This window comes from Oncorhynchus mykiss, chromosome 22 (genome assembly GCF_013265735.2).
Source record: "Oncorhynchus mykiss isolate Arlee chromosome 22, USDA_OmykA_1.1, whole genome shotgun sequence".
NCBI classification, from domain to species: domain Eukaryota; kingdom Metazoa; phylum Chordata; class Actinopteri; order Salmoniformes; family Salmonidae; genus Oncorhynchus; species Oncorhynchus mykiss.
This window is the reverse complement of record NC_048586.1, coordinates 12120688-12264866: the sequence shown is the minus strand read 5'-3', so window position 1 is coordinate 12264866 and position 144179 is coordinate 12120688. Positions and strand designations below refer to the sequence as shown.

The 144179-nt window shown below is 42.2% G+C and overlaps 2 protein-coding genes and 1 pseudogene across 6 annotated transcripts in view; 1 reads left to right on the top strand and 2 right to left on the bottom strand.

The window, feature by feature from the left end:
• LOC110501399 (rho GTPase-activating protein 6) overlaps positions 1-53883 on the bottom strand; it is a 59071-nt gene extending 5188 nt beyond the window's left edge. Inside the window, exons 1-10 of the mRNA XM_021578941.2 lie at positions 53068-53883; positions 15060-15219; positions 12828-12899; positions 11428-11696; positions 7380-7575; positions 7130-7185; positions 6855-7005; positions 5813-5961; positions 4522-4701; positions 1959-2056 (exon numbers count right to left, since the gene is read on the bottom strand). Of these exons, the coding sequence (XP_021434616.2) occupies positions 1959-2056; positions 4522-4701; positions 5813-5961; positions 6855-7005; positions 7130-7185; positions 7380-7575; positions 11428-11696; positions 12828-12899; positions 15060-15219; positions 53068-53493 (1757 nt within the window). The 5' untranslated portion in view covers positions 53494-53883. The remainder of the gene's footprint in view (positions 1-1958; positions 2057-4521; positions 4702-5812; positions 5962-6854; positions 7006-7129; positions 7186-7379; positions 7576-11427; positions 11697-12827; positions 12900-15059; positions 15220-53067) is intronic.
• Positions 53884-75464: 21581 nt separating this feature from the next.
• Positions 75465-139416, top strand: LOC110501397 (FERM and PDZ domain-containing protein 4). 5 transcript variants are annotated; one of them, XM_036958743.1, is made up of 17 exons: positions 75465-75607; positions 115346-115462; positions 126480-126640; positions 126959-127061; positions 127882-127927; positions 130006-130110; positions 130642-130749; positions 131415-131546; positions 132052-132171; positions 132442-132578; positions 133178-133304; positions 133478-133567; positions 133703-133885; positions 134087-134216; positions 134338-135369; positions 135760-137010; positions 137477-137615. In XM_036958743.1, the coding sequence occupies exons 1-17, from the start codon at positions 75519-75521 to the stop codon at positions 137479-137481; spliced, it is 3936 nt and encodes a 1311-aa protein (XP_036814638.1). In that variant the 5' UTR covers positions 75465-75518; the 3' UTR covers positions 137482-137615. The 5 variants fall into 5 exon arrangements, with proteins under 5 accessions (XP_036814638.1, XP_036814635.1, XP_036814636.1 ...); XM_036958740.1 differs by having other exon boundaries at positions 75467-75607; positions 137482-139416; XM_036958741.1 differs by lacking the exon at positions 75465-75607 and adding an exon at positions 78840-79064 and having other exon boundaries at positions 137482-139416.
• A 4269-nt stretch (positions 139417-143685) lies between these two features.
• The window catches only part of LOC118943633, a 2601-nt pseudogene continuing 2107 nt past the window's right edge, over positions 143686-144179 (bottom strand).

The window sequence follows — 144179 nt, the reverse complement described above, 5'->3', positions numbered from 1 at the left end:
CATCCACAAGAAATTTGTGGATTGGTGGAGTTTTAATGACTCCAACCTAAGTGTATGTAAACTTCCGACTTCAACTATATGTCCGCATTCAATCACGACATTCACTCTGAGAAACAATGAATATTATAGTTTTTAGGTCCCGTTAATTCTTATTTTGAGTCCAGGGGATTAGGGCCTGGTCCCGAGTAAGCAGAATGTCCAGAGCTTGTTAAAGTAGACATTTTCGTCCAAATCAATGTTAGTGATCGCAGTTCTGATGTCCTGAAGATGTGTTCGGTCATAGGAAATTATGGCACTACGTAAATCATTAAAAGTTACCAGCTAGACCAGGATGAATACCAGTCATAGATATTAGCTAACTGTCATCATAAGGGTTAGGCTTCAGGCTTAGGTTCCATTAATTCTTGCTTACTATTTTTAGGAATCATATCACATACAAACAGACACCTAATGAGATAGCTAGCTATGTAATCAGTTATCTAGCTAGCTAGCTAATAATTATATGGGTATCATACATTTTACTAGTAAAATAACAATCCTGCAGCAGCCCTCTCTTAGTTGTGGTAGACACAAATTGAATCAGACACTAGGTTGTTCACTTGAGCTCTTAGCTAATACCAATGACAAATGTTCTTTAAGCATTTTATTTTGTGCAGTTACTGTGTCAAAGAAAATGTAAATCAAAAAGACAAAGGCAAGAGATGAGCTAAATCATGTAGGCTAGCTAGCTAGCTACATCGTCTCATTTTTGGCTGACTGACTATTCGGCTTGTAGCAGAAGTTCATTTCACAGACTATAATTTCATCAATCGGAAAACATACTTGAAAATTGACAGATTATAATTACCCACATAAAAACGAATTGTATACAGTTTCTTACCTTACTATTGTTATCCTGATCTCAATGTCAAAGTTGTGAGAAAACGTTTAGGTCCAGTAGAGGCGAAGCGCCTCCCGGTGGCAGCATTCATTGTCTTTCAGTCCCGCACTAAAACTCACAATTTGCTCAATTCTGACAATGACACACTGGCGTCAGTCATTAATAGGGGCAATTCAAGAGCTCTACACATAATTCTAATAAACTTTTTTTTTAATATAAAAATCCCCAAAATAGAGATGTTTCTATGTTAAATGCACATGTTTAGTATTAGTGGATGAAACACATTTCTTTGCTTAGCTTTACTTCCTGAAGTGTTTCCTTTCCCCTGTAAGGGTTGCCCTATTGCCTGGGGCAAGTGAACTGAACAGTCGGCCAAGTTGAGCCTGCTCTAAAGTTGCTCCAAGTGTTGTTTTTTTTTAAACTGAAAACAACAAAGCTGTAAGGAATTCCAATGACTAAAACGGATCTTTCTGGTTCATTCCCATTGTTCAAGTGTAACACGGATAATTTATGGCAGTTATGGAGTTGGGCAAGTTGAGCATGCTCTGTGGCTGTCCCATTAGGCAGGGTATTTTTAAACTGAAATCAACCAAACTAAAATAATTTGAGACGGGGTGTCTCGAAACAAGTTAATATTTTGTACCTGCTACACTGGAAGTGTAACTTTTGGTCTGGGCGAGCTGAGCGCGAGCCACTTTATCCTTTTACTCCAGACTGAGATACTCTATATAGGGGTAACTTTACAGGCCACGCTAGCTTTACCCTCATGTGGGTGCTAACAAGCTAGCAGGCATGCTAGGTAGTGCTACGTATCAACAGCCAATGTAAACCAATCCAGCAGGGATTGGAAGCTACAGTATGTTGAGCTTCGATTAGTTCTTCGCACCACAATATAGCAGAAGATTTGCATTAAGTTAAGCTTTGCCCAACTTCAGTGCCGTCCTGTTCAGCGCACGTACGCACGCACACACACACACACGCACGCACGCACGCACGCACACGAACCGCACTGCACTGCACTCTGTTCAGAAGGCCATAGTGCGAGGCCATCTAAGCACACAGAAGGCCACACACTCACGAGTGCTGAGAAGCCTTCCTCCGCAGTAGGTAATCCACCACATCAGGATCTGTCTCCAGCAGACTCATTAGAACCTCATTCTGCAGGTCAGGAGGCACCTGGGAGGGCCAGAAGTACAACATCTTTAACTGGACATCTGAATTTAACTGAGTTGGTACATCAATCTCATTCTGTGTTAGCTTAAACTGGATATGTACAGTAACTCCCTCAAGAAACAATCAGCTGCTCAGATGTAGGCCAACTTTTGAGCCAGATATGGACACAATGACGTACAGTGCATTCGGAAAGTACTCAGACCCCTTGACTTTTTCCACAATTGTTACATTACAGTTGGCCAAAAAGCATTTAAAGACTCTCAGACCACGAGAAACATGATTCTCTGGTCTGATGAAACCAAGACTGAACACTTTGGCCTGAATGCCAAGCGTCACGTCTATAGGAAACCTGGCACCATCCCTATGGTGAAGCATGGTGGTGGCAGCATGCTTGTTGAAAATCTGCTCCAGGGCGCTCAGGACCTCAGACTGGGGTGAAGGTGCACCTTCCAACAGGACAACGTCTTTAAGCATACAGGCAAGACAATGCAGGAGTGGCTTCGGGACAAGTCTCTGAATGTCTTTGAGTGGCCCAATCAGTGGCCGGACTTGAACACGATCAAACATATCTGGAGAGACTTGAAAATGGCTATGCAGCGATGCTCCCCATCCAACGTGACAGAGCTTGAGAGGATCTGCAGAGAACATTGGGAGAAACTCCCCAAATACAGGTGTGCCAAGCTTGTAGCGTCATACCCAAGAAGACTCAAGGCTGTAATCGCTAACGAAGGTGCTTCAACAAAGTACTGAGTAAAGGGTCTGAATACTTAAGTAAATGTGATATTTCATTTTTTTTATTTTGTATGAATTAGCAAACATTTCTAAAAACCTGTTTTCGTTTTGTCATCATTGTGTGTAGATTGACGAGGGGGGAAAAAAAACAATTTAATCAATTTTAGAATAAGGCTGTAACGTAACAAAATGTGGATATATCAAGGGGTCTGAAATCTTTCCGAATGCACTGTAAATATGTACTCTGAAACACTAAATTACAAGAACTGACGCAAGGATGTGTCCAGAGATTGATAATATCGCTCAAGATTTACAGCAGTTCATGTACAGTTTGAAGCTACAGTACCAGTGCTCATATTAGATTATTGCTTAGATTAAACAATGGCCAAGAGAATGTTGTGTACAGGCTAACATGTTTTTGTGTTGGAAGGTCCTACAGACTAAGGTTAAGAAAAATAGAGCTAGGTTAAACAGGTCATCCACAGTTGCTACATCCATACTCACTGGTTCTTGACGAATATAACTTATAAATGCCTCATGAGCTAAATTCAACTGTTGTACCCTATCAGAAACTAAAATATAAACTTATTTTACTCCAATGTTTTTTAACCTTGTAAATGTAAACAAATACTATTTATTGCCTCAAAATATACAAAAACTATAATTTGTATATCTTGGATGGTCAATCCTTGCTCTGTTTATGAATTTAAGAGTGTTTACATTTCTCCAGGTCCATCCCTCAGATTTTTGCGGATTGCCTCTTTAAGAAAAAAAAAGCTTGGTCCGAAAGGAGACTCTAATAATATTCCTTAAGAGTCTACACCTGTGCGTCTATCTAAGTAACATAATAAAAAAATCCCCATCAAAATCTGTCAGTTTAAACTAGAGATATCAGTTTTTTGCATGGGCTGTGTCTCAATCCACCACATCTGACTACGTCGGCCTTCTGCATCTGCGGTGGAAGCTGGCTGAGCTACAACGGTGTTCGTCAGACCATGAGACATCCCTGAAATTGGTCTTCTCACGAAAATGTCTATAGCTTCTGAACGGTTTGGCCTACAAAACTAATATGACCACTTTATGGAATGATGAGACTCTCACGAACATGATGGTGTTTTGCTCTATGACCCCCACAAGTGTCATGGGACCCGTCTGAATGTAACCTATACAAATGAATGGTAGTATGGAGGTAGTTTTGAGAAACAAACAAAAACATTTCCTGAGCTTTCTTATATCTTCTAGATAGGACAGACACGTCAAAACTTTATAATCTATTTTTTGACTGTCTTTTTTTGCCATTTATGTATGTGTTATTCAATGCGTTTCTATAGGTAGGAAAGGCTAAATTCAATGTTGTTTTAATTTAAAATATAATCCATGTTCCAAAAAGTGTTTGGTTATCCTTTTCTTAGACATTACCAGGACACGCACAGGAGTGAAAAACAACGGCACGAGTTCATTAAGCCTCTCTGTACTGGGGCTTGGTTTAACGAGGCTTAAGCCTTCTCCAAAATGTATAAATGTCATGTTTACATTTCATTAGATGGAGCCACTCTATTAAGCTTGAGAATTCCTCTAAACACAACTCTTCCTGGAATGGGGAGCAGTGACTAAGAGAGTGAAATTGTTTGTCAGCTGTGCCACTTTTTTACCCTGTCGTCTATCTACTGTGATAAAAGCTTATCTATATGTCCATTGGAGCCATGTTCTAGCGTTTTCCATAAGAGATAGCTTACCATGAAGAGGGTCTCGTATGTGTTGATCATCCTCTGTACCACGCCTATGATGGCTGTACTCTCCTCGGCACGGGCAAAACTCTGCACAGCAAACTCCTTGTCCAAGCTCTTTTGCTTGTGTAGAAGGTTTGGCCCAAAGACGGTGGCCAGGTTGAGCGATGTCATCTTGTTCCCTGTTATCTAAAGTGGACAATGCTGGATTTGACACTAAAACGATGAGCACGCACACACACACACACACACACACACACACACACACACACACACACACACACACACACACACACACACACACACACACACACACACACACAAACACAAACACAAACACAAACACACACACACACACACACACACACACACACACACACACACACACACACACACACACACACACACACCTTTCTGGGAAGCTCTCCTAACTGCGCTGGCATACCTGAGCTCCTTCTGCTCGGCAGGATTAAAGCTGTTATGCATCGTCACGAAATACCCAGTGATAACAGGATGAAGAAGTTTGAATTTATTTCATTCTGGCGGTCTGACCAGCAGCCCCTCAGCCTCAAAACTCACAGGCCTTGGTGCGTGATTGCAAGGAATTATCCTCTGACCGTTTGCGATTAAAGGAAACCTTTCAGGATTATACTGAAAGCTACAATGATGGACGTTAAATTTGAAAGATTATTCAAGGTGACGATGAATAAAAACTTCAGAGTCTTTCTTTAAGTTGAATGAAGAATAACCACAGTCTTATAAGTGATTGTTGTGGTAGCAAAGGAACACAATTCATGCACACGGCTGACCTGAAGACTTCTCCTGTCTCACCCAAATGTGTAGACATATTCACAAACTGAGAGGAGTGTGGGAATGAATTTGCACTTAACCTGCCCTGTCAACATGAATAATGCCATGTCTGTCAATCAGAATCAGAATCAGAATGTCAATGGATCCTCAACATGTACTCCACTCTGCTCTAGTTTCGGATGGCAGAAGTACTACTACTGCATGTTATTAACCATGTATTCCGTGCTGTAATGTAAAATGCTGCCAGTATTTCAAAAGATGACTATGACCTTGTCATGGATATCAAATACCCAACATTGGATGTACTACTACAACATTCATGAAATTTGATTCCAGACGAAGGGAGAAAAGGACAGTAAACTTCAGCCATTTTAACTACTGATATCCCAACCAGCGTTCCTGTCCTGTCCTGCCCTCCTGTCCTGCCCTGTCTTGCCCTGTTCTGTCCTCCTGTCCTGCTCTGTCCTATCCTGCCCGTACCTGCCCTTACCTCCAGTCCGTCCCTGTCCTGGCTGTCCTGGGCATGGGCGGCCACCGTGGCCAGGAACTCCAGGAGGCGCTGCAGGGTGTCACTGTTGCAGGGTGGGAGCAGGCACATCAGCAGCTGCATGGTGATCTCCTGGTCTGAATGGTCCAGTACTGCAGGACACGATAAACCTCATCACAACTCACTCTAATTTCTTACAGCTACAGAACAAGTTGACCTCGCTTAACGATAGAGATTGTAGGAATTAGCTGTCTGAATTATGAGCGAATTGTGAGCTTTCTTATTAACAGGCTTAAGCAGTGTAGGAGTGACTCAACATCCTTTACACATGGAATTGATGAATGCTATGTGAAGTGTTGTGCTGAGAGTGTGGCAAAGCATTTGAGTTATACACTGTAGCGGATGTAGTGTACATGAATGTGGGATATGGGGCCAGCGTGGGCTGTTCAAGTTTTAATGTCATGTGAACAAGTACAGTGAAATGCCTTTCTTGCTAGCTCCAAACCCAACAATGGAGTAATCAATATCAATGTAACACTAAAAATAACATAAGGTAGAACAAAAACACACAATAAATAAAATAAAAAATAGGAAGAACACGAGAAAATAAGAAGCTATGTACATGGTCAGTTCCAATACCACATTTAAAATATGCAGGGACACTGGAGTGATAGAGGGAGATATATATATATATATATAGGGGTAAGGTGATTAGGCATCAGGATATGATAAATAGAGTAGCAGCAGTGTAAATGATGATTGTATGTGATTGTGTGTGCGTGCGTGTAGTCAGTATAAATGTGTGTGCATGTTATGTGCGTGTTAGAGTGTCAGTGTGCTTGAGTGTGTAGGTTCCTGTGAGTGTGCATAGAGACCGTGCAAAAATATAAATAAAATACAAGGTTCACACGTGGTGTTGATGAAGGCTATTTGATGTGCGGCGGTGAGATTGTGTGTTATTGCGGTATGAGGTTTGAAGTATGGGCTTAGCAACATGTGAGCATGTGATGTGTAGCCAGGCAAAGGGAGTGTGTGGGTTCCTCACACATGGTGTTGATGAAGGCGGTGTAGAGCTCCCTGGTCAGTAGGGGATCAGGCATGTCCCTCAGGAACTCCTTGAGCAGCGCAGCCACATCATGGACACAGTGCTCCTCATCCAGTTGGACCTCCACACCCTGGTCACATTCCTCTCTCAGCTGAAGACAACAACACGACACAACATCCACCACAGTTTAACACTAGAAACATACTACGAATATCATAGTGTGTTTAATGCGCACTCATCTACTTGTCAACCAGCATTTTCCAGTGAAACCTTACCTGCCGTACCCTCTTCTTTGAGCTCCCTACACGGAAAATGCCAACAGTCTGTAGACCTAAATTAAATGGCGAAATAGAGGACAAGTTTGCTGTAACAACAGGCAAAGGGTGTAGATTAATCCAGTCATGATTAAATCCTCTGCAAATCATAGCGCCTTCAGTGAATGATTTACATGAAAGTCTGAGTTGCCTGACTTCTCAACTCTGAATTGGGGCACAATATGCGTAAGAATGACTGCAGTATATGTACCATGTTTCTCCAGGTACAGGCAGCAGCTCTCCACTACCCTTGGCACCTGTCGAAAGATGTGGTTGAGGCTGAGATTCTTGTCCCTCTGCTTCTTCTTGTTGCTGGGTGTCTCGGCTGGCAGGGACAGCTGCAGGACCTCCAGCAGACGAGACTGGTTGTCATCCAGGTCAGTGATGTAATCCACAGACACTCCTCCCTTGCCAGATACACGCAGACACAGGGTTGAGTGAGTCACGGGTTGGAACCGGTTCAGGGAACAGAGACGAAAAACAGAAAATATCTAACATTTTCGAGGAACAGAACCAGAACAGAGAACGAAAGGGATCTATACTGTTCCAGAATTTATATATATTTTTAAAGCATAGGAACTGGTTAATAACGTTCTGGGCATTGTTTTCCAGTCCAACAAAAAACGCTACAAAGTGCCTATGTAAAGCCCTCACTGTCACTCTTTGCCAGTCAATTTTGGTGTTCCTCAAGGTCCCGTTTTAGGACCACTATTGTTTGCACTATATATTTTACCTCTTGAGGATGTCATTCGAAAACATAATGTTAACTTTCACTGCAATGCGGATGACACACAGCTGTACATTTCAATGAAACATGGTGAAGCCCCAAAATTGCCCTCGTTGGAAGCCTGTGTTTCAGACATAAGGAAGTGGATGGCTGCAAACGTTCTACTTTTAAACTCGTACAAAACAGAGATGAATGTTCTAGGTCCCAAGAAACAAAGAGATCTTCTGTTGAATCTGAGAATTAATCTTGATGGTTGTACAGTCGTCTCAAATAAAACTGAAGGACCTCGGCATTACTCTGGACCCTGATCTCTCTTTTGATGAACATATCAAGATTGTTTCAAGGACAGCTTTTTTCCATCTGCGTAACACTGCAAAGATCAGACATTTTAGGTTAGACTACTGCAATGCTCTACTTTCCGGCTACCCGGATAAAGCACTAAATAAACTTCATTTAGTGCTAAATACGGCTGCTAGATTCCTGACTAGAACCCAAAAAATGTATCATATTACTCCAGTGCTAGCCTCCCTACACTGGCTTCCTGGTAAGGCAAGGGCTGAATCTTTAAGTCTTTATTGAAGACTCATCTCTTCAGTAAGTCCTATGATTGAGTGTAGTCTGACCCAGGAGTGTGAAGGTGAACGGAAAGGCACTGGTGCAACGAACCACCTTTGCTGTCTCTGCCTAGCCGGGTCCCCTCTCTCCACTGGGATTCTCTGCCTCTAACCCTATTACAGGGGCCGAGTCACTGGCTTACTGGTGCTCTTCCATGCCGTCCCTAGGAGGGGTGCGTCACTTGAGTGGGTTGAGTCACTGATGTGGTCTTTCTGTCTGGGTTGGCGCCCCCCCTTGGGTTGTGTCGTGGCGGAGATCTTTGTGGGCTATACTCAGCCTTGTCTACAGTATGGTAAGTTGGTGGTTGAAGATATCCAACTAGTGGTGTGGGGGCTGTGCTTTGGCAAAGTGGGTGGGGTTATATCCTGCCTGTTTGACCCTGTCCGGGGATATCATCTTTGAGATATCGGCTGATGTAAGAAGGGCTATATAAATACATTTGATTTGCCACTTGCCAGCATCTGTCATTTTGTCTTTGATTGACATGTTTCAGCTATATTTCAGGTTGACATTTTAAATGCTTCAGCTATATTTCCGGATGACATTTAGAACTTTTAAAATTTCATCCTGAAAATATAACTGAAGCATGTCAATCAAAGACAAAATGGCAGATGCTGTGTGTAGGCTACCTGGCCCTCCCCTTCCCTCTGAAGCATGCATAGTCTTCTGAAGTTACAGGCCTGATTCAGAAATTAGGAAGAGAGATTTTTATTAGAGAACAATTATGAACTTTTTCAAAGCTAGTTAAGGATACTATAGTTATCACGTTTCACATTGGATTTATTAACTACCAAAAGGTAAGATGTGATTTTATTTTAATTTTGGTGCTGCTCTGCACACACAAGCTTGTTAGTTAGCTAGCTTGTCAGCTAGCTTTGGTCTAGCTCTCGAAAACTCATTATGTGTAATGTAATGGAACTGAGAGTCATGATCAAGGGCTAGCTCTGGTCCAACGTTAGTTAAGCCATCTCTCTGAAGTTCAACAACATTCAAAGTTACTTCAGAAAAGCTGCTCCTTTGTAGGTATAATTCTGTGGGCCTAAAATATTTTAACCGGTCCAGAAGTTTATTTTGCTGGTCGGAACAGTGGAATGGAACAAAACATTTTTGGGGGTTCTGTTCATAACAAAACGATTGAAAAATAATTTTGGTTACAACCCTAGGTGTGAGAACAGTACCAACATATGGAGAGGTGATGGATAGCATACGGCGGCTAGCCTAGCATCAAGTGCATGGCATAGAACGATGGATTATATACAGTGGAAAGCATAGTGAAGTGAAGTGGGAGGATGGCCAACAGTATTTCTACCTCTGCCCCTCAAGTTGTAAGCCTCATAAATTCCAATTAAATTCTTGAATTGAAGTAGTAAACTGGATACAGAATTGCTTTTCAAATTGTATTAAAGTAAATAGAATTGAATTCAAATGCCTCTTCTATTCTGTATTAGGTGTATTATATACAAATATACACTCAGTGTGCAAAACATTAGGACTACCTGCTCTTTCCATGACATAGACTGACCAGGTGAATCCAGGTTAAAGCTATGATCCCTTATTCATGTCACTTGTTAAATCCACTTCAATCAGTGTAGATGAAGGGGAGGAGACAGGATAAAGAAGGATTTTTAAGCCTTGAGACAATTGAGACATGGATTGTGTATGTGTGCCATTCAGAGGGTGAATACAAGTCAAAATGTTTATGTTCCTTTGAACAGGGAATGGTAGTAGGTGCCAGGCGGTTTGAGTGAGTAAAAAACTATAATGCTGCTGGGTTTTTCACTCTCAACAATTTCCCTTGTGTATAAAGAATGGTCCACCACCCAAATACATCCAGCCAACTTGACACAACTGTGGAAAGCATTGGAGTCAACATGGGCCAGCATCCCTGTGGAACGCAATTAATTGAGGTTGTTCTGAGGGCAAAAGGGGGTTCAACTCCATATTAGGAAGGTGTTCCTAATGTTTTGTAAATAAAACATCAAACATTTTGTTAAATACATGCATAAAAAATATTGTTGATTTTTGTTTTTACATGAAATAAAAAGTTATTATTTTATAAGTTGTGGTTATTATATTTCATTAATCACATACATTTAGTTCAATATGGGGAAAACACCACATTTCCCAGAATGTATTAGTTTAAATCTGAAGTTGACCCTGAGGCCTTCAAAAAGAAGCCAAATAAATTAAATGGTTGGTGGAAATATAATACGCCATTCTAAGCACTAAGATTAAAAGAGTATATGAACATTGTTTTCAGAGAAAAGTGATACATTCTTTGGTATCTGGGAGTGTGACCTGTCAAGTTCAAGGAAACTCCCATGTTCTATGACTGAGTGGAATTTCATTGAATTGCACTGCATTAAATTGTACTTCCTGTCAATCAAACAAAAATTCTGATTCTACATCATGTCGGGTGTGGCAGAATCAATTCAAATTTAATCTCATGGGTTGAATGAGACTGAATTCCAAAATTCTGAATTGAGCCCAACCCTGCTAGCCAGCTATCTAAACTTGTACTAATCCTGGTCGAATTACTAACCAGGGACGCAGGGACCCTGACCTCCAGGGGTTTACATAAATGTTGTTTGTCACTCTCATATATCTTAATATGGCATAAGTCATGGAAAATGTGTAGAATTTCAGGAAATTAGCTGTAAAACTGCACATTTTATTCTCAGCCCTATGGCAAAATGAGTAGAATTGCATAAAATGTGCTTTGAAACTGCAATATTTTCTCTATGCCCCATGTAGAATTGCAGAAAATGTACTTTACAAATATACACATTTTTCTGTCCGCCATCAACAGTGGGCATCTAAAATGTTTTGCCAGCGAGGTAGGTGGGCCCCTCAACCAGAATACATTCAGGCTCCGGATGTGGGTTTTTGAGAACAGCCCACACATGTAAAAACCTACCCTCCTGCATGTGCGTGGTGGTGCCTCGGGCGTGTTGGGCAAAGGGGACTCATTGGGCGTTTCGGAGTTGGAACTGAGGGAGGAGTTGCTGCTGGACAGCTCCTTGTCCTTAGTGCTCCTCCAGGAGGTGAGGTGCAAGAGGGAGCACACCAGGTCACTGGCGTCCCGGTGCTCCTCTCGCTGGGTCTGGAGCTCCTGACGCTGCTTCTGGGCACGGTCGTTAGAGATCACCTGCGACAGCGTTATACCGAATGCCTGGGGCATAGACTCTGTGGTGCGGGGGAGGGACAGAAACAGGAAAGTTCATCTTCATCATTAGCTTCAATTCAATCATAAATCCATACACTTGCTTCAAAGTATTTCATTTTATTTAACCCTTACTTTACCAGGTAAGTTGACTGAGAACACATTGTCATTTACAGCAACGACCTGGGGAATAGTTACAGGGGAGAAGAGGGGGGATGAATGAGCCATTTGGAAGGGGAAATCAAAGCAACATCTACCTTATGGGGAGTATGAAGTAAAAATCTACTGTAACTGTACTTGCCAAAAAGCCTGCATGGCTATTAACCATGCCTCCTTTTTGCCTTCTTTAAATTTTCCGTAGGAACTCTAATTGAAAATAAAACCAGACACTATAGATTCTTGGGGAAATGTAGTGTTTAACCTAAACAATATCCCCACTATGTATCCACTATCCTGTCAGGGGACGCATAGTTGGGGATTTTTCTCTTTATACACAGGGAGAGAAAAGAGAGGGAGAGTGGGATAGGGCTGGCCATGCCCGAGGATAGGCTGTGATGACTGAGCCACCTCTCAAGATTGTTTTTTGTTATTTCCTTGACCGCCCAGCCGACAGAGAGAATTCACATTCCTGTGAATGAACATTGTTGCAGGGGGCAGGGCAGCAGTCGGCAGTGCAATTATTGAAGCAGCCCCTTCTACTGTATATTTTCTCTGAGAGCTCGGCAGGTAGAAACAGCTGAGAATGCCTGCTCCAGTGAACTCCAGTGAAATGGATCAAAGAGTCAGTTCTCCACTGTCAACGGCTGGCCGGGCCAGTGTGTGAGAAAACAGAGCCCAGCTGGACAACAACAACCCACTGGGAACAGAAGTCAGTTGAATATCTAGTTTAGATGTACATTTGTGAATTCACATAATGTGCACATTGCATTTACATGAAGTGAATTTAATGTGAAATCAACCAAAAAATGTCACTCTGTCATTGGATTTAGGTTAAGAGTTGGGTGGAAAAGAGAGACAATTATTTGACGTCGATGACGTGGAAACAACGTTGATTCAACCATTTTTTTAGTGGGAAAGGTATAAAGGACTCAGTGACTATCCCACAGCCTTGAACTGAAAGGAGCCATGTTAATCTTCACTGGGTTGGATAGTACCTTTTTCTTTACTCTTCTCTTTGGCCAATGAATCCAACTTCCTCCTGAGTGACTTCTTATGCTTTTGACCATCTAAGAAAAGAAAGAACACAGATGCTATGCAAGACTTCCTAACATTCTACCAGATATGACCATACTTGTTACATGTCACTTCATGACTCAATATTACATTTCCATGTTCTCGTCACAATCTGAAAGAGGCTTCAAAATCTCCTTAAACAGACAACCCAAGCTTAAATAATGTCACATTTAAAATGTGGTATGTGAATCCTAGTTAATAGTCTTCTTTCAATAGCACTATGGAGGTCACATGTGACTTTCCACACAAACATGCCTGCCTTTACAGTCCTGTCTTACCTACCTCAATCCATATGTAGACCGGGTGAATTTAAAGTCTGCTACTTTTCAAATGACATTTAATGTGTTTTTCCAACAGTTAATTTTTCTTGCTAGGGTTGCAAAGCTACTGGTAATTTGCCAAAGTTACCAGCATCTTCAGTAATTCTGGTAATTAACAGAAAATCTATCGTAACTTTGGTAATTTATACTTGAATAACTGTAAAAATATAGTGTTCATTTATTATATCTGTGTCCATATTGTCCATGAGTTGCTAGTAGATAGATCACAGGTTCAAGAGAAAATAGCCAAAATGAAAAAAATAATCTTATCCACTATGGTGTTATTTTAACTCTTCAACTATTGTCTTTTTTTCACAACTGCCATCAGTTTGACACCAAAACATTGACAACAAATACACACTGACACAGTAAAATAGATTTAAGCTTGTAAAAACAAAGGAAATAACATTTATTTCATGCTGAAACTTTTATTAAGCGCCAATGGTTTACATTTTTCATTCTATTTTTTTATTTATTTCATAATCATGTGATAAGGCCACACAGAGGACTATTACAGACACCTGGGATCATCTCAACTACTCAAATGAGCCACTAGATGTATTGTGATATTACATACAGTGTTAGGATCTTAATTTGAGCCAGTTTGCCACAGAAGGAAATTAATCCTGCAGCAACACCTCACGGCACAACGCCTCTCCCCCACGTGACCTACTTGTTGTGTGTATGTACTGACTGATAGATGCACACACACACTACATGTTAATATTTAAAAATCTATGTAATTTGTAAATGATTTTGTCTGTTATGTCTGTTACGTTATGTGTCGGACCCCAGTAAGACTAGCCGTCACCATTGGCGTCAGCTAATGGGGAGCCTAATAAATCAAATCAAATTATAAGTAATGGACATTTTTTGTAGGGTTGCTATATTTTTCTTTAGGGCAAATCAAGTCTGGCATTTTATAGTGGAAAGGACAAACTATAGAAGCCTTTTTAACCCTTGGCCTACAATTTCCGTGCCCCCGTGGAAATCTAATTAACATAATACAAACATCCCCATAAAAATCTGTCTGTTTAAACTAGAGATATCTGGTTCTTTGCATGGGCTATGTCTCAATCCACCACATCCTCTGACATCGCCCTTCCACCTCTGCGGTGAAAGGTGGCAGAGCCAGAGCGGAGTTTGTCAGACCATGAGACATCTTGAAAATCGGTCTTCTCACAAAAACATCTGTAGCGTCCAAATGGTTTGGCCTACACACTAATATGACCCCTCTGTGGAAAGCTGAGACGCTCACGAACACCAGTTTAAACGTTGAATACACTACAGCTTTGCATTTCCTGCTCAGTGACAAAAGAGCGATCAAATTGAGATTGTATATCTTTAAAAGTCCTTGAAAGATACCAAAATTGGGTAGATTACTGGTAAACTTTGAACGTTTCCAGTAATCTACCCTCCCTTTGCAACCCTATCTGTGAGAGGGCCTGGCTGACAAGAAACAGACCAAAAGGTTGAACACATACAACCTCACACCACGGCAAAAATATATACTTCTAGCTACATACAGTACTTTCAAATTACTTTCTTCTATACAAAAAGTAATTGAATACACCAAATAAATTAGGTAAAACATGGTTTTACAAATTGCTGTCTTATACCAACACTAAACATGCAGGATTAACTAGAAATGATACATTACATTCTGTTTTGGTGTTAGTGTCTGTTGAGTAATGTTTAGACATGTTGTAACAAGAACTTCTCGCCAAGGGCCTGGGAACAAATAGCTTTGCTCACTGTATGGGAGTCTGAAGGGAGGAATCAGGAGAGAGTGGCTGACTGGTAGATGACTCCCAGGCCTGAGTAGTAGAGTACCTTTGGGGATGGTGATTTGGCAACCCAGGTCGTAGTCCTGGAGCAGCCTGCTGAAGGCCACTTCCTGCAGGCGGACTCTCTCCAACTCTGAGAGGCTCTGGAGGGGCACCGGCTTCAGGCGCACGCTCAGCCCTGACATGCTGTTCCATGTGAAGTCATCCTGTTGTGAGGAGACAAGACACATGTCAGAGAGGGAACGAGAGAGAGAGACACGCACACGCACACCCCAGAGATATCTGTCACTGTGGATGTTATTTTTTTAGTCATGCCCTTTGAAAAAAGTAAAGCACTCGTACACCAACAGACACTTCTGCCTCACCTGACAGCTGAATGCCTCAGGCACAACAATCATCTGACACTTCCCATTACTAAAGATGAGATCCTCCAAAGTGTCAACAAGACAGTTGGATTTAGGCTAGTATATGTCAAGTGAATGGAAGGGGGTGGTGGATGGAGGAGTGTCCAAACCTAGCTCTGTTTCTGTTGTACTACATTCTGTATACGTAACATACAAACTCTTCTTTCATTCTACTCTGGAAGCGTAAGTATAAACAAGAGCTTGTGTTCATATGAATAATCTACTCTCCCGGATGATGGCATCGTCGGCTAGATAAGCCACTGACCTATAATTAATCAATAAGGCCCAAGGAGGTGTGGTATATGGCTAATATACCACGGCTAAGGGCTGTTCTTAAGCGCAATGCGGAGTGCCTGGACACAGCCCTCAGCCGTGGGAAAATTGGCCATAAATCACAAAACCCTGAGGTGCCTTATTGCTATTATAAACTAGTTACCAATGTAATTAGAGCAGTACAAATACATTTTTTGTCATACCCCATGGTATACAGTCTGATACCATGGCTGTCAGCCAATCAGCATTCAGGGCTCGAACCACCCCGTTCATAATAAAGGTAAGCACGTCATCGGGTCTAATGGTTGTCGAGCGCCAACTGCGCATGTGCAGGCTGTCAAATCAGAGGCCCTCCTTTGATATAAAGTTCTTGTTTACAAAAAAGGAAAACGTGTCAGTGTATCACTTTCACGAGGTTGGAGTAATAACATGTTCAACAATACTGAACAAAAATATAAAACGCAACATGCAAACTGTTGGCCCCATGTTTCATGAGTTTAAAGACAATGTCCCAGAAATGTTCCATATGCACAAAAAGCTTATTTCTCTCCAATGTTAAGCACAAATTAGTTTATATCACTGTTAGTGAGCATTTCTCCTTTGCCATGTTAATCCTTCCACCTGAAAGGTGTGGCATATCAAGAAGCTGATTAAACAGCAAGATCATTACATTGTGCTGGGAACAATAAAAGGCCACTCTAAAATGTGCAGTTTTGTCACACAGACAGATGTCTCAAGTTTTGAGGGAGCGTGCAATTGGCATGCTGACTGCAGGAATGTCCACCAGAGCTGTTTCCAGAGCTTTGAATGTTCATTTCTCTGCCATAAGCCGCTTCCAACGTTGTTTTAGAGAATTTGGCAGTACGTCCAACCGGCCTCAAAACTGCAGACCACGTGTAACCAAGTCAGCCCAGGACCTCCCATCCGACTTCTTCACCTGGTCTGAGACCAGCCACCCGGAAAGCTGAAGAAACTGTGGGTTTGCACAACCAAAGAATTTCTGCACACACTGTCAGAAACCGTCTCAGGGAAGCTCATCTGCGTGCACATCGTCCTCACCAGGGTCTTGATCTGACTGCAGGTTGGCATCATAGCCGACTTCAGTGGGCAAATGCTCACCTTCGATGGCCACTGGCAAGCTGGAGAAGTGTTCTCTTCACAGATTAATCCCAGTTTCAACTATACAGGGCAGATGGTAGACCGCGTGTTTGGCGTTGTGTGGGTGAGCGGTTTGCTGATGTTAATGTCCTGCTCCACATATTGGCGGTGAACAAAATTGCATTTTATCGATGGCAATTTGAATGCACAGTGATACTGTAACGACATACTAAGGTTCATTGTCGTGCCATTCATCCACTGTCATCACCTCATGTTACAGCATGATAATGCAAGGCCCCGTGTCGCAAGGATCTGAACGCAATTCCTTGAATCTGAAAATGTCCCAGTTCTTCCATGGCCTGCATACTCTCCAGACATGTCACCCACTGAGCATGTTTGGGATGCTCTGGGTCCACGTGTATGACAGCCTGTTCCAGTTCCTGCCAATATCCAGCAACTTAGCAAAGCCATTTAAGAGGAGTGGAGCAACATTCCACAGGCCACAATCAACAGCCTGATCAACTCAGTAAAATCATGGACATTGTTTCATGTTTCATTTATATTTTTGTTCAGTGTACTTAAGACATTGGCTCGAATATATGTTGTGCTTTCAGGTTTCGATGAATTTAACAACTAAGTAAGAATTTGACACTTATCTCATTGACTTCTCAAACCCCAAACCCTGGCCTAGTCTGTTTTGTCTGTTTCACAAGTGTTCCCAGAAGTCTTGCGATGTTGCTCCTCTGGGTTTAGAAACTCTGTGCCCACACAGTCAGTTGAGTTCGGTGAGGAAGAGATGTGACAGGTGAAGAGTGAAAACATCTTTGGATGTGATGTAGAGAGAATTATGTGATGGAGAGAAATGTCTTCACAAAGCTATAAAATCTAAATCAAATCATATTATATTTGTCACATGCGCCAAATACAACTGGTGTATACCATGAAATGCTTGCTTACGAGCTTTTCCCAAAGATGCAGAATTAAAAAATAATAATAAAAATGCAATAGTAACACAAGAGAAATAAAATAAAATACACAAGAATGGAGCGACAGTATACTGTATACAAGGAGTACTGGAACCTAATGCTCACATGTGGAATTGCATTTTCAGATGTGAAAAACATTCACATGTGAAAATCAAATTTACAGTTTTACATATGAAAATCCTTGTTACATGTAGTTTCATGTTATCACAAGTTGGAATTTTGCATCGCCATGTTGTTACATTTATTCTGTAATGTAGTCAAATGTTTTCACGTGTAGTTTCATGTTCTCACATGTTGCTTCTACATGTTGACATGTTATCACATTAACTCCACATGTGAAATTCATGTGGATTTTCCATAAGGGCTACCTCAGCGAGCTCATTGCAAAGGTTCCTCCCTTCGTAATGTGTTGGATCATTGAGTAATTTTCCCCAGTCCTAACCTATAACAGTCAGACAGGGGACTGATACTGTGTACTTCCTTCCCTCATCAACAAACAAAATACTGTCTCTGTTGCGATTCTCTCCATGTTCTGTCCACTGGAGCCAAGATCTCTGCTGTAGCCAGATAATGTGTTTAATCTCCCTGCCCTGCATGCCAACCAATAAAGGCCAAACACACACACACACGGCTGATGCCCTCCACAGCTGGGAGGCATTAACACCCAGTAATACATCACAGCACTTTATCACACACCTGCACAATGTGGGATTGATCACAGTGTAAATGGGACGGTAAATCTGACCAAACAATCCGATTAACCAACATTAGTTTCCTGTGTGGATAGACATGAAAAATACTGTGCAGATAGTCAACAGTTTTGCTGAAACTGGACGAGAGGTAGGAAAAGAAAGGCACATTTTTAACTATTCTATTATTTGTCCAAATCAAAGTCAAAAATAGGTCTACAAAGCTGCCTAATACTGCTTATAAGTTCCTACTAATTGATGTCTCTATTGAATTGATTGTGATAATGGTTGAGGTATGAGCAGGTATGACCTTCAACTACCCAAGACCCCCCCACAATACCCCCCCTCCCTCCAAGAAAAATATTATAATTCCATTCCCCAACCCCAAGAACCCCGTCCTCCCCAATGCACCAACAACCATCAAAATGAACAAAAGAGGAAAAAGAGAAAACAACAATGCAAAAAACAAGACCTGAAGGACAACAGAAATCATAACAGAAAGGCCAACTGAATATGTTTGAGCGCATGTATGGCACTATTTACATGTGTGTATGTGTGTGTGTCCGTGTATGTGCATTTGAATGAGAGTGTGTGTATATGCATGTGTACAAAGCCTATGAGGCATCAGCCTCAGGCAAACAAGAATTAGCTGTAACAACACTGGTGTCATTCAAATGTACTTTTTGTTATGCTTTATTTTTACTTAATTTGTTTTTCTTTTATCTTTGACCATCATTCTATCCTCTGCCCAGCAACTCCACTCCCACTCGTCTCCAATTCCACATCCCAACCCACAGCCCATCCCACCTATCTCTGCTGGCCACCCTCTTCGGATTTCTACACACCGTATATCTTTCAACTATGCCGTGATGTTTAACATAGATTCAAAATGTATCGAATTGAATAGAATACACAGATTGCGAGTTGAAGATAAATAATTTTACTAAGAGTATTAGTAATTGACTGACCCAGTCTCTCCAGATCTCCCAACAATACTATTTCTAGGGTAAAATTCAGATCAATGTTATGCATTTTCAGCCATTCCTGAGCCCGAGACCAGAAATTGGCTACCTGAGGGCAACACCAAAAAAAATGGTCTGTTGATTCTGTATCCTCACAACAAAACCTGCAGAGCTGTGATTCAACATTTTGTTGGTGGCAAGAATAACTTTTGCGGAAAAGCACAAAGTCTTGAATCTTGTGTCATTTTATATATCAATTCATACACCCTGTGCCATGGAATCGGAACATCAAAAATCTCTTCCCAACTTTTTTGCAATCTGTATGGCACAGCTGTCAACATCCTGGTCCTCAAATGAAACTGGTATACTTTCCTATTTATGCTATTTTTATTTCTCTGACAGTTTTGATCCTTTATATTGGGCGGACAGACCAGTTCCCTACCTCCTCCTGCTGCCACCCGCCTCGTCCATTTTTGGGGAAATGCTGTAGTCAATTGATTGTAGTCTTGGATTGAGCAGACCTTCCCTTACAATTCTGATAACTCCAAGAAAGACATACAGTACGTCTACCATTTCAATTTACAAAATCATTTAAAAACAAAATACCCTTTTCAAACATATTTTTCATAAATACAGGTCTTATCAACCAGCACATTTGAGGTCAGCCATACTATTTGTTGAATAGTAATCTACTTGAGAACCATTTAGGGTTCAAGTAAACCTTTTGGATAAATGAAGCTTTTAGAGAGAGGTTTAGTGCTTTTATGTTTAATCATCTCAACTCACCCATTATATAGATAGGCACGCTTTATCTGGTCTGGTTTAGCATCCCAGATAAATCAAAATAAGTGTGTAAACTGAGATATGGCTAAGGTGTTAATCAGGGCAATTTTTCCATAAATAGACAGGTCCATGGTCTCCAGCATCTTGTCTATTTTCTATTGAAATTCATTGTGGAGAGCTCATTGATATCTTATGTGATATGAATACCAAGTATGTCTACTTCGCAGTCAGCCAATGTTATAGGTAAACTGCAGGGTAAATGTAAAAGTTGTATTTTTTAAAGATCCAATACGTAATGTTATACACTTATCATAATTAGGTTTTAGTCCAGAGTCCAGAAAAGCTATCTAGATCTTCAATGAGACATTGCATGGATATAGCTTGCGGATTTAATATAAAACTTGAGTCATCGGCATACATGGACACCGAAAATGCAGAAGGTTGGTTATCCCCTCTCTGCTGGATTCCAATAGAAATGACACATCACTTTGCAAACCAGTATATTTTGACAGGTTCGGTGTATAACCCAACATGCTGGGTTGCTCAGATTACCCAAGCGTGCGTTCATTTAACCATCAGTTGGGTTTCCATTCACTTTTATGATGGGTTGACCAAGCAGCTGGGTCTTCGTTAATGTAATCCATAGGTTATTTTCAAGAGGCATGGCTCATTATCATGTTAAGTATGTACACTGCAATGTTACATTTGGCTTGAATATTGCACCCAACATACAAAAATATGAATATGATTATTTACATAATGCAACTAAGGGTTAATGTCCCACTGGGGATATCACACTGGGATTTGCAGAGGTGTTTGCATAGGACTCATACACTTCTTTAAGCATAATTAAAGCTACAAAAGTGTCATTTGTCAAGCTTAATATGTGACAACAATTCAGCGGAACAGAATAACTGGAATTACATTTACTCTCATAGGTGACCAAAAATGACTTCCTGAAAGCCACGCCCCTACCAAGACACGCCTCCAGTCTGATGGGTCATAACTCAATGACTGTATTTACACAGGCAGCCAATTCTGATATTTTTATTTTGGTCTTTTGACCATTCACCTCAGATCTTTTCATCAAATCTTCTTCTTCTTCCTCATGTGGTTTTGCAGCAGACTAGACGCTTCGTTGTGTATTGGTACCCTTCACAGTTTGGAAAGTGCATTCACATTTGTTCACAAAAAAGAAAAGAAATTGCACCGCCATCTAACCCTATAACCCCAGCACTCCCCACCACCCTTTCCCACTACTTTGGCCCCAACAGGTTCTAAACCAGGCCGTCAACCTGGGAGGGTGGAACCCCTTCTCTCAAAACCCCCTGTAGTTTTTCTGCACTAAAATCTCCCCAAAACATATCTGCTGCTACGACCAGTTCAGTCTTCTGGGATTTCCTTTCCATCTGTGCGGTACAATTAATGATCATAGTAATAAAAGGCCAAGAAGCCAACCTTACTAAAGCACAAAACATTTGGGTCACTTTGCACTGGCCTACTACTCACAGGGATCCTCCTCATCCTCTACTTTCTTCACTGCCTCAGCATGACACTTTCTGCACTTCCCCCACCCTTGACACTTCAATCTGTCTCACTCGGATAGGACATTTCTGATCCCCAGCAACATGGCTACTCCCACAATTGAAACACACCACTTTTCCCCCCTCGAAGCTACACACCCTCCGGCCCACCTCAGAATCTCCCTTCTACATACTGCTGCAACTTGACCATAAACTTGGCACTTATTGGGGTTGGAAAACCAACCCTCTCACGGTAGGAGTGAAACTGGATGAATGCAACAAGCATGTCTCTGTCACTAACAAATTCAGTTTTTGGTGATAACTCTACAATTCACTTGAAAGGCAAGGCACTCTAGGAAATATGAAAATAAACCTTTACACTAAGCATTGTTAATTCAACACTGTTCAGTGTCTATACGGGTCCACACTTTGTGTTAATTTAAAACTGGGGAATTTGCTGTGTATAAAACTGAGGGAACATGCAGATATGTGTACACATTTATCATACACTGTAATTGTGTATAATACAAAGTCGTATCTTATTCAGAATAGTTTAAATGACAGCTTGCATCTGCTCAATCTGTTCAGACATTCCTACAGAGTGAGAACTGTACATGGGAGGGGAGGCTTTCAAACTAATTTCTCCCCTATCAGATCTCTGTACATGCTAGGTTCCCACAGTCCTTCTCAAACACAGAGGAGCACGGTCCTCATGTTGAAAACTATACAGACATGGTGGACTGGACTTTGACATAACCCCAGCACTCATAAACCATCTCTTGTAGAAATGTTTAGTGTAAAAAAAAGTATTTTAAATGAAGTGTTTCCTATGACCATGTGCGTGTGTTGACTTGCTGCAAAAGAAAGCTACCCGGATATTATCGGTGAGTGCAGAGATATGAGGGCATGCGGTGGAGGAGATCTTAATGGGCTATACTCAGCCTTGTCTCATGTTAGTAAGTTGTTGGTCTATTGATATCCCTCTAGTGGTGTGGGTGCTGTGCTTGGCAAAGTGGGTGGGGTTATATCCTGCCCGGTTGGCCCTGTCCGGGGGTATCGTCGGACGGGGCCACAGTATCCCCTGGCCCACGCTTGTCTCAGCCTCCAGTATCTATGCTGCAATAGTCTATCTGCCGGGGGGCTGGTTTAATTCTCCTGTCTTATCTGGTGTCCTGTGTGAATTTAAGTATGCTCCCTCTAATTCTCTCTCTCCCTCTCTCCCTTCCCGGAGGACCTGAGCCCTAGGATCATGCCTCAGGACTACTTGGCCTGATGACTCCTGGCTATCCCCAGTCCACCTGGTCGTTTCAACTGTTCTGCCTGCGGCTAGGGAATCCTGATTGTGTTCACCGGACGTGCTACCTTGTCCCGGACCTGCTGTTTCCGACTCTCTCTCTTTACCGCACCTGCTGTCTCAACCAAGCCAACTGTCATTTACTCCTGACATACTGACCTGTTGCACCCTCTACAACCAGTGTAATTATTATTTGACTCTGCTGGTCATCTATGAACATTTGAACATTTTTAAGAACAATCTGGCCTTAAATGACCATGTACTCTTATAATCTCTACCCGGCACAGCCCGAAGAGGACTGGCCTGATTCCTCTCTAGGTTTCTTCCTAGGTTCCTGCCTTTAGGTTCCTGAGTTTTTTTGTGAGATCTGCGATGTAAAAATGGCTTTATAAATACATTTGATTAAATTGATTGATGCAGAATCATGATCAGTATATTCAGTAAAACAGATAATATCATTTTCAGCAATGTATTATAACAAGTTACATGTCTAATATCATTTCAAGCATTATGATGTTAGGAAAACACACCACAGTGGGGAAAAAAAGAGCATTCTATGAAATGGATCATCCTGAAAAGTTTGGCTTGAAAAACATCATATGAAAATGTCACTCTTAGTGTGCATTCATTCTTGCACACTAAAAGGAGCACCTGGTCTTTGAATGAATGTTGCTGTCACACTAACCCGAGGTCAAAATCTCATCTTAAACATGGTATGTGAAAATATTAGGCAACTCTGTGTGGTGTTTAAAAAAAATCAAATTACAGGTGAGAGGTGCTACCCTGCTGCCAAAGCACTAATCAGAGGATGGCAGAACATTACCCAAGGTGACACATATGAGACACATAGCCATACACCTCCACATGTGGGAGCAAGGAAACTTAGTTTTGTTACTAACCGCTTTGATAGTTAATCATTTCAATTCAATTAGAGGAAATAGTACTTTATTGTAAACTGTAATACTGTAGCCTATATGAAAGAGTTCACAAAATGCGCATGTCTTTCAGTGGTTACCTCCCAATGCAATTTTAAAAATGATTTAAAAAATTGTTAACGAGATGCTTACTCTTTTCACTTACAGTTTTGACCGTTCAACTCTAAAAGTCTAAAAGATCCCAGAAATGTTCCATATGCACAAAAACCTTATTTCTCACAAATTTTGTCCACAATTTTGTTTATACCCACGTTAGTGAGCATTTCTCTTTTGCCAAGATAATTCATCCACTTGACAGGTCTGGCTTATCAAGACGCCAAGAACCTTGTGCTGGGACAATAAAAGGCCACTAAAATGTGCAGTTTTGTCACACAACACAATGCCACAAGTCTCAAGTTTTGAGGGAGTGTGCAATTGGCATGCTGACAGAAGGAATGTTCACCAGTGCTGTTGCCAGAGAAGTTCATGTTAATTTATCTACCATAAGCTGCTTCCAACATCATTTTAGAGATTTTGGCAGTACGTACAACCGTCCTGCAGACCACGTGTAACCACGTCAGCCTAGGACCTTCACATCAGGTTTCTTCACTTGCAGGAACGTCTGAGACCAGCCACCTGATGAAACTGTGGGTTTCCACACCCAAATCATTTCTGCACAAACTTTCAGAAACCATCTCAGGAAAGCTCATTTGTGCGATCGTAGCCCTCACCAGGGTCTTGACCTGACTGCAGTTCGGTGTCGTAATTAAATTCACTGGGCAAATGCTCAACTTTGATGACCACTGGTATTGCTGGAGGAGTGTGCCCTTCACGGATAGATGGCAGACAGCGTGTATGGCATCGTGTGGCAAGTTGTTTCCTGATGTCAACATTGTGAACAGAGTGCCCCATGTTGGTGGTGGGGCTATGGTATGGGCAGGCATAAGCTACGACAATGAACACAACTGCATTTTATCAATGGCAATTTGAATACGCAGAGATACCGTGATGTAATCCTGAGGCCCATTGTCGTGCCATTCATCCACCGCCATCACCTCATGTTTCAGAATGATGATGCACGGCCCCATGTCGCAAGTATCTGTACACAATTCCTGGAAGCTGAAAATGTCCCAGTTCTTCCATGGCCTGTATAGTCACTAGACATTTCACCCATTTAGAATGTTTGGGATGCTCTGGATCGACCTGTACGATAACATGTTTCAGTTTCCGCCAATATCCAGCAACATCGCACAGCCATTGAAGAGTAGTGGGACAACATTCCACAGCCTACAATCAACAGCCTGATGAACTCTATGCGAAGGAGATGTGTCGCGCTGCATGAGGCAAATGGTGGTCACACCAGATACTGACAGTTTTTTTGATCTAGGCCCCTACTTTTTTTTTTTTTTTACGGTATCTGTGACCAACAGATGCATATCTGTATTCCCAGTCATGTGAAATCCATAGATTAACTCAGTAAATTCTTTGAAATTGTTATATGTTGCGTTTACATTTTTGTTCGAGTATAGATTGGGGCACATGTGCGTCAATAGACTTTATAACCTAAAATAGTATGAATTTGCATTCAATAAATATAACTTTATTGTATACTGTAATACTGTAGCCTAAATGAGAGCGTTTACACAAGGCACATGTCATTCAGTGGTTCCTTACCAATGTGAAGATTGTTTTTTTAAGAGAAAACATAAGATATCATTCAGTGGAATACAATGAGCAAGGTAAACACAAAATAGTGAGATTGAGCACCCAGAATACATCCATCAACCATATTTGAACTAGATCCGATAGGTGATGAATATTCCTCTCTGTTCAAGAAGTCTTAAATGGAGCATTTTACGAGTTGTGTTCTCCACAAAAACTTCAAACTGGGACTAGACTAATTTTAGGAACAAATACCTAAAACAAACGCTGGTGCACATTTTCCAAAACCTCTACAAGCACAGCATTACCTAAAAAAGTGGAAGAGAGCCAGTCATCTCTCCGATCTGAACCATTCAGGATTCTGCATGCTGATCAATATTCATGACTGCATGCCGAGGTGAGTTTGGGGTTGTTGATTATTCATTGACTTTCTCTATGTCTGGGAAGCTCACAACCTGCACACACAGCAACCATTTATTGTATCTAGAATGAGGGGAAAGACACCCATAATTGGTTATTCCTAGTTTGGAAATAGATTACAAATGACCAATAGTAATGGCAGTTTCAGTTGCACCTATCTTAACTACATTGACATTTATTTTGGGAAAAAAAAATTACTTGTTCTGTAGACATTGTCAACAAAAACAATGACTACTATTATTGCACTTCACAACAAATGTTTTTTGAATAATGATGTTGGCTACAAGGTCTTGTTTTCAGAAGTTGATTCTTGGACATTTTATCATCATTTATCATTACTTCCTGCTTTTAAGCACAATATCATATATTATATACAGTACATATTACCTCAATTACCTCAACTAACCTGTACCCCTGCACATTGACTCAGTACCAGCCTGTACCCCTGCACATTGACTCAGTATCGACCTGTACCCCTGCACATTGACTCAGTACCGGCCTGTACCCCTGCACATTGACTCAGTACCGGCCTGTACCCCTGCACATTGACTCAGTACCGGCCTGTACCCCTGCACAAATTATTTCTGAACTCTTATTTTTCTTAAAACTGCATTATTGGTCAAGGGCTTGTAAGTAAGCATTTCAAAGTTGTATTTGGCGCATGTGACAAATACAATTTGATTTTGTTTAAATTGTACAGTATTATACTGTGTGTCATACACAGTACTTGCTTTGAAATCGTATTTATATTGCAGTAAGTGTACTGTAATATGAAATACATTTTACTTGTCGCCGAGCTGCCTGTAAGCCACTGTCAAATTCATACTAACCCCTTCACAGTGTGGCTCTTGCCTACCTGTTCATTCCTGAGCAGTAATGGATTTGATGAGATTTCACTTTAAAGCTACACTGTAAAACGGGCATGTAGCCAACCATTAAAGGGTGGACCCCCAATAAAACAAACTATGGATTGATGGGATCCCATGCCATTTTATTTGGGATGATTTCAAGGACATAACACTGAAGTAATGGCATTCCACGTGAGCAGCACTACTTTCTAACATGATTTGCACATTTCAGTTATTCTCAACAACTTATGAAACCACCATTTTCTACACAAAATCAGAAAGTTTTCAATGTCTTGGCTGAACATAGCCAACACTAGGTGTAGCGAATTCAACAAATAGGCTACTACAGCGCTGATGCTGCTTAGACGATAAGGGCCGCGCAATACTCACAAGGTAGGAGATGTGCCTGTCGAAGGGTAGGAGGTCCCCCATGATCAGAATATGTAGAGCAGCCCGCAACACAGAGCAAAGTTTGTCGAGTTAAATTTCAGAAGAGTTTGCTTCCTTTGCCCTTAGTTTTACTTGTAGAACCATTTTTGTTTAACTCTCAATTGCGTGTCTCCTGTGGTGAAGCTGAGGTCCTTGAATAATGATGATTATGGGGGCAGCTAGAGGTGCTCTGTCTCTCTCTCTTTATTTCTCTCTCTCTCTCTCTCTCTCTCTCTCTCTCTCTCTGGCTCTGAAAGTTGAACAACTCAGTGGTTAATGAGGCAGTAATAAACACTGTCAAAATTCCCAGTAAAGAGTCATACATTTATGTTTAAACGCATCTGAAGCATGCCATCCTTCACCATACATATTTTCTGATCGAAATGTATCAACTTGTCCCACTGTGATAAAATATATTCATACTAGAGACCATACCTCAACATCATTCAATCAATTATTTAAATTCCACTATCAACGTGTTGTCAGTGAAATCTACTCATGTAAATAATTGTCAATGCAGATATTTGGTAAGAGGAGGTTTTGATGGCAGGAATGTGGCTGTCCTGCAAGAAAACATGCTGTTGCAGTGTGAGCACAACTGTGTCCCAGACCAGATGTGAGGCCCATGCAGATAAATGTACACACCAGATGTGATGTAGTACCCTACAGTAGCCTCTATAGGTAGCCTAATTAAATGATGTGCTATGCAAAAGAACCCGCTATGACCCTGCTAAACATGTATTACACATTGCAATATGCTGTAGTCGTATTATCCTGGTTCTCATGCTTAAAAATGTATTCAATCTAAATGAGATCCAGTCAACATCTTACAAAGGGTAAACAAAGGTCTCTATTGCCTGAGAATGTGGAGTAACTATCCCTTATGGAGAAGATGAATGGACATGTTTGTTATTACTTTGCCATGCTGACATCTTCAGCAGTTTTTACTAAAACAAAAATGGCCAAAATGTATCATCGTTGTGTTTTTCACATTTTTGACGGTATGACGGTATTTGACGGTGTTGTTGTTTTTTAATAATAAAAGTTTGCTTTATGACATTTGCTTTATGAGTAGTGCGTGACACATACACACTAAGTGATATCAATGGGTCTCTCTCTATTCTGATTGTTTTATACTGTTCAATTAAACTTCAACCAAAAATAATTTTCCACATTTTCATAACTTCATGCACTTCCTGCAGTCATTTGAGATCATTTCCACACTGCCACGTAGGGCTGCATGATATGGGCAACAAAATCTAGGCCTTATTTTTAACCAAATATTTGCTTTTGCTATTTGACTTGAGATTTAGATCAAAACACTTGGATGAACTGTTGGAATCAAAAATGATGATTATTCTAATTCTATAGTTAGAAGATAATAGTGGGCACTTTGAATAAAGTGCTGTTTGACATGGCAACAAATAAAAATTCCAGGGAGGAGTTATGATGTCGGAACCAAAGTGTTTATCAGTGTTTCCACGGGGACCCTATAATCTTTGGCTACATTAAATGTTCTCTTAGCTACTTCATGTAGCTAACATATTCATATTTGCATATTCCTCTTTGATTTAGAAGATACTGTTGCACAAACAACATAGTGATTTAGACTTAGACCATCACTGCTATCAGGCTGTATAGCTAGCAAAATTAGCTTTGACTCAGTACATTTATTAGATAGCTAGTTAACCAGCTAACTAGCGATTAACATTAATAAGGAAATTATCTCAAAAGAGAAAGATGTCCTCATGTGTACTACCTATAACCCCCCAATAGAATCCCCCTATTTTAACGATGACAGCTTCTTCATCCTAGAGGGAGAGATCAACCATTTCCAGGCTCAGGGACATGTACTGGTCTGTGGCGACTTAAATTCCAGAACTGGAAAAGAACCCGACACCCTCAGCAAACAGAGGTGACAGCATTCCCTCCCCCATATGCCCCCCTAGACACAACTATGAAAACATAACCAACAAAAAGGGGTCACAATGGTAGGCTTCAAGGGGACTCCTATGGTAGGTACACATATAGCTCATCTCTTGGCAGTAGTACTGTAGACTACTTTATCACTGACCTCAACCCAGCGTCTCTTAGAGCGTTCACAGTCAGTCCACTGACTCCGCTATCAGATCACAGCAAAATCACACTCTACTTGAACAGAGCTATGCTCAATCAAAGGAAATTAATAATATTAATAAATGCTATAGATGGAAGGAAACTAGTGTGGAAATCTACCAAAAGGCAACAACAAATTCATTTCCCTTCTCGACAATGTCCATGACAAAATGTTTCACTGTAATAGTGAAGGTGTAAACTTGGCATTAGAAAACCTAAACACTATATTTGACCTCTCAGCTTCCCTTTCTAATCTAAAAATGTCAAGCAGACAACCTATGAAAATGAACAACAAAGACAAATGGTTTGATGAAGAATGCAAAAACCTAAGAATTACATTTAGAAACCTATCCAACCAAAAACAGAGAGACCCAGAAAACCTGCGCCTATGCCTTCACTATGGTGAATCACTATGGTGAATCCCTATGGTGAAAAAAAGGAACAGCACATCAGAAATCAGCTCAATGTAATTGAAGAATCCATAGAATCTAACCACTTCTGGGAAAATTGCCCTGACAGTAAATCTCAGTAAGACAAAAATAATGGTGTTCTAAAAAAGGTCCAGTTGCCAGGAACACAAGTATAAATTCCATCTAGACATCGTTGCCCTAGAGCACACAAAAAACTATACATACCTCGGCATAAACATCAGCACCACAGGTAACTTCCTCAAAGCTGTGAATGATCTAACAGACAAGGCAAGAAGGGCCTTCTATGCAATCAAAAGGAACATATCAATCAGGATCTGGCAAAAAATACTTGAATCAGTTATAGAACCCATTGCTCTTTATGGTTGTCAGGTCTGGGGTCCACTCACCAATGAAGAATTCACAAAATGGGACAAACACCATATTGAGACTGCATGCAGAATTATTCAAAAATATCCTCGGTATACAACATAAAACACAAAATAATGCATGCAGAGCAGAATTAGGCAGATACCTTCTAATTATCAAAATCCAGAAAACAGCCATTGAATTCTACAACCACCTAAAAGGAAGCGATTCCCAAACCTTCCATAACAAAGCCATCACATACAGAGAAATTCACCTGGAGAAGAGATCCTATGCAAGCTGGTCATGGGACTTTGTTCAAAAACACAAACAGACCCCACAGAGCCCCAGGACAGCAGCACAATTAGACCCAACCAAATCACGAGAAAACAAAAAGATACTTACTTGACACATTGAAAATAATTTACAACAAAACAGAGCAAACTAGAATGCTATTTGGCCCTAAACAAAGAGTACATAGTGGTAGAATACCTGACCACTGTGACTGACACAAATTAAGTAAATCTTTGACTATTTACAGACTCAGTGAGCATAGCCTTGCTACTGAGAAAGGCCGCCCAGCCCTAAAAACAACAAACTCATTCTTGGGATTAAGCTCTAGTTTTATGTCATGAGGACACAATACTTCTCCAAGGTAGATAAAACATTTTAGTGTTTTCCATTGCATATTAGCTTGTTTTACTCTGTTGTATTTGCCATTGTTTTTCTATAACATTATTAGAATTTCATCAAGTGAATTTCTTTATTATACAATGTCTTATGCCATTAGAATTAACCCATTATCAAGCCCAAATAACATTTGGCTCAGGGGTTCAAAATTACTTTTTTATCTATGATCTGACTAGGAAGATAGTTGTTTAAATCAAACAAATGTAGGGCCTCCCGAGTGGCACAGCGGTATAAGGCACTACACCACTGTGCTTGAGGTATTACAGCCGGCCGTGACTGGGAGACCCATGAGGCGGTGCACAATTGGCCCATCATCGTACGGGTTAGGGGAGGGCTTGGCTGGCTGGGATTTCCTTGTCCCATTGTGCTCTAGCAACTCCTTGTGGTTGGCAGGGCATCTGCAAGCTGACTTCGGTTGCCAGCTCCTCCGACACATTGGTGCAGCTAGCTTCTGGGTTATGCGAGCATTGTGTCAAATAGCAGTGCGCCTTGGCAGGGTCGTGTTTCGGAGGATGCATGGCTCTCGACTTTCACCTCTCCTGAATCCATAGGGGAGTTGCAGCAATGGGACAAGACTTTAACTACCAATTGGTTATCATGAAAAACAGGGGGCAAAAGCACAACAACAAAAAAGCTTACAAATTTGGAAAACTATCTAACTGCATTTTAGGTAGGCCTATTTACATGGACTTTTAAATCAGTCATGGGATATATTTCCTATGCAACTCAGTAGCTTTAGTTGAGTTGCATATGAATGATATCATATGTTATATTGTTTAGAAAAGCTAAGCTAACAGCTGCTAAATTCTTTATGATGACAGCCATGTTTATTTACGTTTGACAAGCGAAAACTCCCCACTCCCAGAATGCTACAAGATGCAAATAAACAAAGTCCAAGTCAAAGATGGCTGTAACCATTTCCTGAAAAAGATTAACTTAGTTTGGCCACTTTTCAGCATATTAGAAATCTTCGATGTACTTGTTACAGTGTATACAAGAACCGGAGAACATGACTTGACAAGTTGTTTACTGTTTTTGACCAATCGCAAAGCAAGTCAAATGTTATCACCTCACAGATCATCACCCCAAACACAATCCCACTGCCTAGCCTAACCAAAGCGCAAAACCTAAACAGGTGTGGAACGATTTTAGGGGGGTTTGTGCGGGGGTTCATTTCATTTGTGGTGGGTTTTCAAGTCCATGGGGGTTAGAAATGGGAGAAGGTATCATGGGGGGATATGATGCAGGAATTATTACTATAATGGGGGATTTATCAATAAATGGGGGGGCAAAAACAGGAGAAGTTTATAAGCTAAATAAAAATAAACCACCTGGAAAGAGTCTGAGCTGGCAACCCTGAGGTACCATAGTTACAATCTGATGGCGTGTTCAAGACAACTGGGAACTCTGACTTCAGTGCGTTCAAGACAACTAGGAAATTTTTGCTCCAACTGGGAATTCGGAATTCTACCTCGAGAACTTGAGAACCTTCTAGAGCTCCGACTTTCCGACATTCAATGACGTCATGATTTTATCACATACTTTTCAGAGTTCCCAGTTGTCGTGAGAGCAACATAAGTCAGTCGCTTGAACTGTCCCTTTTTATAACATCTTTGGCCTGACAAACGCTTACATGACAACCAGAATGCATTGTATGATGTCAACAAACATGGCGCCACACTTAGCTGGCAAATAGCTGAGCATTAGTTAATCATAATCAGTACAACCTTCAAAATAAGTCGTTTACACACATCATATGTGTCCATTACAATCTATGCAAGAATCGGAATGCATGATTTGTCACCACATACTTGAAAACATGTGAATAAACAGTAAACACATTATTCTCCATACATACATACATACATACATACATACATACATACATACATACATACATACATACATACATACATACAGTACATACAGTATGCTACAGTATAAATGACAACAGGATATACAGAAAACAAGGCACTCACTTTGAAGGGAACGCACACATGTCCAAAGTTATTATTTGTAAGGAAAACAACAATGTAGGCAATGTGAGCGTAAGCCAGAAAATGTGCCAGGGGGAAAAGTTTGTGCAAGGCCTGTTTTGGCTTGAGATGCGCAATGTCATCATACCTGATCTGGCGAAACACTGGGGAAGTGCTTGGGCTCTCCTTGAAGAGACAAGTTTGTCCGGCTCAGTAAAGCTTCAAACATAAATGTCTGCAACAGTGAAATGTGCTACTTCTTACGTGGATTAATGAGGAGGCGGAACACACCTCAATTCAAACTGTTGTTAGAAAATAAAACTTGTTAGAAAATCACTTGAAATTGACAAGTTGAAACATAGCCTATAGATAATTAGCAGACAGTGTGCCTTGGTTTGAGGGCAGCCCAGGTTACCTGTCCTGTTGCGTAACTATCACAGTTTTGAAAAGTGAGTGCATTCTGACATCACGCACATAAAAATAAAACTCATGCTTGGGCGACCATTAGAGATATTTGGAACTCAAGTGGGAAAAGGTTAAGATCACTACTAATGGAATGTCAGCACAAGAGGTGATTTCAATTATTTTAGAATATTTCCTGATAATGTTAAATAAAAAATGTGGGTTACTGAGCCAACGATGAAAGGCGCTGCACACTTAAGCAAAACAGGATCCAATTGGTCTGCCCCTGGGGATTTCTTGTCTATTGCAAGCAAAGCATGCAGGACTTATTTTTCTGTAAATAGTCTAAAAGAAAAGCTTTGATTATAATTTCTCTGATCATTCAGCAAGTTTCCCCTATCAGCATCTAGACCAGTATCATTGTGAAGTTCATTCAAAGAGAATCCCCGCTGAAATAAAATGGTGATTAAATGCATCATCAATTTTTTTCCATAATGAGGCCAGTGTCTGAATTAATTTGTTGTGTCAGAGGAGGAAGTAGAACCCTTCAGGGATTTGACAGTTTTCCATAATTTAGCCGGGTTCTCATTACAATCCGAAAGAGTGGTTACATGATAATCAGATGTAAGATTTCTGATTTGTCTTACACAATGATTCCTCAGTTGCTTAAAAGCTTGCAGGTCTGAGCCCAAGCCTGTGTTCCTGCCCTTGACCCAAGCATCATCTCTTTAATGAATGACTTCTGATCATTCCAGAGTGTACCAGGCATTCAATCTATATTTAACCCCTCATTTTTTGAAAGGAGCATGATTATCCACAATAGTATTGAAGACCGCTAAAAAAAAAGGCTCAAAGCTTTATCTGTCACGCCTGCGCCCGCTCTCCCTCTCTGGCAGTCAAGAAGGCAAGGCTTCCCTTCACTACGCACACCTGTCACCATCATTACGAGCGGGTGCACAATATTGGACTCACCTGGACTCCATTAACTTATCGATGACCCCTTCTATAAGTGTCTACTCCCCTGTTTGTTTCCTGTGTCAGCATTAATGTCATTATGTGTTCATGGCCAGACGCTGCCAGTTGCTATTAAATGTATACTCCCTGTGCCTGCTTCTCGTCTCTACCAGTGTCAATCCTTACAAAATCAGGTTCAGAAATAGGTGAAATACAATCAAGGTCACTAAAATAAAGATAATGTAAAAAAAAGCCTGTTCACTGAAGTTTTTAAAGTTCTCTTAGTGATGACACAAGGTTTAGATTTTTGTATTCTCACATCTCTAACACAAACAACTGGGCAATGGTCACTAATGTCTTGGGCGAAGACACCAGTAGAAATATATTGTTGTGGTGTATTCGTTAAAATAAGATCAATTAGAATTGACTTTGAAAGACTTTTAGGGTTGAGCTGTGTAGTCTTAGTCACCAGCTGGGTTAGGTTTAGATCATTAGATGTATTTTAGATTGTCTGAAGCCTGTATTTCCAAATCATAATTTAGGTCACCCAGGATAATAACTTCTGATTGAGAAAAAGACAACAAACGAGTTAACCCCTCAAGTGCACAAAGGTTAGCTGAGGGAGGATGGTAGACCCCTATAGTAGTTATGGATACATTTATGCCCAGACAAAGGCTTAAATATAGTAGCTTATAAAAATTGGCAGGGGAAATTTATTTCAGTTAAGAGACAAAGAAAACATTTTTGTTAAATAAAAATGGCCGCTCTATATTATGACAAGCAATATTAATTGGAAAACTCTTTAATTGAAGATGTCATTAATTCTTAATGAAATGAGACAAATGCTCTACGAATGAAAACACAAAATGTATAGATTTGTTTTGGCAGATCATCTGTGTTACTGTAACGTGTGGTCAAGGTCTCCCTCTAGTGGACTGTAATACTGACTGTGCAGACGGCAATACAGGGAAAGGAATCTATGCAATGAATATAAATGTCTTCTACGCATTTGATTAACGAAATGAAATACAACTTCCAGACGTGTTTTGATGTGACTAATTAATCTAACACAAAGGCTAGATTCATATATTTCTTTATAAGAGATGAAAACAACTCCTATAACTTATTTCAGAATTTTGTATTGCAAAGGGTCAGGTGAGTTCAGGACATGAGACGGCGATAGAAAGCTAGTGACCACCAGATATCAGCACTGAGCTACACCTTGATATTCAACTGCGCTTTGCCATCATTGATGGGGGGAAGAGAGCGTCTCCTGAAGTAATCCATAACAGCCGTCTTCACAGAAAACAGCAATATACACGGACGGAGACACACAGTCTGATGTACAGTCATTCATGTGGGGTCCACAATAATCTGTATTTTTTTTTTAAATGGCATTGATTACATCTACATACAACCTTTTCACAGTTTCTCATAGGGTGCTACAAGTTTCATACTGTACCTGTCTGGGGCAATTCAATTACAAAGCAACATGATATCCTAAAATCAACCTAAATGAACACAAAAGAATCCATAACTAATGCTGGGGATGTGGGTAAACAGAGAATGTGCACAGCCACATGAAACAGTCATTAATTTAAGGCTCCGACGCCCAAAGCCATCAAATCAAATTATATTTGTAAACAGAGCTAAATCAGCTCTAGTTTACAAAGGGTAGTCCCTCAGAAACAACAAAGGGTCACAACTTCCTCTCTATATCTTATTATCTATGTTCATTTGAGCTTCGCTGCCTCGTGTGTCTCTAATCTAATCTCCTTCTCTATTGAGAGATCATCTAGTTTATCTTTAGACCTGGAGTGAATAAGAGTGAGGTGATTATTACATTTAATGAGACCTCAGACCAGACACAGCCAGCCCAAGCTAATACATTGTGATGAGCTACTGAGCGCAACACTCATCTGAAGCAACAACAGCAGGATCCCCATTGAGGATTCACTCCCTGATTGTGACTGATGAGTGTTCCTTCTCCTCCGTCACGTTTGCATCTCCTCAAGAAGCTGCCGCCGTGCGGTCTATATTTAGAAAAGGTTTTCTCGCCAAATAACAACATCAATGTTCTGTAGCGAGCTGTCTCACTCAGCCCATTTACACTGAACTGTAGGACCTTCATTTGATCACCTTGTTGCAGGGGAACTACGGGACATTTAAAACTTGTAGTGTATTTGAGGTTTAGAAAGGCTTCTGAAGTTTGTCATTTCCACTTACTAATGTAAGATTTGATTTTCCCTTACGGAAAATGAATCAACCCCTACAAAAAAAAAATGTCAATTCATTTTAATACACATAATACTTCACATTTCCTGTTGCTGCAGGGAATATTTTTCCTGCTGTAGCAACCCAAATTAAGGTCCTACATCTGCTGGTACAAATCCTTTCCATACTGTATTCTCTCTCTAAGAAAGGCAGTAATGAGGCCAGTAATAATGTGAGGAGAAGTGAGAATGTCTTGTTGAGTAAGTTAACATCCAAATAATTAAAGAGTAATCATGTGCCAAATCACTGTGCTTGGATAGTATTGGCAATTCTGTGCTTTTTGAAGAGATTGTAATGCCATAGCAACCTGGTCCACACGGTAATTGCTACCACATAGAGCTAACTGGGAGATGAGACTATTGCAATAGTGATCCTAAAATGTATACATTTGTGGATAGTATAACGATCATGGGCTTAATCATCTAAGCATGTAAGATTTTTGCAATGTATTGGGACATTAAATGCATTTTAATTCAATTGTTACTTCATTTGAGTGTACCACCATGCAAAATTACATAGGTATCTCCCTCTTTGGATTCCATGGGGTTCATCAATGATTGAACCAGCTTGTTGATTATTTGCATTCTACACTCTGGGCTCTATTTTCGGGTTGCGTTAAGCAAGAGCAATTGTCAAATGCATTCTCGTTTGCAATTCTGACCTGTTAAAGCCAGAGCTCTTCTATTTTCTAGCCCTAATGCCAGGATTGGTAATTTACCTGCCTTACATAAGCTTGCTTGCGCTGAGGTGGGAAGGGTGGTAATATCTGAGGTGTGTCCTAAAACAATGTGAGCCGAAGTGCCAATTTCAGTCAGCGCTGGAGGGGATATTTAAGACCAGCCAAAAGCTGGTCTTGGTGTTAGTTTTTTCTTATCGCTTTGGTACTATTTTCACAAGTATGTGGTGAATTTTCAAAACTCTTAGTAAAAAACTCCAAACTGGTAACACAGCCAGTCTTACATTCTAAACCTTTCATTGTGCATTCATTTTGTTTGTAGACATATGTTTTACTGCAATTTGGATGAGAACCTATGGCCAAATACTCAAGACAGGCATGATGCAAACTAGTGCCTGCTAAACATTGTTTCTTTCAAACCCTGATTTGTCCATCGGACTGTCAGATGGTGAAGCATGAGTCATCATTCCAGACTACGTGTTTCCACTGCTCCAGAGTCCAACAGCGGCGAGCTTTACACCACTCCAGCTGACACTTGGCATTGCGCATGGTGATATTAGGCTTGTGTAGAGCTGATCGGTTATGGAAACCTATTTCATGAAGCTCCTGATAACAGCACTTACAGTTGACCGGGGCAGCTCTAGCAGGGCAGAAATTTGGCAAACAGACTTGTTGGAGAGGTGGGATCCTATGGCGGTGCCACGTTAAAAGTCACTGAGCTCTTCAGTAAGGCCATTCTACAGCAAATGTTTGTCTATGGAGATTGCATGGCTGTGTGCTCGATTTTATACACCTGTCAGCAACGGGTGTGGCTGATATCGACAAATCCACTCATTTGAAGGGGTGTCCACATTTTTTTGTGTTTACAGTGACTTCGGAAAGTATTCAGACCCTTTGACTTTTTCCACATTTTGTTACGGTACAGCCTCATTCTAAAACGGATAAAATAAATATAAATCTGCAGCAATCTACACACAATACCACAAAATTACGAAGCAAAAAAAGGTTTTTTAGAAATGTTTGCAAATTTATAAACATAAAAAACAGAAATACCTTTAATACCCTTTGCTATGAGACTCGGAATCGAGCTCAAGTGCATCCTGTTTCCATTGATCATCCTTGAAGGCACTGAAGGTCCCCAAGAACACAGTGGCCTCCATTGTTAAATGGAAGAAGTTTGGAACCACCAAGACTCTTCCCAGAGCTGGCCGTCCAGCCAAACTGAGCAATGGGCGCAGAGAGTTCCTCTGTAGAGATGGTAGAACGTTCCAGAAGGACAACCATCTCTGCAGCACTCCATCAATCAGGCCTTTATGGTAGAGTGGCCAGACATAAGTCACTCCTCAGTAAAAGGCACGTGACATCCTGCTTAGAGTTTGCCAAAAGACACCTAAAGACTCCCAGACCATGTGAAACTAGATTCGCTGGTCTGGCTTCACCTTAAAATCAAATTAATAGGTTGTCATTGTATGGATAATCCGATTGCTTCCTAATGTTTCAGTAAACCATTATCCAACACTTCAATTATTTAAGTGTCATCATGAAAACTTACTATCTCTTCACTTTTTCAGTGGTTACATCTATTTTTTCCTGTTATTGTGAACTGTAGGCTATAAAAAATTAAACTTTTCAACGGAAGGCCTATCACAAACCTCTTTTTGTAGTTGATTCTGGTACGCTAATAAAAGCATTAACCAGCCTATTATCTCTGAAGTTCATTCATTTATCGTGATGGATACTTAAACTGTACATTAAGGCTACTGTTAAAGCACTCACATAGGCTACTTATCTGCCAGAGTGCGTGAGATAACTAGTCCTACCGGTAAGTGCGGTCTAAGCAATTCCCATATGATATCATGTTACCTCCCTACATTGATTCTATTGATGGAAAACCATTTGTTTGCCTCTTGTGTGGTACACATTTAATTTAACGTTTAATTCTAGCTCACAATCAAGGATGGCTGTGTGTTCCCTCCAGCAGTAGTGAAGTGTAGGCCTATTACTATGTAGCCTTGAGACACTGTCCTACTGGACTCTGTGCCGGTCCCTACTTCAATGTAATACATTTTTGAGAAATAGCATCCCCATGAGGGTAGCTTCATCTCAATATATTTGTACATTTTAGGCATTTACAATATTTTCCATTGTCCTTTCTCTTGTTTATAGTATGGGTATATTCACACTAATATTCCCTTATGTAATTAAGCTTTTACACGTTTTGTTTTGTCTTTATAAATATTGATAAAAATGTCATTTGTAGAGCGCATTTCCCACACTGCCATGTGTGCTCCCTCTCCGCACACCTGTCACCATTGTTACGCGCACCTGCACGTTATCAGACTCACCTGGAATCCATCACTTCCCTGATTACCTTCCCTATATATATGTCACTCCCTTTGGCTCCTCCCCCATGTGTTATTGTTTCCGTTCCAGTGTTAAGTCTGTGTGTTGTTCGTGTTTCTTGTTTTGTTTTATTTTATGTTGTGTTTACTTATTAAAACACTCGCTCCCTGAACTTGCTTCCCGACTCTCAGTGCACATCGTTACAAACACTCAATGCACATGTGAAACTTGTTGGTGCTTGCTCCTGTGTGCAAATCACTTGCAGTTTCAGATGATTTATTCTATTTTATTTATGAACGAAAGCTCATACTGGTCTTTATTATTTACAATTTATTCATTATATTTTATCTTAATTAAATGGATTTATAATAAGAAAACTAAATTACTTTTGACAGTAGCCTATGTATTGTCTACCTAAAAGACCCGTTAATACATTTGAAGTCCTTCAAAATAGAAACCACATATCCTAATGTTAGAAAGTAGAATACAAACTGGATATAGGCTACTGTGGGTGGGGTAGGCTAAATAATAACAACTGAATAGGCCTTATTAAAAGAATGGTGATAAAGGAAATTAAAAATGGTTAAGCAGTAGAGCGAAATTTGAGTGGGAAAGAAGGCCGACTCTATTTTTTAAATCTGCTCGATTTAAGCTCTGCTGCTCACTCCACACTCGCCTACTTACATGCTCTGGCATTCAAAAGCAGCCCTGCTTTAGGCTATCAAAAAACTGTCAATGAATATTCATATCAATGGATGGATCAGGGAATGAATGGCTGCAGCAACCATTACATGGTATGACAAGCTGCATAACAAATTAGGCAAAATACCAATGTCATTCAAACAAGATAATAAGTCGTTCAAACGAGATAATAAGTCGTTCAAACAACTTAGTATCTTGCTTGAACTACAAGGACTGTGGCGGTCATTGAATTTTGCCAGCCGGTGATTGTCAAGCAAATAACTGCCGGTCTCACGGTGATTGACCGTAATTAACATAAACACATTTAGCATCTCCTGGCTTCCAAGCATAACCTACAAGCCACTGATGCAGACCTTCGGAACATCTACACTATTGTTCAAAAGTTTGGGGTCACTTAGAAATGTCCTTGTTTTTGAAAGAAAAGCACATTTTTGGTCCATTAAAATAACATCAACTTGATCCGAAATACAGTGTCGACATTGTTAATGTTGTAAATGACTATTGTAGCTGGAAACGGCTGATATTTCATGGAATATCTATGTAGGCGTACAGAGGTCCATTATCAGCAACCATCACTCCTGTGTTCCAACGGCACGTTGTGTTAGCTAATCCAAGTTTATTATTTTAAAAGGCTAATTGATCATTAGAAAACCATTTTGCAATGATGTTAGCACAGCTGAAAACTGTTGTGCTGATTAAAGAAGCAATACAACTGTCCTTCTTTAGACTAGTTGAGTATCTGGAGCATCAGCATTTGTGGGTTCAATTACAGGTTCAAAATGGCCAGAAACAAAGACTTTCTTCTGAAATTCGTCAGTTTATTCTTGTTCTGAGAAACGAAGGCTATTCCATGCAAGAAATTGACAAGAAACTGAAGATCTCGTACAATGTTGGGTACTACTTCCTTAACCAGAATAGAAAGATGAGTGGGAGGCCCCGGTGCACAGTTTGAGAAACAGATGCCTCACAAGTCCTCAACTGGAAGCTTCATTAAATAGTAACCGCAAAACACCAGTCTCAACGTCAACAGTGAAGAGGCGACTCCGGGATGCTGGCGTTCTAGGCAGAGTTGCAAAGAAAAAGCCATATCTCAGACTGGCCAATAAAAATAAAAGATTAAGATGGGCAAAGTAACACTGGACAGAAGAAGATTGGAAAAAAATGTAATGTAAAGTTTGAGGTGTTCGGATCACAAATAAGAACATTCGTGAGACGCAGAAAAAATGAAGAAAAAATGCTGAAGGAGTGCTTGACGCCATCTGTCAATCATGATGGAGGCAATGTGATGGTCTGGGGGTGCTTTGGTGGTGGTAAAGTGAGAGATTTGTACAGGGTAAAAGGGATCTTGAAGAAGGAAGGCTATCACTCCATTTGCAACACCATGCCATACCCTGTGGACGGCACTTAATTGGAGCAAATTTCCTCTTACAACAGGACAATGACACAAAGCACAGCTCCAAACTATGCAATATTTATTTAGGGAAGAAGCAGTCAGCTGGTATTCAGTCTGTAATGGAGTGGCCACCCCAGCCACCGGATCTCAACCCTATTGAGCTGTTGTGGGAGCAGCTTGACCGTATGGTACGTAAGAAGTGCCAATCCAACTTGTGGGTGGTGCCTCAGGAAGCATGGGGTGAAATCTCTTCAGATTACCTCCATAAATTGACAACTGGAATGCCAAAGGTCTGCAAGGCTGTAATTGCTGTAAATGAAGTTTTCTTTGATGAAAACAAAGTTTGAAGGATACAATTATTATTTCAATTAAAAATCATCATTTATAACCTTGTCAAGGTCTTGACTATATTTCTATTCATTTTGCAACTAATTTCATGTATATTTTCATGGAAAACAAGGACATTTCTAAGTGACCACAAACTTTTGAATGGTAGTGTACATTTTTAAAGGTCTAATAAGTCCATGTAATATATCCTAGACCATGTCAATCAATCATTTATTTTAGACAGGTCTAAAGAAACATGATATGAAGAAAATCTTTTTCAGAAGAACAGAATAGCATACTCTGAGTTGTCCTTATGTTAGGCCTTGATCTGGCTATGCCATATGGCTGTGGGCTACACTAGTTCATTTTGCACACAAGATTTGCTTAGAATTGTGTTGCATTATTTTATAGTTTGAAATATATAACTGAACATAGCTGAATAAAATGTAAATAATATTTTCTCGAAACGATTTGAGGGTGTGAGCACATGCGGTCTGTGTTGAGCGGTTTACAAAGAAACAGGTACACCTATTTGCTTAATAGGATATTTGAATATTTTATATAGTCTAAAGCTGCATGATGCGATTCTAATAATGATTTGAAAAAAACTCATGAAAGGCATGAGCTCCGCTTTGTTTTTTTTGTGCAGGCTGTACACACTTGATCAGTCTCTCATTCAAAATTTTACAACCATTTGATAATGCCTCAAATGTTCCAGCTGAATCCTCTTTGTGTGGTCATAATGCCCCCTAAAAAAATCCATGCATTTTGCAGCCAATTGCAGCCAACGCCCTTGGGCTGAATATAATAATTATAATTCCCTTCTACCGGCTGCGAGCCGAAGCACCTCTCACTCACATGGCTCTCTGTCACCTGATCAGGTCTTTCTCACAGGCTACAAATAAAGACAGACACATCAGGGATGCAAACTGCGTGCGTCCTTATCCAACACCTAACGAACAGCAATCTACTATCCCCCCTAGTACAAAAGTTGACTTATTCTATTCGAGAAACAAATATTACAAACAAAGACTGGGACGGTTGTGGGATGCGATAGATCCCAAATGAATACAACCACTTGCATCACAAAACCTGTTTTAAGCAATGAGCCTGACAACAGAAGATGACATTTAGCTTAAAATGTTGGTAAACTATTGGGCTATTTCTTCACATTATAAGTGCAGCAATGTGCACACAGCAGAAGGTTATGAGCGCGAATGTTCCATTAGCAGGAAAACACCATTATCAAAAGTGACCACAAATGCAATTATGCATGTAATGCTTTTATTATAAAAGGTGCATTTTTATGGTGAAAATTATCTTCCCCAAACTTGAAACTCAAACGCTGCGTATGTATGCCAGTTAGGCTCTACACCTATTGTAAAGCTGATTAATGAGCTTAATTTTAAGAAGTTATTTGGTCACTTTAGTTGTGATACAAACCGTATTCAAACATATAGGCCTATGGGCTAAGCTACATGACAGGTGCGACTACGATTTTAAAAAGTCGCCAAGCATGTGCTGTTTCATGCCCTAAGCTGGGCATCATTCACAGGTGATAATATATAATTCCCAAGTGACAGGCAAATATTGTCACCCATCACACTATTATTGACTTAATCTTGTCTTTACATATACTAAGTAATATATGTGTAAAATTTGTTTTGATTTAGAATGGACCATTTTCATGCACTCGTCTCGAAACAGGGGCAGCGGAAGACAATGCGCGATCTATGCACTGAAATAGCGATTGGAGGACGCTTTTCCCGTGGTTCATTTTCATGCCAGCCAGGTAGGAAACACTCCTGTTGTAAAGAAAAGCAATGTGCTTAATATTGGGAAAGTTGAGAAATAAATATAGTATGCCTAGCCTATAGAAAGCTGAGTAGACGCCATTGCTCTGTTTTCTGAGGCAACTGCATAGCCCATAGAAATGTTTCTGCAACATGAGCTCATGGGCTCTCGTTAAGCGTTTGATTAGATTTTCGATCACATTTGCATTGATGTCAGGGTGATTAGAGTGACAATAGAGTCCTGAATACAAGGCAGTTATCAACTTTGGCAGGCTACTGTTAGGTTTTAAATGAACCTATTTAAACTCACGGATGATCAGAAAAGCATAAACCAAGTTTATTCACACATTGGGTCAATATAGCTGCAACAGACAAAAGACATTCACACAAGTGGTAATATATATACCCCAATGTGGGTGGAGTCTCCTTCTCTCTAAACATTGCATCTTTATTACTAGGCAACAAACTGTTCCTTCTCCCTTAATGTGACCTGACCTCGACCCCCCTTCTCACTAATCCACAGCTCTCCACCCTTATCAGTGCCTGCCAACATATCGTATTCCCTGCACTCAGTACATTCCAAGCTTCATTGCCTCTACCATATACATTCCTCCTACAGATAATCATTAACTTCAGGTGTAGACCCTCTAGACCATAGCACTCAATATTTCAATAGGATACCTGATAATTAACACTATTCCAAGTTCAGGAGTCAGAATCCATCACTACTGATGACCATCAGCAGCATCAGAGCTTGGAGAAGCCTTTGAATTTGACTGCCGTCATGACTCGGGATCGCTGGTCTGGCGGTAATACGGTCAATTTAGTGTCTCGACTTGTTTTAAAAAAAGCATTTTTACTAAGTCATTCAAGCGAGATAATTCCAAGAGTCTGTTTTTTTGTTTTTTTTTGCCTTGGGCTTCAGGGCCTCCTTATGTAAAATCTATAGGTGTACCAAATGGTTAGGTGATCATGAATTAAGAGCAGTCGGATTACGTAATAGTCAAATGTATTTTAACAAAAGAGAAGATAATCATATCAAAAGTAATGTGATCATTGCATTGTGAATGGACATTATATGAACATGTATTGCAATGAAACACTGATTAAGTTTGGTGTAAAAGTGACTGTATGATTTTGTGTGTTGTATTTAGTATTCAATTGAAAATGTGCTTAGAGGTTTGAAATAACTTCCCTTTAGAAGATCCGTTTTGAGTTTTGTACTAAGAGTTGTGAAAATATACCACATTCTTGTGAAAATGTACCACATACTTGTGAAAATGTACCACACACGTGTGAAAATGTACCACATACTTGTGAAAATGTACCACATACTTGTGAAAATGTACCACATACTTGTGAAAATGTACCACATACGCGTGAAAATGTACCACATACGCGTGAAAATGTACCACATACGTGTGAAAATGTACCACATACTTGTGAAAATGTACCACATACTTGTGAAAATGTACCACATACTTGTGAAAATGTACCACATGCGTGTGAAAATGTACCACATACTTGTGAAAATGTACCACGTATGTGTGAAAATGTACCACATACTTGTGAAAATGTACCACATACTTGTGAAAATGTACCACATACTTGTGAAAATGTACCACATACTTGTGAAAATGTACCACGTACTTGTGAAAATGTACCACATACGTGTGAAAATGTACCACATACTTGTGAAAATTGCACCGAAGCGATAAATACAACAGAAACATTTCCCCCCAATTTTGTTTAATGAGATTAAAAACCAAGCGTTCTCTCCTCTCAATTAAGGCATTTATTTTGTCCTGCCCAATGCATTCGCTGCGGAGTCAAGACAATTAAGGGTTAGGCTCGTGAGATCACTTTGAAATAAATCTTAATCCTCTAAGCTTTATTAAAATATCAAGTTTGGGAGCAGCAAAACAGTGAGCGGACATCCCCTTTTCATCTCTGTAGGCTATTTGACATTATTTTAGCCAGCCCCTGTTATCATTTAGGATTTGGATGTGCGTTAAAGCCTACATGGAGGGGTTATATGCCCATCATGGAGCGGGAGATGAGAGGATCCAGTGACACTCATATTTAGAAACATTTACGTATCACGCCATCCCCGAACCTATAGCGGTATCGCCAGCGTTAAGGTTTACCATTGCATTAGGTTTGCTAAAATAGAGCTCTCTATACGGAAACTATACAATGATGCGTAGGGCATTGAACATCCACTTAACAGATCACATTTAGTGTACATGCATGGTACATCTAGGTGAAGTGGACATTACATAAGCCAAATAAATGTACCTTACAGAAACAGAATATCTGTGGACATTGTAACGACTCTTAGATCTTGGTCTGAACCTTTAACAACCCAATGGAAAGCTTAACATACTGCAGTTCCTTTGTCCTAAACAAAGACCAGAGGTTACAGGACATACTGCACATCTAATCAAAGGAGAGAAAGAGGGAACTGCAGGCTGTAAGTAGGGGGCTGCGGTGCAGGGTTTCATACAACGGGGAAAACAATGTCAAACTGACTTCACTGTTGTTATTGGGTCAGTCCAAAGTCCCTTAGATACAGCAGGAACAAACAAACCACAGTCGCATATTATGACACCTTGGACCGAACACGTGACTGTGGTTATTGACCTGAAATGACATGTACAGTTGAAGTCGGAAGTTTACATACACTTAGGTTGGAGTCATTAAAACTTGTTTTTCAACCACTCCACAAATTTCTTGTTAAGAAACTATAGTTTTGGAAAGATTACATTTCAAGAATTGTGAAAAACTGAGTTTAAATGTATTTGGCTAAGGTGTATGTAAACTTCTGACTTCAACTGTACCTAAAGTTTGTTAGTCTTGTCAGTTTACGGACTTAACTCCACACTGACCATGGTCATGTGAATCTGTAGAATCTCACACCAAGGTGCCCTCATCTTAACTGAACTGGCTAAACTGTAGTCTGGATTGGCCTCTGCTGTTCTACCACATTCTTGGTCAATGAAGCAAATGGTAGCACTGGCACTTGACTCACACTCCCAAGAGCTTTCAACTATTATTAAATAGCATTGAACATTTTTTATAATTATATGCATAAATCTGATTTAACATTGGTAATGAACATCTGTGCTTCATAACACTAATGCAAACTACATAGCTACAGTAATTCACTAATAAAATACTCAATCATTACCATTGATGAGTCAGATTTCAACAAATTTTAATCCAGAAGACAAACTTAATTGATTCATCATGTAGATTCCATTTTGAATCAGTGTTTTAAGGTAACACAACATTTACTTAAAAGTTACTAAGATATAACAAGGAAATATACATAAAGCCCACTAATCAACTTCAATGTGGTATTGTAAACACTGGCAGCCGATTTTCAGAGCATGAGCACCATGTAAGATATTCAGTCCCAATGGCACAATAAATCCTATTAAGTATTCCACTGTCATAGACCTACTCCCCCCTGCTATTAATCAGCCTCAATCGGATTTACAGTGATTACATTTCTGAGGGATCTGGCTTTGGGTTTGGAGCCCTTGCTGATGACTGTGGTATGAAGAAACCAGAAGCCTGGTCTTCATTAAAACCTATCATAATGTCACCCTTTCAATACATCTTGGTAATGCTAAATAAACAGTACACCCGTGGATACCTTCTTAGGGTCGTGCTGCTACTGGGACTTGATCTGCACAGGAATCGCTCCATTTATCATTCACCTTCAAGGATTGCCACTGAATTAGTGAGCTGTTCCGGCTTCTCATGGCTGTTGGACACTCTAAATAATACTGTAAAAGACATCTTCGGCATTAAACAACCTACAAGAAGTGAACAGCCTTCTGCTTTTGTTAAGTCTGAATTACCCTTAGTGACCTAAGGGTTTGTGTATGACAAGAGCTCCAGAGGAGTGTGACATTATGACATGACACCAGTAAAGCCTCTCCTTGGCTAAGACCATCATTAAATTAGCAATACTTGTCGCACATGGCAGAGCAATTCACCTGCATAATGTAGCTGAGCTGCAGCAGCAACAACAATAACTGTCTTGTCAGACACTTTCATGATCCTAAAGCACTGATGTGTCTTGGGAACAGGTGAGTAGAAGCTACACTCGTTACCAGTACAGATCTGTACTGCACATTCTGCACATTCTTACAACAAAGAATATTTAAATCCAGGGTCAAAGGGTGACCAACTCAGAGTAGGACATGCCGCTACACTCTGAGAAAAGGGTTCCAAAAGGGTCCTTAGGCTGTCCCCATAGGAGAACCCTTTTAGTTTCCAGGTAGAATCCTCTTTAGTTCCACTCTTACCGGAAAAAACACATGATTTTAAGTGACATTTCCATGTCATGCACAAGAGTGTGCAAAGCTATCTTGTTATGATGTGGATTTTCACATGTGAAATCATGCAAAACTATGTGTTTTTGGAATGCTTCAAATGTGACATTTCACATGAAGTTTCACATGTGGATTCAAATGTTCACATCAGATTTCACAGGTGATGCCCTGCAAACAAAAATGAGTCACGGCATTCTTATCCTCCTGCTATGCCACCCTGTCTGTGTACATAACGGATTTCTACACTTTGGACTTCAAAGTAAATCTCAGCTTTGTTAAAAATACACTCAAGGCCTTTATGGTAGAGTGGCCAGACGGAAAGACACTCCTCAATAAAAGGCACATGACAGTCCGCTTGGAGTATGCCAAAAAGTACCTAAATGCCTCTTAGACCATGAAAAACAAGATTCTCTGGTCTGATGAAACCAAGATTAAAATATTTGGCCTGAAGTCCAAGCATCACGTCTGGAGGAAACCTGGCACCATCCCAACGGTGAAGCATGTTGGTGGCAAGCATCATGCTGTGGGAATGTTTTTCAGTGGCAGGGACTGAGAAGCTAGTCAGGATCGAGGGAAAGATGAATGGAGCAAAGTACAGAGAGATCCTTGATGAAAACCTGCTCCAGAGAGCTCAGGACCTCAGACTTGGGCGGAGGTTCAACGGGACAACAACCCTAAGCACACAGCCAAGACAATGCAGGAGTGGCTACGGGACAAGTCTCTGAATGTCCTTGAGTGGCCCAGCCAGAGGCCGGACATCTCTGAAGAGACCTGAAAATAGCTGTGCAACGACTCTCCCCATCCAACCTGATAGAGCTTGAGAGAATCTGCAGAGAAGAATGTGAGAAACTCCCCAAATACAGGTGTGCTAAGTTTCTAGCAAGAAGACTCAAGGCTGTAATCCCTACCAAAGGTGCTTCAACAAAGTACTGAGTAAAGGGTCTGAATACTTATGTAAATGTGATATTTCAGTTTTAAATTTTTTATAAAATTGCAAAAATGTCTAAAAACCTGCTTTTGCTTTGTCATTATGGGGTACTGTGTTTAGATTGATGAGGGTAAAATGTTAGTTGAACATAATTTAGCTGAACAGCAATAACACATTGAATTACACATTTGAAAACATGATCACGTGAAGTGTTCCAAAAACACATTGATAACACATGACACATGATTACATGTAACTACACTTATCCATTGCTGTTAATTTTGTGGTCAATTTTACAGTCATTATATGGTAAATGTCTACAGTAATAGGATACTGTATTAGTGTATTGCTATATATTTACTGTCAATCGCTGTCAATCGCAATACACCCTTCCTGCAAATTAACTTGGCATGCCTCCAATGAAATTGTATTTAAACGTATAAAATACTGTAGAGGTGCTTATGCAACAAACTGTTTTTAAAAATCCCGTCATTTTACAGTAAGTTACCGGCTACTGAGTTGCGATGAAAATAGTGAAAACAACATTTAATACATTTCTACAGCTTAACTGTATTTTCTGAGTAAATATACAACAACAAACTGTTTTCATTAAGTACACAGAAATGTGTATTTATTTATTTTCAAGAGCTTAAAATTAGGAATTGGATTTTGGTTTACTTTCTGAATTGAATGGAATTTAAAGGAAAAATATACCCACAATCACTAATTCATGTAATTTACAGTGTTAAATAACACAATGTTTTTTTGTGAACAAATGTTTAATTTTGTTGTTATAATAAGGTTGGTAGCAATGTGAAAATCATTTTCGAAATCTGTTGCAGCACACATCAACTACAAAACCCACAATGCAATGCTGTCTATAGCCTGGTTGACAAGCTAGCTAGTAAAGGTGCAAAGCTGTCATCAAGGCAAAGGGTGGCTACTTTGAAGAATTTCAAATATAAAATATATTTTGATTTGTTTAACACTTTTCTGGTTACTACATGATTCCATATGTGTTATTTAATAGTTTTGATGTCTTCACTATTTTTATACAATGTAGAAAATATTAAAAAATAAAGGGAAAACACTGGAATGAGTAGGTGTGTCCAAACTTTTGACTGGTACAGTAGCTCAGAGTTAAACAAAAACAATATAACATTAAAAACGTTCATTGACCTCAACATTGCTTAGCACACTTTGGTACTCAACCACACCTAGGATTTGAACTCACAACCTCTTAGCTTGTAGAGTCATACGTTTTACGTAAGCATTGAGTGCTAGGAATATGGGACCAAATACTAAACATTTTAAAACTACTTTAATACACATACAGTAAGTGAATTTGTTTCAATACTTTTGGTCCCCTAAAATGGGGGGACTATGTACAGAAAGTGGTGTAATTTCTAAACAGTTCACCGTGATATGAAAATAACCTCAAATAAAGGCTGACAATATGTACTTTAACCTCATAGTAATAATGACGGTACAATTTCCTTTCTTTCACCATTTCCCCTTTTTTTTTGAACAAATGTGCTATACACTTTCCAAAGACCCATGTTTCCATCCAACCACTTCATACAGATTAATTACCTGATGCATGAAAAAGGTCACGACTGGGCTGATGGAAACATCTAATGCCGGTACAATTTTAAGACAATTTGTTCTTTCGACATGGTGGGATCTTTTTGTGATGTCATATGTTGTGTGGTCCTCCCACTACGATGATGACTACTAAATGATGATGAATTTCACACGGTGGTGAAAAAAAGTCAGTTGGATGGAAACCCATCTCCGTTGGGAAAACGTGCAAATTGTTTTATGCAGACTTTAAAATATTCAAATTGAAAATTTGTCGCAAATTGGATGGGAACCTAGCTTGTGAAAGGCAGCAATACACAACATACCGTCTAGTCTGCCAGAAAGCAACATGAAGAAGAAGAAGAATAAAAAGAAGAAGAAGATGAAGGTTGAGCACTTCTTTTGACATTGTAAGTTGTGCAATAATTTTTAAGAACTTAACAATTAAAGGTCAATAACAGTCAAAATCATGTTTTAATGATTTGGATGATATTTGAAGGTAACCAGATGAAGGTATGATGACCAAAATATGAAAAATGACTGTTACTATGACATTGATAAAGTTTGATTATAAGGTTACTGGTCCATGTCAAACACTTGGATTCATTATTAAGGGGGCAAGGTGACATCACCTGAACTCTCATTTTAATACACCAAATGTACCACAATATTCTCTTACAGAATTTAAATAAGTACCGCTTTGTAACCAACATCTGAGAAGGCGTATTTGGAGATGGGCATGGTATAAATAGCTACTGGTGCCAAAATTTGACTGTAGTGTGTCAGCAAATATAATAAAAAGTTTACCCTATTGATCTATGGGAAAGATACTTGTATTTTTGCCCTTTCCTCTGTGTTGCGTCTTAGTTAGTTACTGTGAACCGCATCACAAGAGACATGCCAAACGGGAGATATTTATATATATATATATTTATATATATATATATATATATATATATATATATATATATATATATATATATATATATACAGTATATACTGTATATATAGTTGATGCAAATTTAATGTTGGTTGAGTTGCTTTGTGTATCACCAAATTAGCTTGAGATTATTTTTACGGCAATCTGCTCACTGCATCCTCATTGCTTGACATAGGCATTTCAAAGAGCTGTCAGTCAAGGCCTGCTCATTAATATATTTCCCCACCCACTGGGAGACGAGTCAGGATCGAGGGGAAGATGAATGGAGAAAAATACAAAAAGATCCTTGATGGAAACCTGCTCCAAAGCACACAGGACCTCAGACTGGGGCGAAGGTTCACCCTCCAACAGGACAACAACCCAGCCAAGAGAACACAGGAGTGGCTTAGGGACAAGTCTCTGAATGTCCTTGAGTAGCCCAGGCAAAGCCTGGACTTGAACCTGATCAAACATCTCTGGAGAGGGAAAGGGGGATACCTAGTCAGTTGTACAACTAAAATGTGTCATCTGCATTTAACACAACCCCTCTGGTGCGGGGGACATCCACATCATCGGGCACCCAGTGAACAGTGGGTTAACTGCCTTGCTCAGGGGCAGAACAACAGATTTTTTACCTTTTCAGCTTGGAGATTCGATCCAGCAACCTTTCGGTTCATGGCCCAACAGTCCTACCCGCCAGGCTACCTGCCATCCAGAAAATAGCTGTGCAGCGACACTCCCTATCCAACCTGACAGAGCTTGAGAGGATCTTCAGAGATGAATGGGAGAAACTCCCCAAATACAGGTGTGCCAAGCTTGTAGCGTCATACCCAAGAAGACTCGAGGCTGTAATCACTGCCAAAGGTGCTTCAACAAAGCACCGAGTAAAGGGCCTGAATACTTAAGTGAATGTGATATTTCAGTGTTTTATTTGTTATAAATTTGCAAAAATGTCTAAAAACCAATTTTTGCTTTGTCATTATGGGAGTTGTGTGTAGATTGAAGAGGGGAAAAATAATTTATTACATTTTAGAATAAGCCTGTAATGTAACAACATTTGGTAAATGTTAAGGGACTATAGGCTATAACTACAGTTTCTATAGGCTATACAGCAATAGGCTACAGGTTTTTGATATGGCACATCCACCTTTGTCAGACAGCAGTTTGTGGTGACATCATACTGTCTAATTGACATCCTATTGCTCAATTGTGAGTGTTTCAGACATGTCACAACAAATATACAATTGAAAGTTAGAATGGACATTTCCCAGGAAAACAGGTGTAAATATTACTATGACTCTATACATGTTTTTGAACCTTGTAATTGACTGTTACACTGTAAAACTAGGTGGTCATGTCACGATACCACTACAAATGCTACTACTTCCACCTCGACCTTCAATCATAATCATCATCATCATCATCATCATCATCACCTTCATTCACGTGCTTATCGCTGTGTAATACAACCTGTTGTCTACATCATGGACAGTTTGATCAACAAGAATATAATCGTGATCACCATCATCATCAACAACAACAGCATCAATAAAACTGTAATTTTAAGACTTGCTTACTTCAGATTTCCATGCAGCATTTGAATGAGGGATGGATGGTGGAGATGGCTTCTTTTGAAGCCACTTTCTAGGTGAAAATAAAGTGCTTGAGCTTCCGGTTGGAGTATAGGGGCTTCTTTTAGTGGCTTTTGAATCATTGTCGAAATGGCCAGAAGTATCCAAATATATTGACAGGCTTGAGGATGCCGATTGACAGTGTTTAACTCCGGCTGTAAGGCGCGCGTCTAGTTTGGAGAGGCTTTCGTTTGAGGCTCGGAGCGACTTTTGATCATCTGCTTGACCAGATGTCCCATCTGGTTCAGTCCCATCGCGTTTTATCAAAGCTGGGTCCAAACTTATAGCCTTTCTCAGTCTCCGTTTGGACCTTGTTTCGGATGTTTGCGAGGAGCATGAGAAAACGCTGCTCAGCAACCCGTGCGCGGACATATCGTTATTCTTAACGTTTCACAAAGTAACATAGGCTACTATATCGCGTTCATTAAAGCGATCAGAGATTAAATGGTTACCTTGAATAAACATAATCACACGCCTTCCATTCTCAGTGGTAAGGCTGGCTACCTGTTGCGCCCCATACGACCCTGATATTCAACCAAGAAAACCCACAAACAAAAGTAATTCGCTCAGCTATAGTTCTTCTTTGTTAGTTCTTCCTTTTCATAATTTACAAGAACAGGGATGGTAGTATAGTTTCACAACCGTGGACTCTTGCGTGTCACCAAGCTTCGCCCTTCTGAGTAATAAGAAATAGATGCATGCATCTGACTCATCGCATGAAAACCGCTCTACTCCCAGTCCCGCCACCGTCATAATTAAATGTGATTTCACATCCATAAAATATATTGGAATAGAATAAGATGTGGTTTTGTGGGGTACACTGAAGAAAAAAATGAAGGTTCTTCCTCAGTTCTTAAGGTTCCGTGGATAACTATGTATTAGCGTACAGCAAATTGGCCAGTGTTAAAGGCCCAGTGCAGTCAAAACGTGATTTTTTTGTTTAATATATATTGTTTTATAAACACACTGTTGGAATAATACTGTGGAATTGTAAAAATGATGATAATACCCTTTTAGTGTAACAGCTGTTTGAAAATACCGCCTGAAATTTCAGCCTATTTTAGTGGGATTGAGTTTTGGCCTGCCTGGTGGCATCACCAGGCGGTTTATTAGTTGATAGACAAATAATATAGTTCCAAACCTCTGCCAATAACAGCTAGTTTACAGTTTTCCCCTCCCCACTCAGACTACTCCCAGACAGTCCTAGTAAAATTATTGCTTGAGAAATTGCTCTTTGCTAAGAAGCTACACTACATGGCCAAAAGTATGTAGACACCTGCTCGTCAAACATATCATTCCAAAATCATGGGCATTAATATGGAGTTGGTCCCCCTTTGCTGCTATAACAGCCTCCAATCTTTTGGAAGGCTTTCCACAAGATGTTGGAACATTGCCGAGGGACTTGCTTCCATTCAGCCATTCAGCACAGAATGGTCAAGAATGTCATTGTCTGCTGTAGTGTTAAGATTTCCCTTCACTGGAGCTAAGGGGCCTAGCCCGAACAATGAAAAACAGCCCCAGACCATTATTCCTCTGCCACCAAACTTTACAGTTAACACTATGCATTCGGGCAGGTAGTGTTTTCCTGGCATCCGCCAAACCCAGATTCGTCCTTCGGACTGCCAGATGGTGAACACGTTTCCAATGGCTGCGAGCTTTACACCACTCCAGCCGATGCTTAGCACTGCGCATGGTGATCTTTGGCTTGTGTGCGGCTCCTGACAAACAGTTATTGTGCTGATGTTGCTTCCAGAGGCAGTTTGGAACTCGGTAGTGAGTGTTGCAACTGAGGAAAGACGCACTTCAGCACTCGGCAGTCCAGTTCTGTGAGCTTGTGTGGCCTACCACTTCGCGGCTGAGCTGTTGTTGCTCTTAGACATTTCCACTTCACAATAACAGCACTTACTGGGGAAAATCTAGCAAGGCAAAAATTTGACTAACTGACTTGTTGGAAAGGTGGCATCCTATGACGGTGCCACATTGAAAGTCACTGAGCTATTCAGTATAGGCCATTCTACTGCCAATATTTGTCTATAATAATTGCATGGCTGTGTGCTCGGTTTCATACAGCTGTCAGCAACGGGTGAATTTGAAGGGGCATCCATATACTTGTATTTTTATAGTGTATTTTTGTTTCTTTTTAACAATTTTCTATGTAAACAATCACAGTAAGGTACTTAATATTTGAAATGATTTGAAATTGAGATTGGTCTGCATTGGGCCTTTAAAGATACACTATGCAAAAATCTCTCCAACATTTCATAGTGGCTAAAATTCAAACAATTCACCTAATTTTAGTTTATGTGACAAAACAAGCAAGCTGTGAGATATATTTTACATAACCAAAACTATTGCATTTTCGGCTGTTTGATGCTGGTGTACAAAACCTCAAGTAAAAGACACAAAATTGTAACTTAAGAACGGGAAGCATGGAAATAGCACACATAGAATAGATATACTGCTTTTTAGACTTGCTTTCAATTAGAATGACAGATCTATAACTCACCTTTCTATGTGAATTTGGTCAGTCACACAAAAAGTTACATGTACCAGCTTTAACTAGTTTAGATTTTTTATTGTAACATTTCCAGTGTTGATTCAAGTGTTAAATTAAGACTACATTACTGTACATTTTACAGTGTAGTGTTGGCGTTAATCAGTGGAAGAAAAAGTACCCAATCGTAATACTTGAGTAAAAGTTAAGATACCTTAATTGACTCAAATAAAAGTGAAAGTCACCCAGTAAAATACTACTTGAGTAAAGATCTAAAAGTATTTGGTTTTAAATATACTTAAGTATCAAAAGGCAAGCAAACAGCTCAGACCCTCGTGCATACAGGCAGTTAACCCACTGTTCCTAGGCCATTATTGAAAATAATAATTTGTTCTTAACTGACTTGCCTAGTTAAATAAAGGTAAAAAAAATTAATAAAATACCCCACAAGACATACCACCAGAGGTCTCTTCACAGTCCCCAAGTCCAAAGCAGACAATGCACAGTACTACATAGAGCCATGACTACATGGAACTCTATTCCACAGGGGAGAAGCTCCAGGTGGTATCCGATTTTAAGTACCTAGGCATCATACTTGATTCCAACCTCTCTTTTAAAAAGCATGTGAAAAAGGTAATTCAAATAACCAAATTCAACCTAGCTAATTTCCGATTTATACGAAATTGTTTGACTACAGAGGTAGCAAAACTGTACTTCAAATCTATGATACTCCCCCACTTAACATACTGCTTGACTAGTTGGGCCCAAGCTTGCTGTACAACATTAAAACCTATTCAGTCTGTCTACAAACAGGCTCTCAAAGTGCTTGATAGGAAGCCCAATAGCCATCATCATTGTCACATCCTTAGAAAGCATGAGCTCTTGAGTTGGGAAAATCTTGTGCAATACACCGACGCATGTTTTGTATTCAAGATCCTTAATGGCCTGGCTCCCCCTCCACTCAATATTTTTGTTAAACAGAAAACCCAGACATATGGCAGCAGATCCACAAGGTCTGCCATGAGAGGTGACTGTATAGTTCCCCTAAGGAAAAACACCTTTAGTAAATCTGCATTCTCTGTGAGAGCTTCCCATGTCTGGAATACACTGCCATCAGACACACATAACTGCACCACATATCACACTTTCACAAAATGCTTGAAGACATGGCTAAAGGTCAATCAGATTTGTGAACATGGTCCCTAGCTGTGTGTTGCCGCTTTCCATGTTGTCTGTTGTCTGTAGCTTGTGAGGTGTGGAAACACTTTGTTGCTTTTATGAATTTTGTCTTGCTGCTTTTTGTTTTATGTTGCTCTGTCTGTATGCTGCGTCTTGCTTGTCCTATGTTGCTCTGTCTGTATGCTATGTCTTGCTTGTCCTATGTTGCTATGTCTTGCTTGTTCTATGCTGCTATTGTCTATATTGTAATTGTTTTTAATAACCTGCCCAGGGACTGTGGTTGAAAATTAGCCGGCTGGCTAAAACCGGCACTTTTACTGAAACGTTGATTAATGTGCACTGTCCCTGTAAAAATAAAAATAAACTCAAACTCAAACATCAGGACCATAATAAATACAAATACAAATGTAAATGTATAATTGAAAATATACTTAACTATCAAAAGTAAAAGTACAAGTATAAATCCTTTCAAATTCCTTATATTAAGCACTGCAGATGGCCACATATTCTAGTTATTTTTATTTACAGGGGCACACTCCAACACTCAGACATAATTTCCAAACAAAGCATGTGTTTAGTAAGTCCGCCATATCAGATGCAGAAGGGATGACCAGGGATGTTCTCTTGATAAATGTGTGAATTAGACCATTTTACTGTCCTGCTAAGCAATCAAAATGTAACGAGTACTTTTGGGTGTAAGGGAAAATGTATGGTGTAAAAAGTATATAATTTTCTCTAGGAATGTAGTGAAGTAAAAGTAAAAGTTGTCAAAAATATAAATAGTAAAGTAAAGTACAGATAACCAAAGAAAGTACTTAAGTAATACTTGAAAGTATTTTTACTAAAGTACTTTACACCACTGGCGCTAATAACAAGTTGAACCAAAACCATGCCCATCATTATCATATTTCCCAGAATGATCTATTGCAGGTCGATTGATTAATTGATCTTATGCTACTAAAATATAAATAACATACATTTTCTAAACTATTCCAATCTTCTAATTGGACTTATTGCACCTGTTACTGAAGTGATTGTTCCAGTTTAGATGTTAAAGGTAATCTCATATCTTAGTCTTCTCAACCCTGACAGTCATTCTGAATGCAGTTAGCGGAAAAAAAAAAAGTTGGATATCCCCACTCTGGTACTCCAATAGGAATTACACATCACTTTGCAAGCCAGCATAATGTGACTTGCAGGCCTGATGTAGCCTGTAAACTACGAGTTTCTGGTCACTGTATTATGGTAAAACAAGGCCCTCAAAGAAGGCCTTATGAAATATATCTTTAAAAATTTGAAATTAATGAATGCAACAACCATCTCTCTGTCACTACCAAACACAATCATTGGTGGAACTGGTAAAAATTAGCTCGAAAGGCACCCTGGTAAAAATGCAAATAAGGCTTAAAACCCAACACAAGGGCTATTCAATTCCGGTCCTGGAGGGACGAAACATTTCTGGTTTTGGATGTTTCTTCAAAAATCCATCCCATTAATGGTTCTTCAGAGCCCCTTAAATGGTTCCCCTATGGCATTGCTCTCAAGAATGTTATTTGGTTCCAACTTGCACCTTTATTTTTAAGATTGTAAGTGTACTTCATAATTTCAGTCATCTTTATATTTCCCTTCAATAATCAAAAAAGAATACTGTACAAGGTTCCTTAAAGTTAAGTCTGTTGATATAGCCATTTCCAAAGGTAGCACAATAATTCCTTTAATATGTTATCATTTGGCTCTGTCTGGATTCAAACTCGCCACTTAGCTCACCAGCATGTCAACTTTGGCAGAGCCTTTTTCCCTTGGAGTAAAGCTGCTGCTGCTGAGACATTTGTCAAATATAGGAACAGTCTCTTCCTGTGTAAACCCTAGGGAAAGGACACATCTGATAACATAGCTTGTGAACCAGGACTGTATAGCTCTGATCAACATTAATCAGATACTGGAAACCACTAACAGATACCAGAAGAGATTATAAGAGTTGTTTCTCGTTTGAGACACTTATTTCACCACTGTCACCACTGATAAATCCACCATAATTGAAAATTTCAATAAGCATTTTTCTACTGCTGGCCATGCTTTCCACCTGGCTACTCCTACCCCTGTCAACAGCACTGCACCCCCAACAGCAACTCGCCCAAGCCTTCCCCATTTCTCCTTCTCCCAAATCCATTCAGCTGATGTTCTGAAAGAGCTGCAAAATCTGGACCCCTACAAATCAGCCGGGCTAGACAATCTGGACCCTTTCTTTCTAAAATTATCTGCCGAAATTGTTGCCACCCCTATTACTAGCCTGTTCAACCTCTCTTTCGTGTCGTCTGAGATTCCCAAAGATTGGAAAGCAGCTGCGGTCATCCCTCTCTTCAAAGGGGGGGACACTCTTGACCCAAACTGCTACAGACCTATATCTATCCTACCATGCCTTTCTAAGGTCTTCGAAAGCCAAGTCAACAAACAGATTACCGACCATTTTGAATCTCACCATACCTTCTCTGCTATGCAATCTGGTTTCAGAGCTGGTCATGGGTGCACCTCAGCCACGCTCAAGGTCCTAAACGATATCTTAACCGCCATCGATAAGAAACATTACTGTGCAGCCGTATTCATTGATCTGGCCAAGGCTTTCGACTCTGTCAATCACCACATCCTCATCGGCAGACTCAACACCCTTGGTTTCTCAAATGATTGCCTCGCCTGGTTCACCAACTACTTCTCTGATAGAGTTCAGTGTGTCAAATCGGAGGGTCTGTTGTCCGGACCTCTGGCAGTCTCTATGGGGGTGCCACAGGGTTCAATTCTTGGACCGACTCTCTTCTCTGTATACATCAATGAGGTCGCTCTTGCTGCTGGTGAGTCTCAGATCCACCTCTACGCAGACGACACCATTCTGTATACTTCCGGCCCTTCTTTGGACACTGTGTTAACAACCCTCCAGGCAAGCTTCAATGCCATACAACTCTCCTTCCGTGGCCTCCAATTGCTCTTAAATACAAGTAAAACTAAATGCATGCTCTTCAACCGATCGCTACCTGCACCTACCCGCCTGTCCAACATCACTACTCTGGACGGCTCTGACTTAGAATACGTGGACAACTACAAATACTTAGGTGTCTGGTTAGACTGTAAACTCTCCTTCCAGACCCATATCAAACATCTCCAATCCAAAGTTAAATCTAGAATTGGCTTCCTATTTCGCAACAAAGCATCCTTCACTCATGCTGCCAAACATACCCTTGTAAAACTGACCATCCTACCAATCCTCGACTTTGGCGATGTAATTTACAAAATAGCCTCCAATACCCTACTCAACAAATTGGATGCAGTCTATCACAGTGCAATCCGTTTTGTCACCAAAGCCCCATATACTACCCACCATTGCGACCTGTACGCTCTCGTTGGCTGGCCCTCGCTTCATACTCGTCGCCAAACCCACTGGCTCCATGTCATCTACAAGACCCTGCTAGGTAAAGTCCCCCCTTATCTCAGCTCGCTGGTCACCATAGCATCTCCCACCTGTAGCACACGCTCCAGCAGGTATATCTCTCTAGTCACCCCCAAAACCAATTATTTCTTTGGCCGCCTCTCCAGTTCTCTGCTGCCAATGACTGGAACGAACTACAAAAATCTCTGAAACTGGAAACACTTATCTCCCTCACTAGCTTTAAGCACCAACTGTCAGAGCAGCTCACAGATTACTGCACCTGTACATAGCCCACCTATAATTTAGCCCTATCAACTACCTCTTTCCCAACTGTATTTTATTTATTTATTTATTTTGCTCCTTTGCACCCCATTATTTTTATTTCTACTTTGCACATTCTTCCATTGCAAAACTACCATTCCAGTGTTTTACTTGCTATATTGTATTTACCTTGCCACCAAGGCCTTTTTTGCCTTTACCTCCCTTCTCACCTCATTTGCTCACATTGTATATAGACTTGTTTATACTTTATTATTGACTGTATGTTTGTTTTACTCCATGTGTAACTCTGTGTTGTTGTATCTGTCGAACTGCTTTGCTTTATCTTGGCTAGGTCGCAATTGTAAATGAGAACTTGTTCTCAACTTGCCTACCTGGTTAAATAAAGGTTAAAAAAAATAAAAATAAAAAAATAAAAATTGCCCACAAGGTTTAGAGTAAGACCCCTGAATGTTCCAATCAGACTTCCCATTATGTTGTATGTGTCCTGGAGGGCAGGTAGTTTACAGCCCGACAGGATGCTCTCAATTGTGCATCTGTAAAAATGTGTGAGGGTTTTAGGTGCCAAGCCAAATTTATTCAGCCTTCGGAGGTTGAAGAGGCCCTGTCACCACACTGTATGGGTAGGTGGACAATTTCAGTTTGTCAGTGATGTGTACGCCGGGGGGCTTGAAGCTTTCCACCTTCTCCACTGTGGTCCCATTGATATGGCTAGCGGGGTACTCCCTCTGCTGTTTCCTGAAGTCCAGGATCAGCTCCTTTGTTTTGTTGACATTGGGTGAGAGGTTATTTTCCTGGCACCACACTCCCAGGTCCCTCACCTCCTCCCTATAGGCTATCTCATCATTGTTGGTAATCAGGCCTACTACTGTTGTGTCGTCTGCAAACTTGATGATTGAGTTAGCGGCGTGTGTGGCCACGCAGTCATGGGTGAACAGGGAGTACAGGAGGGATTGAGCATGCATCCTTGTGGGGCCCAAGTGTTGAGGATTAGCGAAGTGGAGGTGTTGTTTCCTACCTTCACCACTTGGGGCGGACATTCAGGAAGTCAAGGACCCAGTTGCACAGGGCAGGGTTCAGACCCAGGGCCTCGAGCTTAATGAGGAGCTTGGAGAGTACTATGGTGTTGAATGCTGAGCTATAGTCAATGAACAGCATTCTTACACAGGTATTCCTCTTGTCCAGATAGGGCAATGTGCAGTGCGATGGCAATTGCATCGTCTGTGGATCTATTGGGGCGGTAAGCAAACTGAAGTGGGTCTAGGGTGTCAGGTAAGGTAGAGGTGATATGATCCTTGAATAGTCTCTCAAAGCACTTCATGATGACAGAAGTGAGTGCTACTGGGCAATAGTAATTTAGTTCAGTTTCCTTTGCCATCTGAAGGTTGAACATGTTGAGATTGTAGACTCCTAAATTGAAAGTGCAGTTCGTTTAGGTAATTTTACAGCTATGTTTTCTAGCTATCCAGCCAGCCCATAGAGAGAGCATTGCAGATGGTGTAGTCCACTTGAGCTGCAACAGATTTCCACAATGATTTTCCATGTTGCTACCAACTTTTCTATAACGCCCCCAAAAAAATGTTTCCACAAAAAATATTCTTCTCATAGTGTTATTTAACAATGTAAATTAAAATAATGAGTGGTTTTTGGTGGATTCTTCCTTTAACATGTCCAGTGATTTTGTCTACCTTTAAGACGTTCGTATAGAAAGTAGAGGCAACAGTTACATGCCACAGTTTGTTTCCATTTAACTGTCTTGTGTTGATAAGAACAGCTAGACTGAGGTAAAAAATAAAAATTAAACGTTTTTAGTAAAAATCTAAAATGTCATATAATGTTGGATGTGGTTTGTTGAAAAATTGTTTCCATGATCCATTTATGCAAATTTGAGCATCAATAAAGTGGTGACAGCCTGTATGCCCTGCCCACATATCTGTTTAATGTCTCAGGTAGCCCACAAAAAAACAGCGTAGATAGAATTCAATAATTGACAAATATTTGCCATATTCTAATGATCCTCATGTGTCTACTTATCGTCACTGTCCGTGCCATAGTGTCATGGTTTTCTGTATGTGAAGGAGAGTCGGATCAAAATGCGGCGTGTAGATTGCGATCCATGTTTAATAAACAAACGTGAAACACGAATCGATACAAACACTACAAAACAAAGAACGTAACGAAAACCGAAACAGCCCTTACTGGTGAGAACACAGAGACAGGAACAATCACCCACAAACACACAGTGAAACCCAGGCTACCTAAATATGGTTCCCAATCAGAGACAATGACTAACACCTGCCTCTGATTGAGAACCATATCAGGCCAGACATAGAAATAGACAAACTAGACAATGAAACATAGAATGCCCACTCAGCTCACACCCTGACCAACCAAAACATAGAAATATACAAAGTAAACTATGGTCAGGGTGTGACACATAGTGTAACTTGCACTAGGCCTAGTAGAGATCTGAAACAATTTGATGGTGAATCTTGCAAAGAACTTCAGGTATTCTTGAAAGTCAAGACAATCCTTGTCTTGCAAATCAACATACTTTTCCTAGTTGAATAAATGGGAAGCAGTAGGGATTTAGAATTAAATGTGGAGTGGAGCCAGACATACTGTGTATAATATGAGATGGTCTCTGCCCTAACAATTGGAGTCATTGTCTCAAAGGCGGGAAGGCAGGCGGTCTGATTATCTGTCTGCGTATTGACCGATAAAAGAGCATCACTGTTTATTTAGAATTTACGGTAACATACTGTACCAAACAGTTTAAACAGCAAACAAACATATTTATTGGGGGTGGAAATTAAGTTGTACGTTGGGAGTCTTGCTAATGTTCATGTGCACTATAAACATCGCCTACTCAGAGGGTAAGAAATGGTAAATAAAATGCAACAATATTATCGAATTAAAAATAAAACAGAAGTGTCTGTCCTATACCTAGGCGGTATAAGAAAGCTCAGGAAATATTTTTGTTTTTTTGGACACATATTTAACCCCTTATTTTTGTTGGCACAAAACTACCTCCATATTTCCATTGGTTTGTATGGGTTACTTTCAGATGAGTCCTGTGACACTTGTGGGGGTCATAGAGCAGAACGGAGAACCCCCATCATGTTTGTGAGCGTCTCCTCTTTCCAGAGAGTGTTGTCTTACGCTACAGACGTTCAGACGCTATAGATGTGAGAAGACTGATTTTCGGAATGTGTCATGGTCTGACGAACATCGCTGTAGTTCGGCCACCTTCCACAGCAGATGCAGAAGACCGACATAGTCAGATGGGGTGGATTGAGCCCACCATTTTGATGGGTATTTTTTAAATTATGTTACTTCTGTTGACGCACAGGTGCTTCAATAATCTCTTAAGGATTTAACTTTCATGGACTTTGTGTCCTGCTATCAATCCCTATTTATTACCCTGCTACCCTTATTACAAACCCTGAATAGTATTTCACCAGTTGCTTTAGCAGTTATATTTCCTCAAGGTAAAACATACAGTTATGACTATAACTACTGTTCCCAGAAGGAGGGAAACGAGGTACAACACAGCTATGGGGAGTTTGTGTGCTAGTGCCCTCTGAATCCCCGCCTTCCACAGGTGATAAACCAGAGACACGGATTCATTCCTTCTTCTCAGTACCGCTCTTCACCGAGCCTAGAATTGGGCTGCCCCTGAACAGGTGTTGTACTTAGTTTCCCTCTTTCAGGGAGCTATAGTTATAGTCAACTGTAAGTTCCCTTTCAATCGCTCATCTCTGTACAACACAGCTATGGGGATAGGACATCACGACCCAAGCAGACACCAGCGGACACCAAATGAAATGGCCCATGGCAGACCACCCAGAGCAATAGACTCCACCATCATTTTACATTTCAGTCATTTACCAGACGCTCTTATTACATTTTAATACATTTTTCGTACTGGTCCCGTGTGGGAAATCGAACCCACAATCCTGGTGCCATGATCTACCAACTGAGCTACACAGGACATAAAACAGAATCCAGTGTGAGAGACGCTCCTTAGAAAGTGCACTCCCACAAGACAGATTATCGAAATAAACAAAAAGTTTTTCACACAAACTGAGACCCGGACACAGGACATGTAACTGTTACTCCTCAGAAGAAAACGGAGGAGGTGAAAAGGGAAAGAACTCAAATCTAGAGGCCTGTAGGACATAGTCGTGACCTTAGGGGTATAAGGCCGCATTAGTGCACAGAGTCACTTTAGATTTGCCAAGGGTGAACTGCATGCAGGAGCAGTGAACGGATAACACGCTGAGATCTCCAATGCGTTTAGCTGAGACCAAAGACACAAGCAGGGCGGTCTTGTAGGAGAGGATCTTCAGATTCACAGACTCCATCGGTTCAAAGGGGGCGTCACACAGCATATCCAAAACAAAAGCCAAAGCCCAAAAGGGCGCAATGGGTTTAGAAACCGGCCTGAAATGGCGCACACCTTTTAAAAACCGAACTGCCTGGGGATGGAGCCCCTAGAGTGGCACCATACAATTCCCACATAACACGCTGAAATAGCTTCAGGGTGGAGAATGAATGGCCCTGCTCGAAAAGCCCCTATAGGAACATTAAAATGTCCACCAAAGAAATCTGAAAAGGAACAATGTCTTTATTTTTTACAACAAAGCTCAAACACCCGCCACTCATATCCATACAACCCTTGCCATCAGATTAGTTCTTTCAGGGGCAAATCCTGTTTGTCAAGCAAAACTTTTTGTGGAAGGTACAGTACTACGCAGCACACAGACCCTCTCGCTCAATCATCTTCGTCAAATTTCTTTGTAGGCCTATTTGGCAGGGAAAATGTTAAGCCAGCACTATAGCCAATTGCCTCTTTCTGTTTAATAGTATTTTATTAAAGAATGTGAAACAAACGGTTCTAACTAGCACCAAAAAGGTATCATGTATAGCGACAAACCTGAAGGACCCTATATGGTTCTACTGTACAGGGCACCTTTATTTATGAGAGTGTAGGCTTTAGTATACCGAATTTTATGAAAATAAAACATTTCAATAAAAAAATATATTATCTGGTACAAGGCCGACATTTGGATGTTTCAGTTCAAATATACTTTTTGTCACATGACTAAAGAAATGGAAGCATTGTGATTTTAGAGACAAACTAATAATAGCCTATGGTTAAATGTTTAGGCTATACTGGGCTCTCACCACCATCATCATTATCATTATTCACATCATTCTAATTCATTCCAATCACAATAATCAACTTTGGTATTGACATCAGTGAGAAGGCTTTCCAAGTGAGAGAGACACATGGGTAGGCCGACCAACAGAAAACATCTGAAAATGAAAATTATTATGAAATTCGGATCACAAAAATCCAATGTTTATTTAAATTCTGCCTTTTCCTCTACATTTTAACAATCTAGTCAGTCAATTTAATATAAAACAACATCACAAAATCTATTTGGCCTATATCATTGCATTTAGTTTCATTAGGATACAGAAAATGTAGGCTATTTCAATAGAACAGAATACCATATTTTTATAGATTTAGCCAAGGTTCAACTTTAAGGCAAAAGCATCTTTTAAGACCATTTTGAAACTCACCTCATGTCTCAGCCTGGTCTCATAGACTGATCATAGACATAACTGAGATGTTATGTTTGGTATGGTTACATAAGACAGAAGGTTACTTAAGGTAAAAAATGAAAGGAGGGTGATTGATTGGAGTGGAAGGGTGGGCATATAACACAAACATTTAGTAACCCAAAGGTTGCGTGTCAAAGTCTCATCACAGCCAGCTTTGGCTAATTAGCAACTTTTCAACTACTTTGCAACTACTTAGCGTATTACTGTACCTAACCTTAACTCTTTTAGCTAACCCTTTCCCTAACCATTAACCCTTTAACCTAACTCCTAACCGTAACCCGAACCCCTGACCCTAACCCCTAGCCTAGCTAACATTAGCCACCTAGCTAACTTTAGCCACAACAAATTGAAATTCATAACATATCATACGAATTGTAATTCGTAACATATCATACGAATTGGATGATGGACATCCACTAATGAATACATACAATACAAAACATATCATACTAAATGAAGTGTCTCAAATTCACAGTACATACAGAATGATACGAAATTATGATTGTTGAAACAGGATGGAGTTCAATGTCTAATTTCACAGTTACAAGCTCATTATATTGATAGGCAAAAGACACTGCTATTAATACAAGGAAGTGTATTATGTCACATGATTTTGGACAAGTAAAATGTTATTAGAATGTATAAAAATGTTACATTCCCATGACGCCCAAAAGACAGTTCTAGTTTTAGGAGGTTTTGCTTAAATATAAAATGATAATCGGAAAACAACAAAGTATGCTGCTAACGAACAATAACTAGGCCCAATTGTTTAACTTTTAAACTATCCTCTTTGAACTGCTGGAACTGAATAAATGGGTTGGATGGATGTCTTCGATAGTCCAGCAATTGAATTGGAAGTTGTTCATATGCTTCTAATCCAAATATTCTGCTTAAAAAGATATTGCACTGTTACCCTCAGTTTTCATCATTCTTAGAGGAGGTCAGAACAAGCAATGGAACCTGTATTTATCCTCTCTGTGGGTGGAAAAAATATCCTGCCGCAGATAACGACAGACCTCAAATGAGTCCTTCTGGAAGTTCACCGAATATGACGTTTTCGAATGCCGAGGTCGCATAATCCTCACTGATGGGGTTATCTCCAAGTTATTTAGAGAATACAACCATATCCAGGATCCGAAAGGTGATGAATGGCCTGGAGGGGAGAAGCCTGAAGACCCAGGAAGAACGACCAAGTTGTGGACAGTGGTACACATTGTTTGCCTGCATGTATTTGGGGAGAAATGCCCTCTCTGAAGAACATGAAGAAGTTGGTGCGACAGGCACCGACAGAAGAACAACACGGCACCCCTGTACCTACATCCCTCACCCCCTGTACCTACATCCCTCTCATCATCCCTGACAGCTATAAGGCCTCCTCTAGCATGACAGTGGACTCAGGCCAGACAGAATTCTGATCTTCACAACCACAAGCAACTTGGAATACCTGTGTGACTTAAAGGACTGGTTTGCAGATGGACCATTCAAGACACACCCTTGTCTGTTCAGCCAGGTGTACACCATTCATGGGTTGCAGGAGGGGAACATAGCTCCAACAATGTTCATGTTGCTGCCCAATAAGACAGGTATGTATCAACAATTACTATTAACGTTGCTTTATTGAGGTGTTCATAACAACAACAACAACAACAAAGAAGACAAAATGTAGGCATAAACATGCAGTTTAACATTATATATTTTTAGGGAACATACGCTCTTGCATTTGTGGTGCTGAAGAACATGAGGCCTGACCTGAAACATGACTGACTTTGAGCCTGCGTGTTTGAGCCAGCGGTTCCACAGCCGGGGATGCCTCTTTCACGAAGCAGGTCATTAGTGACCCGTTACAGAAAGCTGGGCTTTTGTCGCATGTCATTACTTCACAGAAGAGGCATTTGAACATAAAAAAACAAACATATTTTCATGAAAATGCATGTTTTTGCAGAAATGCCTTCTTGAGCATGTGAACTTTCATGTGCCTTAATAACAAACTCATATGTAATCTGTAAATATAAATAGAATGTGAAATCACAAAGCTGTTAAACCATGATTGGTTGAGATAATGAGGGAGCTGGGACATTCACGAGAAAGAGAGTCCATTCTGTCACTTAAACCTGCACAGTCAAATGGCACATCCTGTTCAATGTTACCGCGAATATTTAAAAGATCCATTGGGTTAACTAATATTTTCATCATGGTCTACATGTAAAGTGTAGCTACTGCTTTCAATACCAGTGTTGTCCTGGACACAGCTCTGTCTTCTGTGCCTAAAGCAGTCTGGACTGGTTGAAGCCGAGTTATTTTGAAAGCGTTTCAGACAAGTCTGCTGTGACTCATCATGATCCATATACTATCCCGGTAAGAGTCTACAGTTAAAATGCCAAGATAGCTACATGTACATACGTTGTCTTAACTGAATCTAAAAGGTATTGTTAGCTGTTGTTAGTTATTGTTCATTGTTAGCTATATAGGTAGGTAGCCAGACAGTTGCGTTCAGGTACCGTTACCGCTTGCTTCGTCCTGCAACGAGCCACTGTTTACAGATGGCTCGTTGCGAGACAAAGTAATGTTAAGACAGCTAGCTGAGCTGTCCATTTGCATTCTGCTGTTAATGTGATTGCTGATGTGCTAAGGCTTGCATGACATGATGATAATATTTTTCATGCTTGCCAGTTTGTCATATTTAACTAGCTAGCTGTCGAACATAGTCGCTAGGGTGCGAATGCTAATCGATTAGCAAGCTAATCAAACCTCATGTTATGTTATAGTGACATATGCTAAATTGGCTAGCTAGCCACAATGAAAATAAAGCTAAGTAGCTATCTATTGGATTATAGATTTTGAGGTCTGTTGTTGCTTGTTCAACTAGCTGGCTAGCTAGATAAATACTATTTACATTTAGCCAGTCGGTAACTATGAAGCTAAATGTTTGCTAAATCTTGCTTTTTTTGTGTCTGCATTGCCATTGTTGGTCTGGAAGCAGGGTAAGTGTGTATAGGTCATTTCAGTACAGCTGTAGCAGTAAACAGGCAAATGAGCAATAGGACATTAATTAATTCATGTTTTAACTTATTTTTCTGGAATTTGTCTTTCAGCATAAACCTGCTCTCCGCCACCAGTACAAGGAGATGAAAAGGAGAGCCGCACACTCGGAGCTCAGACGCAATCATTATTAGAACCAACGTTTTGACAGCCAAGCTGTCTTCATCAGGGTATAATGACAAACTGCGGGTCACTAGTTTATATAGTTTGAAAGGAGACACACAGGTGTCTGTAATCATGGCCGGCTGCCGCTTGATTTCATTGGTCGATTTACAGATATAAATAGAACATATAAAAAAAGAGGAATGGATTACATATGATCGTAGATACAATTTGGCCACATCCTGCAGGCCTACAAACATGATTTACAATGGGTAGCAAAAACATAATAATCACAACAACAACAAAAATATTTGTATTGCTGATATGCAAGGTTTTAATGTCTTGTCTATTTCTGCTTTTTGTCTGGTTTCCTCCTTTACAGCCTGGTGTTGTTGTAGCCAAGGAGCTTTCACTCAGACGGATCCAGGTTTCAGCTGCTGTGCAATGTTGAAGTCCTTCCTCCCAGAGATGTAAAAGCATCCCCCGGACGAGACACAACCCCGCAAACATAGATTTTTGAGAAGATCAGAACCTTTGCAATGAAAAGGCCATGGACATTTACATGTCCTGCTCTAAAGGCTAGATTCCTTTCTTCATATCATAACATGACCTGAACCACAGTTACTCAGAGGATCTTATGAGTAACTTAGATATTGTTTTTACCTTGATTATACAACAATAGGTAATTTCATACAGTAAATGGTTTGGCTAATGGGGTAACTTGGTGAGATAATGTTCAGAGAATCCATTTAGGCAATTTGGTGAAAGTATTCCTTCTCTAAATATACTGTATGTTCTCCAAGGATTAATGTAGGTCAGGTGTGAAAATGACAGCAAAATGTTTGGATATTAGATTTTTAAACTTTTAAAACAGCATTACTTCCACATTTCCTCCAACTAAAGTGTATGATATGCCCTTTTGAAGCTCTGTACAAAACACAATTTGAATTTTTTAAATATTTAGTAATCAACAAATACAAAAAATTATGGGGCAAATATAACCCGTGTTGAGACTGCCGGGGAGATGCGTCACCCAGAGTGAGGGAAAGTGCTCACTGCTCCACAGCAGTAGGGAGCGAGCCAAGGAAAAGATGGGGGCGAGACCACACCATCCCTGTCTGTTGATGTATGCCACGTTTTGGGATATAACTTGACCCATGGGGGTCCCCAGTGACAACAGCTGCGAGTCCTTCCGCCGTGCTAGAGCACGTAGACAGGACTGGGACACCCGTAGTGACCGGTTTAGGTGGCGCGACGTGTCCCAGCGAGTGTCTATTCACCACCGCCTTTAAAGGTCGCATCAGCAACAGCCCGAAAGGAACCACGGCTATCATAGAAGCCATCATCCCCCAAAATGCGCAGGCAGCCGAAATTGAGCCAAGCAAAGCCGGAAACTGGTCTCCCTCTGCAAGGACAAGAAAGCACAATTTCCCAAGCTTTAAACATCCCAAGGAGCACTGTGCAAGCGATAATATTGAAATGGAAGGAGTATCAGACCACTGCAAATCTACCAAGACCTGGCCGTCCCTCTAAACTTTCAGCTCATACAAGGAGAAGACTGATCAGAGATGCAGCCAAGAGGCCCATGATCACTCTGGATGGACTGCAGAGATCTACAGCTGAGGTGGGAGACTCTGTCCATAGGACAACAATCAGTCGTATTTTGCACAAATCTGGCCTTTATGGAAGAGTGGCAAGAAGAAAGCCATTTCTTAAAGATATCCATAAAAAGTGTCGTTTAAAGTTTGCCACAAGCCACCTGGGAGACACGCCAAACATGTGGAAGAAGGTGCTCTGGTCAGATGAAACCAAAATTGAACTTTTTGGCAACAATGCAAAACGTTATGTTTGGCGTAAAAGCAACACAGCTGAACACACCATCCCCACTGTCAAACATGTTGGTGGCAGCATCATGGTTTGGGCCTGCTTTTCTTCAGCAGGGACAGGGAAAATGGTTAAAATTGATGGGAAGATGGATGGAGCCAAATACAGGACCATTCTGGAAGAAAACCTGATGGAGTCTGCAAAAGACCTGAGACTGGGACGGAGATTTGTCTTCCAACAAGACATTGATCCAAAACATAAAGCAAAATCTACAATGGAATGGTTCAAAAATAAACATATCCAGGTGTTAGAATGGCCAAGTCAAAGTCCAGACCTGAATCCAATCGAGAATCTGTGGAAAGAACTGAAAACTGCTGTTCACAAATGCTCTCCATCCAACCTCACTGAGCTCGAGCTGTTTTGCAAGGAGGAATGGGAAAAAATGTCAGTCTCTCGATGTGCAAAACTGATAGAGACATACCCCAAGCGACTTACAGCTGTAATCGCAGCAAAAGGTGGCGCTACAAAGTATTAACTTAAGGGGGCTGAATAATTTTGCACGCCCAATTTTTCAGTTTTTGATTTGTTAAAAAAGTTTGAAATATCCAATAAATGTCGTTCCACTTCATGATTGTGTCCCACTTGTTGTTGATTCTTCACAAAAAAATACAGTTTTATAACTTTATGTTTGAAGCCTGAAATGTGGCAAAATGTCGCAAAGTTCAAGGGGGCCGAATACTTTCGCAAGGCACTGTATCTTTTAATGATTCACTATGAAACCCAGAAACTGAACATGGGGAAACCAGCATGGATGTGTGTAACACCCCCTGCTCCCTTGGCTCTGCTACCACCAGCCAATTGTCCAGGTAGTCCAATATCCTGACACCGCTTCGGTGCCAAACTGTGCTCCACAACCTTTGTGAAAGTGAGAGGCGAGAGGGAAAGCCCAAACTTTCTGTGAGGGGAATATATGGCCATGAAAGTACGCCTCCTTCAGGTCGATGGAGGTGAACCAATTGCCCCGGCGCACTGACTGTAACTAACAACTGGCTGTTCGTGAGCATTCTGAATTTGTAGACGCAGGTGTGCTTGTTTAGGACACACAGGTCTAAAAAGGGATGAAAAGTCCAAACCAGGAAATACCGGCTATACCAGCCATCCTGCGCCTCTGACATAGGAACCATTCGGTTTGCCTGCTTCTGGAGAAGGGAAGAAATCTCCTCCCTCAAAATGGGCACTGAGGCTTCAGGAGCGGTTGACATAATGCCTTTAAATCCTTGGGGACAGACAATGAATTGTAGCCTGTACCCCAACGTCACTGTTTGCATAATCCAGGGCAACACTGCGCATGCAAGCCATTGGTTTTCAGACAGCGAGTCTCCCATAAAGTGCCATCTAAACGAGTTCAACCACACCTTGTGGGCTCTGAGAATTTGGTTATTTTTTCCATGCCTTTTTTAATTTCCATAACTCTCAACAAGAGAGTGTCTGACTGTGTGGGAAACAAACTATTTTTATTAAGCTCACATATGGAGGACACAACCCTCTTGACACCCGTGAACACCGTGGAACTTGAGGTAGAAATAATGTGTTTAAGTGAAGATGTTTGCCTGAAGCCCGGTCCACTCTGGGTTCGTGGGCTTCGGCTACCAGTGACGTAGCCGCTATACCGTGCCACTTAGGGATACTGTTGTCACAGCGAACATCTGAAGAGGGGACCATGCCCCCTCCCCTCTCATATCACCAGGTACACGGGGGCTGCTGCCTACCCGCCCCAGCCCCTCCATCCTCTCCAAATCCATGAAGTGGGAATACCCTTGCAACATCAGCTTAGCTGAATGTGGCTGGGCTCAGGTTGTCTTAAGCTCACTTCACAACTAGTTACCAATTAACACACAATGTGCAGAAGAATGAGCACGCCCTCCTTAAGTGGGACAGTTAAGTTGGAGTAAAGACGTTCCTATGTTTGTTTTTTAAAGAAAGGCATGAATTGTTCTGCTCAGCTCGAGGTGAAGAGCAGAAGAATTTAAGGAACGAATCCGTGACTTGGGTTTATCACCGAAGGGGTGGGGTGGGGCTTGCAATGAGGCACGGTGTTCATTGGCCTTGTCAGACGTGATTCAAATGTTCTTCAGTAGAGGGCGCTGGTGCGTGAACTCTCCCTAGCTGTGTTGTACCGAGTTGACCGACTGAAAGTTGAACTATCATTGAGGACTATGACCCTCTGATGAGCTCCACAACTGGTCATTCATATACCCTGGTTGTTTGATTTGGAATCCCCACAGCTGTTAAGGTTTTTCCTCCAGAGAAAAAAAATATTTACCAGAGGCTCCCATAGTGCCAGGGAGCTGGGACTTGAGCACACCATGTAGTCTGTGCCTGGCAGAGTGCAGCCTGAGTTGTTGTCTCACCGGAGCCCGCTGCTTCACGCCTGTAAGGCTTCTGGGGCTGCTAAATGTGGGAGTTATTTCCTTCAATGATTTATTAGGTTATCTCTACACCGTTGCCCTGGGATTTCAAGTGGGCTGCAGAGTGAAAAAATGAGAGGAGGCCTAAGCTTTATCATCCCAACACTCCTGTTCTGACTCACTCACTTTGCAAGAATGCATATTCATATCACTACCCTAAAACACAAATCAAATCATTACATTATTTTTTGAGGTGAAGGTTATTCATTTAACAAATGATTGCCTTTTGTATTTCCATAACGCTGTTAGACTGTAGCAAACAAATTACACATACCGAAGGTGTTGCTTGGTCGGTTTCAAAGTGCAATTCCCTCATTGGTCACATGTCTGTGCTCTTGTTTGGTCTAGACGGGCAGTGGATGCCATCAGAACATTTACAATGAGTGTCAACTTGTTCCCACATTTCTGTTGATTTGTGAGGGGTTTTATTGTCAGATTTTATTGAAAATGCTTTGCTCATGGGTCAAATTCTTTCATATTTTTGCACGATAGTAACATTACTCCCTGTATTCTGTAAGGATACCTTTTATAGTCACCCTGTGTTTTTCAATGGACAATAAACAACGTAGCCTACCTTGACTGAACTTGACAGACAAAAAGAGCATTTCCGATGCTTCCCCTATTTAGCCTTAATCCATGTGGAAGAAACTAGGGCCATTTTCCACATGAGGTCAGTTTATGCCTACCCCTTTAGCTGATCAGTGAATTGGATTCCTTGGAACACATGCTTTTTTGGTTTACTTGAATTTATTGAAGAGCTCTGTTTATTACTCCATTTTCCATGTAGCCTATTGCTTCTGAACATCTTGCATCAGTACACAGTCATCTGTGTCCTGGCATAGGCTGCAAATGTAGTCATGGGAGACTATTTTACCACGATGATGAAGAAGTGCTTTGGAATTTGATTGCATCATTGTGTCTCTTGATAACATTTGTGTCTCTCCTCATGAATGATTTCATTGCCTGGGTGTGGGCCATTTTTTTTATTTACAGACGCCAAACTGCAAAAACGTGTCACTGCTTGACACCACAGGAAGTGATGGATTTTTCATGCCACTGCACCCATGTACTTAAACTGAGTCATCAGCCAATTATGTGATAGTACTGAATCATCTCTCTAAGTAGAGGACTTTGAAACTCTGACCTGCAATTACTTTAATAGGTTAATATTTACTTTTGACCTGCAATTACTTGAATAGGTTAATATAATTCTCTCATGAAATTTACTATCTTTTCCGGTCATTCAGATGGTTTCAGCCATATTGTGTATGGGAAATCAATAACCACAGTATCATTGGATAAGATAATAAGAACGTCCAAAGTACATCGATATGCTGCACACTATTTTGGATTACTGGAGCTTTTTGACTACACAGTGTCCAGGTGCCCGACTAACTGCTGAAAAATGTTACTATTGAAATACAACTGCTATCAACATTATCACCTTTATTGTAATTATGTAGTAGCCAAAAGGCTTAGTATCTGTTACATGTTTTTCAAGTATGAGATCTTTGCTAAACCTATGAGAGACATTTGAATGTCTTTACAGGGCTGTGAATGTGAGGAAGCTATCAGGTCTGAGTGCTCTGATTATCAGTCTTCACACTTGATGGCCCATCTCCTCTACAATGAAAGGGGAAATGGCAGTAATGGTGAGAGAAATGCAATTTAGATGTGAGACAAGCTCTTGATAAACCACTTCCACTTGATAAACCACTTACAAAAGCCATGCCGTTTCACATGTCCACTTAGACTGAACATTGAAACATAACTGGCCCCCCATCTATTGATTTCCTCGTTCTTCTCAATATCATCCGGCTGTTGATAGGATTTACACCAGAAGACAGTCGGGGAAGACAGTCAGAGAAGTCCTCCTCTCCAGGATAGAGGGGGCATATGGTAGATCGCAGGTTTTCTTTCTATTTGTCCCATTAGTTAGAGCCTATCTTGGAGGGAGAACATGGAGATAGAACACAGTGGTGTACCTGCAGTAGAGCAAGTCTGTGATGCCAGTTTTGCCATGGACGAGCAACAATTAGATCAACAGAAGTGAGTTAAAAAAATATATATATTTTTACTTTATATTATATTACTCTACTCCAGCGTGCTGATATGACTGAAGATACTGTAGCGTACAATGATTTGGACACTGCAATCATTTGTATGTAGTGCTACACATGAAATATGCATGTGTTATTGCTCTGCAGGTTATTTTTTAAGCACATTTCTAGTGTATTTTCACAATCTTTGTAATGTGCTAAGTTATCACAGTTAACAGATGGATGTATATTAGTTAAGTGTCTCCACAGTTGTAGCAATATTCAAGTAGGATAATGCATTTTTTTTGTTTGTTGTTGTTGCGTGTAAGCCAAGAGCACATGACTGTTTAGGTCTGCCTTAGAATATATTTGTTAGGTAGACAAAACAAGGACATTTGGAAAAAAGAAAAGGAGAGCCGCACACTCGGAGCTCAGACGCAATCATTTTTAGAACCAACGTTTTGACAGCTAAGCTGTCTTCATCAGGGTATAATGACAAACTGCGGGTCACTAGTTTATATACTTTGAAAGGAGACACACAGGTGTCTGTAATCATGTCCGGAGTTGGCTTGATTTCATTGGTCGATTTGCAGATATAAATAGAACATGTAAAAAAAGAGGAATGGATTACATACGATCGTAGATACAATTTGGCCACATACTGCAGGCCTACAAACATTATTTACAATGAATAGCAAAAACCACAATAATCACAAAAAACAAATGATTTTTTAGCTTTGACAATTGAGCCAGTCATGCTTTAAAAAGGTTCCAGCTGCAGGTCTGTGCTAATTTCTAAGTGACACCCTGGGCTTTGTGACCTTACTGGCTTTCCATGGACACATTGATTTTCCTCCCACATTACAGATAATTGCTGGGTGCTGTGAATCCTATCCTCCCAGAGCTGTAACAGGGAGCTGCTGTAGTGTGTAGAGAGTTGCTATCTGATATTGGGAAGATGATAGACCTTAATCTCATTGACTGTTGGGTTTCACTGTAAAAACTCCATTATCTGCTAGGAGTAGAGAAACGGTTATACACACTATAGAGTGGAGTTGATGTGGTTATTATAGAGTTTGTTATGAAGTTAAATTGTATTTCATTAATTATGAACCTTGTTTTCAAAGAGGTTACTGTATCATGAAAATGAGATTGGGTTTGGGATTGGGATTGGGTAGCCCAAAAAATGGGCTACATCAAAGTTTTAAGTTTAGATTCAGATCCGAGAGGGAGTATTTTACACACTCATAACGATGTAAACTTTCTCTGACTTCCATGCAATATAGTATTTCCATATAGCTAATATCATTCATGAGAATAATGTCCAATGTTATGAAGAGTTCATTCTAATTGGTCAACATATAATACACTTTTCAAATTGTGAAATCACACTATTGCTCCAATAAATTGAGTCCATAGGTTTTGTGAACACGTTAGTCACCTTTAGGACAGTGTTTGGTGTCTCCCGGAGCTGCAGTTAATACATTAATAATGCTGCTGTTTTGCATGGTGTTACTGTCATCGTTTTATTCAAATCGCTGCATCCACTGTTTCTTCTGCTCCATAAACTCGGACAAAGACACTTTCCCCCGTTCTTAATATGTCACACACACAACTACTTTGATAAACTAACTCACTGCGAGTGAATCACTTATTTGATGGTTTGTAGACATTTTCAAGTCCGTCATGTACAGAGTAGTCATTTTAAGTGTAGTTGGTGACTTTTGCATGGTTATTTTGTGGCTACTAGTGTACCATCCTTGTTATTTGTTTTATCATGTTATATATGCCTAAGAGTGTGGTTGATAAATCTGAAGTTTAGAACCTAGTGTGACAACCATGCCGGTCGGTATAGTATTTTGTAAGGAGGAAGGCAGCTCACATCTAGAATTAGATGATTTAGGCTACTTCCCACACACACTGGCATTTTATCAAACCTAAAACATGCATCGTCATTACTGTGGTGATGACCGTTGTGCATATTTACCTGAATCTTAATATTTAGGCTCGTGATGCATTAGATCAACAACAAACAAAAAAGATCGGCGGCGATGCCTCACTTGGAGTGGCCCCCATCCTTGGGCTAAATGGTGCGGTCTGGTCTGGTTTGTGTGTCATGGAAAAACAGGCCACTGTTGCATTGCACTGTGGCCCAGGGGCCAGTGGCAGTCCACATGACTGGATTGGTTCATGTCAAGTATTTATGTCACAGGGGGAAATACTTTTTCGACCTCAGCATAGTCCATATGGTTATCCTCAACTTTATGGTAATGCGAAAAGAGTGTGTTGGAGTGCTATACAAGGTGTATCGGACGTGTAGAATTTCCAAAAGATAATTGTATTGGGGATTACTAGCCTGTACTTAATCATTCATACAGTAACTGTTCAGTTCTCATGGACCACTGTCCAAAACCTACAAGACATCATATCTGTTATGTCATTTAATTTAATTCAGTTGCAGCAAGGCAACACACACGTGCTTCATTTCATAACTAATGGAAGACTGCGTATGCCATTCACGCAAGAGAGAATCTGCTCAGGGTAATCCAGCATGAACTATCATAATGCTGTAACACTGCAGCTTTAAGGGAGAATTCTGCCCTAACAATCCCATAATCAGAACACGAGATAATACGACAGAAATGACTCATTAATTGAATAGTCTGGGGCTAGAATTTACTGTAAGCTACAGTACATGATTAATGCATATTATTGGCAAAGCCTTGTTTTGGACAGGTGCTTGAGTGATGGCTAGTAGGCCATTTGATTTCATAGTGTGACGTTCAAAGTTGGTGCTGGTATCTATAGGCCTGAAAATGTATTTTTGTCTCATCTGCTGCTCAAATGGTTAGGGAAAGTTACGTGTTGTACAGTAGTGTTCCACAAACAGCCCACTGCTTCGATGTCCTGCATCATCATTGTCACCATTGTGCAGCTAGGTGAAGGGGAAGGAGCAGGTGAAATCCTGACTTCCAATAGGTTTTTATATTTTTTTTGTGTCCATTTTCTTAGCGAAGCATCAGTAGTGCACCAGCGCAGCCACTTATCGGTTCCTAGCTGTTCACGATTGATCCCTCTTTGCTTTCTGATGCAGTGGCCCGGAATGTGATGTTATTTCATTACTGAGGCAGAAGAGACGAGCTGGGTCCCAGCCCTGGGGGCATCTCTCTCTCCCTGACTTGGACAGGACCACAGTACGTGATAACAGCTGAATGGTTCATGCAGGCTAGCTCAGTCAGTTGCCTATGGTAACTCCTGCTGGAGCGTGGAACAGACAGAGACTCTGGACTCTGGAGAAAGGAGTGAAGGAGTGAACATCCAGTAGAACTGGTGAAAGGGTCAGTTCGGAGAGAGAGAGGAGGAGAGGAGAGGAGAGGAAAACGAGGGCTGTTTCAAGGCCTGTCTTTAGCTATGGACCCAAATATGGACCCAGAAGACAATGAACTTGGAGTGTTCACCGTCATTCAGTGAGTAGATAATTCAAGTCCTAGTACGCAGTTCTGTATTGTACTTTTGTAATGAACTTGCTGAATATTGGTTTGATTACATAACATTTTTATAATTTGGAATTTTAAAACATCAGTGTTAGTAATCAATGAATGCTGTATAGGATTCATTTCAGGATTGTGGATTTAGGATTGTGGATTAACCATAAATCCACTTCTGGTTGAAATTATTTGCATTAAACATGTCACATCAATGTTGTAAGTCTTTTTAGTCTACCAATGCCAATGTTTAATGTAACAACTGAGGATAAGATGTATATTGTATACATGTAATTTCTCTCTAAATGTGATTAGATTGGACTATGTGTGGATGCTGGGTATTAGTTTGGCGATGACACAGTAATTGGCCATGTGATGATTGTACTTTCCACTGATGTTATGTAAATAGCTTGTATTGACAGATGGAACCTCCAAACCCAAACACGCTTTACCCAGCATAGGATGGAATAATATTGGTCTGTGCCTCAAAGTTTTTGGGGAATTTTGGTTTATCCCTCTTTGAAGAATTCCACTGTACTGTAAATAATGTAATTGCCATACGTACTGTACTATGTGACCTTATCTTGGATTAGCAGGGTGTTAACCTCTTTTAACGTGAGCGTTCAACTTCTTAAGGTGTTTTACTAAAACTGATCAACTGAATCAAAATCCATTTTGACTTATTCTGTGATCTCAGCCAGGTTTCACTCCACTTCTAATTCCAATTAGTCACACTGGTGAATATTCATGGAACATGCCATTAAAATGTTGAGCTTCCTGCTTACACTGTTTAATTCAGTGAATAAATCCCCAGTGGCATGGGGATAATGAGGATGGCACAACTAGATCACAGACACACAAACAGATTGGCTAGGTTAAAGCACTGATGTGGCACACATATAGGCAGGCAGGCAGCCAGCCAGCCAGCCAGCCAGGAAGGCAGATGAAAGCGCACACGCATACGCAGAATAAGATGGACAGGGGGGCAGGGTGGTGTTAGTGGTCCATGTCAGAGTGCAGCTTGCTGTGACGGTTGCTGACACGTACATCTGGTTGAGGGCCAGGGGCCAGGTGAGGGCGAGAGGGCAGTCTACCACCACTGACAGATTAACCTTGTACTGTATCTCTGCTGTGGGCTCCAACAAACTAACATACTCAACATCACTGAGAAAACGCACCATGTACAAACAACCTATACTGTATATTTTCCTTCACAGTCTGATGCAGTATCGGTCTGAAATGTATATTTTGATATCTTGAATGGGAGGATATAAGTCTGAGTATGTGCTGCTGTCCTTAAATCACACTAAACACTAAACTATACACTACAGTGCCTTGCGAAAGTATTTCGGCCCCCTTGAACTTTGCGACCTTTTGCCACATTTCAGGCTTCAAACATAAAGATATAAAACTGTATTTTGTTGTGAAGAATCAACAACAAGTGGGACACAATCATGAAGTGGAACGACATTTATTGGATATTTCAAACTTTTTTAACAAATCAAAAACTGAAAAATTGGGCGTGCAAAATTATTCAGCCCCATTACTTTCAGTGCAGCAAACTCTCTCCAGGAGTTCAGTGAGGATCTCTGAATGATCCAATGTTGACTTAAATGACTAATGATGATAAATACAATCCACCTGTGTGTAATCAAGTCTCCGTATAAATGAACCTGCACTGTGATAGTCTCAGAGGTCCGTTAAAAGCGCAGAGAGCATCATGAAGAACAAGGAACACACCAGGCAGGTCCGAGATACTGTTGTGAAGAAGTTTAAAGCCGGATTTGGATACAAAAAGATTTCCCAAGCTTTAAACATCCCAAGGAGCACTGTGCAAGCGATAATATTGAAATGGAAGGAGTATCAGACCACTGCAAATCTACCAAGACCTGGCCGTCCCTCTAAACTTTCAGCTCATACAAGGAGAAGACTGATCAGAGATGCAGCCAAGAGTCCCATGATCACTCTGGATGAACTGCAGAGATCTACAGCTGAGGTGGGAGACTCTGTCCATAGGACAACAATCAGTCGTATATTGCACCAATCTGGCCTTTATGGAAGAGTGGCAAAAAGAAAGTCATTTCTTAAAGATATCCATAAAAAGTGTCGTTTAAAGTTTGCCACAAGCCACCTGGGAGACACACCAAACATGTGGAAGAAGGTGCTCTGGTCAGATGAAACCAAAATTGAACTTTTTGGCAACAATGCAAAACGTTTAACCATCTTCCCCTGAACACACCATCCCCACTGTCAAACATGGTGGTGGCAGCATCATGGTTTGGGCCTGCTTTTCTTCAGCAGGGACAGGGAAGATGGTTAAAATTGATGGGAAGATGGATGGAGCCAAATACAGGACCATTCTGGAAGAAAACCTGATGGAGTCTGCAAAAGACCTGAGACTGGGACGGAGATTTGTCTTCCAACAAGACAATGATCCAAAACATAAAGCAAAATCTACAATGGAATGGTTCAAAAATAAACATATCCAGGTGTTAGAATGGCCAAGTCAAAGTCCAGACCTGAATCCAATCGAGAATCTGTGGAAAGAACTGAAAACTGCTGTTCACAAATGCTCTCCATCCAACCTCACTGAGCTCGAGCTGTTTTGCAAGGAGGAATGGGAAAATATTTCAGTCTCTCGATGTGCAAAACTGATAGAGACATACCCCAAGTGACTTACAGCTGTAATCGCAGCAAAAGTTGGCGCTACAAAGTATTAACTTAAGGGGGCTGAATAATTTTGCACGCCCAATTTTTCAGTTTTTGATTTGTTAAAAAAGTTTGAAATATCCAATAAATGTCGTTCCACTTCATGATTGTGTCCCACTTGTTGTTGATTCTTCACAAAAAAGTTTTAAATCTTTATGTTTGAAGCCTGAAATGTGGCAAAATGTCGCAAAGTTCAAGGGGGCCGAATACTTTCTCAAGGCACTGTATACTCCATAGCCTTCTGCTTATAGGTCTTTTAGCTTTCTTTGCTAGCAACTTGAGTTAAAGGTACAATACATACATTTTTTATCTCAATATCAAGTCATTTCTGGGTAACAACAATTTATTGTGATTGTGTCAATTAAAATTATACAAAATAAACAATAGCTTCTTAGCAGAGAGCAATTCCTCAAGCAATAATTTTGCTTGGACTACTCTGGGACTACTCTACTCTGGGAGTGGCTTGATTTGGAAAGTTAGCTGTTATTGACAGAGAGGTTTGGAACTCTCTTTCTTATTGGTCTATTAACTCATTTACCGCATGAATGCCAAACCCCCCTCCCACCAAAACAGGCTGAAATTTCAGGCGGTCTTTTCAAACAACTCTCACACTAAAAGGGCATTATCATAGTTTTAACAATTTCACAGTATTATTTCAACCTCATAGTGTGGAGATGCATATAAAACACAGGGAAATCACGTTTTTGACTGCACTGGGCCTTTAAACTCTGGACTTGCAGAATTTAGCTAACCGCGGGTGAAATCAGTTTTTATAACGAGCTCAGTGATAGAGGCAGCTATGTTAGGAATCAGAGGGTGAGCTTTGATTGGTTCAAGGCCCGGGCCACAGTTTCCTTAGATGTCCTTCCTGTCTGACCTTAATATCCTCTGCCACTCCCGCTGGCCTCTAGGCAAGGCAGCAGCCCAAATGGACAAACAGCCCAGAATACGCAGAGTCTCTCTTTCTCCACCACAGCCATGGGACAAGCAGACTGTCAGATATTTTCCACTCACTGATCTGATCTGGGTGTACTAGATGCCTTGGCTGTTTGGCATTTAGGAGCATTGGGCCACTAACTGAAAGGTTGCTGGATCGAAATCCCTAGCCGACAAGGTAAAATCTGTCGTCCTGCCCTTGAGCAAGGCAATTAACCCTAATTGCTTCATGGTCACCATCAATAATGGCTAATCCCCTGGCTCTGACTCCACTCTCGACGATGTCTCAGGGGGAATGAAATACAGGTTACCCACTAGTACAGGTTACCCACTTGTACATACAAGGACTATATAAGCAGGACTATATAAGCACACCCTAATTAAATAAGAATACAATTATTACTATACATGATCTGCAACATATATGTTCATGTTTTGTAAGATGGTTATACTGTACCTCTATATTTCAGGCTGAGCCTCTTATGTGTGTGATGCTGAGCTTTACAGGTTGCTAGATTCTATTGACCAACCGTATGCAGATGGAGACCATATTTCCCCGTTTCCTTAATGGTTACTGATGAAGGTACAAAGTTGCAGAGAGTCAGCATTCCTGAGGCTCAAGGTCTCTACATGGTCAGTGGGGCATCAGGGATGAATGAGTCTGACTGATCAACCACGCTTCTGCCTCACTGCCTTAAAGAGAGCAGCCAAATCATGAATCTGAATAGAGTGGGAATGACAAGTTGCTTTATTGCACGGCTCACCAACAAAGGCACTCTAAGTCACTCTCTAGACGCTAACAAGCTGTGGCGTTTTAATATAGAATGGTTGCTGTGTGTCTGCAGGGAAATGGCTACAGATCATTGTTTTAAATGCCTTAGCCTGAGTATCCTAATATTATACTAAGAAATGTAAAACGCATTGTGTGTGTGATGATCACAGGAGAGAGAGTGTCTGAATAGATTGCCTTTATTACCGAGGAGAGAAGACCATTTTATCAGGATGTCGGAGACAAGATGAGGCAGTATCAAGCCCCATATATCACAGACATCTTAATGATCTAAATTGCCTCTTGGTGCTTTTTGACAGAGAGACCTGGTCTCTAGACTGATTAATGAGGGGCGATTCTTCCTCAATTGGATAATAGACATTTGCTAATCTATCATTTGCATGTGAGACTGTAGAGTGGGCTGGCACTGGGGTAATTTGAGTGTGTTTGCAGGTGGCATTAGTTATGAAATAGGCTACATTCCTTTATATATTTCCTTTGTTTATATCCTCACATCCATCAACATGATTCCACAGACCATATTGAAAATGGCTTTGAAAAGCAATGCCTTTACGTGATGTAAAATATGTGTTTCAGTCTAGCAATATGAAACATAGGAAACATTCAAACTCAAAATGTGAAAAAACAGGTTCTGAATATTTCAATGGCTATGAATCATAGGAGCGCCTCAGCCCTCCTCCCATCCCCGATCTTATCTGATCTTTAAAAAAAAAAAAATTGTACATAATGTTTCTTATTACTTAAAAGAGCTTCTGGACATCAGAACAGCAATCACTAACCTCAATTTAGACGAAGACTTCTACTTTAATGAGTCTTCGACGCAGGACATATTGCTCACTCCGGACCCGGCTCTATTCCCTCACACTTGGAAGAGAAAAAAGCCGTAATATCCTATGCTTCTCGGAGTCACGGCTGAACAAGGACATGGATAATATACAGTTAGCTGTATACAGAGCCACAGGTGACACAATCTCTATTGCACTGCACACTGCCCTTTCACACCGGGACAAAAGGAACACCTAAATGAGAATGCTGTTCATTGACGACAGCTCAGCATTCAACTCCACAGTGCCCTCTAAGCTCATCACCAAGCTAAGGACCCTGGGATTGAACACCTCCCTCTGTAACTGAATCTTGGACTTCCTGACGGGCCGCCTCCAGGTGGTGAGGGAAGGTAACAACACATCTGACAACACTGGGTTCCCCTCAGGGGTGTGTACTTAGTCCACTCCAGTACTCCCTGTTTACCCACAACTGCGTGGCAGCACACGACTCCAACACCATCATTAAATTTGCCGATGACACCGGTGGAACAGCTTGTAGGGTGGAGTTCAAAGATCTGGCACTCTGGTGCCAGGACAACAACCTCTTCCTCAATGTGGGCAATACAGGTTAAATAAGGTTCTTATCGTGGACTATAGGAAGTGGAGGACCAAAAATTATTTTTTTGTGGTTTGTATCACTTGTTTCACAACATGCCTACCACTTTGAAGATGCTAAATATTTTTTATTGTGAAACAAACAAGAAATAACACACAAAAAAATAGATAACAGAAGAGTGCATAAATAGACAGCCAACTATTCAGCTCCTTCAAGTTGAATGGGTTCAGCTGGTGTACAGCAATCTTTAAGTCTGGGATTTGACTAGGCCATTCCAAGATATTTAAATGTTTCCCCATAAACCACTCAAATGTTGTTTTATCAGTATGCTTAGGGTCATTGTCTTGCTGGAAGGTGAACCTCCATCCCAGTCTCAAATCTCTGGAAGACTGAAACAGGTTTCCCTCAAGAATTTCCCTGTATTTAGCGCCATCCATCATTCATTCAATTCTGACCAGTTTCCCAGTCCCTGCCAATGAAAAACATCCCCACAGCATGATGCTGCCACCACCATGCTTCACTGTGAGGATGGTGTTCTCGGGGTGTAGAGAGGTGTTTGGTTCGCACCAGACAGTGTTTTCCTTGATGGCCAAAAAGCTCAATTTTAGTCTCATCTGAGCAGAGTGATTTTCTAGATTTTTTTTCTCATTTTGTCTGTTATAGTTGAAGTGTACCTATGATGAAAATTACAGGCCTCTCTCATCTTTTTAAGTGGGAGAACTTCCATAATTGGTGGCTGACTAAATACTTTTTTGCCCCACTGTATACTGAGATCATGTAACACTTAGATTGCACACAGGTGGACTTTATTTAACACATTATGTGACTTCTGAAGGTAATTGGTTGCACCAGGTCTTATTTAGGGGCTTCATAGCAAAGGGGGTGAATACACATGCACGCACCACTTTTCCGTTTGTATAAAAAAATAATAATAATGTAACAAGTAATTTTTTTCATTTCCCTTTCACATGAAATCCAAATAAAAATCTATTTAAATTACAGGTTGTAATGCAACAAAATAGGAAAAATGCCAAGGGGGATGAATACTTTTGCAAGGCACTGTGTCATGGTTTGAACACCAATACAGTAAAGAAGAGGGCATGACCTTGCCTCTTCCCCCTCAGGAGGCTCAACATTTTTAGCATGGGCCCTCATATCCTCAAAAAGTTATTCCACTGCACCATTGGGAGCATCTTGATTGACTGCATCACCACTTGGTATGGCAACTGCTCGGCATCAGACTGAAAAGCACTACAATAAAGGAATAATAGTAGTGCGTATGGCCCAGTACATTAATGGGGCCGAACTCCCTGCCATCCAGGACCTCTATAGCAGGTGGTGTCAGAGGAAGGCCCTAAAACTTGTCAAAGACTCCAGCCACCAAAGTCATAGACTGTTCTCTCTGCTACCGCAATGCAAGTGGTGCCGGATTGCCAAGACTGGGACCAAAAGGTTACTGAACAGCTTCTACCCCTATTTACTCTCACACATACTACACTGACACACACACACACACACACTATAATAACGCTCACACACACAAAACACACACGCATACACACGCACACATAAAAACTTTATCAATCTTTAACACTCTTCACACACACTGCTGTTATTCTGTTTATTATCTATCCTGATTGCATAGCCTATCCTGATTACCTCAACTACCTTGTGCCACTCGGTACTGGTATTCATTGTATATAGCCTCGTTACTGTTATTTTATTGATACTATTTCAAGGTTCTTTTTAAAATTTAAGTTGTTATATTTAAGCATTTCGCAGTTAAGTCTACACCTTTTGTATTCGGCGCATGTGACCAATGAAAATTTGATTTGATTTGAATAGGTTAGCTGCCCCGCATACCGCCATTTAACAAGCATTACAGCTCTGCGGTCTGTACAGAAAAAATACGATTCCAGTGGGATTTACAATAAAGGAAAAATGTCCTAGATGTTTTGACTGAAATAATGAAATCAATGTGTGTCCTCTCAAATGGCCATGTCAAGTTGTTTGGAGATGTGGTTATGTGAGCTGGTGTCGAGGGTGAATGGTGGAGACCTTAGCTATACAACCACTGAAGAAAAGGAAAGGGTCCTTTTCCCATCTCTGCCTGCAGATAGTCCTTCTGCTCCTCTATGGCCATGGTGTTGTACAGATCATCCCCCTCTCTCTCTCTCTTTCTCTCTCTCTTTCTCTCTCTCTCACTCTCTCTCTCTTTCTCTCTTTCTCTCTCCCCTTCCCCCCTTCCCCTCATCACCCTGCCACACCTCCTCTTTCCCTGCTGAGCAACACCCACGCTGCTGCTGTGATCTCTCCTCCTTCCTCCATACTTTCATTCTCAAAACACAACACATGATGGTGGGAATTGATGAGACTGCCCTTTGCAAAGGAGAGGAGGAATTCAAGGAACAGGCTCCATCCATCAGCAGTGATTTGTGTGCCCTACAACCCCAGCGTCCCCCCTACATCTCTCCCTCTCTCTTGCACTCTCTCTCTCTCCACTCTCACTTAGCCCCTCTCTCTCTCTCTCTTTCTCTCTCTCTCTCTCTCTCTGTGTGTGTCTCCCATCGCTCTCCCTCTCCCTCTCGCTGTGTCCCTTCAAAGCTGTTTTTACTGCACGGCCCCTGCACATCATTCCACTGCGTTGGAAATTAAATGAAGCTGGCTTAACGCAGCTGAACGGAGGCATGCTTTGAAGGATGTAGCCGGGTGAAGCGCCACTGCCAGATTCTTTTCCAGGGGCGGTGGATTTGTGCTGCTGAGGCGAGGACACAGCAATCACTCAGCCATGCAGAAGCCCTGACAAGAGAACTAATCTCTCCACCTGACTTGTGGAAGCTCCAGCTTTTTTCTCCCTGCATTATTTATCCCCAGTGCTAAAGACAGTGGCACAATGGAGCCAGCAACATGAAGTAGATGGTCGATTTGTAGTCTTGGACGGACTGACCATAGTCTGCTGCGCACATGGATGTGTTTAGCTTTGTGAAGATGGCAAAGCTGTCAGGGTGAGTCGGATGGATGCTGTTGAATTTGCCTGTCTGCTTCGATGCCACTTGTGTAATAGGTGGCGGTGTATACTTTACCCACATGATCTACAGAGAAACGTGGGATTTAACAAGCACCATTTAGAATGGAATCTGGTGTAATGGTTGTAGAAACGGCACATACTGTTCAAGGATTATTATAATGACAGTCCCGAGTGCTGTCGCATGCAATTCACATGAGAGAGAGCGAGAGCGAGAGCGAGAGAGAGAGAGAGAGAGAGAGAGTGAGACAGTGAGAGATAACGGAGAGTGATGTGGTTGAAGTGATGTGGTCCATGTGTCTAAACTTAATGAGGTGCTTTGTTCAGAATGTGAATATATGGTCAGGTTTTAATCTTGCATTACACTGACTCTGTTGCATATGTACTGGAGTGTTTATGGTGGGGTTTGTAGCATACGCACACACCCATGATTAAGTGGGTGTCAGCGACACTCAACTGAAAATCATATTTTGGTTGATGTTTAATTGGATGAATCATATAGTTGTCTTTTTTCAATGGAATATTAGATATTTATACAGGAGTGTTTATGAAGCTGTATTTTGTAATGATTCAATGGAAAATAATGACAAAGAGATATGATGATACTAATTAGACATGAGTGAATACTGTATAAGTGTATATTTAGCTAGAGGTTCTTGTGTTTCGTCAGCAGATTGAACTGAGGAAACATTTGTTAATGATTGCAATGACTTCAGTTGTGTGCTATGAGGCAGAAAGCTTGCCATGTTGTGTTATTTTAAGCCTACTATTTACATATACTGTTGTCAGCATCTAGCAGACAACAATTCAATATGATATGAAGTGTGTTCAGCCCCCAGGGGTGAGTTGTCAATCTATATTGTCAATGCTGTTGCATCTGATTAGGTTGCAGCTTGATCATGTCACCACATTACTTGCACATATGTCATTTACAAAACTCAACTACAGTGCCATGCAGTTATAACTAGGCTATACAGCATAACATGAGAGGAAAGGTGACTGGAATATGTCTGTCTGTCTGTATATTGTAAAGATTCTGAGCAAGATGAAAGGTCTCCCAGACAGACCGTTGCCTCTGTTGAATCTGGTTCAATCTGCAACACTGCTTGCTTGTCTATGGCTGTGACATCAGTTTATTATCGAACCTCATATCACATTAAATGTCCCATTTTCCTGATAAACAAACACTTGTGATGTCAAGTGTCTCAATGAAAGACTTATAAACTCAGCAGAAAAAGAAACGTCCTCTCACTGTCAACTGCGTTTATTTTCAGCAGACTTAACATGTGTACATATTTGTATGAACATAACAAGATTCAACAACTGAGACATAAACTGAACAAGTTCCACAGACATGTGACTAACAGAAATGGAATAATGTCTCCATGAACAAAGGGGGGGTCAAAATCAAATTTAACAGTCAGTATCTGGTGTTGCCAACAGCTGCATTAAGTACTGCAGTGCATTTCCTCCTCATGGACTGCACCAGATATGCCAGTTCTTGCCGTGAGATGTTACCCCACTCTTCCACCAAGGCACCTGCAAGTTCCTGGACATTTCTGGGGGGAATGGCCCTAGCCCTCACCCTCCGATCCAACAGGTCCCAGACGTGCTCAATAGGATTGAAATCAGGGCTCTTCGCTGGCCATGGCAAAACACTGACATTCCTGTCTTGTAGGAAATCATGCACAGAACGAGCAGTAGGGCTGGTGGCATTGTCATGCTGGAGGGACATGTCAGGATGAGGAAGGGTACCACATGAGGGAGGAGGATGTCTTCCCTGTAACGCACAGCGTTGAGATTGCCTGTAATGACAACAAGCTCAGTCCGATGATGTTGTGAGACACCGCCCCAGACCATGACGGACCCTCCACCTCCAAATCGATCCCGCTCCAGAGTACAAGCCTCGGAGTAACGCTCATTCCTTTGAGGATGAACGCGAATCCGACCATCACCCCTAGTGCGAAAAAAAAACGTGACTTGTCAATGGAGAGCACTTTTTGCCAGCCCTGTCTGGTCCAGCAACGGTGGGTTTGTGCCCATAGGCGACGTTGTGGCCAGTGATGTCTGGTGAGGACCTACCTTACAATAGGTCTACAAGCCCTCAGTCCAGCCTCTCTCAGCCTATTGCGGACAGTCTGAGCACTGATGGAGGGATTGTGCGTTCCTGATGTAACTCAGGCAGTTGTTGTTGCCATCCTGTACCTGTCCCGCAGAAGAAAGGCCTCTTTAGTGTCCAAGTTTTCATAACTGTGACCTTAATTGCCTACCGTCTGTAAGCTGTTAGTGTCTTAATGACTGTTCCACAGGTGCATGTTCATTAATTGTTAATGGTTCGTTGAACAAACAGTGTTTAAACCCTTACCAATGAAGAGCTGTGAAGTTATTTGGATTCTTACGAATTATCTTTGAAAGACAGGGTCCTGAAAAAGGGATGTTTCTTTTTTTTGCTGAGTTTAGGATGATTCACAGAAATATGTCCATACCTGTTGAATGGCAAATGAAAAGCAAATTATTAAATAAATGGCAATGACTTCTACAAGGGATGACTAAAGATTATCTCAAGTATTTTTTTGTGCAAGTTAGTTGATTTACCAAATCACTGAATATCTAAATCTGTATCTATTTTATTCTGAATATAACCATAGACAAAACATTGCTGTGTGTTTTGGGGAACACTGTTTTTGGGAACACAAATGACTTATTTGGAACGAAGGAGGACAGGACCTGTTACTTTAAATGATGTCACTGTTTCTCCACACTGTTGTCTTTCCATGGCAGTGAATGTTTATGATGTTGCTGCCGTTGGGGCATTAACGTCAGTGCACCGCTGTCACTGTTAATAATGGAGCCTATGATTGTGTTCTTACTGTAGTGCTACACAGGCTTCCTCTACTGCCAGCCTGCATTGCAGGCTAGCTGTCCACCCTGTAGCTATCTTATGATGGCAAATGGAATGTTTTAGAATGTAATAAATAGACTCTATGTGTTTCAGAGATCCAGGAGAATGCAGATCTCTTTTATATTTGTCTCCACCTCATGCCTACCGACACCCTGTCGTCTCAGCTGTCACACAGAAGAGCTTGTCCCAGCCTTGTTTTTCTCTCAATGGCACCTTTCTTGTGCAAATGCTCTAAAACACAAGTTTTGTGTGAGGGAAAGCTTTGTTTACATTTTTTAAAATCATTACGTGAAGGATACTGAAACACAAATAATATCCCCTTTTGATCGTTTTTATTATTCGATAACGACATATGTAGGATGTTGTTGGTGCAATAATCTTGCACCAACAGGAAATGTGGATTATAATTCATGGACATTTTTGTACGGGTTGACACAATTTTCTCGAGGGAAGATCAAGTCTGAAATGTCAAAGTGGGAATGACAAACTTCAAAAGACCTTTTTAAACGTCAAATACATGACAGGCTTTGAATGTCCTGCATTGCAGGAAAGTTCTCCTACAACAGGGGGTAATCAAATGAAAAACCTACATCTGAATATGGGTGTAAGTCTTGTTTTACCACAGTATGAGGGTTAAGAAGGACAGGACCAGCAATTATTACTCTTCTGGAGGTGTTCACAAGCCCAGCTATGTAAACCAGATGAGGTGTGTCTGTCCATGAAGTATTATGAAGGTGTATTATGTATTATGAAGGTGTATTATGTATTATGAAGGTGTATTATGTATTATGAAGGTGTATTATGTATTATGAAGGTGTATGATGTATTATGAAGGTGTATTATGTATTATGAAGGTGTATTATGTATTATGAAGGTGTATTATGTATTATGAAGGTGTATTATGTATTATGAAGGTGTATTATGAAGGTGTATTATGTATTATGAAGGTGTATTATGAAGGTGTATTATGTATTATGAAGGTGTATGATGTATTATGAAGGTGTATTATGTATTATGAAGGTGTATTATGTATTATGAAGGTGTATTATGTATTATGAAGGTGTATTATGTATTATGAAGGTGTATTATGTATTATGAAGGTGTATTATGTATTATGAAGGTGGTAAAATACACCTGTTTTGCAGTCGAAGTTTCACCAGGTTCCTACAGCCTCAGATATTTATCACTTACACATGAATATGGGTGTAAGTCTTGTTTTACCACAGTATGAGGGTTAAGAAGGACAGGACCAGCAATTATTACTCTTCTGGAGGTGTTCACAAGCCCAGCTATGTAAACCAGATGAGGTGTGTCTGTCCATGAAGTATTATGAAGGTGTATTATGTATTATGAAGGTGTATTATGTATTATGAAGGTGTATTATGTATTATGAAGGTGTATTATGTATTATGAAGGTGTATGATGTATTATGAAGGTGTATTATGTATTATGAAGGTGTATTATGTATTATGAAGGTGTATTATGTATTATGAAGGTGTATTATGTATTATGAAGGTGTATTATGTATTATGAAGGTGTATTATGAAGGTGTATTATGTATTATGAAGGTGTATGATGTATTATGAAGGTGTATTATGTATTATGAAGGTGTATTATGTATTATGAAGGTGTATTATGTATTATGAAGGTGTATTATGTATTATGAAGGTGTATTATGTATTATGAAGGTGTATTATGTATTATGAAGGTGGTAAAATACACCTGTTTTGCAGTCGAAGTTTCACCAGGTTCCTACAGCCTCAGATATTTATCACTTACACATAACACTCCTCAAAGCTTAAAAACTCTGTTCAACATAAAAATAGAACTTATTGACGGGTATATGCAAAACTGGTTGGAGCCAGCCAGCATGTCTTTATGGTAAAAGCTCTAACATTTGGTTTATGAAAAGTCATATAAAAAGAAGCACTTGGGCGGAAGTATGGAATGGCATGTTTAATGCATGATTCCCCCCATGCCTCTGAGTTTAAAAAAAAAACTAAAAAAACATTAAAGCACTCTGTCTAAAATATAAGTTGTGAGTATACTGTAATGAGATTGCAATTCAGAACCAGTGGTTGTTTGGCTTAAAGCATATTTACTCTCTAGAAGCACGAAGCCAAAGCCTACTTAAAAACAAAGCTACTGTATGTTGAATATTTAGACAACTAGACATGAAGGCTTACAGCACTTGAGTACATTCTGTTGTTTTACTCCATTTTCTTCTAGGCCTTCACCATTAAAGCTTTAGATAATGACATTCATGAAATCAGTTTGCCTAGGTCAAGCCCATTTTACCTATCCAGTTTCCATATACATAACTCACTGGACTGGACAACATTTGATTACCCTAAATATTCATTAGAGTACAAGGGAGGAGGTCTGTTTTAGAAATGGGGGCCTCTTGGGGACAAGTATGGCGGAGATGGCATGGTAGAGGATCCAGCTGGCTTGTGAAAAGAGAGAGAGAAAGAAAGAATGGTGAGAAAGAGAAGAAAGGAGGAAGAGAACTGGAAAAATACAATCATATGTTTTGTTCTCTTGCTTTTAAGCTTGTGCATGAATGCAGCACTACAATAATGTACAGTAGAATTCAAAGGCAACCCTGTGGCCAAGGGGCAATTGGGTTTGTTTAAGACTTAACATGAGCATTGGGGGGCGAAAGGGTCTGGACAGGGTTTATACTGTACAGTGTGAAAGGGTCTGGGCAGGGTTTATACTGTACAGTATGAAAGGGTCTGGGCAGGGTTTATACTGTACAGTATGAAAGGGTCTGGGCAGGGTTTATACTAGAGTTCAACCGATTAATCGGAATGGCCGATTAATTAGGGCCGATTTCAAGTTTTCATAACAATCGGAAATCGGTGTTTTTGGACACCGATTTGGCCGATTTAAAAAATATATATATTTTTAAACCTTTATTTAACTATGCAAGTCAGTTAAGAACACATTCTTATTTTCAATGATGGCCTAGGAACGATGTGTTAACTGCCTTGTTCAGGGGCAGAATGACAGATTTTTTACCTTGTCAGCTCGGGGATTCAATCTTGCAACCTTACGGTTAACATGTCCAACGCTCTGACCACCTGCCTTACATTGCACTCCACGAGGAGCCTGCCTGTTACGCGAATGCAGTAAGAAGCCAAGGTAAGTTGCTAGCTAGCATTCAACTTATCTTATAAAAAACAATCCATCAATCAATCATAATCACTAGTTAACTACACATGGTTGATGATATTACTAGTTTATCTAGCGTGTCCTGCCTGGCATATAATCGATGCGCTGCACATTCACGAAAAAGGACTGTCGTTGCTCCAACGTGTCCCTAACCGTACACATCAATGCCTTTCTTAAAATCAATACACAGAAGTATATATTTTTAAACCTGCATATTTAGCTAAAAGAAATCCTGGTTAGCAGGCAATATTAACCAGGTGAAATTGTGTCACTTCTCTTGCGTTCATTGCACGCAGAGTCAGGGTATATGCAACAGTTTGGGCCGCCTGGCTCATTGCAAACTAATTTGCCAGAATTTAACGTAATTATGACATAACATTGACGGTTGTGCAATGTAACAGGAATATTTAGACTTATGGATGCCACCCGTTAGATAAAATACGGAATGGTTCCGTGTTTCATTGAAAGAATAAACGTTTTGTTTTCGAGATTATAGTTTCTAGATTCGACCATATTAAGGACCTAAGGCTCGTATTTCTGTGTGTCATGTTATAATTAAGTCTATGATTTGATAGAGCAGTCTGACTGAGCGATGGTAGGCAGCAGCAGGCTCATAAGCATTCATTCAAACAGCACTTTCCTGCGTTTGCCAGCAGCTCTTCGCAAAGCATTGCGCTGTTTATGACTTCAAGCCTATCAACTCCCGAGATTAGGCTGGTATAACCGATGTGAAATGGCTAGCTAGTTAGCGGGGTGCGCGCTAATAGCGTTTCAAACGTCACTCGCTCTGAGACTTGGAGTAGTTGTTCCCCTTGCTCTACATGGGTAACGCTCCTTCGAGGGTGGCTGTTGTCGATGTGTTCCTGGTTCGAGCCCAGGTAGGGGCAAGGAGAGGGACGGAAGCTATACTGTTACACTGGCAATACCAAAGTGCCTATAAGAACAACCAATAGTCAAAGATATATGAAATACAAATCGTATAGAGAGAAATAGTCATATTGTAAGGGTTTTCCTGTGGTGAAGGAGAAGCGGACCAAAATGCAGCGTGGTGGTTATTCATGTTTTTAATAAAGACAACTTTTCATGAACAGATTAAACAAAACAAGAAAAGTGAAAACCTAAACAGTCCTATCTGGTGCAAAACACAGAGACAGGAACAATCACCCACAAACACACAGTGAAACCCAGGCTACCTAAGTATGACACCTGCCTCTGATTGAGAACCATACTAGGCCGAAACATAGAAATACCCAAATCATAGAAAAAACATAGACTGCCCACCCAACTCACGCCCTGACCATACTAAATAAATACAAAACAAAGGAAATAAAGGTCAGAACGTGACAGTACCCCCCGCCCCCCAAAGGTGCGGACTCCGGATGCAAAACCTTGACCTATAGGGGAGGGTCTGGGTGGGCGTCTGTCCGCGGTGGCGGCTCTGGCGCGGGACGCGGACCCCACTTCACTATTGTCTTAGTCCGCCTCATTGTCCGCCTCCGTGGCTCTGTAACCATGGCAACCCCTCTCAATGACCCCACTGGACAGAGGAGCAGCTCGGGACAGAGGTGCAGCTGCTCGGGACAGAGGTGCAGCGGCGCCTCTGGGCTGAGGGGCTCTGGCGGCCCCTGGCTGACTGGCGGCACTGGCGGCCCCTGGCTGACTGGCGGCACTGGCGGCCCCTGGCTGACTGGCGGCACTGGCGGCCCCTGGCTGACAGGCGGCACTGGCGGCCCCTGGCTGACTGGCGGCACTGGCGGCCCCTGGCTGACTGGCGGCACTGGCAGCCCCTGGCTACGGGCAGACGGGCGGCTCAGGCGGCGCTGGGCAGACGGGCGGCTCAGGCGGCGCTGGGCAGACGGGCGGCTCAGGCGGCGCTGGGCAGACGGGCGGCTCAGGCGGCGCTGGGCAGACGGGCGGCTCAGGCGGCGCTGGGCAGACGGGCGACTCAGGCGGCGCTGGGCAGACGGGCGGCTCAGGCGGCGCTGGGCAGACGGGCGGCTCAGGCGGCGCTGGGCAGACGAGTGGCTCAGATGGCGCTGGGCAGACGGGAAGCTCCGGCAACGCTGGAGAGGAAGGCTCTGGCAGCGCTGGACTAAGGAGCTCTGGCGCCTCTGGAATGAGGGGCTCTTGCGCCTCTGGACTGAGGGGCGGGAGCTCTGGCAGCGCCGAACAGGCGGGAGACTCCGGCTGCGTTGGAGAGGAGGGAGCACCTGTAGGGATGAGACGGAGAGACAGCCTGGTGCTGGGGGCTGCCACCGGAGGGATGGTGCGTGGAGGTGGTACCGGATAGACCGGACCTTGCAGGCGCACTGGAGCTCTTGAGCACCGGTCGCCCTGCCAGTGCGGCGAGGTGGAATAGCCCGCACTGGGCTATGCAGGCGAACCGGGGACACCGTGCGCAAGGCTGGTGCCATGTAAGCCGGCCCAAGGAGACGCACTGGGGACCAGATGCGTAGAGCCGGCTTCATGGCACTTGGCTCAATGCTCACTCTAGCCCGGCCGATACATGGAGCTGGTATGCACCGCACCGGGCTATGCACCCGCACTGGGGACACCGTGCGCTCCACAGCATAACACGGTGCCTGCCCCGTTCTCTCTCGCCCCCCGGCAAGCACAGGAAGTTGGCGCAGGTCTCCTACCTGGCTTCGCCACACTTCCTGTGTGCCACCCCCCCAATAAATTTTTGGGGCTGCCTCTCGGGACCAAAATGCAGCGTGGTGGTTATTCATGTTTTTAATAAAGACAACTATTCATGAACAGATTAAACAAAACAAGAAAAGTGAAAACCTAAACAGTCCTATCTGGTGCAAAACACAGAGACAGGAACAATCACCCACAAACACACAGTGAAACCCAGGCTACCTAAGTATGATTCTCAATCAGAGACAACTAATGACACCTGCCTCTGATTGAGAACCATACTAGGCCGAAACATAGAAATAACCAAATCATAGAAAAAACATAGACTGCCCACCCAACTCACGCCCTCAGAACGTGACACCTATAATTCCTATAATAACTACAACCTAAAACTTCTTACCTGGGAATATTGAAGACTCATGTTAAAAGGAACCACCAACTTTCATATGTTCTCATGTTCTGAGCAAGGAACTGAAACGTTAGCTTTCTTACATGGCACATATTGCACTTTTACTTTCTTCTCCAACACTTTGTTTTTGCATTATTTAAGCCAAATTGAACATGTTTCATTATTTATTTGAGGCTAAATTTATTTTATTGATGTATTATAAAATAAGTGTTCATTCAGTATTGTTTGTAATTGTCATTATTACAAATAAAAAATGTAAATAGTCAGAATTAATCCGTATCGGCTTGTTTTGGTCCTCCAATAATCGGTATTGGTATCGGCGTTGAAAAATCATAATCGGCCGACCTCTAGTTTATACTGTACAGTATGAAAGGGTCTGGGGAGGGTTTATACTGTACAGTATCAAAGGGTCTGGGGAGGGTTTATACTGTACAGTATCAAAGGGTCTGGGGAGGGTTTATACTGTACAGTATGAAAGGGTCTGGGGTGGGTTTATACTGTACCGTATGAAAGTGTTTGGGAAGGGTTTATAGTGTACAGTATGAAAGGGTTTGGGGAGGGTTTATACTGTACAGAATGAAAGGGTCTGGACAGGGTTTAAACTGTACAGTATGAAAGGGTTTTTTGGAGGAGTGTGAACTATGGAAGTGAACTATGGAAATATACACAGTGTCGAAATAGTATCTTTGTAGAGTATTTCAATATTTTCTTTATTATAGCATACAACTTGTGATTTGTATATAACATGCTGTTACATACGTTGATACAGTTTATTCTGTAAGTACAGCAAAGTACTGCCATGGTGGTTTGAGTGGCGTGTGTGTGCCGGGCAATAGTATAATACATTTCTGTGTGTGTGTGTGTGTGTGTGTGTGTGTGTGTGTGTGTGTGTGTGTGTGTGCGCGTGCGTGTACGCGCGTCTGTCTACAACTGATTTCCAATTATATTCCACAGCATTTCTATATTCCACAGCATCCCGAAGTCTGATCAATTTGATGTTATTTTAATGCTTAATGGACCAAAAAAAATGCTTTTCTTTCAAAAACAAGGACATTTTGAAGTGACCCCAAACTTTTGAACGGTAGTGTAAGTAGAAGCAGATCAGCCCATGGTTTATATAACATAGGACACACATTCACACTGGAACTGGTGCAGACAGACACAGTTCCTCCCAGGCTAAATGAGGAAGAACATCTCTATTTGATTATGTTCTGGCTCTCCCTGAATAACATGTAGACAGTGTTCAGACAAAAAGACAGCAGGATTTCAACCACACTCACAACAACAATACTCAGTAAGATCTTGGCGGGTGGTTTAATTCCCAGATGTCAATTTTTCTCAACACAGAGGAGATTAGCTACAATGTAAAATCCCCTATAGAGAACTGGTAGAGAGAGAGAGAGAGAGAGAGAGAGAGAGCGAGAGAGAGAGAGAGAGAGAGAGAGAGAGAGAGAGAGAGAGAGAGAGAGAGAGAGAGAGAGAGAGACTGCCTGCCTGCCATAACGTAGTAGTTTCCCATGACAACAATATCAGCACTTACAAATAAGGGATTGTAATATTCAGCTCTTTTTAAATAATAGTAAAATATGGATAGAGGGTCTTGCCCAGTAGCAGAATCCAATGCACGGCGCTAGATACCGATACTCTCCTTCCTTACTGTATGGACAACAACTGTGAAGTGTTCACACCACTCTGGGGTCTGGATTTGGCTCCATTTACTCTGTTAATTATTCTCTCCTCCTGCTGATCATTTTGCACGTGTGATGTAGGTGGTTTACACCATTTTTTTTTTACCTTTACATATGCCAAATAAACAGTGAGAGATGCTACACAACATGGACCTGCTCAATGGCTCACCATGACAGTAGTTCTACATTTCTGCTGCAAGACAAGTATTCAAGCGTAGCATTCATTCTTTAGGCTTGAAATGATGCAATGTTTTCATAGGTTCTCTTTCAAAATCAAATTAAATTGTATTTGTCACATACACGTGTTTAGCAGATGTTATTGCTGGTGTAGCGAAATGCTTGTGTTTGTAGCTCTAACAGTGCAGTACTATCTAACAATTTCACACCAATACACACAAATCTAAAGTAAGGGAATGGAATTATATAAATATTATATAAATATTTGGGTGAGCAATGTCAGAGCGGCATAGACTAAGATACAGTAGAATAGGATAGAATACAGTATATACATTAGATGAGTAATGCAAAATATGTAAACACTTTTAAAGTGACCAGTGTTTAATTATTAAAGTGGCCAGTGATTTCAAGTCTATGTATATAGGGCAGCAGCCTCTAATGTGCTAGTGATGGCTATTTAACAGTCTGATGGCCTTAAGATAGAAGCTGTTTTTCAGTCTCTCGGCCCCAGCTTTGATGCACCTGTACTGACCTTGCCTTCTGGATGATAGCGGGGTGAACAGGCAGTGGCTCAGGTGGTTATTGTCCTTGATGATATTTTTGGCCTTCCTGTGACATCGTGTGCTATAGGTGTCCTGGAGGGCAGGTAGTTTGCCCCCGGTTATGGGGCAGACCGCATTGATACAGCCGGACAGGATCTGTAAAAGTTTTGAGGGTTTTAGGTGGCAAGCCAAATTTCTTCAGCCTCCTGAGGTTGAAGAGGTGCTGTTGCGCCTTTTTCACCACACTGTCTGTGTAGGTGGACCATTTCAGTTTGTCAGTGATGTGTACGCAGAGGAACTTGAAGCTTTCCACGTTTTCCACTGCGGTACCATCTATGTGGATGGGGGGGGGGGGTTCTCCCTCTGCTGTTTCCTGAAGTCCATAATCAGCTCATTTGTTTTGTTGACATTGGGTGAGAGGTTATTTCCCTGGCACCACATTCCCAGGCCCCTCACCTCCTCCCTGTAGGCTGTCTTGTCATTGTTGGTAATCAGGCCTACTACTGCTGTGTCATCTGCGAATGTGATGATGGGTGAACAGTCATGATGAACAGGGAGTACAGGTGGGGGCTGAGCACGCATCCTTGTGGGTCCCCACTTATAAGGATCAGTGAAGTGGAGATGTTTAATCCTACCTTCACCATCTGTGGGCAGCGCCAATAGGAAGTCCAGGACCCAGTTGCACAGGGCACGGCCAAGAGCTTAATGATGAGCTTGGAGGGTACTATGGTGTTGAATGCTGAGCTGTAGTCAATGAACAGCATTCTTACATACAGTTGAAGTCGGAAGTTTACATACACTTAGGTTGGAGTCATTACAACTCGTTTTTCAACCAAAACTATAGTTTTGGCAAGTCGGTTAGGACATCTACTTTGTGCATGACACAGTAATTTTTCCAACAATTGTTTACAGACAGATTATTTCACTTCCAGAGGGTCAGAAGTTTACATACACTAAGTTGACTGTGCCTTGAAACAGCTTGGAAAATTCCAGAAAATTATGTGATGACTTTAGATAGGCTTATGATAGGCTAATTGACATAATTGGAGTCAATTGGATGTGTACCTGTGGATGTATTTCAAGGCCTACCTTCAAACTCAGTGCCTCTTTGCTTGACATCATGGGAAAATCAGCCAAGACCTCACAAAAAGATTGTAGACCTCCACAAGTCTGGTTCATCCCTGGGAGCAATTTCCAAACGCCTGAAGGTACCACGTTCATCTGTACAAACAATAGTACGCAAGTGTAAACACCATGGGACCACACAGCCATCTAACCGCTCAGGAATGAGACGGGTTCTGTCTCCTAGAGATGAACATACTTTGGTGCGAAAAGTGCAAATAATTCCCAGAACAATAGCAAAGGACCATGTGAAGATACAAAAGTATCTCTATCCACAGTAAAACGAGTCCTATATTCACATAACATGAAAGGCCGCTCAGCAAGGTAGAAGCCATTGCTCCAAAACCGCCATAAAAAAAGACAGACTACAGTTTGCAACTGCATATGGGGACAAAGATTGTACTTTTTGTAGAAATGTCCTCTGGTTTGATAAAACAAAAATAGAACTGTTTGGCCATAAAACCATCGTTATGTTTGGAGGAAAAAGGGGGAGGCTTGCAAGTCGAAGAGCACCATCCCAACCGTGAAGCACGGGGGTGGCAGCATCATGTTGTGGGGGTGCTTTGCTGCAGGAAGGATTGGTGCACTTCACAAAATAGATGCCATCATTAGAAGGGAAAATTATGTGGATATATTGAAGCAACATCTCAAGACATCAGTCAGGAAGTTAAAGCTTGGTCGCAAATGGGTCTTCCAAATGGACAATGACCCCAAGCATACTTCCAAAGTTGTGGAAAAATGGCTTAAGGACAACAAAGTTAAGGTATTGGAGTGGCCATCACAGAGCCCTGACATCAATCCTATAGAAAATTTGTGGGCAGAACCGAAAAAGCGTGTGCGAGCAAGGAGGCCAAAAAACCTGACTCGGTTACACCAGCTCTGTCAATTCACCCAACTTATTGTGGGAAGCTTGTGGAAAGCTACCCAAAATGTTTGACCCAAGTTAAACAATTTAAAGGCAATGCTTCCAAATACTAATTGAGTGTATGTAAACTTCTGACCCACTGGGAATTTGATGAAAAAAATAAAAGCTGAAATAAATGATTCTCTCTGCTATTATTCTGACATTTCACATTCTTAAAATAAAGTGGTGGTCCTAACTGACCCAAGACAGGGAATTTTAACAAGGATTAAATGTCAGGAATTGTGAAAAACTGAGTTTAAATGTATTTGGCTAAGGTGTATGTAAACTTCTGACTTCAACTGTAGGTATTCCTCTTGTCCAGAATGGATATGGCAGTGTGCAGTGCGACGGCGATTGCATCGTCACTCTTGTGATTCAAGATGGCGTAGCAGTCAGACGTATGTTTTTGTCTTGTCCCTTCCTGTCCCTTGTTAACATCGTTTTTCCTTGTTTTTTCCCCCCATATATATATTTAATATTTTAATACCACTTTCTATGTACGGACTGAATATTCTCTCCTGCAACTCGCCTTGCCCAATGTGGTACGGATCTGCTATCTTTATACTTAAGAACTTATCAACTCATCAAAAGCTACCAGCTAACTGGCTACCAGCTAACTGGCTAAAGTACATCGGACTGTTTGCTTAAGAGGACCATCGGACAAATTCTTTGGCCACTATACCCACCATACGTTGCCCCTCTGATCCGTCGGCTGAACCTTCGCCTGAACCGGAACCCCAACAGAAGTTAGCCAGCTAACTAACTAGTAGTCAGCTAGCCACTGCTAGCGGTCATCAGCCACTTCTAGCACAGACAACTCTCGCCAGTCTGCACAGCGCGACTTAAACTAGAGCAAAAATTATTTTTCTCTATAACTCCGAATTCCTACTGCAAGCTCTGAACCTTTTATTTCTCCACCTGGATCATCGCAGCTAGCTATTCGAGTGGCCACTCCTGGCTAACGTCACTGTCCCGAAGCAAGAACCAATTAGCCTGGAGCTAACCATGCTAGGCCCATCTCCCGGTTAGCCAAAGAGGTCCATCAGCCACTACTTGGGCTACAATACCTATTTTTCCAACTGGCTTGGACCCCTGCCAACTCATCATGACTGGACCACCAATGTGATTTACCCGATGTGTTTATTCTCAACTGGCTCCGCCGTCACTTCGTCCCCTGAATTCCCATCCGCTAGCATGCTTTCCGCTGCCTGCTTGCTGTCCAGAGCACATCAGACTGTTAGCTTAAAAGGCCCACCGTACAAATTCTTTGGCCACTATACCTATTCTGCCAATTGGCCTGGTTTCCCACACAAAGCCCTGCTGATCCGTCTGCTGACGCAACAGCATGAGGGGGCCACAACAGACTTTCTTCCTTCGCGACGTCCCTCCAAGGCACTAGCCCCGGCCTGCAAGCTGCCTGAAGCCACTCACTGGACCCCTATGATCACTCGGCTACGCATGCCTCTCGCTAACGCCAATATGCCTTGTCCATTGCTGTTTTGGTTATTATTTATTGCCTCATTTCGCTGTAGAGCCTCTAGTCCTGCTCAATATGCCTTATTGAACACTTTAGTTCCACCTAACACACATGCGGTGACATCACCTGGTTTAAATGATATTTTTAGGGACAATATCTCTTTCATCGAGACTCTATGCACAGGTTTACCCTCACTGTATCCACATTCTACCATACCTTTGTTTGTACATTAAGCCTTGAATCTATTCTACCGTGCCCAAAAATCTGCTACTTTTACTCTCTGTTCTGAACGTACTAGACGACCAGTTATTTTAGCCTTTATCTGTACCCTTATCCTACTCCTCCTCTGTTCTTCTGGTGATGTGGAGGTTAATCCAGGCCCTGCAGTGCCTAGCTCCACTCCCATTCCCTAGGCTCTGTCATTTGTTGGCTTCTGTAACCGTAAAAGCCTTGGTTTCATTCATGTTAACATAGAAGCCTCCACCCTAAGTTTGTTTTACTCACTGCCCTAGCACACTCTGCCAATCCGGATGTCCTAGCCGTGTCTGAATCCTGGCTCAGAAAGAACACCAAAAACCCTGAATTGTCCATCCCTAACTATAACATTTTCCGACAAGAGAGAACTGCCAAAGGGGGCGGTGTTGCAATCTACTGCAGAGATAGCCTGCAGAGTTCTGTCTTACTATCCAGGTCTGTACCCAAACAATTCGAGCTTCTACTTTTAAAAATCCCCCTTTCCAGAAACAAGTCTTTCACAGTTGCCGCTTGCTATAGACCACCCTCTGCCCACAGCTGTGCCCTGGACACCATATGTGAACTGATTGCCCCCATCTATCTTCAAAGCTCGTGCTGCTAGGTGACCTAAACCGGGACATTGTTAACACCCCGGCCATCCTACAATTTAAGCTTGATGCCCTCAATCTCTCACAAATTATCAATGAACCCACCAGGTACAACCCCAAATCCGTAAACACGGGCACCCTCATAGATATCATTATAACCAACTTGCCCTCCAAATATACCTCTGCTGTTTTCAACCAAGATCTCAGCCATCACTGCCTCATTGCCTGTATCCGTAATGGGTCTGCGGTCAAACGACCACCCCTCATCACTGTCAAACGCTCCCTAAAACACTTCAGCAAGCAGGCCTTCCTAACTGACCTGGCCCGGGTATCGTGGAAGGATATTGACCTCATCCCGCCAGTAGAGGATGCCTGGTCATTCTTTAAAAGTGCCTTCCTTTCAAAAAATCTAGAACCAGAAACAGACATAGCCCTTGGTTCTCTCCAGACCTGACTGCCCTTGACCAGCACAAAAACATCCTGTGGCATTCTGCATTAGCATCGAATAGCATCAATATGCAACATTTCAGGGAAGTTAGGAACAAATATACACAGGCAGTTAGGAAAGCTAAGGCTAGCTTTTTCATGCAGAAATTTGCATCCTGTAGCACAAACTCACAAATGTTCTGGGACACTGTAAACTCCATGGAGAATAAGAGCAACTCCTCCCTCAGTGCTGCCCACTGCACTGAGGCTAGGAAACACTGTCACCACTGATAAATCCACTATAATTGAGAATTTCAATAAGTATTTTTCTACGGCTGGCCATGCTTTCCACCTGGCTACCCCTACCCCGGTCAACAGCCCTGCAATCACCACAGCAACTCGCCCAAGCCTCCCCACTTTTCCTTCACCCAAATCCAGATCGCTGATGTTTTTAAAGAACTGCAAAACCTGGACCCCTCCAAATCAGCCGGGCTAGAAAATCTGGGCCCTCTCTTTTTAAAATTATTTGCAGAAATTGTTGCAACCCCTATTACAAGCCTGTTCAACCTCTCTTTCGTATCGTCTGAGATTCCCAAAGATTGGAAAGCTGCCGCAGTCATCCCCCTGTTCAAAGGGGGAGACACCCTAGACCCAATTTGCTACAGACCTATATCTATCCTTCCCTGCTTCTCTAAGGTCTTCAAAAGCAAGGTTAACAAACAGATTTCAGACCATTTTGAATCCCACCGTACCTTCTCCGCTATGTAATCTGGTTTCAGAGCTGGTCATGGGTGCACCAGGTCCTAAATGACATCATAACCTTCATCGATAAGAGACATTACTTTGCAGCAGTATTCATCGACCTGGCCAAGGCTTTCGACTCTGTCAATCACCACATTCTTATCGGCGGACTCAACAGCCTTGGTTTCTCAAATGACTGCCTTGCCTGGTTCACCAACTACTTCTCACATGGAGTTCAGTGTGTCAAATTGGAGGGCCTGTTGCCTGGACATCTTGCAGTCTCCTTGGGGGTGCCACAGGGTTCAATTCTCAGGCCGACTCTCTTCTCTGCATATATTAATGATGTCGCTCTCGCTACTGGTGATTCCCTGATCCACCTCAACGCAGATGACACCATTCTGTATACTTCTGGCCCTTCTTTGGACACTGTGTTAAATAACCTCCAGACGAGCTACAATGCCATTACAACTCTCCTTCCGTGGCCTCCAACTGCTCTTAAATGCAAGTAAAACTAAATGCATGCTCTTCAACCGATCGCTGCCCGCACCTGCCAGCCCGTCCAGCATCTCTACTCTGGACGGTTCTGACTTAGAATATGTGGACAACTACAAGTACAAAGGTGTCTGGCTAGACTGTAAACTCTCCTTCCAGACTCACATTAAGCATCTTCAATCTAAAATTAAATCTAGAATCGGCTTCCTATTTCGCAAAAAGGAGTCCTTCACTCATGCTGCCGAACATACCCTTGTAAAACTGACCATCCTACCAATCCTTGACTTCGGCGATGTCATCTCTAAAATAGCCTCCAATACTCTACTCAACAAACTGGATGCAGTCTATCACAGTGCCATCCGTTTTATCACCAAAGCCCCATATACTACCCACCACTGCAACCTGTACGCTCTCGTTGGCAGGCCATCACTTCATACTCGTCGCCAAACCCACTGGCTCCAGGTCATCTACAAGCCTCTGCTAGGTAAAGCCCCGCCTTATCTCAGTCACTTGTCACCTTAGCAGCACCCACCCATAGCACACTCTCCAGCAGGTATATCTCACTGGTCACCCACAAAGCCAATTCCTCCTTTGGCTGCCTTTGCTTCCAGTTCTCTGCTGCTAATGACTGGAACAAATTGCAAAAATCACTGAAGTTGGAGATCCATATCTCCCTCACAAGCTTTAAGCACCAGCTGTCAGAACAGCTCACAAATCACTGCACCTGTACATAGCCTATCTGTAACCAGCCCATCCAACTACCTCATCCCCATAATGTATTTATTTATTTATCTAGCTACTTTGCAACCCAGTATCTCTACTTGCACATGAATCTTCTGCACATCTACCATTCCAGTGTCTAATTGCTATATTGTAATTACTTTGCCACCATGGCCTATTTATTGCCTTACCTCACTTATCTTACCTCATTTGTAGTCACTGTATATAGATTTGTATTTTCTTTACTGTATTATTGACTGTATGTTTGTTTATTCCATGTGTAACTCTGTATTGTTGTATGTGTCGAACTGCTGTGCTTTATCTTGGTCAGGTCGCAGTTGTAAATAAGAACCAGCATGCATACCTGGTTAAATAAAGGTGAAATAAATTATTAAAAAAATGTTTGTCTATGGATTTATTGAGGAGGTAAGCGAATTGAAGTGGGTCTAGGGTGTCAGGTAAGATAGATGATGCTTGGCTTGTCTCTCACTTCATGATAGTTCATTTAGTTCAGTTACCTTTGCTTTCTTGGGTACAGGAACAATAGTGGATATTTTGAAGCATGTGGGGACAGCAGACTGGGATATGGAGAGATTGAATATGTCCGTAAACACACCAGCCAGCTGGTCTGTGCATGCTCTGAGGACGCTGCTAGGGATTCCGTCTGGGCAGGTAGCCAAGCGAGGGTTAACACGCTTAAATGTTTTACTCATGTAAGCCACAGAGAAGGAGAGCCCACAGTCCTTGTTAGCGGGCCACGTCAGTGGCACTGTTATCCTTAAAGCGGGCGAAGAAGGTGTTTAGCTTGTCTGGAAGCAAGATATTGGTGTCTGGTTGGTTTTCCTTTTGTGGTCCGTGATTGTCTGTAGACCCTGCCACATATGTCTTGTGTCGGAGCCATTGAATTGTGACTCCACTTTGTCTCTATACTGACGTGTTGCCTGTTTGATTGACATACGGAGGGAATAAATACACTGTTTGTATTCGGTCATATTCGAAGTCACCTTGCCATGGTTAAATGCGATGGTTCGTACTATAGTTTTACGCTAACGCGGCCATCTATCCACAGTTTCTGGTTAGGGTAGGTTTTAATTGTCACAGTGGGTACAACATCTCCTATACACTTCCTGATAAACTCAGTCGCCATGTTCGTGTATTCGTCAATACTATTCTCAGAGGCTACCCGGAATGTATCCCAGTCCGAGCGATCAAAACTATCTTGAAGCATGGATTCCGATTGGTCAGAGCAGCGTTGAATAGTCCTTAGCATGGGTACTTCCAGTTTGGGTTTCTGCCTTTAGGAAGGGAGGGGTAAAATGAAGATCAGATTTGCCGAAGGGAGAGAGAGGGCCTTGTAGGCATCTCAGAAGTTGGAGTAGCAGTGGTTGAGTGTTTTAGCAGCGCGAGTACTACAGTCGATGTGTTGATAGAACTTCGGCAGAGTTTTATAAGGTGCCACTCATCTGTCCTACGCTCATTCTCACCTCTTTTCCCTGCAGAAGATCACTACGGCTCCTAAAAGCTCTCCTCAGCATGACTAGATCCCTGTCTTCCTACTTAACTGTTTTCAGGCGAACCGTGAGGTTAATGCTGCTGAACGTAGGACCTTAGCTTCTGTCAATAGTGTTGTGTATCGGTATTAGTATTTATTGGTATTTATTCAGATCCCCATCCTTCCAGCGGTCCCAGCTTGCGTGGCCAAAAGCCAAATGCATCTGGTCCAGCATAGTCCAAACCAGATATTTTGCTATCATGGACATGGAGGAGCTAGGGTTCGGCAAGCTGTCCCTGGCAAACCACCTCAACCACAGTGCCTAGTCACCGACTGGCACTTCTCTCCCTGGGAAGACAGAGCACTTTTCCGCATCCATCTTCCAGAAGGTCTACTTGTCTGTGGCACATTCAGTACGGGCGTTGAACAATATGTCCCTACAGTTGGCTTACCAGGCCCATTTGTTACTGGAGATAGGCAATCTCTTGGACATCGACACAGCTATCCAGAACCTATTGAAGGAGATCTGCATCATTACAGATTTCAATCTCAGGCCTCCAGAGGTGCCATTCAAGGCTGTGGGTGCTCCACGAGCCTTGCTGTGTTGGGGAGAGAGCCCTGTGGCTCAACTTGTCCAGCCTCTTGGACAAGCAGATTTCCTTGACGGTCCTATTGAGCCGAGGGAACTGTTTGGGCCAGTACTGCAGCAACCCAGTCTACCCCTTGACGAGCCAAGCCTTCGCGGAAGGGAAAGGGCAACACACACATTTCCACACTGCAAAGCCCCCAGCGACGAACAGGCAGCGAACCCACAGTTTGAGTATCCTAACAGAGGCTGGCAGTGGGGAAAGCTACCCTTTGCTGCAGCCGCATCTAAATTCCGCCCAATTGATTCCCTGGGGGAAGAAGGGGCACCCGACTTAGTGGTACTTTCCGAGCAGCAGAAGGGGCAGCCAACAGTTCACATTGTGTCCTGGCCTGTCCCCACTCGGGTGGAGCACAGACTTCCCCCCCAATCTAAAACCCTAACCCTTGTGCAGTGGCTCATTCAGATGTATCTGCTCAAATGGAAGCTGGAGGGGGCTCACTCTACCCCCAAGTGCCCAGTTTACCCCTCCGTGCTACAGCTTTCCCCTCGGCTCTCGTTCAAGTAGCCGGGGCAGGTCGCCACCAAGCACCATTGTTTTGATACTATCCCTTTAAATCATATGCGTCTCTGTCCCATTCAAGAGTCTTGTCAAGGCCACAGAGCAGAAATAGCAGAAACTCGCTATAACGCCACCAGGGGGCACACCAGGACCACTGGCGAGCGAGTGTCATCCAACTTGTGGGTGACTCGCCACAAGAGCAGGGAACTGGCCCGCATTCGCAGCCCAACCCTGGGTCTTGTCCACAGTTACAAAGGGGTACTGACTGCAGTTCGCTATGAAGCACCTTAATTGGGGAGAAAGGGCTGGTGGTAATGACTGGAGCAGAATCAGTGGAATGGTGTCAAATACATCAAACACGTGATTACTAGGTGTTTGATGCCATTCCATTTGCTCCGTTCCAGCCATTATTATGAGCTGTGATCCCTCAGCAGCCTTCTTTGCTATGAAGCCACCTGTTTTCAAAGGGATTTTAGCTTCAATAGCTAGAATCCCGTGGTGACTCAGCTTGAATACCAGAGCAGGAAATCTCCTATCTATTGAGCAACAGAGCAATCAGAGCAATACCAGCGAAAGAGAGCCCTAACAGCATCTACTCCCGGTTTTTCCTGGTTCCCAAAAGAAGGAGGGGATACGCCCCATTCTGGACCTACGGGTCCTTAACAGCTATCTGAGAAAGTTCATGTTCTGTACTCTCTATTCCCTGGGTCGACTGGTTTGACCTACAGGACGCTTATTTTCACATAAGTATTTTGCCAGCACACAAGAGGTTTCTCAGTTTTTCCTTTAAGGGCTCAGCCTACGAATACCTCGCTGTCCCCTTGTTAGCACTACCTCCCTGGACGTTCAGCAAGGGTGTGGAGGCGCTCTAGCATCCCTGAGAATCAGGGGGCTGAGAGCCTCTGCCTACGTAGACGATTACCTGCTTTTCTCCCTGACACAGGAGCATGCAGTGTGAGTTACGGCTTCCCTTGTAACCCACCTCACAACCATCTCAGTTGTTGTACCGCTAGGTCAACTGAGAATGAGAGACTCACAATGTATGTGTACACAACGTCACCTCAATCGAAAGATGAACAATAACCTCAGAATGTCTTTTGGCTCTCTGTCACTAGACGAGCCCCTCGATCTTCGTTTCTGGCACTCCCCTAGCGGTAGTATCAATGAGGAAGGTGGTGGTGACAGAGGCATCACTCACAGGGTGGTGCGCAGTCCACGAGGGAAGAGCAGTAAACGGAGCATGTCTGCGATATGGGAGTTGGCCATATCCACATTGTAAGATATTGAAACAGTTATTTGAGGGGCCTCCCGAGTGGCACAGCAGTCTAAGGCAATGCGTCGCAGTGCTAGTGGTGTCATTACAGACCCGGGTTCGATCCCGGGCTGTATCACAACTGGCCATGATCAGGAGTCCCATAGGGCGGCGCACAATTGGCCCAGCGTTGTATGGGTTAGGGGAGGGTTTGGCCGGGGGGGCTTTATCCAACTCATCGTGCTCTAGCAAATCTTTGTGGTGGGCCAGGCACCTGCAGGTTGACCTCGGTCGTCAGTTGAACAGTGTTTCCTCTGACACATTGGTTTGGCTGGCAGGCGGTTGTTAAGAAGCGTGGTTTGGCAGGTCATGTTTCAGAGGACGCATGACTCGACCTTCACCTCCCGAGCCCGATGAGGAGTTGCACTGATGATACAAGATCAAAATTGGGGAAAAATGGAGGGTAACAACACCAACAAAAATTTGAGAAACAAGTATTTGAAAGAGAACTCAAGTTTTATTTTGTAACCCCGGTTCTGATAGTATGAGTGGAAGTAATGGACCCTTAGTTGGTTTCTGATTCCTAATTATATGGTAGGAACTCCCTAGCTGGGTCAAACAGAGGGGAGACATTACTTTCACACTCCCCCAAAATGTCAGATGCCAAAGCAGGTGCCTCTCCACCCCAGGAGGAGGCATCTTGTCTGAGAGCTTTGGAATGCGTCTCAAATGTCACCCTACTCCCTATTTAGTGCACTGCTTTCTACCAGGGAACATAGGGAACAGGTGTGTGCACAGCTGAAAATGACTTCCAACACATCTGAAAACACTAGCAATATTCTCCCACTTTGGGGATTTTATGCAGTGGATATGTTGAAGAAAACTCTGTTGTACTGTACAGCAGCAGATACTGTCATGACATTACGGTGATAAACATTCTTGTTTTTACAATTTGTTCTGCATGTAGCTAAGGTATTTTAATGTTAATAGTACAGTAGTGAGGGGCAAATACATTGGAATCTCCTATAGGGCTGTTTACTGTAGATTAAAGGGTCAATCTGCACTTAACACATCCAATTTTAGACATCCAATGTAAAATAATGATATGTACACAATGATTTTTTTAAGAGTATAACTCATGAGCTCAGTCGAACCCCATCAGAACCCACAATATAAGCGTATATATCTCCAATGTTTGTGAGGAAAGTAAATGTAAACAAACACTGTATAGCCTCAAAATATGGTTAAAACTATAACTTTGATCATCCATAGCCCTGTCTATGAATTTGAGAGTAGTTACATTTCTCCAGCCCCATCACTCAGCTTTTTACCAAAACAGTGGTGGGGATTGTTATTGTTTAAACGGCAGATTGCCCCTTTAAGGAAAATAAAACTGCGTATTGCCCCACAAGCACAATAAACATCAGGGGTTATACCTATTTCCTGTTTATAATGATGTGTGTCTTGTTGTAGCCATAATGGCCGACAGCCACTTGAATCCTCAATGGTGAAACCGCCACGTCCGTTTGCGATATTACAACAACAAAGAAGTCACTGCGAACACTGAACAATGTTACTTTCCCTCAGACATCGTTGCGGGCGGGATGGAGCGGCAGCATTTGTACTGCAATTTCACCCATTTTACCGTGATGTGCAACACTCCCCCAGCCTTCCCCACCTCTGCTTTGTCGACAAAACAAAAACAATAACAATGGCCGTGGGGTGGACAGTGGCATTGTTTCCCCCCTACTGTGGATTCCATCTTTAACCCTCAATGTGGGTATTGAGAGGGATGTCGATGCCAGTGTCCGGCTTTAGTTTCACTCATGGAGGTGATCCCTGTGAATTATTCAAGCAGAGTGGAGTGTGTCTTGTGTTCCAATGGCCGTGCTTGGTGTAGTCTCTGCCACCTATCAAGCAAAGGAAGATCATTCATTAACACCAAGTCTTCAGGAGAATATACTATGACATGTTCTCGCCAGAACCTGGTTGATAAAGACAACGAGAGAGAAAGAAAGAGAGGGAGAGGAGAGAGAACGTGCGAGGTAGTGAGCGGAGTGATAAAGAAAGGATGAGATTAGTTTAGTTATGCTATGTTTATTACTGACTGAAAAGGGATAGCTCCCCTGACTGCATACAGGCTCAAGACCATTGGGTCCTTATGGTCGAATGTTGGGCTGATGTTGGTGTCAACTTAATAAACTATGCAGAGAAATCCGACACCTTTTGAGGCAAAGATATTTCTTCCTCCTCCCCCACACATATAGAGGTTGACATTTAGCCGGTGTAAAATTAAGTCCCTTTAATAAATGCGGGCGAGGTTGTGATCTTTGTGTTTAAACTTGGAGTATGAAGTAGAGCCTGAACTATGCCTGACCTTCATTGTCATGGCAACCGAGGCTATGAGACTCCCAGGAGTGCAATACTTCTAATGGTTATTATTCACCATCAGTAATGTTTCCAGAAGGTTGACTGCTGGTGGAAAATGATCGCCTACCTACCTGTACTCTAAGGAAGGTAATTTAAAGTTGTTGATCTTATTATTGTCTGTGGTTTATGGACTTGGGTTGCTCTGTTTCAGTTGTATACAACATTGTAGAAGGTAATGTTGGTATTTTAGAACAGATTGATAATTGATTAGAATTGAATAGTTCCTCATTAAACATCCAGTACCATACTTAAAAACAAAACATACACAGTATCCTCTTGTCTATCCACTTTCTGTGGTGTTCTTTATTCCAAGAGAAGTCTCAAGGAACCCCTTATTCTCAGAACACAACATTGAACAGGGACTCCCTGTCCATCTATTAACAGCATTTTTGAGCATCAGAGACGAACAACGTCCAGAGGCCCGGTTTCTCTGACTCCTGCCTAACCTGGTAATGAATTGCGCAGCGTGGATTACCCACCTGGGCCCGGCCTGGTGCTCTACTAATGCCAGATAGGGTAGTCATCATTTATTAAAGCCTACCTAGGCTTAGTTTCACTGTCCACCACTGCAGCGAACTTCCTCAACTCCTCTACTGGCTATTATTCTTCCTCCAGAACACACAGCCTCAATGGCATAATGTATTCCGGGACTACAGATAACAGAAAGCAAAGATCAAAATACCAATGACTGTGCCATTAGGGGAGAGAAAGATAGGGGAGTGTGGCTGAAAAGAAAGAGAATGGATATTATACAGCTTCTGGTCGATTCAGAATGGGATTTTGAAGGCACATCTTCGGAATCTGTGAGTAGAACCATGCTCCATTTGTATAGCAAAGACTTCCGGAGAATTGTCATAGTCACCATTGCTGCATGGTGCCCTGCTTGCTGTTCTGAATGTGGAGTATTGAAGATTATGGGTGTCATTAGAGTTCAAGGACTTCTCTCAATTGAGAGGACAGGCTCAACTCTCCACAGTCACATTTCAGAGATGGTGTCATGCTATTCAGTACACCATTTAGAGAGTTCAAATTTGGCATTGAACTTTATTACCAATGCCTTATTGTAGGATACCACAAAATCCCCACTGCTGTGAAATAATGTACAGTGTTTACCAAAGAAATACAACATGGTATTTGGTGATGTAAAAATATGTTTAAAAAGGAAATTGTAAGAAAGAGACAATACAATGCTAACTCATTTCCCAAATGGGGAAAAAGATAATGAAATTATGCAGGCACAATCAATGTGATGAGGCCAGGGGAACCTGCTGCTTTCTGTTAATGCATTGTGGCACCCATAAATTCATAGCATGTGGAAACGCTAATACCTCTCAAAACACACTATTGTATTGGAGGAAATCAGATTGCACCCGTTTGGAGCCCAGCCTATCCCACTGCTCTGATGTTCTATGGGTTACAGAGTAGGCTACAGACGCTATTTCCAGCAGACTCCCCTATGATTTAATATGAACACATGCAGAATCAATGCATCCAGTAGCACTTAAGTGCTTTTTTAACGAGGTTAAGTAATCTCAGAACTACCATAGACCTATTGGCTGTTGCTTTATTTAATTGTTGCTGGATGAAAGTAACATAAGCCTTGTTATCAAGGTCATGCAGGTCACGTTCATGGCAGAATTATATAATATAGCTGCTCGGTTGTCGATTGTTTCTCCTCTGGCTTTTGAATCTGCTTTACATGTTGTGTTTTCATGCATAGAGCATGCTATGTAATATGACACACACACACACACACACACACACACCACACACACACAGACATAGACATTAAGTTGGTTGGTAACCGGGGAGAAATAAAGAGGGGAAGAAAGAGAGGCTTTGAATAATGAATGCGAAGAGGCCTGTTACACAGCAGACAAGCCTTTGAAGTGACATAACTTACTGCCACAGCTTTCATATCTTCACCCATTGCTCACATAGAGAGAGAGAGAGACAGGGAAAGAGAGAGAGAGAGAGAGAGCGATAAAGAGACCAAAAGCTAGTAAGAGAGGGGGAGGGAAGGGGGAGGGGAGAGAAAGAGAAAGAAAGAAAGAAAGAAAGAAAGAAAGAAAGAAAGAAAGAAAGAAAGAAAGAAAGAAAGAAAGAAAGAAAGAAAGAAAGAAAGAAAGAAAGAAAGAAAGAGAAGTATGGGAGCATCCATCATGCTCTTAGGCTCATCATGGACCTATTCTGAGTGTTACTTGAACATTGAAGACACAGGAAGGGATGTGTTCGATGACTTGATTTAAGTGTTGTGGCAAAGTAAGGATTAGAGCCTTTGGTGATTTCGCTTTTAGACGATTTGATTTAGATCATTTCCAGCTGGAAGACAAATTACAGCACAGATTTCATAGGAAAGATGGGTTCTTCTTTGCTCTTTCAGTACTATCCATTATTTCCTGAAAAGGGACGTAACACATGGGTTTCCGTTCTCTCACTTATAAACTCTGAACTCTTCCTGGCACTGCCCTTATCACAGAATTCCTCCGGGTTCCCTGCTTTCTGAGGAATCTGGGGACATCTCGGAATGAAAACGATTTCATGCCTCTGACAGCACAAGAGTGAGGCATGACAATTACGCCTACGTGTCTCAATTACATTATTCATGTGATTTACATTCATTGACTGAACACTGGTTAAGGAACATTGTTCGTGGCGTTCAAATTAGGCATCCTCTTGTTATGAGTTGGGATGCCTCAAACTGTGCCATGATGACTCACCTAGTGTAAAAAGTAGTGCACTACATGGGGAATAGGGTGGGTTTTAAGATTTAGCCTATAGGACTTTTGCCATTACTGTAAGTATGTTGTGCCTGACCTCCTCCCCCTGTCCTCCTCCCCAGCCACAGGACCAAGTCATCAGGCTGGCCACCTCCTTCTGGCACCTGGAGCGCCGCTCATGGACCCCCCAATGGATGGGACATGGCCACCAATAGAGACGGGCGAGACTGCTACATCAAGTAAGTCGAGGCGAGGCGAGGAGAGGAGAGGAGGAAAGAGGAGGGAAGAGGAGAGGAGGAACGAGGAGAGAAAAAAAGAAGACAGTGGTTCTCTCTCAGTCCCAGATGTTTGGGAGGCTTCGGCAACCTGTGATTATTTCAGCCACGTCATTGCCTAGTGCCTCCACACTCTGTCTCTCTCTCTCTCCATCTGTGCCTTCAGAATACTGATTCCCCTTTTCTTTCCATTGCTGCGCACAGACACAGACCCTGTCTGCACACAGACTCTCTCTCTCTCTCTCTCTCTCTCTCTCTCTCTCTCTCTCTCCCTCTCTCTCTCTCTCTCACACACACACACACACTCACAGACACGCTCCAACCACTTTACTGTAGCTAGCTCTGGAGCAGAGAACTAAACCCTAATTATGTTCTCTGCCGGCTCCTGATAAAGAATTCACCTGCGTAGCGACTTTCTTTGATCTCTATGAGACTGCATGTAGCTGCAGAGACGCTGGGGTGCAGTGCTATCAGCATAATCGATCCATAGCCATTCTGGATATCTGAGGAGGACTACAGGTAAAATAATCCTCTCTGTCTATCTGTCTCTCCTATGATCTGAATGTGGTTTGACTGTATTGTTCTGCTCTGTACTGTACTGTTCTGTACTGTATGCGGGCAAGAAAGCCCAGAGTAACAAGTGAGTGTTTGGCTGTTTCTTCATTCCTTATGATGCTTCTGTAGGAGGATGAGGCTTTGCAACCACAAAAAAAGAAGACAAGATTCCCAGCCATACTGTGGCATTCGTACTTATCTCTTTATGCATAATATAGTGCTTTCTTATTCAGACACAGTGTGTACTCATGGAATATGCACCCTGCTGTAACACAACATTACGTACTGCATGTGCACATTGTTTAACTGGTGATTACATATAAACCCAGAGATTTGCGACATGTTATATTGTGACGTTGTGCTGCATTGAGATAGGTACTGTCGGAAACAGGCTCGGGAACTTATCATACTTGGGTTAGAGCTTGAGCAGGGTGATGTCAGACAGGTTACATAAGAGCTCCAGAGGAGGACCGAGTGCATTGGATGTACATAGTCTGTCGGGATGAGGCGCATCGCTGAGGCTGATTTGGCTCGAACCTTGCTAAAACGGGAAGGAGACTCATAAGTAACGTGGCGTGTCTGTGTCCGCAGTGATCTCTCAGTTGATCAAGGTTCTAATTGTGGTGTTCCTTAACGAAACGGGTACAGTATGCATGACAGGAAGGCGTGAATAAACCAGTGACAGTGACTAAGCATACTGTATCACACCATATACACTGAGCGTATAAAACACCTGCTCCATGACATAGACTGACCAGGTGAATCCAGGTGAAAGCTGTGATCACTTGTTAAATCCACTTCAAACAGTGTAGATGAAGAGGAGGAGACAGGTTAAAGAAGGATTTTTAAGCCTTGAAACAATTGAGACATGGACTGTGTATGTGTGCCATTCAGAGGGTGAATGGACAAGACAAAATATTCAAGTGCCTTTGAACGGGTATGGTAGTAGGTGCCAGGCACACCGGTTTGGGTCAAAAACTGTAACGGTTTCCCATGGGCATCCAGCCAACTTGACACAACTGTGGGAGTATTGGAGTCAACATGGGCCAGTATTCCTGTGGAATTCTTTCGACACCTTGTAGAGGCCATGCCCCGACTAACTGAGGCCCTTCCAAGGGCAAAATTGGGGAGGGGGGGGGGGGGGGGGGGGGGGCGGTGCAACTCAATGATAGGTTGTCAATGATGTTTGGTGTACTCAGTGTATAACAGAGATAGCTAGCTATATGACTTTGGAAAGAGGTGTATATTTACAGTCCATATGAGTTAAAAGGTTGGATTACATCAGTAGCATTGGGGTGATATGGTCAAAAAGCCCAGTTTCATGAAGACTGATCATAGAAGAGGATAATTCCATAAGATATCTAAGACTATAATGTACTGTCTCCCTCTCTGTACTGTCTCATTATATTGCTTCTCAATGGTAATTCAAAGTGCTTAGAACACTGCTACCCAAGCTGGGAGTACACGGCCAAAGAAACAAAATAAATTACTTAAAAGATAAATGATTAGCTTTTTCTCTCTCATCCCTCCCACTATCTACCTGTTTGTAATATAGGAAACATATTTTAATCTAAGAGTACATTTAAGGTGAAAAGGTGGGGAAAGCAGAGCTGCGAGTCAGCATCATTTCCCGAAGTTGGCTTTATCAAAAGCTTTACTTCATACATTAGGCATTATATTGCTTGTCAATGGTAATTCAAAGTGCCTAGAACATTGCTACCCAAGCAGGGAGTACACGGCCAAAAAAAAACAACACAATTACTTCAAGGGAAATGGTTTGTTGCAACCCTTCAGACAATCTCCTCTTAAGAAGATGTGGTCCTGGTGGAGACTCAGTAAGGACAATAGTTTGTGTTGCTTATGTTTATATATCTTGTGTTGCTTATGGTCAGTCACTCAGCTGCTTAGTGATCAGTCACTATGGGTTATTAGGAATGTGTAGATCATAGAAATAAAAGTCCTAGAACGATTATATTTCTACATTGTAGAATGGGGCAAGCTGCAGAACATTAGTAACTAATGGTGCTGATTAGTGTCCATTAGACACAGCCCAGCTAGCACAGAGTGTTCTGAGAACCATATGTTTCTAAGAGCTTGGTGAGAGCGTGGTTGTCCTGGTTATTTTGGATACAACCTTTCCACAACATTCTGGGAATGGTGCAGGATAGTTGCTTGGCTTTGGAACATTCTCAGCACATTTAAGGAGCTTGACAAAAAAAACATGTTTTCTTGGTATTTCATGACTTTAACAAAACGTTTCCTAAATGTTCAAAAATGTCATTTCAAATGTCCTCCAATAGTTCAGAGAACGTTAAGAGACAATGTTCCTCTGTGGGACTTTCAGTACTTCAGCATAACGTTTCCTACAGGTTTAATCATGGTTCTATTTAAAGTCATGTTCTCAAATTGTTCCGAGAACATTAAGACAACTTCCCATAAAAACCACAAAAAAACCTTACTTACTAACTAACATTTTGAGAGAACATTCTAAGAATGTTATTTAAAAATATATACATTCCCAATTGTCAAATGAAGACATTTGAAAGTCTAGGTTTGACAAAATATGTCACCAATTACTGTTCCAAAACTGTAAAGAAAATATTTTTATAAAGTCAGACATTTTACGTAGTGGTGTCGCTCTAAACATGCGCATAATTCCTATAGGAACTCAGCCCTTTTAAAAACACAGGGCTTATGCAACATAATTTTTTGTTTTACATACAAAACAGGACTGATATACATATGAGGAGACAGCTGAAGGCTCTACCTATCCATTGATGTAAATATACGCCCTATCTGATTCCCAGTTTGTCCACTAAATAGCAGTAGGAGATCATATGAAGTCTCTTGGCCACTTCATACAAGTTACGTCTGGTTTGGGTAGTGAGACACTGAACTGATTGTCAAGCCTGACATCTTAATGTTACCCTAGAAATCAGGGTTTTCAAGTTATCCGGACGTGCTACCTGTCCCAGACCTGCTGTTTTCAACTCTCTAGAGACAGCAGGAGCGGTAGAGATACTCTCAATGATCGACTATGAAAAGCCAACTGACATTTACTCCTGAGGTGCTGGCTTGCTGCACCCTCGTCAACTACTGTGATCATTATTAATTGACCATGCTGGTCATTTGTGAACATTTGAACATCTTGGCGATCTCCACTCGGCACAGCCAGAAGAGGACTTGCCACCCCTCATAGCCTGGTTCCACTCTAGGTTTCTTCCTAGGTTTTGGCCTTTCTAGGGAGTTTTTCTGAGCCACTATGCTTCTACACCTGTATTGCTTGCTGTTTGGGGTTTTAGGCTGGGTTTCTGTACAGCACTTTGAGATATCAGCTGATCTAAGAAGGGCTATATAAATACATTTGATTTGATTCATTTTTGTTGTTGTTGAAATAAGAAGACAGGAGAGAAAACTTCAAACTTCTGTTCCCATTCACTTTTCCTATTGTAAAGGAGTGAGATAGATCATGGAGCATGTGGAGGACGCATAGAAGGTAATGTGGATGGGGAAGGAAATGCATTGCTTTACACTGACCATCAGGGTGTACCCTTTCCATGCATACTAAATGACCGACATTGCATACTCTATGAATATGACTATGGCCTTGGGAGAGGAGAGCAGAGGAAACGTATGGCTTCATTCCAACAACCAATGTGAAACCAAAAACATACGTTCACACAACTTCCAAGGAATTAAATATGCTAGCTGAGAGGGCTGTCAGTACGTTGGGAGGCGGGCCATCTCTAGCAGGTGGCCGTGGTTGGAGATGAGACAGCACACTTCCTGGTTGCAGATGTCCATATGTTTTTCCACTGCACACAATCTGTTGTGGTTGTCATGTATAAGTGCTGAAACCAACATCACAAATCCAAAAGTGACTTTGTCTCAGTGGCACCTTAGCAATATGATATGTTTTATTGCAACCCAAAACCAAGGGAATCAACCATATAACATTACTCACAATGTGTTTCAAATGTCAGTAAGAAGACGTCTGTGTGTCTGTTACCATAGGCCTCCGTGTAAATGTCAAGAAGCCCCTGCCTGCACCTTCCCTGCCCTCACTCAGTGCCTTGAAAGATGTATTGTGGCTATTCAGTGACGAATGGAACATGTGTCAGGAATGACTGTGATTTACACACTGTCTCCCCAGTCAGCCCACAGGCCTAATTACCCAACACAGTGGCTACCATGGGAAGAGTTGCTATTGCTGCCTCTGATACTACAGTTCTGCTGCTGGAGAAGGGAGAGATACTGGATAAGGAAAAACTGGAGGAACATACAGAGGAGATGCAAAGCTACAAATTGGCACATAAACAGTTTTGTAGACAGTTTATGTGGTGTAAATGTAAAGGATATTACAGTTTGATTAATTGATGTACTGTGTTTGATCTACAAATACACTTATTAACACAGTTAACATGATAGTCTAATTGAATTGCAGTCTATTTACATAGATCCATCTAGAGGGAATATCCCAAAATAAAGTCAATGTTGACTAGTTCAAATGAGAGGGGTGGTCGGGGTTCAGACTGAGGAGTGCCGGGCAACAGACTAACAGGTATCAGTGACAGGTTGGCCAGCCACAGTGGTTCCACAGGTCCAACATGAAGCCAGTCTGTCTCTGTTTGAACCTCAGGACTTGGCCCTTCCCTAATCACCAGCATACTACACCACCTCACACAGGTCAAAGGCTCATTGGCCAATGGCCACACGTTCTATTTCTGGTTTCCCATATGGCTGAAGAATCACATGCAAGTAAGATGCTGCCATATACTTTTTTAGTGCTAAATCTGGAAAAAGCACTGTTTCCCACTGGGCACACATTCCCACTGGGCACACCACGTCATTTCAATGTGGATAATTGGGTAATATTTGGTTGAGAAGTTGATCAATGATATTACAACCTATAATCACCCACTCAAAATACCCATAGTTTGTTGAATTTCCAATGCTTTAAAACATCTGAAAGCACAACCAAATTACAATGAAAAAACAATGTCTTATTTTTGGTTTAGTTGTCATCCAAATGTTTATCACTGTGCTTTCAACCATTTAAAGGCACAGCAAAGATCAGATGGAAATACAATGTCAGATCTTTTTTTAAATGTATGCAACAAATGAATGTGTTATTACTGTGCTTCATCTAATAGCAGAACCAAATGACCTGGATTGCAGTTGAGATTACATAAAAAGTACATGGAGCAAACAATCAATGCCCTTCGAGATTCTGCACAGATTATTGCAGCAATTACTCTATAATACTCCGTAAACTGGTCATCTCTGTATACCCGTCGCAAGACCCACTGGTTGATGTTTATTTATAAAACCCTCTAGGCCTCACTCCCCCCTATCTGAGATACCTACTGCAGCCTTCATCCTCCACATACAATACCCATTCTGCCAGTCACATTATGCTAAAGGTCCCCAAAGCACACACATCCCTGGGTCGCTTCTCTTCAGTTCGCTGCAGCTGAAACGAGCCTCAAAAAGCACTCAACCTGGACCGTTTTATCTCCATCTCCAGGGCTCCCGAGTGGCGCTGCTGTCTAAGGCACTGCTTCTCTGTGCTAGAGATGTCACTAAAGACACCCTGGTTCAAAGCCAGTTTGTATTGTAACCGGATGTGATTGGGAGTCCCATAGGGCGGTGCACAGTTTGGCCAGCGTAGGCTGTCATTGTAAATAAGAATTTGTTCTTAACTGGCTTGCCTAGTTAAATAAAAAATCTAATTCATTCAACGACTCCATCATGGACACTCTTACTGACAGTTGTGGCTGCTTTGTGTTATGTATTGTTGTCTCTACCTTGACCTTTGTGCTGTTGTCTGTGCCCAATAATGTTTGTACCATGTTTTGTGCTGCTGCCATGTTGTGTTGCTACCATGTTGTTGTCATGTTGTGTTGTTACCATGATGTGTTTTCATGTGTTGCTTCCATGCTGTTGTTGTCTGAGGTCTCTCTTTATGTAGTGTTGTGGTGTCCCTCTTGTCATGATGTGTGTTTTGTCCGATGTTTTTGTTTTATTTTTTTAATCCCAGCCCTCGCCCCCACAGGAGGCCTGTTTGCCCTTTGGTAGGCCGTCATTATAAATAAGAATTTGTTCTTAACTGACTTGCCTAGTTAAATAAACTTTTAAACAAATAAAAACAACTTCACAGACTTGCAACCGATGCATGCTATTTTTAACATGCAGGCTTTGATTAAGAAGCAATGTATACAGTAGTTACAGTAACCTTGAAATGTTGTCATGGATGTGTTACTCATGTTAAGGTTGAATGTTACATTAGTTTGTAAGAGAGCCTTAACTTTAGGTTATTTATTGTATTACAAAAGTAATATTGAATTGTGTTTGGTTGACAACACAGCCAACTATCAACATTCAAATGAGCTTGGATAGATCCATCTGTGCCACTGGCTTAATCCCATTCTTTAACTTTTATTTTTGGTTTTATTTGTGGTTGAGTTCTCTTTTTGGTTTTATTTGTGGTTGAGTTTTATTTTTGGTTGAGGAGATGTGAATCCAACATATGATTTGTTACCTTGTCGACTAAATCAGTTGCACAGTTGAAACTGTCCAAGCAGAAGATAAAATTGGACTTATTTCCAATCCAATGTATTTTCAACATAGACTCCATGTCACAATACGTCGGCCAATTACGTTGAAATAACTTTGATTCAACCGGTGGGTTATCTGTGTTAGTATGTGTAACGGTTTTCTTTATGAGAAGGAGAGTCGGACCAAAATGCGGCGTGTAGATTACGATCCATGTTTATTGTGACTATAGCAACACGAATCTAAATACAAACAGTGCAAAATAATAAACGTAATGAAAACCGAAACAGCCTAAACTGGTGCAAACTAACACTAAGGACAATCACCCACAAACACACAGTGAAACCCAGGCTACCTAAATATGGTTCCCAATCAGAGACAATGACTAACACCTGCCTCTGATTGAGAACCATATCAGGCCAGACATAGAAATAGACAAACAAGACATCCAACATAGAATGCCCACCCAGTTCACGTCCTGACCAACACTAAAACAAGGAAAACACACGAACGATGGTCAGAACGTGACAGTACCCCCCCTCCAAGGTGCGGACTCCGGACGCACAACTTAAACCTATGGGGGAGGGTGTGGGTGGGCATCTGTCCGCGGTGGCGGCTCTGGCGCTGGACGTGGACCCCACTCCATAACAGTTTTAGTCCACCTCCTTAGCGTCCCTAGATAGGTTACCCTCCTTAAAGACCGCTCGGGACAGAGGGGCAGCTCGGGACAGAGGTAGCTCGGGACTGATGGGTAGCTCAGCACTGAGAGGAAGCTCAGCACTGAGAGGAAGCTCAGGCAGGTGGTTGGATCCGGCAGATCCTGGCTGGCCGGCGGTTCCGGAAGAGTCTGGTCGGCCGGCGGTTCCGGAAGAGTCTGGTCGGCCGGCGGTTCCGGAAGAGTCTGGTCGGCCGGCGGTTCCGGAAGAGTCTGGTCGACTGGCGGATCCGGAAGAGTCTGGTCGACTGGCGGATCCGGAAGAGTCTGGTCGACTGGCAGATCTGGAAGAGTCTGGTCGACTGGCAGATCTGGAAGAGTCTGGTCGACTGGCAGATCTGGAAGAGTCTGGTCGACTGGCAGATCTGGAAGAGTCTGGTCGACTGGCAGATCTGGAAGAGTCTGGTCGACTGGCAGATCTGGAAGAGTCTGGTCGACTGGCAGATCTGGAAGAGTCTGGTCGACTGGCAGATCTGGAAGAGTCTGGTCGACTGGCAGCTCTGGCTGCTCCGTGCTGATTGGCTGCTCCATGCTGACTGGCAGCTCTGGCTGCTCCATGCTGACTGGCTGCTCCATGCTGACTGGCAGCTCTGGCTGCTCCATGCTGACTGGCTGCTCTGGCTGCTCCATGCTGACTGGCTGCTCCATGCTGACTGACTGCTCCATGCTGACTGGCGGCCCTGGCTGCTCCATGCTGACTGGCGGCCCTGGCTGCTCCATGCTGACTGGCGGCCCTGGCTGCTCCATGCTGACTGGCGGCTCTGGCTGCTCCATGCTGACTGGCAGCTCTGGCGGCTCCTTGCAGACTGGCAGCTCTGGCGGCTCCTTGCAGACTGGCAGCTTTGGCGGCATCCTGCAGAAAGGCAGCTCTGGCGGCTCCTTGCAGACTGGCAGCTCTATGCAGACTGGCAGCTCCTTGCAGACTGGCAGCTCCTTGCAGACTGGCAGCTCCTTGCAGACTGGCAGCTCCTTGCAGACTGGCAGCTCCTTGCAGACTGGCAGCTCTATGCAGACTGGCAGCTCTATGCAGACTGGCAGTTCTGAACAGGCGGGAGACTCCGGCAGCGCTGTAGAGAAGGAAGGCTCTAACAGCGCTAAACAGGCGGGAGACTCCGACAGCGCTGGAGAGGAGGAAGGCTCTGGCAGCGCTGGACAGGCGAGGCGCACTGTAGGCCTGATGCGTGGTGCTGGCACTGGTGGTACTGGGCCGAGGACACGCACAGGAAGCCTGGTGCGGGGAGCTGCTACCGGAGGGCTGGGGTGTTGAGGTGGTACTGGAAAAACCGGACTGTGCAGGTGCACTGGAGCTCTTGAGCACCGAGCCTGCCCAACCTTACCTGGTTGAATGCTCACGGTCGCCCTGCCAGTGCGGCGAGGTGGAATAGCCCGCACTGGGCTATGCAGGCGAACCGGAGACACCGAGCGCAAGGCTGGTGCCATGTAAGCCGGCCCAAGGAGACGCACTGGGGACCAGCTGCGTAGAGCCGGCTTCATGGCATTGGGCTCGACGCTCAATCTAGCCCGGCCGACACGCGGAGCTGGAATATACCGCACCGGGCTATGCACCCGCACTGGAGACACCGTGCGCACCACTGCATAACACGGTGCCTGTCCGGTCTCTCTAGCCCCCCGGTAAGCACAGGGAGTCTGCCCAGGTCTCCTACCTGGCGTAGCCATACTCCCTGTTAGCCCCCCCCCAATAAATTTTTGGGGCTGCCTCTCGGGCTTCCTTCCGCGCCGCCGTGCCTGCTTCGCCAACTCCATTCTCTGATAACCTTCCGCGCACTGCTCCATCGAATCCCAGGCGGGCTCCGGCACTCTCCCTGGGTCGGCCGCCCACCTGTCGATCTCCTCCCAAGTCGTATACTCCATACTGTACTCCTCTTTGGGCTGCTCCTGTTGTTTCTTCTCCCGCTGCACCTTTGGGTGGATACACTCCCCTGGTTTAGCCCAGGGTCCTCTCCCGTCGAGGAATTCCTCCCATGTCCAGAAATCCTTATTGCGCGTCTCCTCGCGCTGCTCCTGCCTGTTGACACGCTGCTTGGTCCCTTTGTGGTGGGTGATTCTGTAACGGTTTTCTTTATGAGAAGGAGAGTCGGACCAAAATGCGGCGTGTAGATTACGATCCATGTTTATTGTGACTATAGCAACACGAATCTAAATACAAACAGTGCAAAATAATAAACGTAATGAAAACCGAAACAGCCTAAACTGGTGCAAACTAACACTAAGGACAATCACCCACAAACACACAGTGAAACCCAGGCTACCTAAATATGGTTCCCAATCAGAGACAATGACTAACACCTGCCTCTGATTGAGAACCATATCAGGCCAGACATAGAAATAGACAAACAAGACATCCAACATAGAATGCCCACCCAGTTCACGTCCTGACCAACACTAAAACAAGGAAAACACACACGAACGATGGTCAGAACGTGACAGTATGTGTGCATGTTGAGTTTGAGATTTTCTTGATAAGAGTGAAATTGAGGCTGCATGAAGATATAACCACAGCTAGATTGTCATCGCCCACGTGTTCTATTTTGAGGCATGGCAGTAGTTTGTAATTTCAGACTAAATGCTACTTTTCAGCGTTGAACGTTTAAGGAACTTAATAGACTGGGAAACATTCAGTTCATATCTAAGAGCATGACATTTACTGCTGTACTCCTACTGTGTGTTTCAGATTTATGGAAGAAACTAGCCAAAGTTACAGTAGTATTTCATATATATTTATTTGCAATGTTTTTAGATAAAAAAAAAAACATATTTTGTTAAATGGATTTTTAACACCTTTTGGCCCATTTTGGATATACTGAATCACATCTCCATTTTAAAGATGAAAGGTCAAATCAAATCTAAGGTTATTTGTCACGTACACAGGATACAGCAGTTATAAACAGTACAGTGAAATGCCTGCTTGTAAGCTCCTACTCAACAATGCAATACTACTAAGTCATATAAATAAAATACACACAATAAATCAAAAACAATAAAACAGTACACATGAAAATATACACTACATATAAGGTCGATACCAGTACCAATGGTAAAAATAGATTTGTTGGTGTTTAGTCGTGTAGTGACACTGTCACCTGTTTAGTGACCTGTTGGACTTATGGTTGTCCCCTTCCCTCTTCACTCTCCCAGCCACGTGTCCCAAAGCAGCTCCCTGGAGGAGGTTCGTCTGGACGGGGACAAGTTTGTACCTCCAGCCCCCCGCAAGGTGGAGATGAGACGAGATCCAGTCCTGGGCTTTGGCTTTGTGGCAGGCAGTGAGAAACCTGTGGTGGTCCGGTCAGTCACACCAGGTAAACATACCAGCCCACCTGTAAACCAATCATGTCACCATTAATAACCACAGCTTCACACATAGCCATTATCAACAGGAAGTAAGATGTATTACTGTATATCCAATGGTGACCAGATGACAAAAAGATGGCAACCAATCGGTGATGATAACCAATGAAAGGCCACACTTTATTTATAAACCATGCACTTCAGGGTACTTGATAAATTAGCCAACCTTACGCCTAAAGAGTACAATGAATCCAGAAAACAAAGAAGAATTACTAGCTAGAAACTTTGTAATTGGTACCACTCCCCTGTGGTTCCCTGTGTCTTGGTAGGAGGTCCCTCTGAGGGCAGACTGACCCCAGGAGACGAGATCATCATGATTAACGATGAGCCGGTTAGCTCCGCCCCCAGGGAGAGGGTCATCGACCTCGTCAGGTACAGGAACTCAATGTCTCCAACATACATACAGTATCCCTGCTGAGTTTACATGGGATTCATGTACACACAGGAAGTCATTTGGACATTTCTTTCCTGAAACATTGTAATGTCAAGCTGTGTGTGCCTTGCCTTGCTGAGTCATTTCCATGACTCGTGAGTCATGACAATAGACAGTAAATGTCTATATGAATGAGACCCCTGTTTTATTTGGTTAACTAAATATAAAAATAAATAAAAACCTGCAGTGAAGGATAATGCCCTGTGTATAGATTCAATGTCAATGCCAGAAATACCCAGATAGTGTGGGGTAATGGGGTAGAGTACTTTGCCTACGTCTGCACCATGCGGGTCCAACTATATACCAGTGTGAATTATTTCTATGTGTCTTATTATATGCTTGACTCAGGTGAGTGAGTGAGTGGCTGAACGGCCACATGACCTACATTCTGTGGACTGTGGAGTGAGTCTGTACAGTAGATTAGTGCAGTGAAATATGTCCATAAGGAGTCCAGTCCATCACTGCTCCCCTGGCCTTGAGTCAGTGTGCTGGGCTCCATCTCAGCAGTAAACTACTGTTTCATTACAGGAGTAACAGCCAGGCTTGAGGCATGGCTAGAATAGATTGCTCATGTTGTTAGACCTTCTTCATGGGCTCACTTCAGCAGTCAGAATCTGCTCACTGCATAGGAGAAACAATGCCTGACTCAGGCCTGATTAATCAACTTCCGCTGTACATGAATATGACTTATTTCCCTTTTTAATGTACAGTTTAATGATGTTTTCTTTGACTTGTTTGTGTTGTGTTCCTTCTCTGTAGGAGCTGCAAGGAATCCATTGTTTTGACAGTGGTTCAACCGTACCCAGTAAGTGTCAATCGTCCCATCTTTCCATTGATAAAATTCAGAGCGAACTTCTGGGATATGAAGTTCAATGGACTGTGTGTATGTTGACTTGGTGAATCCAAGACAATCCGAGACGTAAAAAGGTGGCCATATGTCTCTGCTAGCGTCAAAACGGTGAGGTAACTGCTTAGTGTTCGCCTGGCTAACTCACAGGGATTTCAGTCCAAACACTGAATACTGAAAGTTGTGCAAGTCCTTTCATGGTAGCAACAATCCCTAGCACGAGACCCCAGATGAACCTCAACCTGCCACATTGACAGCTGTTAGCACCCGGCAGGACCATATGAGGATGGATAGAATGCCACAATAACAGCTACTGTGAATGTAGGTGATATTATGATTCATAAAATAGGTCAATGAGATGGATTTGTGCCGTCACCACCAAAATAGACAATGACTTGTATATCAAATAATCGGAATATCACCATGTAAGTTCGAACTCTGGCAGAAATCATTCTGTGTTGTATCCTAGCTTTGGGTAGCATATTTCAGACTTCCACTCAACAATGGTTAATACAGTATTGCACAAATCTGGCCTTTATGGAAGAGTGGCAAGAAGAAAGCCATTTCTTAAAGATATCCATAAAAAGTGTTGTTTAAAGTTTGCCACAAGCCACCTGGGAGACACACCAAACATGTGGAAGAAGGTGCTCTGGTCAGATGAAACCAAAATTGAACTTTTTGGCAACAATGCAAAACGTTATGTTTGGCGTAAAAGCAACACAGCTCATCACCCTGAACACACCATCCCCACTGTCAAACATGGTGGTGGCAGCATCATGGTTTGGGCCTGCTTTTCTTCAGCAGGGACAGGGAAGATGGTTAAAATTGATGGGAAGATGGATGGAGCCAAATACAGGACCATTCTGGAAGAAAACCTGATGGAGTCTGCAAAAGACCTGAGACTGGGACGGAGATTTGTCTTCCAACAAGACAATGATCCAAAACATAAAGCAAAATCTACAATGGAATGGTTCAAAAATAAACATATCCAGGTGTTAGAATGGCCAAGTCAAAGTCCAGACCTGAATCCAATCGAGAATCTGTGGAAAGAACTGAAAACTGCTGTTCACAAATGCTCTCCATCCAACCTCACTGAGCTCGAGCTGTTTTGCAAGGAGGAATGGGAAAAAAAATTCAGTCTCTCGATGTGCAAAACTGATAAAGACATACCCCAAGCGACTTACAGCTGTAATCGCAGCAAAAGGTGGCGCTTCAAAGTATTAACTTAAGGGGGCTGAATAATTTTGCACGCCCAATTTTTCAGTTTTTGATTTGTTAAAAAAGTTTGAAATATCCAATAAATGTCGTTCCACTTCATGATTGTGTCCCACTTGTTGTTGATTCTTCACAAAAAAATACAGTTTTATATCTTTATGTTTGAAGCCTGAAATGTGGCAAAAGGTCGCAAAGTTCAAGGGGGCCGAATTTTTTCGCAAGGCACTGTATATGACAAAAGCAGCAATTACGTCCAGAAAGACCGCTCAGAACTTGTAAAACATATTACATTTCACATTTTCACACACAGCTCTGAAAATTATATAATTTGAGCATTCATTTCTTCTAATGATATTTTCCTGTATGAACACTGTCTCAAGGGAAATAGCCTGACGTGTGATTCTACTGGAAAGGGCCTCAACTTGAGAAGAAGTTCATCTTGAAAATGTCTTCGGGTTGCAGAAAAAAAACTGATCGAGAGAGCTCCAGAATCCCATAAGATGCATGCAGAACCGGCTCTTCTAATTCAAACTTGAATTGTTCTCACTTATCAGACATAGCTGTGCTGTGACTCAATAACACAGACACCAGTGGGGGTGTCCTTCCACTACACACCCTTACAGCATCTCTAATCATATTAATGTATCACAATATGGGGAATTGAATGAAAACACTAGTGTTAATGGTAGTGGGATGAGGATGGGATAGTGTAAATGGAACGTTATTATTCTCCCGCCACGGGGGAATGGCTGATTGGTTGTGGCTTCTCTGAAGGGGTGGTCCTGTTGCCAACTGTGTTTTTTATTCAAACCTCCCCCCAGTCTCCCAAATCTGCGTTCATCAGTGCAGCCAAGAAGGCCAAGTTAAAGTCTAATCCAGTGAAAGTCCGCTTTGCAGAGGAGGTCATCATTAATGGACAGGTCCCAGTAAGTACAACAGTAGTGTTCTACAACACTACATCACACTCTGTCTCATTTTATTGTATACCAAAGTTTTCCAAAAGGTAAAAGTATACACCTATGACATTGACCTTGAATCTTCTAATATTGCAACATATGTTGGACTGTTGAACTGTATTGGATGCCAGTCTTGTTCTTCTTTCCATTGCCATTACCTGCCATTACACATTGTTTTCTCATTATATAAAAAAAATATGTTTAGGTGCAGTGAAATGTGTTGTTTTACATGGTCAGCCATAGTAGTGCAACACCCTTGGAGCAAATTGGGGCTAAGTACCTTGCTCAAAGGCACATTGACAGATTTTTCACCTTTATCAGCTTTGGTATTTGAACCATCAACCATTGCGTTGCTGGCCCAACCCACAAACCGCTAGGCTACCTGCCACTATGTACCCCTCTAAACGCTTACTGTGACCATTTATTAACAGTGGCCTTATTAGCGTAGCCTACTGATCAATTAAAAGGCTGCAATTATCCCCATTTTCTTCTCATTTACAGGAATCTGTGAAGGACAACTCTCTACTCTTCATGCCAAATGTTTTGAAGGTGTACCTGGAGAATGGACAGACCAAATCCTTCAAGTTTGACAGTAACACATCCATTAAGGTGCAGCAATACACCCTGCCCTTCACTAAGACATCTTAATGGGCACATTGATAAAAAAAAAAAAATGATTTTCAATTTAACCTTACATCACTCATAGACCACTTACAGAATAGTTTATTTCTTTGATCACTGTGGCATACTGTATTATCTTTACTTATGATTCAGCAAGTATCCAAATGTGCATTACACACAGCACTCCCACAAAGGCAAGTGAGCTGTAACTTCATTTAAGTGCACGAAGAAGTAGGCCAGCACTTTTTTCTCGTGGTGTTCCTACACAAAACATCTCCAAAGCGTGCTGTTTAATCTGTATCATTTTATGTAATGCAGCTGACATTTAACGTCAAGTTGCCCACTATATATTTGTGATTATGAATGTGAAAAATCCTACATTTTTAAACAGGTTTGATTGAGAGGAGTTTTTTTTTTCTTCCATAATCTTTCTAGGATATGCAGTATTCAATCATCAAATTGTTTGCTTAAGAACGTACACATTTGTAGCTACACCTACAGTATCTGTCATGCAAACGAGTGCTTCACACAGCTCCTCTCCTCTCTTCACACCTCAGTCCCTCACACGGTGGTCCCCTATGCTGCAGTCCTGCTGTGCACGTTCCTGGCACACGCCATATTCATAATGAATGTCTCTTCTGTCTGTGTGAAAGGATGTCATCTTGACCCTGCAAGAGAAGCTCTCCGTTAAGAGTATTGAACACTTCTCGCTGATGCTGGAGCACAGGAACGAGGGCTCGGCCAGCAAACTCATGATCCTCCACGAGCAGGAGATGTTAACTCAGGTGAGACGTTGTGGGGTTATCTACAGTGGGGTGAGCAGCCTCACACCCGGGTAGACGACAGATAGACAATATTAGGGCCTCATTCAGTTACTGTTACAGTGCCTTCAAATATGACCCACGTTCGTTCATAGCAAGTGGGGATTGGGTGGTGGTGGGCATGTGATTAAATGATTGTATGTGAACAGACTGAGTGTAGGGTAACGTAGAGCACAATGCAGACCCTCCATAAGACAGACTGTAGATAGAAATGATCATGATGGGTCTGGAATATTGTTTTACACCTTTTGCCCATTGTTGTTTTATGTATTTATTATCATTATGGTTAATACATTTTTGTAACATTGATGTTGTTTCTGTATGCATACAAATGAGGATATATATTTTACCACTATTTTGTACATTTGTGATTCGTTTTTTTTTTTTGCCGTGCTTTTTAATCCATTATTCATTATTCATGACATCTCATCACTAAATGTTAATTCCTTGTCCTCGCCTGTTGTCCTAGGTGACACAGAGACCAGGGGCACACAAGATGAAATGCTTCTTCCGCATCAGCTTTGTCCCAAAGGACCCCGTTGACCTGCTCAGGAGAGATGCAGTTGCGTTTGAATACCTCTATGTTCAGGTGATTCACAGCACATGGAAGACAACACTGCCTGATTAACAAAGTATTATGTTGATTGTGTAATCAACATTTTTGTATGATATTCATTGATAAGCATTTGGTAAGATTTCATGTAGAAACATTAGCTCAGAAAAATGTAAATTACCTAGTGTTGACTTGGAGCCCAACACACTAACTGCATTATGGTCAGTAACAATAGTCCAACCAGTTTAACCTTCTCTCCTCCTCTCTTCCTCTCCTCTCCTCTCCTTTCCTCCTCTCTTCGTTCAGAGCTGCAATGACGTGGTGCTGGAGCGATTTGGGTCAGAGCTGAAATACGACACGGCCCTGCGTCTGGCTGCCCTGCAGATGTACATCCTCACCATCAACACCAAGCAGTCACAGAAAGTCTCGCTCAAATACATTGAGTGAGTGGCCTGTGTTTTCTCTGTAGCTCAGTAAGTCGAGAATGGCGCTTGCAACGCTAGCATAGTAGGATCGATTCCCGGGACCACCAATAGGCTACATAACATGTATGCGTGCAAGTTGCTTTGGATAAAAGCGTCTGCTAAATGGCGGATAATATATCACTGCTGCACCACCAAGTCAGTATGGATCAGGTCCAATGTCTCGTCTGGTCCCCTAAAGTTCACACATGGCCCTGCATCTTCTCACATGTTCAATCTGGCAGCACATTGTCATGAGGGCTTTTCACGCCCTCACTCTCAACACTTACTCAGAAACCTGAGAATAATCTGAAAAGAACAAATCGCATCCACGTCAGATTGACTAACGACATCCACGTCAGATACAGTAACGACCCCCCCCCCCCCCCCCCCCCCCCCTGATTGTTATGTCGTGAGTACCACAGGTAATTCATATGGATGTTGATTATAATCGATTACCTGTTGGTTACTCAACGGATCCTCTCTTTATAAAGTGATTGATGTTCGCCTGAAGGAACGTATTCTGCTGTTCTATCATGTTGTACATAAAACGTATGTCACCAGTGTTTCTTGCTCTACAGGAAGGAGTGGGGTTTGGCACTGTTTCTCCCTCCTGCAGTACTGTCCAGCATGAAAGAGAAGAACATCAAGAAAGCTCTAACACACATTCTCAAAACCAACCAGAATCTGGTACCTCCTGGAAAAAAGGTACCTTTATTCTCTCTCCTGTATCATGAATTGTCATCCTCTCGTAAATTTCCCCACTGTTAGATAATGTAACGCGTCAATGTGACTAATCACAGCGCCAGTTCCATTGTAAAATAAATCCCCTGTGCACATTCGTAATGTCAATAGCCTAAATTGCTCATGTTCTCTTTCAGCTGTCAGCATTACAGGCCAAGGTCCACTATCTGAAGTATCTCAGTGACCTGCGACTGTATGGAGGACGGGTTTTTAAATCTGTACTGCTGGTAAATAACTACCTCTCTTTTTCTGAGCTCAAACTATTTGAATAACAAGACACAAAACATCAGAATATCATATCTCATTTAACGAGTTCATGTGTACTGTGTTTCAATTGTTTCCCCTCTGCTCAATGCCCACAGCAAGGAGAGAAGCACACAGAGGTAACCCTACTAGTGGGTCCCAGGTATGGCATCAGTCATGTGATCAACACCAAGACTAACCTGGTGGCGCTGCTGGCCGACTTCAGCCACGTCAACCGCATCGAGATGTACACAGAGGATGAGAAGAACGTCAGGGTCGAGCTACACGTTCTGGATGTGAAGGTGAAATCAAACAAATATTCAAGAGGGACTGAATGTGATATGATCATGACGATCAATGCAATGAGTTGACATCTAGCCTAATTTAATGAGCTATATAATAGCATTTTCAGCAATAACATTATACAAGGAAATGAATGATCAATGAGGACATTGTGTCAATGTGTTAATGTGTCCGTTGTCGTCCTCCTCCCTATTCTCCAGCCCATCACTCTGCTAATGGAGTCCACTGACGCGATGAATCTGGCCTGTTTGACTGCTGGATACTACAGACTACTAGTGGACTCTCGCCGTTCCATCTTCAACATGGCAAAAACAGGGAATGCAGACACCGGTGAGTCTAGACTCTACACAGTTCCGTTGTTTTCAAAAGCCAACAATACTGTAAGTTGATACATTAGCATCACTGATATCACAGAAACGGGATTATCAACCGCTCTTTGGTTCCTTCTCAGGCCATGACTGCAGAGTAAAGCAGAACTATCAGGCTATAGAGTGGGCGTACAGCACCTCCTTTAGAGGGTGTGAGGAGCACCAGCACCACAACAACCAGCGCTGTACGTCCAGGGAGCCCTCCTCTAACAGAGACTCAGACTGCGTGGACCACGGGAGGAGTGAGAGTGACATGTCCCCCGTCTATATCACTGAGATCCAGCAGCCACCCCAGAACAACATGGCAGAGAGGGTAGACACCAGAGGGGGGACCAGAGGCCCAACACACCCCCAGCCCTACCTCTGTGCCTCCAGACCCAAAGCCCAGGACTCCCCCCGCAGTGCCAAGGTCTCCTTCATCTTCGGGGATCCACCGTTAGACAGTGTGAACCCCCAGAACCTTGGCTACCAGAGGCTGATGGACGACGTCCCAGAGGTACTACACGACCACAGCCCCATGTATACGCGACTAGAGGAGGACTACAAGAGCAAGGATCCCATGGACGGGGAGGGCTATCCGTACAGCGCCAAAATCTTCGGCAACACCGAGTGCATTGAGGAGCCGCTGCTGCACGACATCTGCTACGCCGACACCACGGACGCCGACGAGGACGAGGATGACATCAGCTGCGAGGAGGACATGGGGCTGATGGGGGATCTGGACAAGGCCACATTCCTCTCGCTCTCGGGGTCCAGCGATGACATCATCGACCTGACCTCCCTGCCCCCGCCGCCAGAGGGTAAAGACGAGGAGGATAACGAGGATGTATTGCTTCACTCCCTCAACCTGGCCATCGCAGCCCCGCCCCCAGGCTTTAGGGACAGCTCTGATGAGGATGAGCAGCACGGTGGGGCCCAGGGGCATGTCAGAAAGGGCCAGGGGACTCGTGACGATATCCCTGTATCCCTCATAGACTCAGTCCCCACACAGGGGGAGGAGGGCCCAGAGGTGGAGGGGGCCCTGGACGATGCTGTGGTGTCCACCTTACAGGCACTGGAGGCCCTTGCGGCTTCTGAGGAGCAGAGCCCACACCCACAGTCAGAAAATAGCACAGGTTCTTCTTCTTACACTATTGTAACGTTTATTCATTAACACCATGCGGATGTTCCAGCCATTAACTTTTAAATTTGTTGTTGTTGATTTTTCAATAAAAAAAACATTTTGTTCTATGTTTCCATTTAGTGTGCAGATTGTTTCATTCGTTTTGAACATAAAAAATGTCCTGTATTTCACTCATATTTGGTTCCAGTCCTTTTTTTTGTTGTTTTTCTGTTTTGTGGATCATTTATTTATTTAGTATCATTTATGATCAGTCGCACAAATGCGTTTCAACTCACAGCTTTCATACTCTTTGTACCAATGAATTGTGTGCTTTTTTATAATATTTCTAAGACGCCTCAGGTAAAATGTGTTAATAAAATGTCTGTCTCTCTGTGGCACACAGGTGTAGAAATATCAAGGGCCTTTAGCCCCGAGTCCTCATCGGACTCTGGCAACGAGACTAACTCCTCAGAGATGACGGAGAGTTCAGAGCTGGTGGCTGCCCAGAAACTCTCTGAAACCCATTTGAGACTGTATGTGGCCACTGCGGAGGGCTACCACACTCTGACTGAGGAGAAAACAAAGTTTCCCATAACACCTTGTGAAGGAAAGGCCATACAGCAGAACCCTCAGGAGACCTGGGAAGGGGGGGAGGAGGGGGCCAAGTCCTCAGCTGTGTCCTCCACCCAGATCCTCCACTCAGATGGGGGAGAGATGGAGCCAGAGACCATGGAGACCAAGTCCCTCACCGACTATTTCAACAAACTGCACAGGGGCTCTGTGATGAAAAAGCAGCCAGGGAAGCTGGGTGACACGGAAGGCAGGATTCAGGGAGATAACGATGACTCAACAGAAAAACGACACAGCAACATCCAGAATTCAAATAGAGGGGATCCACCCAAATATAATTCAGACCCACCCAAATATAATGCTATTATAAGGGAACCTCCATACATGAACCAATTTGAATTGGGGCGAACACCCTATCCGTATCGAGAGAAGCCCCCAAGATATCACCGGCCTCCTGAAAACAAAATGGCGGACAATCTTTCCCCAGACTGTGTGATTGATTCACAAGCCTCGCTCTCTGATAGGGGAACAATTAAGGGAGACAAGCAGGACTCAAATGAGAGAAGCCTGCAGTTAGACTCTCATTCCCGCTCCCCCGCCAAAGTCCCCCACAGTACTGAGGAAGCCAATTTACCCAGCAGCGACCCACAGCAGCAGCAGACAAGGGTTCCCTCGGCCCAGCAGGATGTCACACGGTTACACGAGTATCACCTGAGTAAGCGCATGTCATTGTTACAGGGCAGCGAGGGCGTCCACTCCCTCCAGAGCTCCCAGTGCTCCTCCATAGATGCTGGCTGCAGTTCAGGAAGCAGTAGCTGTGTCACTCCCATGGACTCTCCCCTCTGCACTGAGGAAAACATGCATCTGCTCTCAGAGTCTTCCCTCAAGGGTCTGGGCTATATTAGTGGGGAGGAGAAGGCCTATGGCACCCAAGGCCAGGGGACACAGCAGGGCAAGGCTAGACATCAGACCATAGATCCCACCCTGCTGAGGAAGATCCACGCAGCCACCAGTGCCGAGCCTGGATTCGGTACCAAACGAGGAGATGGCTGCCACCGGGTGCCTAAGATAAAAGAAACCACAGGTACAACTAAATAGAGCGGTCTTTTCCTTTGACGTCTGTGCGCTTAAATGGTAAACACAATTCCAGGAGCACATTGAGGCTGTTGATAAATTATTCACTAGCTGGGGATTAGGATATGCATAATGGTGTCAGAGTAGCATTATCCATTCAGACAGAAGACAATAACAAGCATGTCACTAGCTAAGGACATGCAACAGTGCATACATGTGTAGAGGATGTGATTGGTAGAAGAAATACTGCTGTGTACTGGTTCATTATGTAACACTTGCTGCACAGAGATCTGATAAAAGTGCTGAAATGCACCTTTATTCTATTTTACCCCACTCTCTGTTATGAAAGGACAATTAGAGCAACATTTTACTAAAAAGTCCTCTAATGAAAACAGGAAAAGGTTAGAGATCAAAGCAATGCACCATGTTGTCAGGGAGATGCTTAACGATTCTATTTGATTTTCTGCTCCCCCTAGTGTAGCTTGCACCCAGCTCAAGACGGATGCAGGGGAAGACTCCTCCTCTGCTCTCTCCAACGAGGTCAACGCCGCCGCCACCACCACCTCACCACCATCATTAACCAGTAGCAGCAGCACAGAGTCCAGTGTGCCCAGTGCCACAAAGCAGCAGGGGTGCCCCTGCACTGAGCCCATCCCATGCCGTGCCCAGGCTTTCCCTTCAAGCTTACACCCATGTGACCCTATCACAGGCAGCCTCAGGAAGCCACCGCAGCAAAGGGGTCGGATGCTGAGAAGGAGCTGGAGCAGCATCACGCCGGGCTCCAGGAGCCTCGAAGAACTGTTGGAGAAAACCAAAGCCACGCTGAGTGGGAGGAGTGCCCAGAGAGTCCAGTCACCCGACGACCCCTCCAAGCCACAGAGGAGATTTGCTTTTTCCAAGACACTTTCCAAGAGCTTGTCCTTGTCCCAGGGATCAGTATGGTCTGTTAGATCAGTTAGCTCTCAGTCCTCTGGCAGGAAGCTCTTCAGAGGCGCCTCTATCATGCTGCCAGCGTCATTGGATGCCAAGCAGCTCCAAGCTGTGCCACTACCCAGACTGGACAGCAGCACCTGGATGAGGTGCCATGGGCCCTTCACACACTGCTTCCCCAAGAGGAAGACCAACACTGATGATGACGATGACGATGAAGTCGGAGGTGGAGCAGGAGAAAGCCCCACCTCCCAGCCATTCTCTGGGGGTCAGAAGGCACAGTCACTCCCTACCAGCCCCAGAGTTGACGCAGAGAACACAGTCTCTTTGTACGCCTCTGGATCTGAACCCTCCGCTGTGGCTGAACAGCTCAACATGGCCAGTGGTGTGACTGTGAGCGGCATGAGCCTGGGAGCAAAGCTGAGCCGTGTCAACTTACTGAAGGGAAAGACCTACACCCTCCCCCAGGGGTTCTCAGATGCACAGAGAGATGCCCTGGATATGATGTGTCTGGTGCGCTCCGGTGTATGCCAGGGAGGTGGCCAGAGGTCAGAGGTTAGTGAGTCCGACCTGTGGAGGTTCAGTCAGCTGCTCTCCATGGAGGCCCTAGAGCTGGGCAGCGCCTGCAATCACATGGCCCTGGTGCAAGGCAGCCCCCAGGACACCCTGCTCTCCCTGACTCACAGTTTCCACACGGTCTGTTGCCTAACACAGGCCTGCATGTCACTGGTGGAGGGCTTGAGCCCTGAGAGCCGGCAGCGCGAGGTGGTAGCAAAGGTGGACGAGGTCGTCATGAACTATGTGTGTCTGCTCCAGGCTGCTGAAACGGCTTTGGATAGTTCCCCCAATGACCAAAGTGTGAATGCATTGACACGTCACTCCACCACCATGTGTGCTATCGTCAACAGACTGAGTCACTCACTGACAACACTCTACAAGTAAACATAGCGCGGTTCTGATTAGCGATTTCAAAGCCATACATAAGAGACGTGGGTTTATTCGACCCAAACCAATGTGAACTGCTGTGACAAAACCTTGCCTTGTGTATATTTTGTTTGATATGTAAAGTCAAATAAACTCTATTAATCATGAATACACTTTTAAAGGTGGTTATATTCAGGCCTCTGAGAAGAAGAACATGTTCCTAAGGGTATATAAACTGATATTACTTGATAAGTATGCTTTTACAAATTGATAATCGCCTTTTGGGGTGTAATGTGTAGATGAACAACTATTAATTCTGTATTTATTTGTATGAATTATTATGTTACACATGATACATATTATGTGACAAAGAGCTCTAGACAAATCACTGCGCAAGACAAGAAATTAAATGATATGATACAGTCCATTATGACGTCGATATTTTTCATTTGCTGAAACCGACATAGTTTATGAATCTTTGCACATGTTCACTGAGTACTTTCCTCTTATTTTTGTCAGCACTACCATAACATATTAAAAGTAAAAAATGTTGCAACCTGAAGTTGATTATTGTCCTCCTTTATTATTCTCATAACAATTGTTATACAAAGTAAAGGTCCATTTCAATGATCAATTAAAAAACATTATTGTTCTCTAAAGCCAAGTAATGTTCTGCTTACAGTGAGTGGGGCTTTCTCCAGCTTTCTCTAAAACCTATTTGTCACAAAAATTGCATCATTTATACCAAAAACTCTCCTGGACCATGTTTGGTTGTATTAAATCATGTTTGATTATTTACTGTTTTACCATTTACTAAGTCCAGGGTGATGATCATGCATTTTGCATTAATGATGATGGACTGTCTAAGTTTGAAGGCCGGAGAGTTTGTCTGCATAATGTATAATCTGCAGAGTAACGTTGCTTGAAGGCACAAGCTGTACAGTTTATCGCCACAGCTACTAGCTAACGTCCCAGCTGTCCTGTGTTTCTCTGAACTGAGGTTTCACTTTTATTTACAGAGAAGAAGTGGCATGTATTTATGTATGCCAAGGAAAGCCAGGCCTCTCCCCCAAAAAATTGCAACAAAAAAATATACTAAACAATTGTTCTTTCATTTCTCTGTGTTTTCTTAAATGTCCTTCAATTCGCAAGAGGCTGAATGTATCTCACCGGAGAAAGCATCCGAGCGAAGGAAACAGCGCCCCTCTATCTCAGTATGTGTTGCCCATCTATCTGATGCTGTCTGATCAAAAAGAGTGTGATCTTGTTGCCGCCCATAGCATTGAATGCAAGGGAAGCCAGTGAGCATTTGGCCTCCCTTGATAATAATAATAAAAAATAATAGCCAAACTGAGTGAGCTCAAAAGCGAAGGGTCCTGGCGCGCACAAAAAAAAGTGTCAAAGGAAGCCAGATTGGATATGGCTAGACACCTATCACATCACATCAGATGCCAAACGCCATTGACAGAAAAATTGTTGCATCTCGTTGTGTTGTTGTCCTCCGGTGGCTAGCTAGCAATTTCCTAAATTAGCCATAGATAGAAATAGGGATTTGGACTTGTGGTTTTACATAATTCTCCATACTGGTCAATGATTATAACAGCGATTCTATACCAACCATAAATACATACAGTGCCTTGCAAAAGTATTCGGCCCCCTTGAACTTTGCGACCTTTTGCCACATTTCAGGCTTCAAACATAAAGATATAAAACTGTATTTTTTGTGAAGAATCAACAACAAGTGGGACACAATCATGAAGTGGAACGACATTTATTGGATATTTCAAACTTTTTTAACAAATCAAAAACTGAAAAATTGGGCGTGCAAAATTATTCAGCCCCCTTAAGTTAATACTTTGTAGCGCCACCTTTTGCTGCGATTACAGCTGTAAGTCGCTTGGGGTATGTCTCTATCAGTTTTGCACATCGAGAGACTGAAATTTTTTCCCATTCCTCCTTGCAAAACAGCTCGAGCTCAGTGAGGTTGGATGGAGAGCATTTGTGAACAGCAGTTTTCAGTTCTTTCCACAGATTCTCGATTGGATTCAGGTCTGGACTTTGACTTGGCCATTCTAACACCTGGATATGTTTATTTTTTAACCATTCCATTGTAGATTTTACTTTATGTTTTGGATCATTGTCTTGTTGGAAGACAAATCTCCGTCCCAGTCTCAGGTCTTTTGCAGACTCCATCAGGTTCTTCCAGAATGGTCCTGTATTTGGCTCCATCCATCTTCCCATCAATTTTAACCATCTTCCCTGTCCCTGCTGAAGAAAATCAGGCCCAAACCATGATGCTGCCACCATGTTTGACAGTGGGGATAGTGTGTTCAGCTGTGTTGCTTTTACGCCAAACATAACGTTTTGCATTGTTGCCAAAAAGTTCAATTTTGGTTTCATCTGACCAGAGCACCTTCTTCCACATGTTTGGTGTGTCTCCCAGGTGGCTTGTGGCAAACTTTAAACAACACTTTTTATGGATATCTTTAAGAAATGGCTTTCTTCTTGCCACTCTTCCATAAAGGCCAGATTTGTGCAATACACGACTGATTGTTGTCCTATGGACAGAGTCTCCCACCTCAGCTGTAGATCTCTGTAGTTCATCCAGAGTGATCATGGGCCTCTTGGCTGCATCTCTGATCACTCTTCTCCTTGTATGAGCTAAAAGTTTAGAGGGACGGCCAGGTCTTGGTAGATTTGCAGTGGTCTGATACTCCTTCCATTTCAATATTATCGCTTGCACAGTGCTCCTTGGGATGTTTAAAGCTTGGGAAATATATTTGTATCCAAATCCGGCTTTAAATTTCTTCACAACAGTATCTCGGACCTGCCTGGTGTGTTCCTTGTTCTTCATGATGCTCTCTGCGCTTTTAACGGACCTCTGAGACTATCACAGGGCAGGTGCATTTATACGGAGACTTGATTACACACAGGTGGATTGTATTTATCATCATTAGTCATTTAGGTCAACATTGGATCATTCAGAGATCCTCACTGAACTTCTGGAGAAAGTTTGCTGCACTGAAAGTAAAGGGGCTGAATAATTTTGCACGCCCAATTTTTCAGTTTTTGATTTGTTAAAAAAGTTTGAAATATCCAATAAATGTCGTTCCACTTCATGGTTGTGTCCCACTTGTTGTTGATTCTTCACAAAAAAATACAGTTTTATATCTTTATGTTTGAAGCCTGAAATGTGGCAAAAGGTTGCAAAGTTCAAGGGGGCCGAATACTTTCGCAAGGCACTGTACATAGTGCTCCTGGCCTGAGAGGATGGAAGTTCAACACATAGCTAGATATAGAAGGCTAATGTTAATTAACTGGCCTGGCTTTCGTTGCCCATGAAAGGAAATTAGGCTAGCAAGCAAACATTTTACTGTTAGCCAGGTAGCCTAAAAGGGTGTACTGTACGACAGAGTCATAGACAATTTAAATCAAATTGTATTAGTCACATGCACCGAATACAACATGTGTAGATCTTACAGTGACATGCTTACTTACGAGCCCCTAATCAACAATGCAGTTTAAACAAATATGGATAAGAATAAGAAATAAAAGTAACAAGTAACTAAAGACAGCAGTAAAAAACAATAGCGAGACTGGACCGGTACAGAGTGAATGTGGAGACTATATACAGGGGGGTACCGGTACAGAGTCAATGTGGAGACTATATACAGGGGGGTACCGGTAGAGAGTCAATGTGGAGACTATATACAGGGGGGTACCGGTAGAGAGTTAATGTGGAGACTATATACAGGGGGGTACCGGTAGAGAGTCAATGTGGAGACTATATACAGGGGGGTACCGGTACAGAGTCAATGTGGAGACTATATACAGGGGGGTACCGGTACAGAGTCAATGTGGAGACTATATACAGGGGGGTACCGGCAGAGAGTCAATGTGGAGACTATATACAGGGGGGTACCGGTAGAGAGTCCATGTGGAGACTATATACAGGGGGGTACCGGAAGAGAGTCAATGTGGAGACTATATACAGGGGGGTACCGGTACAGAGTCAATGTGGAGACTATATACAGGGGGGTACCGGCAGAGAGTCAATGTGGAGACTATATACAGGGGGGTACCGGCAGAGAGTTAATGTGGAGACTATATACAGGGGGGTACCGGTAGAGAGTCAATGTGGAGACTATATACAGGGGGGTACCGGTAGAGAGTCCATGTGGAGACTAAAAACCTTCAGTATGTTGTTGTTGATGTAGAGCTCAGTACATTTGTCTGGCAGTTGTCTAAAGACTTGCTGAGGAAGGGAGTTGAGGTTGTTGTGAGAGATGTCTAGGACCCTCAGATCAACTACTTTCGGAAACGGGTTAATGTACTGTATATAGTATCTCATCCCTCCACAGCATATCTAAACGGTTACCTTTGAATTCTAACTTCTTCAGAGAAGTGTTTTCCAGCTCTGTGTTGGTGGAGGTGGAAATGTTATTGTAGTTCATGAGTAATATCTTCAGATTGGTCAAATTGTTGGTGAAATTCAGCATATGAGTCAAACCCTCAGACTCAAAGTAATGGTTGTTGTGGCTTATGTCTCACATAACTAAACTTCTCAGTTCCTGAAATGCTGAGGAATAGAAAAGGTTGAGACAGTTAGATGAGAAGTCAAGATACTTTAAGTTAGTGAGATAAGTGAACTCGGAACCATTTAGACTTCGGCTCATCGAATTTCCATAGAGATGTAGGCATCTAATGTTAGCAAGGTTTAAGAATCTGGAGTGAAGGAAGAACATGTTATTCCTGCTGATATCCAGCTTTTTTCCAAACTGGCTGCACAGTTATTAACAAATGAATTCAATGTCCCAGCCTCCTTGTCCTACTATTTGCAGCTGCATGCATACTCATCATATCTAAACCAATGAATCTCTCTCACTTCTCCTTTGTGGTAGTGCTCAGCATCTGACATTGGGGAGCCATTTATGGCTTCCCCTCCAGAAAAATCCACAGAATTACCACTTTGAGAAGGGGACGATATCTTATTGTCTAATGAATTGATTATTTGGAAGCTTTTGAGCTCCATTAGAGTGCTGAGGTTTGTCATTTTGATGAAGTTGGTGCCCAGGTCAATGACCTTGAGGTTCTTTAGAGGAATCAGTGGCCTGATGTCTGCATGGGTCAGTTGTTTGAAGATAAAGCCCCTGAGGGTGAATACTTTCAGGAAGGAAGGAGAATGAGTGATTCTGGTTCAGAGTAGCTGGGTACTTCTGCAACTCGTAGTTAAAAAGACAGGTCCAATTATTTGAGGTTGGTTAGAGCTCGTGGGAAGTTAGCATTTGCTATCTATCCAGCTAAAACGTTGGTTGAGATATAAAG

Coding starts and splice junctions, on each gene's coding strand:
- LOC110501397 (XM_036958740.1), top strand. CDS start 75,519: ATGGAGATAGAACACAGTGGTGTACCTGCAGTAGAGCAAGTCTGTGAT. Junction 75,608..115,345: donor CAACAATTAGATCAACAGAA/GTGAGTTAAAAA, acceptor CCTCCTCCCCAG/CCACAGGACCAAGTCATCAG. Junction 132,172..132,441: donor TTGAATACCTCTATGTTCAG/GTGATTCACAGC, acceptor CTCTTCGTTCAG/AGCTGCAATGACGTGGTGCT.